Genomic DNA, 144179 nt, shown 5'->3' on the forward strand with positions numbered 1-144179 from the left:
CCTGGAAAAGTGAGAAGCATGGACCAAATGCCATGCTTTATCAAAAATCAAAATGTTGGTGTTAAAGGATGTAGAAACTGTAGCAACAATAAATTGTCATGCGAGTTTATTTCAACACCACACATGCATTTGTTTTGACTGCCCCAGTAGTATAAATAAATTAACCAGGACCAAATATGACCTGTTACTTTTTGAAGATGAGGCGATCAAAATCACAATGTTTATCAGCCGCTTATCCCAAGTTACAGGTCACAGTTTAAGCTGGAGCTTACCCAGCTGGCTATGGGCAAGAGTTGGGGTACACACTAGATGGGACGCCAGCTTCTTACAGGGCCACATGAAAGACAGGAAAATGTTCACTCTCACACAAACAATTTCGTATTTGTTGTTTGAAAGAACCTGATGCAGAGATGGGGAGAACAAACAAACACAGCAAGGAAAAGCCCCATATGGAACCTTGTACAGTATATGCAGAAAGGTGTACTGCATATACCTTCTTGCTATATGCAGTAACAGTGCTATCAAGTGTCATCAGCTGTTCTTTGTCTCAGGTTTTTAGATATCTTGAATATTCTGGTTAGATAGAAGCAATGACTCAACTTTGTTTCATAGCTTCATTTCATCACTTCAAATAAGCATTTGTTATCAGTGAGACATTTCAGCAATGTAATCCTTATTGTTACCAGTGTTGTTCAAAGTACAGAAGTTCATAAATGAATGTTCTGGCCATGTTAAGCAAGTCCAAATGACCCTTTAATATGGTGTTAACATATTATATTAAATTCACAACAATCTTGAAATAATCCTGGAAAAATCCAAAATTTATTATATGAAGTAATTTAATTTAAATCCAATCAGATAAACAGAAACTCATTAACTACTAGGTGGTGCTTATGGAAACGTCACGTGAGGATTGAGGGCATTTGTCACCTTTGAATGGACTGCCACGTCCACTTTTTGACAAAAAGCAAAAAGAATTTTCATTTTCATGTGGAAAACCAGGTATTCAGTCAGGTGACATCTCATATAGACCAGTAGCTTGTTTTAGAAAGTGAATCAAAACTGATTTACTGCCTTCTTACTTGGCTTTGCGTGAACTGAATCAATACCTTTAATTCTTCCTGTATAATATCTGCTATTTACAACTCAAACATGATGACATGTGTGGTGACACAGTTCTTTCAGAAACATTTTGGTTGTTGATGCTTTTCTCACAACAGTTAAAACAGGTCAAATCTGGTGACACCACAAACGAATTGATGAGTTTCAGTTATGAGATCACTGTCACAACTAAAACTGCTTGAAATTTTTTTGTGTAGATATTATGGCCTGTGGTATTTGTAATGTATCTTGATGAATCAGAGGTATTGTTCTGTTTTCTTACCCTCAGGACAAACACTTTGATATTTATGTTTACCAATGATAACATGGGTATTAGAACACATCACTGAGCAGAATTTCTCTGTTTTTTGCAAACAACAAACAGAGTTTGTTATTTGTTAGTTTGTTTATTTCCTCCGGGATTATTAAAGTATCTATCTGTCTATCTATCTATCTATCTATCTATCTATCTATCTATCTATCTATCTATCTATCTATCTATCTATCTATCTATCTATCTATCTATCTATCTATCTATCTATCTATCTATCTATCTATCTATCTATCTATCTATCTATCTATCTATCTATCTATCTATCTATCTATCTATCTATCTGAGCATATTTATTACTCATCCAATGAATTTATTTAATTCTCAGTCTATCAAACTCATGACCTTTTTTGAACCACCAATCTATTTGCTGCAAATAATTGTTGCTTTTTCCACTCAACATGTCTCTCAGCAGTTCCTCTGTTCAATCTTAGGCATTTTGTTGCCTGGTACTAAAATTCCAGTGCGGGGAAAACCATTACTTCGACCAACATGTCCAGCTGCCTTATGCTGTTTTTAACCATGGTATTTTTTTCCCCCAAACTTCCCAAAGCAGGGAGTTTCAACACTGAGTCACTGAGTACAATATTCTATTACAGACTCATCTAAGGTATAAAACTTCTCTGTAAATACAGTGGTGTTCATCCAACGCAAACACTACGCTAACAAAACAATGCAGATGAGGTCCTAACTCCATCAGGAATCGGGGCTAATAAGTGGATAATATAGAGAACAAAATTTAAATTATAGTGGATCTGAGTATGGCACCAAATTATACAAATGCACAAAGATAACAAAATTAATTTGTGTACATATTTGGACCAAAATCTAATGGAGTCCATTCTAGGTCACCCAAACAACAAATGGACTGGGGTGAAGTCTGAATATATTTAAATGCCTCATATCAAGGCAATATTCTTGGTTTTAAAGGCAGCAATGAGACTTGCCAGATGCTCACCAGTATGAAGTTGTAAACTCCAGTGGAATGCCAGGTGCTACTGAAGTTACACTGGTATGAAATGTGGATAACGCATTGTGATGGCCAGCCACACATGGTAATATCCACACCTCACCGTTTTTATTTTGCAGTAACAAGTCTATATATTAAACATATCATTTTATACAATCAATATTTCAGTTTTCATATTTTTCAGTATTACCACAGTATACATCACAGTATGCTGTGTCATGGGGGGATTTGGGAATTTATATTGAGGTTTGGCCAGTTAAGAATATAGTGGCCATTTTATTTTCCCCGCTGTATTAATTTTTTGTTTGACCAATTAGGTGAAACAAATTAAGTTCATCTGTTTGATTGTTTGGGAGGTCCGTTTGTTCTATTATGTCCATTCATTTGCCTCAGTTCTGAGTTCACTTGGAGTTTAGTTATATTTAGCTGGCCTCTTTTACTAGGGTTAGGTAAAAACTCCTTTGTTATCTGTTTGTTTTATGGGAAATTAAAAGAAAAAGCCTGATTTTAGACAAAAAAAATTCCTGTATCCTATTGCCTTACTGCTTGGTCCATGACACACATCCTAGTGTTTTGGACTCTCTCATCCTGGTTCAGCAGCACATTGTATGACACAATTATTTTCTGTTGAGAAGACAACCAGTGCTCACATCTGCAACCTGATTACCACTGATAAAAGGACCAACCCAATCATGTCTATATTTTTATAATGTATAGAAAAAGATGGCATATTACTGTATGTTAGAAAAGGACATGGAGTCCGGAAAATGGAAATGAATAATTCTTCTTTACTATTAAAGGAATACATCTCAAATACAGATTTTTTTATTGAAAAGGAAGCAGACAATACAGTACAAAATCAGTGTAATAGAATAATGTGAATTAAGTGCAAAGTTTTCAGTTATATATACACAAGTTGATACCACAGTTTGATTGGCACAAAACCAATGATGAGAAATATTAAAAAGTAGTTTTGATATGACGGTTGAAGCGATTATTGTGGGGTATGGTGATGTGCATATACATCTCCTTACAGAAGAGTTTTTGTAAGATCTACACACAACAATTAATTTCCTTGTGAGATAAAATAGCCATGCATGTCTCTGTGGAGCTCAGTGGCCACATACGCACGAGCGACTTCTTTGAATGTTCTGCCATCAAGTATCAAGAGGAAACAAGACTGGCCTGGGTTGGAATTGATAACGGATGTTAACACCACACCTGCAAATAGAAAGAAAGGGGTTATCATAAGTAATGCAAAGCAGAGTGTCTAAAAGAAGACACATAAAGCCAATCAGTTAACTGTAAATATGTTAACAATCCCACATCGTTCTCACCATCATCCTCTGCCTCTCCATTGGGTCTGGGAACAAACACAGGCTCTGAAGGCCAGCAGTTGTCCTCACTCCAGCACAGCATTTCCTTGGTTTCTGTGTCCAGCTTCCCAATCTATAACAAATAAGCAGCTCATGATGAAAAACAATAAAAACTACCATTGTGTGTTCCTCACTACACCAACATTTTTTTAAATCAGCATATTATGGACATTTTTGTCACAGCATTTCGCAAAAAACAGTTTAACTTGTAGACACCAACTGCACATGCAGTACTTTGTCCCAGCTGTAAATTATACTATAAAAAGAGCTGTAAAGTCATTAAACGGATTCGGCCCTATGGGTGGACAGTAAATTCAGGTAAGATTATATAAGATTCATTGATGATTCAGACATCAGGCAATCCAACTGAGCCTTCCAGCACCACACAGTTCAAACAGCTATCCATGAAAAGCTGCACCGTCTTATGCTCTGATCAATTTAAACAAAAGTAATCTGTAAATTTACTCCAGATTACAGGCAACCACTATGATGTTACATTCCCCTTTACATTCTTGACTTATTTCAAGTGTTTTTTTGCAGAATAGTATGACACCATAGTGAAATCGAACTTTTAACCACTGAATTCTATGCAGTATGAGTCCAAAAGGGTTGTTTCTTTCCAGATACTTTCCAGCTATCCTGAGATACCACATTCACTGAATGCATTTACCAGATCAACTTCAACTTCCAGCCATAACTCTGGTCCATATGCACACATAAAACCCCTCGCAGTCACAAGGAAGATAGCAAACTCCATACTTTGCTTTCTTTGATAAGAACATGACTGATTTTTTTCACTTTCTCAGCACATCTTAGGACATTTTATATTTGTGGCATGTGAATTCTGTCATAATTGTGTTCCTCATTGCAGCACTGAAAGGGGGAAGTATCATAAATAGCAATGGATAAAATGATTAAGTGTTAGAATTAAAAAAGCATAATATTTTCAGTTCCCACAGGAAGAGTTTGTTTCCCTCCAAAAATAGTAAAGGGTCCTAAACAAGAAAGGATCTGCTTCAATGTTGGTTTTCATTTCTGAAATTAATTCAGATGTGCTTATAGTTCTGACGCAAAAGCGCAAGGTCGCCTTTTCTTTAAAAGGAAGCTCGAGTGAGGATTTTCTTCTGCCTTGTTTTAGCTTTTCCTGGAGTTCATCCTGCTTTTAATTAAGCATTTGCAAAAGCCATAACCAAAGCAACATTAGTCCAATTGTTTAAATCAAGATGTTTCCTTTTGTAGCTTCCTCTTTGCAGGCACTTTATCTCTGGATCATGGGTATGCAGTGAGAAGCAAAGGAAGCTGTTCTGGAAAGTATAAGAATTTATTCCTGAATACTTTGATGGTTTGAGTGTATCACTTCTCTTCATTGTTTTGGGAATCCTGCTAATGGACAAGATGTGTGGGAATTACATCCAGAGCCATTAAAAGGTTCACTGAAGGGATCTGTTCACATTTAAAAGAGAGTTCCTTCATTCCTGACAGCGGCTGATTCTCAGTTCTGCTATTTGTTTGATACATCAGTAGAAACAATGCAGTAAGGAAAATTGTACTTCCCAGTTTTCCAGCACTTCAAGAGTTTTGCGTGTTTCAGGTCTCAACTGACAAATAACACTTATGAGACTGGAAGAAATCACAAACACAAATGTTCCCATCGGTTCTGTTTAAAAATAAAAGAGACTGTTACCTTGTTTGACAATGCAGAATCCATCGCACAGTTTGCATAAACAAATCGGTGCCGTTTTCCATTTATATCATAATTTATTCTTGGCAATTCAAAACCTGATGGAGATTAAAGAAAAATTGATATATTTTAAATGATAACATATGTGAGGATGTATCCGAACAAACAGCTGTTTTACCTTCACAGATCACTTCAGCCTGGCACATTAATTTGCCTTCTTTCTCCTTCACAGCACTGGCTGTAGTGTATTTGAGTTTCACCAGGTCTTCTCCATCTGCGACACCCTATAAAATCCAGTCCAAAATAATGAAGTCTCTGGGGATTTAATTTTTTTTTCTAAATTTCAGGCTGAAAATGTTCGGAATTTTGAATGAACTTTTTTTTAAAAATTAAAATTTGCACCTTGTCTGAGTGAACGGGAAGCACAAATCTTTTGTAGCTTGGTCTGCAGTACTTCTCATCACGGGCTGTGCTGCATTCCTTCAGTTTGCTCAGGTAGAACATATCATAAAGTCTGCTGTCTTTGTACGTGATGATGTCAAAGACAACGTGACCGTCATCCTCGAAAGCGTTCACGTGATGGTAGGCCACCATCGCTCCTGTGTAGTACTTCGTCTCAACGTGTTTGCCAGTCTTTCTTTCTATCAGGTGGATCAGAGTCTGTTGAAAGATAATGCACAGTTCAACTAAATGAAGGGGTCCATAATATCTGTCGTACTACCCATAGCTGCATCATATTTATCTCTGTAGTGTAAATACAAGGCGTTGGTGACTGCTTACATTTTCCTCGGGACAGAATTTCAAGCAGCTTGCCCAGTTGACCCCCCTCATGTATGCAGTGGCCATCCTGAGGATATCCAATTTGTAAGGCTGCTCAATGAAGATGAAGTAGTTGTCTGTGATCCCAAAGCTATGGTAGTAGCAGGGTGTGAGCATTGAGCGGCAGGGAATTGTACAAATCACCTCCACGTTCTTCAGTGCAGGGACATTCTTGTCTTTGTCTGAAAATTGTGAAGACAAATGCAAAAGAAAAACAGGTTAAACAAAATCATTCAAGAGGATAAAGTTACCCTGAGAGTAGAAGTGATGGTGAGACAAAGTTATTGTAGTCAGTCTTTAGGAAAGCTTTGTTATTTACAAATGTTAATTTGCTACTATGGTGGTCTGGGGTCAACACTGAAGTTACCAGGTATCTCAAAATTTTTCTACAACAACATGGCTTTGTTGTCAGCCTATTTTTTGCTGCAATCATTTTATATATGAGTCTCTCTGACTGTCCATTCTGGTTCTTTCATGCTGTTTGATTTGAGTGCCGCCCACCTCCATTTCACCCTTCTGCCTCCACAGATTCACTGACTTTATCATTATTATCTGGGCTTTGTTATCTTAATCTCCCCGAAGGGTCTAAAGACAGATGACAGAATAGTAGTCATATAAAATCTCATGTAATAAAACACTATTTTAATCTTTCCTGATTAAAATAGTGTTAAATATTGATAGTGTCATGCTGAGAAATGCAGTTCTGAACCTTCAGTGCAGATTGTCCACATCTACAAGATACAGCAAAAAGGAAGTAATAACATGGGCTCAGAGGGGGGGGGGAAATGTCATGTACCTTTGGTTGCAGCAGCAGCAGGAACCTTGAACAGTATGTATTTAGTCTTGCCCTTCTCTGCCACACAAGTCCCGATGTTGTAGGCATTGCCCTCTTTGTCATAGTGTGGATGGGAAGTAACCAAGTTTACTGGTAGATACTTTGTGTAGTCCACCTGGGTGAAGTAATTCAGTACTCCCTTAACCCTTTTTTTAAGGTTTGGCATCATTGATGAGTTATCATGATTATATATAACTTTACCTTTTCCTGAGTTTCCAGTGACACAGGATCAATCTTTCGTATGTAGTTGGTTTCAGAGGTGGCATAATAGTCATTTCCATATTTAATGAAATTGTTCCCGCAGTTGTCGGTGAAGTCAGGCACTGTGTGATTGAGAAAGGTAATTGCCCTGAGGAGTAAAAAAAAAAAGAGATGAGAATTTAAAGACATATAAAGAGGTAAGAAGTTTTTCAAAACAACGAACACGAGCACGAATGAAAAATATATGGGTCAGTCATAAATACTTATCAGCAAGTTATCAGAGAGGTTTGCTATCAACACAGAAGACTTTGTGTTTGTGTGAGATCTGTTGGTGTCTTGCATGAAGTTTATGAATTGCAAATGTTAACAAATAATTTAACAAATAACAAATAAGTTTTCCCTTTCAATTATGGCACCTATACATTTAAACTATCGTTACCTGGATGCCACACATTTATTGCGTCTTCATTTTCATTTTATAGAGAAATAAAATGGTTCATGAGACAGTAAAGAGGAATAAATAATGAGGATGCATACTTTACAATGAAGTTCTTGCTTGGATCCGGGTATGCCATAGTTCCCATCTCAGATATAACTATCCTGTTCGCGGCCATGTTCGCTTTAAAGGTGTCACTTCTGAGAAATCTGCTCCTGTAAGTCACTTCACCTGTAAAGAGAGAAAAAGAAACGTTGCATTGTCTCGATACCTGAAAGTCATCCAGTTTGTTTAAAAAAAAAAAAAGCATGACTAACCATCTTTAAAGATGAAGTTGTGCATGATGGCCATCCCATCAAACCAGTGGTCATAGCCGGTGTCCCCCACAGAGAAGATGCCGGGTCCATTGCGCAGCAGTATGCCTTGCAACCAGCTGGGAATATTCCCTGTGTGACAAAAATCCGAGAAAATTACAACATATTCAGTGATCTAATAAATAGGATTAAAGTCATTCCTGCAGTAAAGTCACTAGACGTACCTTTCACCTCGGCTTTGTGCGGCTCCGGGCTCTCCGTTGCGCTTTTGGAGAAGTCCACTGACATGATTGCTGAACGATCAGATAATAACAGCGCGCCTTCAGACTGAAGCACCACAACAGTCCGCACCACTCCCTTTAATACTCCTGGTTTTTTTTCTTCTTATCTCTGTGTTGACGTGATCCTCCTCTCGGGATTTCACAGAAATGCCGTCCTGAGAATGAGGTTCAACTTTATACACACCGATCATCATCTGATCGTCGTTGGTGACTCCTGGCTCGCCGCCAGTTCATTTCAAAACATTGGACAAGACTCCTTTTTTTAATTTACGTCTCTGGTAGGTTGAAGTCAGTTCATTTGGGCCATCAGGTCAACTGGAAGAAACGAAGCTTTATGTCTTGCCTTTAATCGAAATCAGCAGGAAATGGTGTTGCGTCATTGCTCCAAATGCCCTTTCCCTCAAACAATCACTTTGATTAGCCTAAGAAATCTAGGATGGGCAGAGCAAAGATTAAAAAATATCACAGATGTAAGATAAGTTCTGTGGTATATAATTTTTCTTGGAATAAGGGTGCAACGCAGGTGCAATGGATGGCGGAATGAGTTTACATTTTGTTACCTGAGTGAGTGTCAAATGCATGAGTTACAAGGAAACAAAAAATAAATTAATTTGGGTATTTTTCTTGGTATTGGGTGCCATAAAACCAAGAGCGCCATCCCATCCAATGACACTGATTTCTAGCATAAGAAATGTGAAAATATATGTGGGGATCTACACCCAGAGTCACATGTTGTCTTGGGTCTAGGCCTAGGGTCACATGCTAATCAGGAAGTGATAGGTTTGCTGACTATAAGTTAGACTCACCTTGTGTTTGCTGGTCGCTGGTTGTGTGTGCTGGGCTCCCATGGAAGAGCATGTCTTGTCTCTTCATGGGGGGCACACAGGCTTCAGCATGACATTTTGTCATTTGTTTTACCTTATTGAGACCTGAGCTGTTGGGCTGCACAGGTAAGTAACTCAAATGCAAATTTTTTATAAATATTTTAAACCTTGCATTTGAACATCTCAGTCATCTTCAGATTACCACCGCTGTATCCGCCGCAGCGGGTCACGGGGAGCCGGAGCCTATCTAGGTGGCATAGGCTGCGAGGCGGGGGACACTCCAGGCACGACGCCAGTGCACCGCGGAGCCACACACAAAGACTTACAGCCATGCACACACACACTCATTCCTACGGGCAATTTGGAACGGCCAACCAACCTGAAGTGTGTGCTTATTTGGTAGCAAGAGAATGTGAATCAAGACTTTTCGTGTGCTATTAAAAAGTAGCCCTACCCCTTTCAGTTATGTTCGGAGTTGACCATGCTAAACTGTTTAATGAAGCTGTCAACTAACATGGTTGTTTTTATTAAAAGGGCCAGGCCAGCTGCTGTTTCATGTAATGAATTGGTATTTTATTTATTTCTTTTCTGTTTTCAATTGTCCTCCTGAATTTTTCCTCTGGGCCATATGTGTCAAACTCAAAGCCTGAGGGCCAAATGTGGCCCTCCACATCATTTTATGTGGCTCGCCAGGGCGAAAAAGGTCAGAGTTTTTAAAAATAAATAGGTCTAAAGTCTGCTTTGACCAAAAACCACATTTCCCACAATACAGTAACTAAGCCTATTTTAACTTTGACAAAAAACAAAGTTAATGTCCTAACTTGTGTATGATGTTATTTTTCTTTATTCACTTTGATAGTTTGATCATTGATTGATGGAGTTATAACCTTACAAATTAAAAGACTTTTTGTTATAACAGAGCAACAAGCAATCATGTTTGTATTGTTTAATTCAAGTTATTTAACATTGAGTGTTAGTTACATTTATTTTATATTACATTGAGTTACATTTGTAAGTTACATCTAGTTCTTTGAGGACAGTCATTATGCCGATGTGGCCCTCAGTGAAAATGAGTTTGACACCCCTGCTCATGTGATCAATTGGAGTTGCTTTGTCAGACTGTTTTTTCTAATAAGTGGTGCTGTCTATGCTGGTGGTTCTCCTCCTTAATTGTGTCTTCTACATAGGACACTCTTTCTAGAAGACTGGACCCACGCTGATGCTTGCCCTTTGTAGGAGGATTGCACTGGTGAGACAGAAAATTGGTGTGCACTTTTAACTATTATGACATGGTGTGATATTATATAGTTTTTATCAGATTTTACAATTTTTAGAATCAGATTTTAAGAGTTGAGTTTTCTGTGCTGCATGTTTTGTGTTGGGTCTACTGTCTCTACCATTATTCTGTTCCATTTTGTCTCATCTGAGCAGAGCACCTTCTTCCATGTTTGCTGCGTCCCCTACATAGATTCTGGCTAACTTGAAACAAGGCTTCTTATGGTTTACTTTTGAAAATGTTTTTTTTCTTGCCCCTCTCCCTTAAATAGTTGTGCAGTTCACAACCAACAGCTGTCCCGCAGTCATATTTCTCCACCTGACCAGGATCTCTGCAGTTCATCCAGAGTCACTGCGGTCCTATGGTCGCATCTGTAAGTGTTCTCTTTATTTTGGCCTGTTTAGGTTGGTTGGCTGGTTAAGTTTAGGTGGACGACTGTGTGTTGGTAGGTTTACAGTTGTGCCATACTCTTTCCATTTCCAAATGATAGATAGAATAGTTCTGTCAGAGATTCATAGCTTGGCAAATACTCTTAAGCCTCATCCTGCTTTAAATTTCTCTTCAACAATATCCTTGGATTTCATGATGATGTTCACTCCCCGATATTCTTTTAACAAACCTGTGCGGCCATCACAGAATGGTGGTATTTATACTGAGATTAGATTACACAAGTTGGTTCTGTGAATCATTAAGCCAACATTTAGTAATTCAGCAATCATCAGACAATTTCTTAAGCCAGTTGGACTCACTCAGAGAACGCAGGCAAAGTTATAACTCACGTAACTACCTGAAAGGCTGTTGTCTTTATCTTAATTAATGTGTCAATTCACTGATCAGTGTTGTAATTTTTGTTTATAGCCTATACCATCACAGGATAGCATGTGAACTTGTTCACCTGGTTTTACATCCTCGTGAGAAATGAAATTTTTGTCTTTTATGTTGAACTTTGATTCTTTGAAGTCGTGACTCCTTGATGGCTAAAGTGAGAAATCCAAGTCAGCACACACCGGATTTGTCCTTCCGGTCTGGGACCAGTTTTACACAGGATGCCTGTCCTGACATGACCGGTCCGGCACCAAGAGTATGTAGAGAATGGCTTGTTTACAGAAGCTGCATGTTAATAGACAGATACAGCGACTAAAACCGAAAGTATCACTGTGTTTAAGATAGTTTATTTGCAGCACTCGCCAATAGACGTGCTTTTGAGCCCTAAAATGTTTAAGCACTGAGATAATCTCTACTAGTCTCATGTTAGGGCAGGGTTTAGATAGATAGATAGATACTTTATACTGACTGTTTCCAAGAATAACTAAAGGAGTGTTATCATTTATGCGTTTATATAAATGCCTGATGGACTTTCATTTTCAGATATCCCCACATTTTTTCCAGAATGATATCTAAATTGAGCATTCTCAGAACTTGTATTGTAATGACCTACAAGGAAAAACATTTATATTATTCAACTTTGAATATCCAAAAAAATTTTTTTTAAGGAATCTTGTACAGACAATATGCATCATGATCAGTGCAAATGTCTTCTCTGACCTATTTAGAATTGTGACTGTGAATTAAGATTGCATAGTTCAGATTAAAAGTATACTACAACACTTCCCTCTAGTGTTACATGTAAGACATAACCTGTTGTGGTAAAGAAGCGTGTTTGGATAGTCAATTACGTCTAAAAAAAAATCAAAACTAATCATTTTAATTTGGAGCTTCGAAGAGTTGAGCAGCACTTCCCTATCTGTGGACAGAAAATGTGAACATTCCAACTGAAAGACAAATCTTTGAAAAGTCCAAGTGAAAGATAAAATCGACTGACAAAACAGAACACAGTGGAATCGTTTGACAATATTATCTTACTGTTACCACAAGAGGGTAGAATTTTTCTACTTTTATCATGACAGCATCATCTTCTCAAACCACATGCACATTTAGGGAAATCTACAGTTTTACTATTCATCAGTCCAACATAAAGTGGCCATTATTTAGTCGTTTGTTGTATATATACAGTAGTTCTATATGATTTGTTATTCAGTAGTCATGAAATGACATTTCTTAACTTTAAATGAGCATTACACATTACAAATTAACATTAAAATCCATTATAAGTCAACTTTAAAATCATGTAAAATTCAATGGTTTTTTTTAATAAATGATGAAATGTGAGCAAAATCAATATCTTTAAATCCTGATTTACAGTCAGGCTTTTGTAGAAATGCGTTTTATCACATTAAAAAGTAAGTTAAAGGAGTCAGAACCCGAATGATGCACATCACAACCTGTAATTTGGTATTTATTGTAAAGAACAAATAAAAATGTAAATGACAATACATCCTCCGATACATTCATAGAATGTCAATAAACACTCACATCCTTCTATTCAACATTCAGAACAGAAACATCAAGACCAGATTAATTTGCTGATAACAGCATCTTCTCTCTAAGCATCAAATTTTGTCCTCTTCTCCTGGATTAATAAATTAATGACAATGTATGCACATGAGCTATGAAGCTTCACAGATCAATGTTTATTTCCACTGACCAGACTGTCGCAAACTGTGCCAATTAGTATTCAAGTATTCCCTTGTTTAATTCTGTGCTGGATAACATACTAAATATCTGCTTTATGATGCTCCCATTACATCATTATCACCAACATTACCTGCGGATTACATTATGTGTCACAGTACAGGAATAATGTTTAAGTAAACATTATGTACACATACTGAAATAAATAAAGCAAAGAACAGTTTGTCTTGCAAATGTATATGCTATTTTGTCTACAGTGCAGTCCCCATGCAGTGACACATGCAGATATAGAGGGTGCATAAAGAACACCATATTGATCATGCATGACCTTACATACACAGCCACCCGCCTACTCTACAGAAGCGGCCTGCTGTCCTGACATCCTGCATGACTTTCATTTAGTTCCAGTGCAATATGAACAAATGCCACGACTCTCATCTGAGATGTGGGATGCTGATGTACGCTTGTGGTGATGATGACATACACCATTCATCAGTTGGAATCTTTTTCTGTTCCCAAAACACTGCTTGTGAAAGTCTTCATCTTTGTGAAGAACCTTGATAGTTATGTGAACAGAATTTATCTGAAAAATTATATTGGCACTGCAGTATGCTAAAGAAAAAAAAAAAGAACTTATATAAAAAGGCTTGAGCATGGAGCAGTAATGATTTAAGCACTGGCACAAATATGTTTATAAGTCCAAATTTAAATGTAGAACTATAATTTGAAACAAACACACTAAAAAGGCAAAACAATCATGTTAGACAGGCAGTAAATCACCACCAACAACAACAAAAGCAACACCTTTCAGTGTTGGATGGGACAAAGTATTCCCTGGGTAATCACGAGTTGTTTCAAAATGGTAACAAAATAAGTGGTGCACAACATCTGAGAGAAGTTGTTAATGTTCAGAAGCTGCATCCAATCTTCAAGTATACATTTCATAAATCATCACTTAATTGTTTGGGCTTATTTGACGATAAGACTTGTCTTCAATTCTCCTGAACAGATTAACTCCTGCTTTGAGTGTTTTAAAATAACATTCATGTTAGAATATCACTGTTAGAACAGTGTGTTATTTTAACATTCACGTTAGCATTACACATTGTACTAATAGTGATATTCATGTCTACAGGACAGGGGACACAAATCCTCTAATTCACTGAATGCATAAGGAGTGCAGATGATGTGTAAGTCAGTGTATCTTGTATGTACAGCAAAGAGGCAGAAACTGCCACAAGGCCTGACAACAGTCACGCAATGTGTTGTGAATATTGGATTGTGTTTCATTTTAACACAAAACTCAAATCTGTGATAACATTCAACTTTCAAATGAATGAAAATATTAGACTTTAATTTAATTTGCTGGCTAAATGTCCAACTCTTCAGTGAGAAAATACACAAGTTTGCAGTTTGTTGGTAAGATGTTCAATGTTTCATTTTAAGATATTATAAATTGTCAAAACATGATGTGGAGAAACCAGAAAGACCGTCTCCTGTCAACCCTCTTGGCATAAATTTCAAAGTAGTCTCTCCATCCCCCAGCCCCATGCATTGCACAGTAGGAAATAAATATAATATAGGCTTCACCAAAAAATGTTAACATATCATTTTCTCTGTCATACTTTCTCCATTCTGCAAAACGTATAAGGTTGTTTGCATGTTTAATATGTGGATTTATAAAGCTGATTCCTCCTTCAGTTCTTGCATTGCTTAATGTCAGTATACAAAAACATTCAGTTTTCCATTTAGAGTGTCTACATTATTCTGTACATGTTTCCTCTTCATTAAAAACAGTTAATTTTAGATTACCTGCACCTTTTAAAATCGAATTGCCCTGACCCCAGCGAGACTAAGGAGATACTCCATCTTCTATATAGTGTACCAACATTTCATGACCAAAATTAAACATTCAAATGACTCAAAATATTCCAATTGACGTCGTAAAAGGCTGGCCATCGAAACAAACCTCAAACTTCCACTTGGTTTGTCTGTTGTTCTCTCTTATTGCCTCACCTGTAATCCCTTTTGTATCAGTTATATCTGAGCAAATTCAGTTGGATTTACTGAGGAAAAGTGATGCTGGTCACTTATCCTCAACATGCATCGTACAATGATATATTTCACTGACCAATAATTGTGAAATCAATAAAATCTTTTCAGGATTCCTTCAAATCAACTCATATTTCAACACCTCTGTCACAGGACCTTAAGTAGAAGTACCAAAAAAAAACAAGTATTGTAAAGTCTTTTGCTGAGTGTGTAAAGAACAGTAAACTTTTTGACAATTATGACGGGACAGCTCATTGTCCCAGGATGACCTCTTTTTGTGTAGGGCTTAAATGTTCAAGACAAAAATAGTTGGCCATGCACACAGTATTGCTGACAGGTCATCTTCATGGCTTAAGGACGGCCAGTTCAGCGATCCATCTCTGCAAAGAAATCCCATCTTCCCTCATTACATTCTGTTCTGTATTATAACTGGGAGTTGCAGGAAAGCATCTTAAGTCCCCACATGCCACTGCGCTGATTGCATTTGACTCGTTTGTTTCCTCACCAGAAACCCTGGTTCCCTTAATCCGTCTTCCCATTCTCCTGAGGAACGCCGGCTTTGCTTTGCCGTGCCAATCGCAACACTTTGTAGCAACCGCGTGCAATTTTATGCATCCACATAACGTTCATGATGTCCAGGCAGATGCTGGAGCAGATCCAGGCTATGCGGCCGCCCCGTGGCACCAGGTAGAAGGCTTCTGTGCCATACACCGCATACATACGACTGTAGTAGACTGGTATGACAGCGATGCGGACCATGAAAAAGACTACTGCCATGGCAATGCCATTCGCCAAGTTAGGTCGGAAGGACTTGGGATATCCTAGTACCTCAAAGAACCAGCTGAAATACATCACATATTTTAAGATATTGGAATCTGAACTGCAGTTATGATTTAAAATCCTATGCTTGTGTTAACAGATACATACCGCTGGTTCACACATGGTGTAGAAAACTCAGCAAGCAGACGGAAGTTAGCAAAATAAGGCAACATTCCTTGGCCCTGGAGCAACGGGGTAAGAACAGGAAAACAAGAAAACATGAAAGGGACAAAAACAAGACACCAGCTGCTTAGAGGAGTAACTGGGTAACTAATGTGAAAGCAGCATCATTGTCTCTCTCAATGTATTTCATATTTCTACAAACTTCAACAGTGTGGGGGACTAGGCTCTAAAATTAGATGATGTCCTCAATAAATATAGACTTACTTGGCAGATTTGACAAAGAGCTCTCAGGAAACACAATTATTCCGTAAAGTTTTGTGGGCCAAATTTATCCTGAGCTATAATTTGACTTCCTAGTGATTCATCATCTTCATTTATCCTGAGTAAAAAATAATCCCCTCTCCAAAGGTAGTATGAAGAACTGTTGATGTACAATACCCAGAACTATGGATCACTTAGAGAGGAGGGGAAATACTAGATTTTAATCCAAGTTCATGGTTCAAGCTTTTAGTGCTGTTTGCATTGATATAAACAGTATAGCATGTAGCACTAATTTCTGTAGCTAACTATTGCGAGACAGCGGTAAGCCATACTGTAAATACCATAGAGCATTCATCTGAATAACCTGGCAACATTGACATACTGTATATAGAGATCAAATTACAACACAGCACAGGCGTACAACCATACATACATTCATACACTATTTGAAGGAGCAATCAAAAGCCATGCAGAATAAAAAGCAATAAGTTTTACTGCCAGACATGTTTACAAGACCAGGGTCTGAGCTCCACGTTGTCCTGGTGTGAGATCATCTTCAGCATGTTCGAACCAACAGGGACCCAAACTTGAAGTGGAATCATGTGTTCTTGAAGCAGTTTTTAGTGTGAACTAAACATACCCACTGTTATAATTGGTTTTATTTCTCATCCATTCTGCAAAACTTGAGTGAGGATGATCTCAAAACGAAAATGTTTTCAGGATATTCTATTAACAACAATGTTGGCTTGACATACCTTTCAAAATCTGGTGTGCTAAAACTGCTTCATCAGCCAAGTAAATTCAAATTTTCTCACAACTGTTCTCTGAAAAACTGTTAGATGGCTCAGTGTTGTGATTGTTGACGTAATATTATCAACAATTCAAAGGATTAACTTGGGTTCCAAATTTGAACAAGACAAACTCAAAATTAAAATTTAAAAACTGCAGCATTCAATTTCATTGAAAGATATTTGTCTACCTGACTTTAGTACGTAGAAGAAGACTTACCATCAGGGCCCAAACCGCAGCTGCTCATTGAAACATACTTACAACGTGATTCAAACAGGGTGCGACTGCTTTTCAGATTTTGTACCGTATGATGTGAGCCCTCCACCTAGCAGGAGAATGCTAATACGTCTAGATACTGGTAAGTCCATACTGTCACTGGGCATATCATATCTGCTCAGTGTAACACAACAGCAATAGCAGCAGACAAGACAGGAATGAACAGGTCCCCATCTAGATCAAGAGCTAAACAGCCCTCAACCATTTTGGTAGTTTTTGCATGAACGGGGATGACACAACCCGACTAGATGTTGGTAGTTTTTGCATGTAGGCTTTGAAGAAGGGGCTATTAATGTTAAAGTCAAGTTAGGACACACAGACAGAAAGACGGATAGATAAATTAGAAAGAAATGGGGAACAAAATGCCACCACGATTGGAAGCAAATGAGAAGCAACACTTATAGAGAACAAGGCATGCATCTAATGTCCACACAGCAGTCATGTTGTGCTTCCATCCCTTTAATTGAGCTGAAACACACACAGAATTAATGCTAGTAACACAAATCACAACATGACTATTTTTGTAGCTGATAAAACATTAAAAAGCTCATTAAGGTGATGTTTAATTAAATTTAATTCTTAATTTGGCTGTGCGCCTCTGGGCTTTTCATGCTGACTAGGTAAAAATTCATTGACTGAATGCTTGCCACGCAGACACACTCAACACATTAACTAATAAGAGACTTTGACAACATACGACAAATTAGACTGAATTAAAAAAGACATCAAGGGGTTTTTTTTGGTTTTATGGATGCTGTAATATGGCTTAAGATGTGGGGGTTTTTTCTACTAACGTTGAGTGAAGTGGAGAAATCTTTATGTTATCCCACCTGATTTTTAGATCTAGTCTGAGGAAACAGTCATTATGAGTGTCCAGTAACAGTATGGCCAACTTCCATTCATTTACCTACTGGTTTTAGATACAGGTGCTTGCCCTGCTTCTCCATGTGAAAGGCTGGATTTGCAGTTATAAATCTGAATTTCATTCTAAAAATGTTTTAATCATGTGATAATTTTTTTTAAAAATAAATAAATGCCAAACAGAAATATTCCTCATGAATAAAACCGATTCAAATATGAGGTGTGTCAACAAACAGATCTGTAAATCCAGCAGATGATTAGTAAATGAGTAAAATGTGAATTAGGGCCGCAGAGGTTAAAAGCAAACAGTTGTATCACTTTATTTGTAATCATTTGCCAGTGGCGATGTAAAATGTGACTGATTTTTACAATCCAAGAACAGCTTAGGTACAGGGACTCTGAGGCAGGGCAATGCACACTGTATAATGGACTTTGGGTAAGTTTGTTTTGATAAAATTAAGGTGAAAAGAAAAATACCAAAAATCCTAACAGAATCCATTCTATATGGGGAAAAAAGGGCCTGGCTATCCGGCGATACAGTTGGTTTCATGTAGTTGACATTATTTGACAAGTGTCAGTTTTCCCTCATTGCAGACTCACAGGAGGAGTGTAAGGAAGATAAAAAGCAGGCAGGACTAGGCTCTGGCACAAAAACAGACAGATAGAAGGTACTGCAGATAGACAGGTAAGTTAAGGAAATTATACTATTTGTTGGCATGCATAGAAACAAGAAGGGGAGCCCTTGCTGTCGAACACTTGCGTGCTGCCAGCATGCACACGGTGGCTACCGTTTGGCATTCAGCTGCACTAAGCTCAGGAAGGTTCAGCTTATGTCAGATTCACACAGCATAGAAGGGAGTCAGAAACAGAAAGCACAGAAATAGTAAGGGGTATTGTGTGTGGGAGGGGGGGGGGGTCATCAGCCAGTACCAATATTGAGCATTCCATGCAAAAAATACCATAGTCATTCATTTGCTTTATAATTATCCACAGATCCTGGCGATCTAGAGGGTTTCAGGTTGAACCAAGAGTGAACAGCACTACCCATAAATGCTGAGTAAGCCAAGAGTCACTAATTAAATTTTCAGATGACATGTGAAACTAATGTTTGCAACTGCTTAAGAGTTCCTAAAAAGTTCGAGCAAATGCACAACCTTCCCATCTGACGGATGAGCTGGTGTAACACGAGGTCATGACAAACTGTCTAAAAACTCTTTACTAATCTTTGCTAAAAAATATATCAGTCTTTTCAACACAGCTACTTGATATTTAGCCGTATCAACAATACCTGGCAAACTGTAAAACCTACTGGAATGTGCTCTCCCTCATGCACAACATGTGTCACTATAACTCACAAGCTACTTTATTTAAGTCTGCACCACTTTTTTCAGCTCCAAAAAATGATGGACTTTAAACATGAATTCCTTCTCAAGTGTGTTTGCACAGTTTCGGGTACATCAACAGTGCACGTACAAACAACAGCAATCTTGCTTTGTGTATATTTGATTAACCCATAGGATGTACATTCGAACAGTCATGCAGACATTGCTGGTGCAATGACACCCAACTTGACCGGAGAGAGTTGTTCACCCTTGGTTTTCTCCTTCCCATCTTGCCCGCACATTCTGCTATTGGACAACAGTGCACTCACCAGTACATAGTAGTAAGCATACAACGCTGCCAGATGGTGAACTACAAAAAACTTGTCACCTATCGCCTCCCAATAGTAAAATATTAGCAGCAAATCTGGAAAACAAAAATAAAGGGGTAAGAAGGATAATACTGAACGTTATGGGTGCATTTAAAGCATTTAAATACAGTTCATATAAGGTAGTAGGTTATAATTCAAATGAGTCCTCAAATTAGTCCTTATGAACCCACTTTGACACACATTACCTGTGTAAACCATACAATTCTCTTACCAGATATGAGGTAGCCTGTTGTGATGGCAACATTAGTTTTCACCAGTGTAGGATCTCCCCTGTTGAGAGAACATGTTCCTTTTGACTTCCCGGGTTCTTACTGTGTATACAGAGACACAGCAGTACCCACAGTGACATACAGCTAATAGAAGAAAAAATGACAAAAATGCATCAAGTTCATCCATCAGTGTGCCCATCACACTGATGGGGGGGGGTGGTTAAAACTGGTTGAGTGGGAAAAAATCTACCATTACTCACAATTTTTTAGTTTTTTTTTCTACTAAGTTTCATCTAAACTGAAATAAAAACATTCATACACTTTTATAATTCTGAATGTGATTGCTAAATGCATAATATACAGATAGGACACCAATATCCATTTATTATCTCTGACTCTTGTCCTTATATGGTCTCGGGAGCCATGGGCTTATCTCAGATGACAGGTTGCTGACAGGTTGCTAGTTTATCACAGTGCCAACAAATGGACAGAATACCAAGCATTCAACCTCACTTTCACACTAACTGGAAATGTAGAGTCCCTGGTACACTCATGCCACGTGTTTACACTGATTTAGGAAAGAAGTGGGAGCTCAAGTAAGCATGAGGAGACCACCAAACTCTATACCGAAAGGCTGCCAGTCAGGATTCAAATTCGAAACCCCCTACCAAACCTCTGTTTTACTAGATTACTTGTGCTAGCTAGTTAGTTATATATACTAACATCAATTCCTGAGACTCACCCTAGTTTTGTAATTGAGGAATGAACAACTTCCAAACACATTGCCTTCAAATACATCTCATCTGCTTTGATGGGACAATAGTCCCATCAGATGGTGTCCCATTTGTGGAAAAAACGATGAATATACTGTATAAAAGCATGTAAAATAAACATTGGACTCATTTGGTGAACAGATAAACGCTCACCAGACTGGATCTTCATTGACAGCATCATCAAAGAACAAAATGTAGAGACAGAAGATTCCCACTAACAGTGCGTGAAAAGTCGAAACTGTCCTGAAATGACAACAAACACAGACATGACGATCGATAGTTGGCTAACGTTGACGCAGCAGAGATTTTGTTTGAAAAGCATGCTAAAGAGACCTTTACTTGTGAAAACCACCTTGAGCTGGTGGCATTGGAGTGCTGGATTTGGATTTTAAGTAACAAGAGTGAATCAACTGATTGCCTGTCAGTGCTACATGGAGATGTACACCAATCAGACTAAGTGATATAACATTGCTGAAGGATTCAACAGAATTACACAGTCCTGGTCCCAGCTGAGTCAGTGATCGGCCTGTAAGACCGCTCTAACAGATTTCATCAAGATTTGACAGGTGCAAGTGCAGCAATCATCAATCTGAATTTACCTATAAACTATGACCGCATTTAAAATGATCTAATGTGTCATAAAAAGAGAAGATGAAAATTAATAATGGACACATTTTCGATTGCAGTGTAGTTTTTGGAAGCAGTATCTGCAATGTTCCAACAAGATGACAGCAAACGACACTTGCTGTCTGACCAAATGGTGCAGATATCAGTGTGATCACTCCAGACTGGAAGCAATCCTACGTGTCTGTGAGAATAAAGCAGGTCTACTGATTCAAAACAAAGAGGATAATCTGACTGATAAAAACAAGACATTGGTGTATTTTACATTTTATTCATTTCATTTTAGTGTTGAACTGAGATATGTGGCATTGGCAACACTGCTGAATATGAATCCACAAGGGAGTTCATTAGCCAGTAGCAAATATGACTGTTTTAACCAAGGTAGGTGAAAGCTGCAACAGGAGGAATCCGTATAACCATACAATATAATCTTATATCATATAATTACGGATGTTTAGAGGATGGCTTGGATTAAAACCTTGATATTTAGCTTCCTTTTTACTTCTGAACGGAAATCATCATTGCGCAATGCAGTGCAGAGGTACTAGGCGCATTTGTTATTTCCTTTGCATATCCACTGTAACCACATTGGGGGCAAACAGGCTGAATTACTTCTGCAGTAAAATTATAACAAACATTTTTAGAAAGTAAGGATTTACCATCTAAACTTGGGACTTGTTTGTGACTAGTGTGACAGTTTGTGCTGCATACACTAACAATGTCAGGAATCCTGTCAGCATGCCAATCAGAAATGAACACAGGATTTTCTGGTACAACTACCTTTCATAAGAAGCGTAGGATTTTATATTTCCTTTCTGTTCTAAGCTTGACAGGTTAACAGACAAACATAATTGTTGCATATCAAAATTGAGAAGTTTCAAACTTTCTCACTCAACAAAAGGCTTACAATAAAAATTACTTTAATTTTCTTCCATGCCAGCCACACATTACAGCCTTTAGAACAAAGAATGTAAATCATGGTGCTTTCTTTGAATGAGTCAGACATCAGTGACAGGAAATATGTAACTGCAAATCAGCGTCACACCCAAACTGAATTCATATCCTCACCTCGAGTTCCACTCCACCTTCTGCTTGTCATTAAGTCTGAGGAAGCCAGGGCTGATGCGCGAGGACAGCCATGGGCTGACTTTGTGGAAGAACCACTGGAAGGTGAAGAAACTGGTCACCGAGATGGTGAGGATAAGCTGGCTGAATGGGTCCATGGCCACCCAAAGCCACTGTGAGAGGATGGAGAGAAAAACAGATGACAAAATCAGTTAGTTTTCTCTCACTGCATTCTTCTGCAAACAAGCTAAACTCTGTGAAGCCTTCAAGAAAGTATGACTGAATAGAAAGGCACTCAGAGAGCTCACAGCATAGAGAACACTGCAAAACATTTCTCGAACTCCATCTCAATCCAGACCTGCCCATACATTATCATATTCTGGGGACCACAGCTCTACAGACTTCATAGAAATAGACAAAGAACATATATTATTTCCTTAGTGGGCATAACTGTGAGTGACAATAAACACACACAAATAAGATAAATTTACTGTTTAAAAGCAAAAAAATGAGAGTAAAAATGATTCAGTGTCTTAATATCTGTTGAAAAGCTGACATGTGTGTCAGGAAATGCTCTTTCTGAGACAGTATGAAATGAAAAACACTTGAATCCACATCAACATCTAATCACTGCTTCCTAATCCCTAATTAGAAAAGTTTCAGTGGTTTATGAGGATTTGATTTAATAGCTGCACAAAGTGCAATTACCATACCTATATTTATGAAAGAAACAGGGTCATGTGGGTCCCATTTCTTTAGCATGACTCAGGTCACACCATCGTGACAATATGACATCTATGGCTTTGATGAACTTTGACAACAACTGAAACACATCTTACAAAATTTCAGCTGCCACTAATTCAAGTCAATTTTTAACTCAACTCACAGAGAGGACAAAAAGCCACCCAAGAAAGCTTGCTTTACGCCTCACACACAAAGACTGAGGTAAGAATAACTAATAAAGATATTCAGACATCAGTTCTAATCCATAACTTCTTTATGTCTTCAGAGCGTTGGTTAAAAACTGTCTGGCTGAAAATTGAAGGTGGATTTTCACAAGAACAAGTTAATGTACTACTCCCTAGGTCACCATGACATACTGGGAAAACCACTTGTATTCAGACAGAAGAGGAGGTGTCAGTGGATAAATCTGGCTGTATCACACCTTTACTACAACTTAACAGTTAGATTACAGCAATGCAATAGTTTATTTGTAGAAGAAGTGCAGCTCAAAAAAGAGGAATTAAAAACTCAAAATCCTCTAGAGAACAAAAAAATTTGACCAGAAAAAGAAACTGTAATGGAAATTTGTATTGTGTGTGTCCTGATTTGACTCTTACCATGTCATTACTGAGAACATGCCTCAAAACCTCAATGCAACTGCTGGGTTAAGTCACATCTTAGTTTGTTTGAACACAGAGAGGTCACAGCAGGTCACACCCTATTAAACCATATAGGGAGCTGAGATGCTGTAAACCCAGTACCCCTCACAAAGGAGAGCAAATAGAGAGGAGATGGAGATAGTTTAATTCCTCACAGAGCACAGAAACAATTCTACCAGTTTATTCTAAAATCATAGAATTGTTTGTTTGCATTGCTTTGCGCTGCGGGGACTAAACAACACATTTAGTCTATAGACTACAGTTTGACTAGTCTATAGACCTCTATGATGCTATAGCATCATTGAGGTCTTTTGACTTATTGTTTGTTTGTACTTATTGTTTCTTAGTATTTCTATGCTCTGTGTGGAATAAATCACACATTATATTCTAGCATCATAGGAGTCTTGTCGATTAATGGTGTAAGTTTTCTGTGTACCCACCTCTGCGGACCTGTATTAAAATATTTCACAAAACAGAAACTAAAACTGATAGACTAAGAATGAACATATGAAACATCAAATACACTTAAAATTAAGTGTAACATAGACAGAATCTATAAATTTAGTAAAATAAACATTCTGAATGCAGTGTAATAGTACAGACGTGTGAGGTTCAGGTCACTAGTTTTTTATATATTCTTCTCATCACCAGAGATATGGTTTGCTAAAAATGTGTGTGTGGCAGTAAGTAGGGGAATCATTTGTCAGCATCATCAGAGCTGCTCCTTAATCTCGATTTTGTTTATCCCAGGATGCACGTAATGGACATTCAATAAAAAAACAATTAACTGTTCTGCTCTTCTTACACTGAGTGATGTATGATTAATGCAGGTTAATCCCGAATGACACATGAAGCTGCTTCTTTCTATTCTTCTAGATGTCTAATAAAGCTTTTGTAACACAAAAACTTATTTGATAAAACCACACATGCAGACATCACCATTGTCACAATATAAATCCAGCTCTACTACAACATTAAAGGTTTGATTTGTTATGAGACAAAAACATTTCAATTCTCAGACCCTCTTGTTCACTGACTGAACTGTTTTATGAGCATCACATTCAGCTATTTCCATGTGACCTGTTTTGACTCTCGGTAAAATGCCAAGTCAGTTACTCCCAGGAGAAACACACACCCACATATGTACACACACACACACACACACACACACACACACACACTCACACACACACACTCAAACTGAGCATGTTGAACTCTCTGGAGTACTAGCCTTGGTAATTTTATACCTGCTTTGTTCCTGTGCTACACAGCAAACCTCACAGAAGCCCAAAAGTCACCAGGGAACAAAATGCGAAATGCTAGAGAGTGCCCTCCTTATGCTTCCCCATAATGCATTAGTGAGCAGAGAGCACCAGTACTCTAACCTATCATGCTGGGAAGGGGGGGGGAGCTGACTTGAGTTATTGCAGAGACACATAAATAGTCCCTCCTGTGACTTTGACGGAGGAAATTTGTGAATATGTAAGATTGCTTCAAGTGAGATTTTCAAGCCACAACAAAGGATTGTTGTAGGTCAACACACATTCAAGTTCGCCGACTGCAACAGGTACGCAGTCAGCAACAAGGGCAAATGTTTACTGAAGTGGACTTAAAAGTAGATAAAGTAAACAGCTGAAGTCCCAAGGTTAACCAAGAACTAATGGTGTGCAGATGGTGGCAATGTGAGTCAAACTCCATTCTGTGTGAGGTTTATTGGCAAAACATAACATTTATTAACTGATTGCAATCAAATCATAAAACAAAATCAGTCGAAACAGCTCAATAGAACAGCTTCTGTAAGTTTTTTCCCAAAATAAAACACAAGCTGTTGAGTTAACTGGGTTCTGAAGCCTCTGGAGGATTCAAGCCTTTGATGACAAACATCTCTAGTGTTTTCTAAAGACTTTCCCTGCTATGACCTACTGAAACATGACAAACGGCCAGCTCTCTGAACAAAAAAATATATATTTGGGACTCTACAGCTGAAAATGACTTATAAAGTCTAGTTTTGAGGATATGTGCAATTAAAATAAAATGTAAAAAAACTACAGAACGGGATTTATGCCAATGGAATGAAGAAAAAGAGCAACCTGCATAAACTCGGACCTGGAACTCTGGAGCTGAATCCGACTCCTATTGAGGACCCTGGGTGATGGACTGTATGTGGCAGCTGAAAGAGAAATTTACTCCAAACTAATTCCAGGAATAAGGAGCGGTGTTATTCAGGTCCCGACTGGTGTCCCCCCCACCATCCAGATGGAGCCCGACTCGTCTTGAGCCCGTCTTAAAGATAGGCCTGGTCTAAATATTCCTGGAATAGATGTCTCATTCCCCAGCACACTGCTGAAACAGGTTTTCTGGATTGTGTTGCCTCTGCTTCGTGTGTGTGCGCCTTAAAATGCGCTTTCCAGAAACGGGTGGAGCTTTTCTGCTCTTCTTTTTTTTTTTTTTTTTTTTATTCATGCAGTGAGGAAAACGAACGAAAAGCAACGAGCATCCCAGGATTGAATAGATGCTGGGGATAACCGATCAGCCAAAAAAAAACAACAACAACAACAACAACGTGTTATTACCCCAACACAATGGCTGATTACCTTCAACACGAGGAATATGTTATACAATAACCCATAAGGCCGGAGCATGCTGCATTTTCTTCAACAGCTGCTGTCAAACGTGTTGAAACGCGTCTCTGGCCTGCGTGCGTGCGCGCACGTGTGTGTGCGCGAGTGTGTGCGTGTGTATGTGTGTGAGAGAGTGTGTGTGTGTGTGTGTGTGTGTGTGTGTCGGACACGGATGAGGAAAAACGAGACCACATCTCAGATGGACTCACCGTAAGACGTTCATCAAGATGTTTTGCGCCTCACTCTCTCAGCCGCTTTCCGGGGGTCGCTCCCGGATCCGTGCGCGTCGCGTCGCAGCCATGGCGAGTCATTTTAGGTAAACAGCGCAGTCGATCCTCCCCCGGGCGCTCACGCTGACAAGTTCAAGGGGATGTGCGCCTCCTGTTTACCGAGAAACGTGCGTGACGGTGGTGAGTGGGTCGTGCAGCTCGACGCTCGTTTACTGAAGCGGTGAAGCGATGGGGGGGTGTTGGCTACCCCCCTCTCTCCCTCTCTCCTCTCTCTCTCCCTCCCCCCTCTCTCTCCTTCACTCTCAAATTACAGCTGAATTCTTAAAGACACACACACACACACACACACACACACACACACACACACACACACACACACACACACACACACTCAGAGGTCTGCCCGTGGACGCTCACAATGTCTATTTATAGCCGAGGCCGATTGAACCGATCCGGACTGAATCAGAGCCAAAGAGTCAAACATCTCTGAGCGGCCGGTCTTAAATATCAGTGAATCCAGTCAAAACCACCATCTGCACCATTCCTCTGTTTTATATCACAGAGGAATTCATCCCTGATTCTATCGGCTTTCATTGCCAAATGTATTAATCAATGTTGGCAGTGATCAAATCAACATGGAGCAGCGCATTTAATAGACGATCAATACAGCAGATATTAACAGTTTTTGTTTTTTTTAATGAAACACTAAATCCTGCTTTTATTTACTAATTAAATTTTTCAGAATTATTCTGCTCCTCTGTTTCTGGCGCACAAAGACCTCCAGACGTATGATAGTTTGTGAGTTCACTTGCTGCAACGGCATTCCTCACACGCCGCTGAATGGCGTGGCATGTCGTGTCACGTGACTGTGACGTCACTCAGGACCGTCCTTATGGTATGTTCTTCAACAAAGCCTTGTTGCACTTGTTGTTTCAGAATGTCCCATGACATCCAAGAACGAGAAGCTTTGATTGTTACATACAGTCATACACATACAATCACACACAATTTCACACAGTCACACACAATTTAACACAATCATACACGATTATACACAGAATAATATTGTGACATTCAGTTCTCTACTGTTCTCCCTAACCCGATGGGTTGAGTGTAGTGCTCAAGAATACAGGCTGTGGTCTGGGGGTCAGCAGCGTTTGGGTCAGCAGTAGTTGATGATCTTGGCTTCAAGTAAAAAGTGCTGATGTTGATGAAGACCTGAACTTAAAAATGTCTTTGTGACCATACTGCTAAATGAAATCTGTGGAGGTAGGGACAGTCTTTTAACAGCACCAAATGTGTTGGGAAAGATAATATTTGAGCTTATATTTGATTATTGGGGTTGGCTCACTGATCTGGATCAGTAGTCAGTAAAAATGATATTTTATGTTAAATGAGGAGGGGGGTCTAGTCATGTGTCATGTCTTTATTGGATTATTTAAATTGTTGTGTGATTTGGTTATTACAAACAACTGATAAATAGCTTTCAGTTGTGTGGCACACTATGCACATGATCATTCTCTAGGGTCTAGGGTCTGTTTCCCCATGAAATTTCACCTGTGAAGGAAATGGCACTTTCTGACTGCACTCTAATTTCCCTGTGGTGTGCCTTGATTTTCTAAAAATAAATCTGCAATCTGCCTCAGTTCCACTGGAGTCTGGCGCCCCCTGATGGTGGTAAAGCTCTAGGTCCAGCTCTTCCTCCCTCATCTCCCTGATAAACACCAGGACCAGATAGAGCAGTGAATCATGAACAATTTGTCTTGGAGCTTTAATGATCCTTATCACCAATAATGACTAATGAATGACTAATGAATTACTAGAATGGGCAGCACCTGCAATCAAAATCATGACATTTTGGCTAATCTGACTAACATGCAGCCAAAACCAAGTCAGATGTAGACCAAAGATAACAAAAGTCCATACATTCTTTACCCAAAATAAATCTGAGTTAAAAAAATCAAAAGAAAAAACAGGACTTAACCTCTAGGAGTCAACACCCATTTATCCTTAAAGGATATCATGTGGGTTATAACACAAACCAAGTGGACCACAACAGGGACATTCAATGTGTGTGTTACACGGGTGTCACCGTTGGTTCTCTCAGGTTAAGTTTAACTTCCTATTGCTAAACACAGACAAACAATTATTAGCATGAATGACTAAGATCAAATAAATATCAAGTGTATTTTAAAAAGATATTAACATTGTGTGTTTTGTTGCATTTATTTCTGTTTGCTTCATGTTTGCTTGTTTTGTTTAAAATAACCACTGAATGTGTTACTAGGGATCGCATTTTCTATATGTTATTGTCTCTTTTTTTAGGTTGGACTTAGTGCGATGGTGTACAGCTCACCCCCACACATTATCAAAGAACAGATGACAGTAAGTGACCAGTGATGGCAGTGTAAATTTACCTCTCCTGTGTGTACATAGATACTACATCCTTGGATGTGCTAGTACACATCATTAGTGTTGTTTCCTGACATCATTGGGTGTTTCGGGTTGCACAACATCAGACATCTTCCCTCAGGCGACCCAGCTGGGGCTGATCAGAGCCTGACTTGGTCCCAGCAGCCTTCTCCACACTTCTCAAACCTTATAATTCAGATCTGCCTTGAGGCTTTCTGCATGCACTCATTGGCTTTTTCCGTGAGGTCCTCTCAGTAGACTGTAAGTTCTAAATGAAGGACTTGCTTGGAGGAAGCAGATCTTAGCACCATGTTCTTGGAGCTTGAGCTGCCTTGTGTCTTAGTCAGGACTCTACAAGACCGCAAACACCTCTTAAGTTCTGAATTTCAATACTCATATTGTCACGGTTCGGCGTGGCAGTGTTGCTGTGTGGCAGGGAGAGGCCAAGCTGGTGGGTGGAGCCACGGCTCCACACCTGGGACTCATCCACACACCGTGGTGATCATCTCACCTGAACTTGTTTTGAGCTAATGACTCAATGAGAGCTCAGTGCTGGTTCATTGCTCATGTTTGGTTCCTGGTAATGTCTTGTTTTTTTTCTAATTCTTGTCTGATTAAATTTTACTGTCATGATTATCTTCATTTGATATGTTCCCAGTCTGTTGTTATGTGAAGCTCATTATGTCTTGACATGTCAAGCTGTGGCAGAGGGTGTGGCTGGATCTTAGCAGCACTCTGCTCATCAGCCTCATCTTAAAAGGCTTTGCTTTTCCCTAGGAGGGGGTCAGATTATTCTGTTACAGGTAGTTCAAGTCTGGACCCCAAGGAGCAGAGACTGACACAAACGTAAAAATAAACAGTTGTATTGCTCAGGCAAATACATAAGTGAGCAATGAAACCGAAACAACAGGGCAAAAATTAACAAAAATCCACAAAACTAAAAGGAGCATGTAGCAACGAGAAGACTAGGAACACTAGCATCACAAAATAATCTGGCCCCCTCCTAGGGAAAAGCCAGACCTTTTCAGATGAGGCTGATGAGCAGAGTGGGAACTGGTGTGGCTCGTCAGCTGCTAAGATCCAGCCACACCCTCTGCCACAGCTTGACATGTCAAGAGAAAATGAGCTTCACATAATAACAGACTGGGAACATATCAAATGAACAGAATCATGACACATATAATTGGGTACGGACAATGAGAGTATGTTTGTGCACCGTCGTCAAATCCTCAAGCCACAATCTCTTTAAGAATCTTGTGCAGAATGCAATACATGAAATATATTCTATTAAATTAGAATACAGTACATTCAATTAAAAAAACACCTCTTCTTCTACAATTGTTTTGCTCACTTTTGTGATGACTGTTCCAGTGGTTAATGTTGCTTTTCTGAGAATTGTTTAATTTCTGATCCTTTCAAGTTTTTTCAATGCCATGTGATGTTGGAGGAAAGACAAGATAAAATATATAATTTTATTATTATTTATGAGGAATACAAAATTAAGATGCATGCATCAGTAATGGCATAAATACAACATATTCAGCATAAAAAATTAAATATTCTAAAAACATTTAAGCTTGTGGAGGCTTCCATGGTAACAGCTCCTTTTGTTTGTGGAAAATAAACATGTGCTTTTCATGCTATAACAGATTTGATCTTCTGTGAATAAAGGAGAAGCCAAAGCAAACAAACCACATATACAACATACCACATAAACTTATACTTTGGTCAATAAAATAAACAAACAACAGCAAGAAAAAAGAGTGCGCTGATTACTGGACTCAATTATTAGACATAATAGAGCATGTACTATAATAAAAATACAGTTTGACTATATATTTAAGTAGCACTAATAAAAGCAATGAAAGCTAGTGGACTAAAGCCGCACAGTGTCAGTCAGTTGGAAACTAAAGGCGTCATAAAGGACAACGTGTTCCATACAACGTCTACCAGACATCTTCAAGGGTTCCACATTTTGTTCTCGCTCCATATACAGTTTAGCATTTAGTATAAAGATACTGTCGTGTTTAAAATATAGATAATATTCATGTCAAAATACTGTTACACAAAATATGATTGAAAAAGGCACAGATGGGCTTCTTGAGTTCATAATGGACCATAAATGACATATTTTAAACTAAACTATAGCCAACAAGATATACAAATATTAAACACGTACTGGAAAATCACACGTCTCTGGACAAACAACGATTTCTGATTGTGATTCTGTGGTGGCACAAGTGTAAACCTAAGAACAGTAATCATTCTGAAAATGAGATAATCATTCCATGGAGCGTATAAACACACCCCGACTCAATGCTTTCACGGGACTCAAATTATTAATGTCAACATTTAAGAATAGCACCGTGCAGGTACATTAGTTCTAAGCTCACAACATGTACATCAATCACGCACATACAAAGGCACTTCTTTAGCACCATGTGTCCAAAATCACATATGATCATAGGATGGCATACATGCACATCCATGCATGCAGTTAAGACCTGAGAATGCCACAATAATCGTAGATGATATGACGTTAAGATGAAAAAAGTATAAAACTAGAAATATATCTTTCAACTACTTTTACAAAATTAAAATTTATTACTTATCATAAACAGGGGAAGTATCTAAAAAGGATTAAAACACACCAACAAGATTTTCAAATGAATTAGAGCTCATTTGCAAAATAAGCCAATATTCTTAAAAGTCTTCACAACTGATTAACTGACAGTGAGATGTTTGTAATGACATCACAGAACGCTCAACCTTGTGGAGTTTTCTCCATGTGAAAATACTTTGTGAAAAGCTTCTGAGGGCTGATGAGGAGAGGCTGAATCATTAATCGCTCTTCTTTGAAAACAACTGTTTGTAAAAAGCTCATAATAATATGCGTTTGAAAAAAAACATTTAATATCTCCTGACCTTCATAACTACTCTGGAACTAAACCAGATCGCCTGAAAGGGTTCACATGAATCCTCTGGATGATTGTACACCTGGCCCCTCTTGGAAATGAGGTGAATATAATGCTATAAAAATTTCTTGAGTAGCTCAAGACTCTTGTTGCTACACAGCAGAAACTGCATTCAATCTTCAGCATAGATGGTGAACAACATTCACCCACACAAAAAGCTCAGAGGAGTAAAACATTAAAGACAACTTTAAAGCCCCACAACACAGGTTTGGCAAATCCTGCCCCTTCACTACACCATGAACTGTGTGTATCCCTCTGCACCAGTGACGATCACATCCATCCAGATCCTCATGGCCTCCGGAGAGGGAGCAACCATGTAGTACACTCTGTCGTGAGTCTTCACACTGAAGGTCAGGGAAGGGTTTGGGCTCTGAAGGAGAGACAGGAAAGAGGGAGAGCACACACAGAACAAATGAGGATGTTAAATCAGAAGATAGCAAATCATACATTCCAAGACATGTGATGGTTTTGTGGTGACGTGGACTCATACTTTATGAGCATTCTTCAGGTGATCATAATACACTTCTTCAATAGCTTGGAAGTAAATGACTCCCTTCAGCTTGGCTTCATGCTTATCTGTAGAAGACAGAAAAAAACATCAAGAATACAGACATTATTTATCCTCCTTTATTTAAATATTTAAACAGAATCTCAAACTGAATGAATCGATTTAACGGAAGTTTATTCATCCATATTTGCTCCTGTGTATTTGTGTCTTCATGTGGTCATTTTCCTCTGTCATACCTGCATAATAGGAGAGTGTGCGTCGGTTGCGGTCAAAGACGAACCAGCGTTTCTTCCAGGTTTTGATTTTTCCTCCCATTTTTACCAAGTAGCCACGGCAGGTCTTTTCAGAGATGGACAAATGGAAGCAAGTGTCTGCGCTGTGGCCGGCCGACTCGATGTGAGAGCGCAGATCAAAGTCATCCTTTCGCACTGGCAGGTATCGAGTCAGTGGTCGAGACTGGGGAGAGAAAAGAGTGAATGAGTTCAGGGACAAGGAGTGGGAATGTGTTTCGAATTACTCTTGTGTAAATGTAATCATCAGATGTATATGTTCCTTCTTCTGCTGCCAGAAAGTGATGATCTGGGCAGGGGAACAAAACATAATGAATGAAGTTTATATATAGAGAGAAGGGAGCGCAGATCTGAGTGAAACCATACAGAATGTTTGTTAGAGAAACCAGATCTAATTCTTTGTCATTAAAGGTCACCATGAGTTCAAAATTATCTTTTAGATTCGAAAAAATTTGATAAGTGTCTTTATAAAAATATATTTTCCTCTGTCCTACCTGTGCTCTCTGTTTTTCCCGCAATTTCACTTCACGATCGATGAGTTTCTGGCGTCTGCTCGTCTCCTCCTGCAGACGCTTCTCCAGTTCCTCCCTTCTTTTCCGCTCCTCTTCCAACGCCTGCTTTCGCAAGTCCATCTCTCGCTCCTGAGGAATAATTTAAATTGTTTTAGTACACAGTCATTCAACATGTTTGCTTTAAAATGTTAACATTTATGCTTTTATAAATGCGACGTGTCCTTGATTCAGATCTGATCCCATAATGACCTTGTGTTCCAGGAGGTTCCTCTTCTCCACTTGAGCTTCTCTCAGTAGACGTTCCATCTCCTCTAGCTTGGCCATATTGGAAGTGCTAGCACTGCAGAATGCAAACAGATAAACACATGCAGTGGCACAGTCATATTGACACATCAAGCTGTTAACTTCTGAACCAGGACTTATTCAGTCATTTCTTCCAGGCACTCTATTTTTGGAGAATCTCCAGAAAAACCTCGTCCCTAAAGTTTTCTATTAAAATATATTTTTTACATTTGGAATACATTATCTTCAACTACTGGCCTAGTTTAACTTCAGATCTCCCAGCCTCACAGATGGTCTTCACATGGTATGTTTTCCTTCTTAACATCACAGAAAAGGGATTTTTGTGTATATGTTTGTGAAACAGTGATTTTCTCTCTTTCTCACTAATTATCTCTCTCTGATACGAAAACACAAACAAAGTCTTTCTTATCCAGAGCCAAAGGGAAATGGATACCCAGTGCTGATCTGTGATGATGTCATCACAGTGGATGGTATATATTATAATCAGTTTAAACAAATCCTGAAGCATGGGAGGGTGAGAGGAAGAAGTGAGGTACGCCAAGTGATTGAAAAAAAAAACGGACCGGGGGAGGTACTAGAAGATGAGGAAAAAAAAGAAGAGAAATCAGAGAAGAGAAAATATTTTCCCGCTCTCTTCTATTTAAAAAAAAAAAGAAGAAACATTTACCTGTGTTATGTAAAATCATCAGAACTTTGACTCTCTATTTTTTGTGTGTGCAGTTTTCATTAAATATTATTATTTAACATGCAAATAAAATTTGGATAAGATTGTATTTATAATATATATGCATATAAATCAGATTCTGCTGGAAAGGAATATTTTTCCTATGACTTTCTTGTAAAAACCTGAACAAACACCACATAGAGAATGAAGATCAACATGCCCTTCTATTTGTAGAAACTCCAAATAATTTTAGATTCTGGTTGCCAATAATTATTCACAAATATGATCAATCTAACCTAGCTCTAAGCTCAAAGAATCGTACTCTCTCTTCTTCTCTTACCTCCGTCGATGAGAGGGAATCACACTCATACTGACTTTATTCAATCATGCGGATTACTTGAGAAGAATGTTATTTATCTTGTCACCACAGAAAACAGGCTGCATCACTGACACACTGACAAAAAAAATCCTGCTCTATCACAAAACGCCGTCCAGCACTGGTCAAGAGTCCACAGCAGACATCTACCCCTCAACCCAGAGGCGATACGACACGATACGACCGGATCCATACTGAGGATCCCAGAGGCAGTCTGTTCCAGGAAAACTCTGTGAAGGCTATGAGACTGTGCATAATCTATTTGCAGCAGTGGGACCATACCATTCAGAGAAACAAGACGAGGGGAGACAAAAGACAGATGTGACCACTGTAACAAGGGGGGAAATGGAGAATGAGCACACATGGTTTCAGTCTGGATGGGGGCAGAACCCCAAATGTACCTCCACGCTCTTGGTTGCTCAATTCCTTTGAGCCCAAGGGGGTTGAGACACACGCACACGCACACACGCACACACATATACTTGCAGTGCTCTTCTGTAACCTGACACTAATCAGGAGTCCCCTGCAGCTCACGTAACACAGGTCTACACACTGTATTCCCCAAAGACGGTTCATAAAAGGAGGGAAACTTTTGCTTTGTAGCTCCACATCTTTTTTTACATTGATTCCCTCTCTTCTCTCTTTCAAATTTCAAATTAAAAGCATAAAAAACAATTGTGTGTTTTTCCACTGTTCATCTGCCCATCAAATGTTGGATTCCAAGTCTAACACACGTGGGAGTTGTCGAGCGGAACAATGTTTACAGCTAGGCCAGAAACAAACACCGCCATCGATGACGCTTACCTGGAAACATTGTCAGGTGAGCAAGCAGAAATGCTGGTTTCAATGGAGTCTGTGCTATCCACACTCATAGTGTCAAAGGGCTGGTTGTCACGGTACCCAAAGGTATCAAGGTAGACGTTGGTCTGGGAAGCTGCTCTGGAGCCATTCTGACCTAGAAACAGGCACACAAAAAACAAAGCAGGTTCAGTAATGACATAAGGTACTTATTCCTCCTGTCCAGCTTGAGGTACCTGTCGGTGTCACTCCGTCTGGAGCGACAGTCTGACCCGCAGGCATCAGTTTTGGATCACTAAGGCCCGCCACTGTGAAAGGTTCTTACTCTTTACCTATGTAACTACTCTTGATAAAAAGCCTGTCCAGGTGTTACACCTCTCAAACAAACAAAGCAGGATGTCTGCAAAGTGAACACAGTCAAAGCTCTGACAGTGGTTCATGCAGTCCAAACGGGTCCTCTGAAAAGGAAGGAGTGTTGACACTACAGATACTTAAACGAGATTCTAACTCGGCCTCTTGGCACAGGAAGACATGCAACAACCCTGATAGTATCTGCTTCTGCAGCAGACCCACCCATGTGATGAGCCGGATAAAGGAACCAAAGGGACCAAATGTGTGCAAGGGTACAGAAAAGTGTGATAGATAAACTTTCATGACCAAAAACTAGGACCATTTACACGTCCACATGGAAACACAGGCATTGAAATTGAGTGTTGTCAAAATCATCCATCAACTTCCAGAAGCTAAATCTGCATTCAGAGATACTTCACCAACACAGATGGCAGAAGGATTACAGTCTGTACAGCAGATTATGATAATGGTGGGAAATGACTACTGGATGTCTGTGGTAGGAAAATTCCTCATGAAAAATCATCTAGACACATTTGAACTTTTTTCATGTTAAAATCTCTGCTTAATACTTACATAAACACACCTCATGGAATATTTCCCCCAGCCCTGACACAATCCAGACCATACTCCAAATCTCCATAACCCCAAAGCTCCAAACTCTGCTCACTGTGTTGAAAACATGTAATCCTAATCCAAACCTTTAACCATGGTTTCATTCTCACTTATTAAGACTTCCACTTTGTTCCCATAAAGCTGGCGATACCCCACAATGTGACTGCAAACAGACTTCTAGTCAAACAACATGAATGAGACACATCCAACACTTAATCACGTGACGCCTTTCTCTGCTGACATTCCTGCACTATCTCCACAGTCAGATAAACAAAGGAGAAACTTTCTGATCACACAAAAGTGTGTGGGGTCTACTGCCCCTCCTCTCACACACTCCTCTCACACACACACACACACACACACACACACACACACACACACACACACACACACACACACACACACACACACGGATATATTGTACAATAAAAAGTGTTTGGATGTCACAACCCAAATAAAAGTGTGACTATTTATACCTTTATGCAGACGTCGAGATTCAGCTTCCTTGTTGGATAAGGAGAGAATTCTTGGAAGGATGCTGCCGCAACTTGTGCTCTGAACCAGAGGCTGATGGGACTGAGACCAGAAGACAACACACGGTTTCACCAAATACACTAGTGTGATACTACATGAGGATTATACGTGTGTGTGTGTGTGTGTGTGTGTGTGTGTGTGTGTGTGTGTGTGTGTGTGTGTGTGTGTGTGTGTGTGTGTGTGTGTGTGTGTGTGCCCGTGCGCATACCTTTGGGGGGAAATTGCGTCCCAGAGTTGAACACGTGAACTGAGGCATCCCAGTGGATGTGGTCTTCTTTCTGGGCAAAGTGTCACTCAGATGGGAGCCGTCGTCTCGCTCAGACCGCCTTCTCTCTTCCAGCATACGGAAATGCTGGAACACACACACACACACACACACACACACACACACACACACACACACACACACACACACACACAACAAAGGAATGCAACGTAGATGAGTGACTGATTATCAGTTCTAAAAAAAAGTCATTACTCTGATGTAGCAAAAATCAACCTATTTCATAGAGATTCTTCATTTATATGAATTCATATTAATTTATTCATAGTCTTTATCATTAGAAGCATCATTCAATCAAAGCAAATGTGTTTTCATAACACACACACACACACACACAAACACATATTACCTCTATGTGGTGGTGACGGAGCTTTTTGACAGGAAGGGGAGGCAGGGGGGAGTCAGGGGGAGGAGAGGGGTCTCGATATGACACCATGTTCTCTGGCCAATGCACAGAGGGTGTTTGGGGGAGGGGGTGGGGATTTAAATGGGACGAAGAAGAAGAGGAAGAGCAGTGATAGTCGACAGGTAAGGAAGAAAGACAAAGCTTTAAAGAGAGGAGAGGAACATTGTCAGAAGACTGAAAACGAAGGAGGAATATTTAGAGAGGTGATGTCGCTGTCGTACAGACACACACATCCAGACACGTTTACTGTGGGCAAAATACATACTCAGTCCCTTCAAACCGCTACACACACCTCATCCTCTGGTGGTTTGGGGCTGTCGCCATCAGGGGAGGGGTTTACCTCAGACTCAGGAGAGGCTTTTGCTGAGGTGGGATGAGGGGCGGGCTTAGGGTCCCCCCCAAGCTGAGAGTAAAGCTCATTGATTTCACTGACTGTGACATAGCCCTGGAAAGTATTATGTGGAGAAATAGGGGAGAGAGAAGGGGTGAGGCATAGCATGAAGTGAGTCAGCCATATTAAGATGTGACAAACTGGAGAATTAGTTGTTAGAATGATGCAGATTTTGGTGATTTTAGCCGTTACCAAGCAAAACAAAGTATTGAATTATCACCATATTAACTTGATACTACACTGTTAACAGTCACTGAGTGCAGTAAACAAAACACATACATTCCAACAAGGTCACGTCAGTATTATTGAGTGAGCTGTGAACTGAATCAATTAATCAAGCTTCTCTTTCATGTAAATCTTCCACTCCTGCATCGCAGAAAATGGCAGTACCAACAAAAAACAAAGGGAAAAAGGAGGAATAAATGCAAATGAAAGGTTGAGTTCATCATTCAATAGGAAAGGATAAAGGGACAGATTAATCACACAAGGCAAAGGTACCTCAGTGTTCTTGAGGAAAATAGAGGAGAAGAGGGATGAGAGGATGCACAAGTTGACAGGAGGAGGAGAAACTGCAGCAGAGGTGGAGTCATGGCAATAATCGCTAAAAGACAGACACACATCAGCCAGACAGGCTGTGTCCTAGCAAACATAGAAGGAAACCCTGAAGGTTAAAATCAATGAGGGTCCTGTACACCCTAAGAGGTTTGACCATGTTCTAGCCCGACACCTGCCAATCAAACCTACCTCCCTGAGAGTGAAACCTCTGCCGCCGGTGAGGTCAGAGTATCTTCTCTCCAGCGTGGCAAGGTTTTCTTTCTCCTACCAGACCGAAACAAAACAGCCAATCATTAAAGGATTGAAGCTGTCTGTGCTGCTTTCCACTCCAGTCGTACACAAATTTTAAGAGGGTCACATGAAAACATGAATCTCTTCGCACCCTCTGCAGCATTGTTTCGAGATTGCTCCTCTCCTTCAAGAAGCTCTCCTTCTCTCGCTGAGCCTGCTGGGTAATCTGTGCGGCCTGCTTCTTCAGGATTAACAGACGCTCCTAAAGGAAGGGTAAAAACAAATAATCAAACTAACTTTATCTCAATCTTATCTAACTTAACATATTTGATTAGTAGTGTAATGAAACACAGTGAAGCCAGTGAAGCTTGATTCCTGATCTTATTCATGATTTTGTATCTGGATTTAAATTTCTTGCTAACATGATGACAGTCCCCGTGGCTCAGCCGTTACCTTGCGAGTGACAGAACTCCGCTGGTAGTCAGCGATATCTCGTAGAAGCTGTTGGGTGTGGATCTCCTTCTCCTCGTCCTGTCTGCTCTCTTGCTCTAGGTGCTGGAACTCCAAGTCTTCAAAACGCTTCGTCTCCGTCTCGAGCATCTCACAGTCCTGACGCACAAACACAAAAACAAGTAATAATCCATGTATAAATGACAGGTGTAACCTTACAGACCTATATACAACACAGACTTCAGGAGATACTCAGATAAGGCTTACAATATATCAGACCAAAACATGTGTAAACATATACAGGGAATGGACTGTAATTAATATAAAAACATGGATTTATTAAATATTATGGTTTACAATGAAGGTTTCTAAATTATATATTATAGACAATATATGAACAGTTTGACTGAGGTTTAAGGATAAATTAAAAGACTAAATCCTGGTCTATTTGACAAATTTGTGTATCATAGTAACGGCAACGCATCCCAGTGTAGTGAAAACTGATAACTTCGAAAGCATTTCAAGGGTCTTTCTCATCTCCCGACACACTGATGCAGACAAAGCAAAGACTCCTGATGCTTCATCAGCAAATTACAGTCATGCAGACAATTTGTAGCATCTGGTAAACATGCAACATATTCCAAAATGTAAGCATTACACCAAAACAAAAAGAAATCAATATAATATAATATGGGGGAAAACAGAGCACCTGGAGAAAAACCACATGCAGCTGAGGTAAAATTTGGAGTCTTAAAAGTTCCTGTATGTGAACGGCAGCATGAATGACTATTTATGTGTCAGCTCTGTGATCGGCTAAGTCTTCAGCATAGTGAACCCCTCCTCTCCCCCAAAGCCAGCTCAGATAGACTTTCAAAAGCAAGTATAAGTAATGAATGATGGATATTTTAATGTGTGAAGCACAAAAGATGAAGCTTTATACCCTCCGTTACGCCATTACGCTGGTATATTTCTACAACAGACACCAGATACATGCTTGGTTCCTCTGGTGAAATAAAGGAGATTTGCAGATAGAAAAAGAACATAGACTGGGTCAAGAGCAAAGCTGGGACTGAAAGAGTGCTTGTTCACATGCACATTCAAATATACAATCATCACGTCAGCACAACTCTTTACTTAAAGTTTATTTATTTGAGTGTTAACATAGATATGTGTGCATCAGGGATGTAATACTCCATTGTGAGACAGTTAAAAATCAATCCAAATGTGTGATTGTTCAAATAAGTTGGGAAGTCAAAACAATCGCAATGCCACTTTTAAACAGCAGAGGGTGCAATCTACTTTTGGTTTCACTTGACTTCTTCTAAGGCAGGGGTGTCAAACTCACACTCTGACCTTTTATGCTCTTGCGGGCCACATTAAATGATGTGGTGGGCCGCATTTGGCCCCCCGGCCTTGAGTTTGACACATGTGTTCTAAAGGTTTACATTGAAAGATGACATTGAATGCATCGTTTATTAGAGGTTTTAATGAATATTTGGTGGTTTACAGATACACACTCCCTCACAAATGCTGTGTTTTCATCTGAGAAATAATTAGAAGAATCTCTTGCGAGCTCACTCACTTAAAAATTATCGAGAAAATCGAATTGGTAGCCCAGTATCAAATTGAGTGAGCTGAGAGTATCATGACCTCTGTAGTGCACATATTAGTTTTCATCCTGGTTTTCTTGGTCCATGTTGCATGCTCATCCTTGCCTGCCTGTTGTGATTTGTCTGCATGGATTCACTGGTGTAAACGCATGTGGTTTGTTCCTTTGTGCGTGTCTGGAGGTGTGTGTGAGTGTGTATGTACTGACCCTGGCCAGCTGCTCCTGCAGGGGCTCCTTGGTGGCCTCAGGGCAGCTGTCCAGCTGGGAGCGCTGCTCACACACACTCTGAGCCAACCTCTCTACTCTGTCCCTTTCTGCCTGCAGCAGCTCACACGCCTGGCATACAAGCCCACACACATACACACACGCGTGTACACATTTGTTCATGTGCACATGCGGACAAGGAAAAACACACGCACACACATGACAGAGAGAGGATGGCAGCGTTAGTGGGAGTGGGGGGTGGGGCACAGTTAGTTGGTGCTGCGACCGGGTCAGTAAGATTAGCCTGGAGGGAGGAGGAGGAGGAGGGGAAGCTGGAGAGAAAAAGTCCAACAAAACGGGATGGAGAACCGTGGAGGAGAGTAGATATGGTGGAATTATGATGACGTGAAGGGTGTCATGAGTTCTCCTGCTCTTCGTCCTCTGCTTGAATTCAAATGGAAATGACTTAGAGAATGAATGACTCAGTGGATTAATGCCCTCCTCTTTCAATACCATAACACACTTACTCTTAAACACAAGATCTGAGCGCCGACTGCACTGTGTGTGTGTGTGTGTGTGTGTGTGTGTGTGTGTGTGTGTGTGTGTGTGTGTGTGTGTGTGTGTGTGTGTGTGTGAGAGAGATAGAACTGGTGACTGCTACACCCCAGGCAGTGTTAACAGATATATATTTGGCATGAGAAGGATTAACACCAACCGGTCGGTCACATGACTCCTACATTTATCAGAGTACTCTCCATACCATGCCTCGAGACTGCAAATGCATTTTGCTGATGAAATAAATCAAACAAGGTGCAAAAGTTGCGTTGTCATACTTCTCCATGGAGTCATGCTCACTGCATTTCACTTGTCCTTCAGTCTTTTAACCTCCCGGCGGTTTAACGGGCTTTCATTGTGTCAGACATCATGAATTCCTGATGAGTTCCTCTCTTTAGTAAAGAAACACAGCCTGTGAAATACCTTTTCTTTTTCCTGCTGGGACTTAGTCTCCAGGTCAGCCATCTTGTTGTGTAGTTTTTCCAGAGCATCTTTTTCTTGCTGAAGAGCATTCATCTCCGACTCCATCTCCGCCTCCACCAGGGCTTGCTCGACTTCCACCTGCGATAAACACAAGCCAGAGGGAGTGTTGTATTACGGTTCTTTAGGAGTTATGTTCAAGTCCCACTTAATAATGTGATTTTCATGTAGAAAATCTGTTTACTGAAATAACAAGAGATGGATTTTTTCATCATTCATTAAGAACAGAACATACTGATCCAACCACTGTTGTCAAAGTGGACATTTTTATGATTTTGTCTGCCTGTTGGTTTACCTCTCGAGCAGATTCATCCACTTGGTTGTCAAGCTCCTTTATCTTTTGCTCCAGTTCTTCCATGTTGTTCAACACCTGGATCCTCTCCTCTTCCACGCGCCTGACTTCCTCTTCAGAGGGCCTCGCTTCCTGTCCGCGGCGAAGGGCCACATCATCTAGCGCCTGGGAACAACATTGTTGACAAGGGTCAAAAATATGAGCAGACAAAAGAACAAGCTGTCATTTCTAAATGCTAACGCTCAACCTGCTCTAAACTAATAAAAGGAATGGAAATAACTGTCACAAGTGAACACGAATGTCATCAAGATCAATACTTTCTAAGTATAAAGAGGAATCACCCTTGTCATAGAAAGACCAGGGAACAGTAACGTCCTGCATTAACGTTGATTAATGCAGGAATTATAAGATGCTGCGATCGCAAACAACAGCGATTCATATTTGTGTATGCTTCACACATCTCACTTACTGACCACATCTTAAGGGGTAAGGCAAAGCTGAGTCAGCTCCCTGTTTAACGCTCAGCAGATATATGACACAATAAAGATTTGTGTTTATAAATAAATGACTCATGTATTTCTTGTACCTCATTGGTCCTCTGTGTCCGTGGAGATGGTGATGGGGCGAAGCTTCGCAGGCTGATTGCAGGCGATTCTGCCCTGTTTTCTCGGTGACCACCGCTTCGCCTTCGTCGTACCTGCAGGTCATCATCATAGTAGCAATTCTCTGATCCAGGGGAGCCTATGCGCCCATTCCCCATCGTTCCATTGACCGGCAAGGAATCCGAAAAGACAGACGGCACATCGTCATCGTCGTCGTCGTTCACTTGAAGTTTTTGAAGCTCCTGGTTGATTTTCTGGAGATCTGCCACAGCTGAAGTGGAACTTTCTGCTACGCCTCCTCCGTCTCTATCAGCTCGACCCAGTTCGGAACACAGAGACAAGATGGTCTCAAGCCGCTGGCGCTCCTAGAATGAGGACACACACACAGCAAATGCAGTTATGACATAGGATGTTGTTAATTCTAATTTTGACATTTATTTTGGATTCTCCCGCTGGTTAAAATAAGACCAACTACAAACTGTACATTCTATGTCCAGGACTAGACAGAAAACAACAACTACAGCTCAGCTGATATTTCTTTCCATTGTAAAATCATATTTCCAGTCATCAGGTTACCTGGAGAAGCATAGCAGAGGTCAGTCCCTCAGTAAAACCGTCCTTGTTCAGTCCAAAACGTTCCTACATGTAGGACCATCGCCTCTCCAATGTGATTCATTGATTATAGTTTACCACATCATTTGCTTTCTCTAGAAAGAATATTTCCTCTGACTGGGAATCACTGTCTGCATGTCCATACACAGCTACATGGAGAGTTAAACTACCCCAGTAGTAAGTTATCTCCAGAGACAAACATGTCAGTTATATTAGAGACTGAAAGGAGGTCAGAAAAAAAGAATGTGTGACAGAGGTGTGTGTGTGGGTGAGAAGGAGACAAGGAGAGCTAATGAGGAGGTGGACAGCTGTGATGATCAGAGGTGTCATGAGAATGAACCATGACTCCAAACACTGGAATGTGCTCTTGTGTCCTGCAGCTAAGGAAACAAGACACTTTCCAGAGAGTCAGGCTCTAGGAAGGAATCAAAAGTCATCCTTAGACATCCTGTTTAGGAAGTCATCACAGCTCTGCATGTAGCTTCTACTTCAGCTTCACTGTTTATTATATGTGTCATTTTATAAATACATAAAATGTAATTTATCAATGCATAGTAAAATGTTTCATTCATTCATCCATTTTCATGGGGAGCTGGAGCCTATCCCAGCAGGCATAGGGCGTGAGGAGGGGGACACTCCAGGCACGACACCAGTGCACCGTGGAGCCACACACAAAGATATACAAACACCTGGAGAAAACCCACGCGGACACTGGGAGAGCATGCGAACTCCGCACAGAGCGGGACTCGAACCCGGACCCGCCGTGTTGTGAGGCGGAGTCGACAGCGCTAACCACTGCGCCACCGTGCCACCCTAGTAATTTAGAAATGAAAAAATAAGTAATCAAACAAATTTATTATTTAACAGTTTGTGCGTAAATCCTGAACAGACAAACAAGCTCATAATTTATTTGTAGAGTGAAACTTGAACCAGAAGCGTAAACACAACTCCTTCAGTTTGTCAACTATTGATTCAAGGCTTAATTTCAGTAATCAGCTGTCAACTACAAGAAGACAGACAGACAGACAGACAGACAGACAGACAGACAGACAGACAGACAGACAGACACATACAGACAGAGAGAGGGAGAGGGGGAGACAGAGTGAGGAAGACTAAAAGAACAATGCCAATATATAAGAGAAGATGGAGACAAAGACAACAACAGACAAAGACAGTGGAGAACACTGTGAGGAAGCAAGATTGGGAGATGTGACAGAAAATCATCTGGTGATTTGGTGACGGTAACATAAGGACTGGACTGGCTCTATTACTATAGCAAGTAAGCATTAGTTTTAATCCTTTTTCTAAAATGATAAATCTAAATTATTCACACTAACAACACAAGCTACCATGCTAACCTTTAACTTATAAGGACCAATTCAATATGGTCCTCCACCAATATGTACCTCCACCAAAGCCCACACTGTATGATCGTGTTAGCTACTGTTATATACTGGGGTTTTTTCTCTTTTTGTTGTCTTTAGTTTTTGAAATAGTTATCTATGCACACAACTGAATCATTAACACACAGCATTTATATCTACTGCCACTAGAGGGCAGCCAACAACAACACAAGGCTGTCCTCAGTTAATCCCTTGGATTTATAGAGCTACCATTTGTGTTACCAGCTTAAAACATATTAATAATTTTGTAAATTGCTCATAGAAGCGCAAATCACATCTTAACTGACTTTGAAAAACTAATAGGCATTGGTTGTCAATAAAATTATATCAGTCATCACATCTCTGCCATCCAGGTGGGGGTAAATCAAGAAGAGCAAAAAAAAGTATCAACTGGACTTGCTTCAGGTCAGTTAAAGACTGACCTCTCATCCAAGAGGCTTCTTCAGAACGTCTTCAGAAGTGAACTGAACCTGATACAACCTTAAGCAAGTCCAGTTGATTCTTTTTTTGCTCTTCTTACAATTACATCAGAAAAACTATGTTGGAATTAAACAAAGTGAAATTTGATCAGAGTAGAAGAAGCTGGTTCAGATTATCCCATCCACAAAACTAAATACGTACAAAGCAAAACATCTTGAAGCTAGCTAAATCCCAATGAAACCCACTGTGAGGCTTGTGAAACATTTTAGTTTGTGCATCATTCAGAAAAGTATTTCTCAATGCAGAATCATGTTACTCTCTCTCTCTCTCTCTCTCTCTCTCTCTCTCAGCTTTTATTTAAAGAATCCACAAGGAGGTGACCAACCACTTTTTACAGACCAAGAGGTATATAGATTGAAAAAACTAATGACAAAAGTAAAAGGGATGATTGTGGAGTACGGATAGCTGTGGGGTTTTTTTTTTTAATTTTGTCTGCTTTTTTTAAAAAATGTGTGTTTTTTTAGTTTGATAAATGTTAAAAGGTTAGATGTGTTCTTTGTGCAGGAAACGCACAGTACTGTTGAAAATCCTACCATTGTTTGTTTTTTAGATGTGAATTCCTCTTGGCGTGAATCTCTTGGATTTTGTGTCAACTTGATTATCTTGTAATTTGGCTTTTATGAATAAACGTGATTTTACATATAAAAAAAAAAAATCTCTCTCTGGCTCACTCTGTCCTTCTCAGAAGGGTTGTGATTGTCCAGTTGTTATTATATGTTGAGTATCTGTGTGTTTATCCACCTGCTACACTCTTCAAATGTCCTCTAATCTTCTTGGTTTCTCTAACCCACATCTGACAGACTGGCGTGTTCTGTGGCCCTCCAGTGGTCCAAACCACACTTGGCGGACCTCTGAACCACACTGGGTGGACCTCCAGATGACTGACACAAATGTGCACCACAAATACACAAACACACACAATCCAATCATAGGGTTAAGAATAGTCTGGTTAGCATGGGCTGACTACCAGTGGCATCTGTTGAACTTTGTTTTCTGTGTGTTAGTGTGTGTCAGAGCGAGAGAAGTCCTAAACTCATTTCTCCACGAATTATGTGTATTCATGTGTAACAGAGGGGTGGGCTTTATAACCTATACCATAACTTGCCACTAGGGAGCAATCAAAATGTCTTCATTCATTTCATCCATATTTACATCCAGTATGTCAGTGGTTTAAGCAGAGAAACCCACACGTGTAAAAAACACACAAACTCACCAGCCTCTCCACCTCCTGCTCACGGAGTCTCTCCTCCTTTTGCCGATGGTGATAATCAGTTAGTTCCTCTTTTCCACTCAGTGAGCTGATACTGCCTCTTCTTTCCCTGAAACCACCAGGCGGGGCCACACCTGCCTTTCCGAATGACTGCCTCCTCTCCCCAGTTCCCAGTCCTGGGGCACCACTGAGATCTAGGCCTACCCCTCGCCTGTCCCTCTCCCCCAAGTAGAGGTCAAATTCTGGGGAGCCTCCACAGTTGGCCAGCTGATCCTCTTCTGGAGGGCTGGAGCTTGTGGACATGATGGACCCCACAGAGCTAGTGGAGGTCAGACTGAGTTTTTTAGCTACACGTGGAGAAGATGAGCCCCCTGCTCTGGATGGGATGGTCACATCGGGTGGGGCGGTAGTGGCAGAGATGGAGGGGCCTGTGGAGGGTAAGTTCTTAGGTGTGGACAGGCAGATAGACACAACACCTTCTCCTTGAGTCTGGATTTGATTCCTGTTGGATGACAGCACGCTGGAGTAACTGGAGTTGTGTTTGAGGTCAGGGTTGGCATTCTGGCTGTTGTTGCAATAGTCTTTGCTGAACTTGTAACCCCCACCAAAATCAGATCGCCGTGGTGGTAATGTTGACAAAGTCATGTTTCCATTGTTGTTATCGCGGGGAGATGGGGAAGGGCAGAGGCGTGGCAGCGAGCGGCTTTGCCCACCTCCAGTCATGCAACTCAGAGAGCCAGCTGAGTACTTCCTGGTCCGACTGCTGGGTGATGGCTCTTGGTTGCCATAGCTCCGACGACCAAGACGGGGACTCGAGGGCATGCTGACTGCACCTCCTGGTGATGGAGCATGGGATGAGGATGAGGATGGAGGAAGAGAGAGGAGGAAGTTATTGCTACCATCGACAGAAACCGACGATCCTCCACCATTCCATGTGGAAAGTAAAGAAGAGGAGCCCGAGTTGTGCAGCCTTCGGCTGTCGTTAACACCGAAGTTGTCCTGATTGCGGCTGATCGACGTGCGGGAAGCCAAGGAGGAGGAAGGGTCGGATCGCCGTCCTGGGGAAAGAGGGGGAGTGGACTTCATTGATAAGGGAGGACGGTCTGAGCCGTAGAAACGCCTTGCTTGTTCTTGATAGACAGAGGAGGATGTGGCAGGACTTGTGATAGGTGTGGTTGGCGGAGACTGAGAATAAAAAAGTATATATTTAATCCAGAAAAAATAAATAGTATACAATCTTACTGTAATATCTAGCTCATATCATATGACAAAATCATTTGAAAACAATCCTCCACCATCATTTTGTTACAGGAAAAAAGAGCAATGAGTGTATCTTGTGTTGTCTTTTGAACACTAGTAGTCCAGGGTAATGAGTAAACCCTGGTTAGCCATGTTTAGCCAAAGACAAACAACCAGAAAGGCCATTTATACCCTACAAAGCCTTTTAGAGCACGGCTTGAAGAGAACACCAACAAAGTCATGAAGCGAAGCTAAACGATGGCTGACCTGTGTCACGCTGAAGTAGGAGGGGTTAGTGTTCCCATTGGCTCTCAGGCTGTTCTCTAGTGCAATCTTTTTGCGCTGCAGCGTGTCCATCAAATCTCGGAGCTCAGACGCCGATCGCATGCCTCGAGCACTGCTGGTACCACCCACCACCGCATGGCTGTAGTCACTGCTAAACTTCAAGTAGTCTGGAGGTGGGGGAGAGATAAAATGGAAAAGGACTTAAAGGCATAACACAGCAAAAAGGGGTGAGACGAGCAACATGGATTTAAAAAGTGATGGGTGGAATTCACGTTTTTTTCGGTTTGGATTAAAGAAAAGTGGGGGAAAATAGAAGGAAAACAAAGAAGAAAGAAAACATCAGGGACGTGATCTGCAGCAGAAGAGAGAAAGACAGAGAGGGAGGCTGTGCATGTACCTGAAGCTGCAGCTATTCATAGACGGGGCCTTGGCAGGACAAACCCAACCCAAACAATCCGAAACTGGCAGCGAAACACCCAGAATAGGCTTCAACTCTCACAGCATCCAAATACACCCTCACACAAAGCCATCCATTAGATCCAAGGGAAACATTAACTTTAACTCGGGTTCAGCTCCTCAAAGCAGAATTTTGGGAAATGAAAAAGACCACAAAATTTTCAGGAATACCCTCAAGAGGCCCCCTGCCCTTCCTGAAACTTCTTATTTAAAGCAGTTTCAGCAGTGATGGTGTCATTTTCCAAACCTCAACTGAGTCAGGTTTTATTTCCTTCCTTTCCAAATCTTACAAAACAAATCAGAAAAAATCTATTTTTTGACTTGCTGACATGAGTCTGAAATAAGTCTGAGGTCAGCGTCTTCTGATTATCAGTCCATATCTGTTCAGACTTCTGAAATAAACCCTAAGAAAATATTATCTTATCACAGAAAAAAAATAATGTAAAAACAATAAAGTAGGTGGAGGTTACAGCTGAGAAACATGCCCAGGTCTTCTTGTTCATCTGTGGTTTTATGTGGAAAAGAAGCTGTTTTTATGTTCATGCTTAGACCACCCACTGTTTAACTATCACACACGCTGAAAAGTTTTCCGACAGCTATCAACCGTGGACTCGCCTGACAGCAACTCACAACATATGTTGAGAATGTTTATTAAAGAATCTAAGCAAGACAGAGAATATTCAGCCATTACTACTGAGTGGAATGATCGAGCTAGACAAACAGTACTTAACATCTGAATGCAAGCCTGTGTGAAAAAATGTGAAACCTTACTTGGTGGAGAGAAATGGAGCAGAAAATGAAAGACATCATAATATCCAGAATGACACACACATGGAGGCTGTTTGTGTCCATACATGGGCAGATTTACACCGGAGGCCTGGCATGTATAAACTCTTCACTTTCTCCTCCATGCCCGGCTCGTTTTGCTTTGTGTGAGAGTCTTCACATTAGGTGTGTACGTGAAAACTGAGAGTCTTGGTAATCTGAAGGATAAGCTTGGCAGACCGTTACGGATAGTTTAAGAGTCTGGGAGAAAGAAATGGAAGTCGTGTCTATGAAAACATCAGAGAGAGAAGTGCATTCCATACGTCTGGGACTTTAAAGAGCAGGGATTCCACTGGTTATCACACACACACACACACACACACACACACACACACACACACACACACACACACACACACACACAACACACACACACACACACACACACACACACACACACACACACACTGCAGAGACAGAGGACACTCCAATATGTTTCAAATAGAAGTTTTACCATGAGTATAATATTCAGAGTTATGTGTGAAGACTGAAATATGTGCCCCCACCCTTTCCTCACACACACCTGCCTGGGGTATGTCTACCTGTAAATTTACCCTGAGCTCCCCATCAGGGGACAGGAGCAATGTTTTCCACAGGGACAGATGGAAGACAACGCTGATGAGGAACGGCTGTCGGAGTGAGAAGCTGATAGAAGAGGGTGGGAGGATAAGGCCAGAGAGGAGGATCAAAGAAAAAAGGATGGGATCAAGGGTAGGTCAAAAGTCATAGAGTATAGTAGAGTATAGCTTTATTTATCCCTTAAGGAGGTTCTATCAGGGAAATTAATTATGGGTTGGGGTCAATTATGGTCATGGGTTGAGGTCGGGTTACCATGCCTTGTGAATGTGTGCGTGCGCGTGCATGTGTGTGTGTATACCTGTGTTGTAGGCTAAAGCGGACACAGGGCTCTTCTGTGGAAGCATGCTCTTCATTCTGCTGGCCTCCTCTGGATGGTTAAAGCGGAAAAAATAGGATTTACCCAGACACAAAGAATAACCTGGAGACAGAAAACAAAACACAAAGTTAGAAATCCTCATATTAGTGATCCCCCTTAAAACAGCTTCGTATTAAGGCTTCTTTATACTTTGGTGATCAAAAATAAATACGTCCATTCTAAATCATGTATTTTTCATGTATTTTTATGATGATGAATGTATAAAGATTTGTTAAGATTTGATATACTTTATTAATACTCAGTGGGAAAATTATTTTTGCACACAAATACAGGCTGGAACACACAATCACATGAGCCTATAGACAGGCAATGCAGGTGAGATGGTGAATGAAAGGGCAATGCACCCCCCCCCCCCCCAATGAGCGGTGTAAATAAAAAACTGCAAAAGCAGAGGCAGCAGTACATTCGGTGGTGTCCATGGGGCTAACTCATCCCTTTATGTGAATGTAGTGTTGAACTCCTTTAGTTTATTCTTGTGTCAGTAGTCATTTGACCGTGTCTTGCTTGAATTATAGCTACGCCATCCCCAATGATTCCCTTTGGCAGTATTTCACGTGTATCCATACTTCAGTACCTCCCTTCAACACTAAGCATAAAACCTGTTCAACAAATCAAAAAATAATTATAGGCATGTGAATTAGGAAAATACTCAGGAATGACTGGGCAGCTGCAAGGGTGGCTTGAAATGAGTCTGGGGTATTTACTCAACACCAGGCACACACTTGCACAAGCTCCAGCATGGCCAGACCATTCCAGCCCATACTACAGTGTTTGCTCTGGCCATCAATTAGGCTGAAAGAGCCAGGTATTAAACAAGATGTCAGGGTCACAACCTCTGTAATGCACACAGTCAGCCACAGCTGTCCAAATACCGAAGAAAAAAAGAGGGAGAAGAAAGCAATGTTGCTGAGCCACACACTTAAGACATCTGATGCAGAGGAAGAAATGAAAACACTGAGGCATGAGAAGGAGAGAGAACAGGACATCACAAGGACACTGAAAGCAAAGGAAACTCTTTTCATTTCTTTGACATGAAGAAACAGAATTTATTTGTTTCCTCCATTTGTTCCACCTACATCCCTGAGAGGAGAATAAGATGAAGATTATAGTAACCCAGCATAATGCTAGTATGTGTGTAAAAGCCGTTCAAAAAAAAAAAGCTCCTCCTTCACAGTTCTATTATAGTTACATCAGATTCCTTGGACCTGAAGTCAGAAACAACCACTGAGGCAAGAGGGGGGATAGTGAGAGGCCGAATGGAAAAAGACCTAATGGAAACATGTCAAGACTGTTTTCTTTCCTTTGCCTTCTCCCACTCACATCTCTCATGTGCCTGTTTGCTTCTAGCTGGGCCTAGTTTAGTTTCTAAAACATCCCAGCTAAAAACTTGCATTAATACCCAAATTGTAGATTCACTGAAAGAGGTGCAATCTGTCGAGACACTGCCTTGGGAGCTGTTTTGCCTTCAAAGCTATAATTTCTCCACAGGGGAGGGAGACCACAGAGGTGGAGCTAACACCACACACACCAACATAGTAGAGGGAATGTTTAGTCTACACAGGTGGACTTTGAATGAAACACAAAACCCAAAGGTTTTGGCCCAAACTGTGAACAGTGTCATCGAGAGAGAGCGAGATCAAAAAGGTGTCTGTGTTTCTGTGTGTGGTGCTTAAAAGTAGAAAAACACACATTCATTGGTACCATGAAGACTGGAGTTAGCAGGATCTAATATGTGTTCCCCCATGCCAGACATGAGTAATGAGTGTATATCTTGAAATGGTGTATTCTCTGAGTATCAGTGTGAGGGGAGGCATGTCTGTTAACAGTGTCTGTCTAATGACTCACAGCAGCTCTCAGTATTTAGCACACAAACATGCACACACAACCTTTTTTTTTGCCTGCAGTCAGCCCTTGTAAAAGTCTAATTTCCGACCCTCAATAACCTCACCATGTGCCACCTTTAAAGTTGAAGGTAAAGTGTGTCGACTGATTTGTTCACATCTCCAGCTCCTCCCCTCCCAGGGCTCCTCAGCTGACAAATAACTACTAGTCCTCCGCCTTCTCATCTCCAGTAAAAACAAATACTAGCAGAATGTGTGTTGGTAACAGAAAAAGAAAAAAACAAAAAACCTAACCTATTCTTAGGCCCTTGTATGAGTAAATACAGCATCGCTCACGTCAAATCAAAATAATTCAGACCTTATTGGTTTTTCTGGGACATTATTATCAACCACAGCAATAAAAAGTCATTCAAATGTTTGCTTGTTTCGCACTAACCAGATTCGCCTCCCATGACGAAACATATGTTCCCAAACCCCACACACATGTGGACCGACTTTCTCTGACAACAACCGGCTCAAAATGACTCTGTATATACATTTATAGGATAATTTAAAGTTTGAGATCTACAAAGTCAGACCTCAGAGTCTTTGAGGACACAGATGTAGATGCTGAAGATCAAGTCTGGAGCCAATTTCTTTTCCCATATAGATCTGAGCAAAACCAAACGACACTCTTACCAAAATGTTATGTCAGAACCATTTCTCTGCTTCATTAGGATGTGAGAGAAAATAAACTAATTATAAACATAGCTGTGAGCAGGTCAATTTTAAAAACTGTCCGAAAATACACGCTTTTTGTTAAATAAAAATGTCTGCATGAGTTAGTTGTAAAAACTGTCTTCAATTTGATACAATTGGGACTAAATCCTGCAACATAGTAGAATAAAGTTTACTCATTCATGAAAAGATGTATAACACACGTCCCAGTGGGAGTGTGAATTGGCCTCAAAACCACAAATTACCCTCTTTGGTGCCCAAAGGTCCAGCAGTAACATCATAAAAAACACAGTGGTCTTTCTCAAGGGAGTCTGTGCAGATTAGCCCCATCGTTTACATGCGCGCGCACACACACACACACACACACACACACACGCACGCACACACACACACACAAAATATATAGAGACCTTAAACAGATATCTACTGTCTGCTCTATCTCAAACCTCATCCATGAAGTTATATCCACTGACCCCCACACAACTTCTGTTGATTTTTAAAGTTGCAGACTTGGGGACAACCTCAGGAATTAACTGGTAATTAGAAGTAAATAAACTAAGTTCAACACAAACACCACAAAGGGTGACGGCAAAGGGGAAATCTACTTTATTACGTAAAATTGTTTTGTTTTGTTTTTAAAAAAAAACCAAAACCCTCAAATGCTGGGGGGTGGGATTACAAAGACTGGTGAATATAGCATCCAAAACAATGAATCACATTTTCCTTTCAGGTTTCAGGTGTCCCGACCACTGTGACTGTCCTCATAGCTCTGGGTCACATCTTTTTGTCTTCTGCACTCACACCAGTGTGTGAACTTACCAGCTAATGTGTGACCCCGGGGCATGAGGTGATTTACATAGAAAAGAGCAGTCAGTGTGCTTAACTTCATCCAACATTTGGCAGCAAATATGTCTTGACTAAGAAGCTTGGATTGTGTTGTGCCGCACTGATTCACACCTGACAAAAAAAAACCTCTGGAGGCTTAAAACTCTTACACTAGTGGTTGTTGTTTTTTAGTTCAAACCGACATTAGTTCTTTTATTCCAACCTAGTGCGTTACTATGTCCATTGACCTATGGTGACAGATGGTACATAATTATAGCAAAGACGTCCACTGCAACCAATCACAGAGGCTCTTTGTGTTTAAAGAATAATCAATATTACCACATCAGCAGATGTTTCGTATTCCGGTAAAAGTGGGGGGGAAATCTGATCGTTAAAATGTGAGATAAGACAAAGATTTGACAACATACAGTACATAAAAAGAAAGAAAACTGAGATCAATCGGTCAAATGGCAAATACGGCATAGAGAGATGGGTGGGGGGGTAACTGTTGAATATATTAAAAATGGGCTATTCCATTGATGTAAGACCGTAAATTAGCTTAAAGAAATCAACAAAATACAATGCAATTCCATCTAAGTAAATGTAAGGCTACTATTGTTCGAAAAGCTTATTAGAACCAAGGCAGTCACAGACTGCAACATCCCGCGACACCCCTGAATTCAAAATTTCACCCCGACCTACTTGCATAAGTCAAAGATCAAAGCTAGTGCTCTAAATTACAATACATCACCGCTTTGATTTAATGAGAATTAAGTCACAAACCTTTTTAGTCCCATTCAGTGAGCACTTATTACGACACAAAGAACAGCTTACTTCCTTTTAACATCTGGCAAATAAAAAACTACTTTTCATTCAAAAGTTGAAAATTAAATACGATGTATTTGTCGTGTATCTGGCCGATGTGTGGACGTCCGACTTCTCCCTCCTCTCTCTTCTTAGCTCCTCTGAGGGGGAGAAAGTTCGTAGGTTTACCATCCACAAGACCGACTCCAGGACTGTACCAATCTGTACCGGGAGGGGTGCCCGATCAAGATATTCGAGAGCAAACAATCCTACGTACTGTCACAAAACAGAATGTCACAACTGAAGACTTATATACGAATAAAAATATAACAACTAGGAAAAAACATGTTTTAGTAACGACAAACACGTGTATGCTTGTTGCTTGTGGCGCTATCACCCCTCTTTGTGGATGCTAGGTTGAAGGGCTATTTGACAGTGAGGTATTTCGTAAACGCCCCCTCAGCATTTCTTTGTCTACTTCACTACTTTCTTTTTCTTTTTAGGTTACCTTGGAAGACTTTATCCCAGGATCAGCCGAACTACAGTGGATGACGTAATATCATTGTAATAATGTCGTTGTAATTTATTTATATTATAGCAGTGATTGGATTGAAGATTTGGGAAAACAAACAATAATGGAGAAGGGTCGAGGGTATGCTGGTATACTGTAGTCTGTTTGGCTGAGGTTTAAACTGGAAGAATTTGCAATGGGAGAGATAACACGATTAAGTAAATAAGAGAAAAGCTTGTAAAAATCTGTACTTTGACTACAAGACCAATTATGATAGCCTCTCTTTCATTATGTGTGCTGGTGTTAGACTGCTGGTATTATCCAATTAGTATTTTTTTGGAAGTATTAAAAGCCTTTAAACTTCTTGATTGTTATTTCTACTGTTGTTGGGGTTTTTTTTTGCATTTTCAACGTAGTATTACTTAACAAGTCACTTCCAGGTGTTCCAACAAGCTATAAGTGATTCTGACATAATTCCAGGTCAAGCTCAGAAGTCCAGAATTCAGGACAGATCACTTCCTAAACATGGCTAATCATCTCCAGATTGTCCTTCAGTGTGTGTGTGTGTGTGTGTGTGTGTGTGTGTGTGTGTGTGTGTGTGTGTGTGTGTGTGTGTGTGTGTGTGTGTGTGTGTGTGTGTGTGCGTGCGTGCGTGCGTGTGTGTGTTAGGTAGGTACACTAACTCAAACCAGGGCAGCAGATATTCCTTAACCCAATATTTCTGCTTCCGTCTCTTTGTCTGCTCCTGCGTCACAGTGTCCTAGCTTGGGGTGTACACACAAAACACTGTCAATATTTGAATCAGAACACAGGCACAGGAAGATAAATAGGCCTGTCAATTATTAACTTTAAATTGCTAGGCTACACAAGAAACAATTAAAGGAGGAAAACATACACAGAAAGAATGGGCACGCAGAAGGAAAAATGTGTAATGTATGTTGTGTAAAATTTAAGAGAGAAAATGGAAGGAAAAATGAGAAAACTTTTTCTGGATGCAAAAACTGCCAAAGTGAGGGAGCTCTGCTACTTAGAAAGTGAATATGGGAGAAAAGAGAAGATAGTCGTATAAGAGATAAAGAGATGAAGATGCTGGCAGACAAACATATGTGTGCAGAGTGGACAGATTAACAGATTAAAAAATGTTTGGGAGACTACTACATGTCTGTGTTTTCTGCACATTATGATAAAGGAATCTGATGAGTAGTTTATCATCTGTAGTTGCTGGAAGCTGTGAATCATTAGGAGCTCACAGTTTCAAACCACTATGTTATAAAACAAATTTGAAGTACACACACGCACACACACAACCACACACACACACACACAAATACACACGTTCTAGATCTTGCACAATACACAAAACAATGTAGAAATTGTCTCACACATAGACCTGCAAGCTCACACATAGTAAAATTGTATACCTTGTCATTTCCACGCAAAATGTCAGCACAATACTTACTGCACCAATATGACTCAAACACACACTTAAAGGAAAGCAAGCTAACCAAATCATAAAGTAACTAACCACTTCCTCACTCCTTCACTAGAGTACTTAAATACACAAATAGAACAAACAATATATATATTAAACTTAAGTGATTGCTGTACACATACCTTTTCAGAGTATGACTCCGGTAAAGTAATTACTACTTGTAGGCACCACAACACTTACCAAGTTATGAAACAGTGAAACAAAATGTTTGGATTAGTTGAGGTGTGGACAGATGAATTGGTAACAGTTGATCACGACGGGCCTCATCCAAAGGTTTAGTCATTCACAAAGACAGACAGAGATTTGCAACTTAAAGAAACAGATGATTGTCTACAGGATATAACGCTTCATAAACATCAGTACTAAATGTGATTTGTTTGCAGATGACAAGAGTTTATTTATTATTTAACAAGGCACACGGAATTAACTTTCATTCAGTTTATTTTATTGGCCAGTAGGTGGCAATATGTCAGAATTTATGCGAGTGGTGTGTACAAGCAAGTGATGAAACATCTGGGCTAAATGAGCTATACCGTGTGTGTGTGTGTGTGTGTGTGTGTGTGTGTGTGTGTGTGTGTGTGTGTGTGTGTGTGTGTGTGTGTGTGTTTTGTCTTACCTTGCGTAAGTGGTGTGGGTACAGTGACTTGTACGCCGTCCAGACTGCAGAGGTGACCACAGGGGTCCAGAGTCACGACACCTCCTGTTACATGTCATGATGAGAAAGTTCAGGATCATTTCACCTTTCACCACTCACTTACTATTTAAGTTCCCAATTTAATCCTGACTTGTTCAGGAAGCCTTTTGTACAACCACCACTATTACATTTTTACTACAACACTTAAGGATAAATTACGCTGCTATTGTCACATAAAGAGTTCTTCCTGTGCTGTAGATTATTTCTTTCATTGATTAAAAATATGAGTGTATACACCTAAATATTTTGATCCATTTCAACTTGACTTTCATTGAAATATAATGAGAAACTGTATCACTGTAAAATGGTTTGTTATAACAAAAGGTCTTGAGACGGAAGAAAGGTACGTAGCAGATCATCACTTTTAGAAAATAAGAAATACTAGAATACTTCTAAAATATTGTAATTCTGCTTAATTATCCGATTTGCTTCCTGTGCACCAGTCATTTTTTTAATACGGAATTATAAAAAAAAGAATTGTAAGAATTTTTGTAATACACTATAAGTAAAGGCTTTGCTGACAACACATGTTTTTGTCTCAATAACCTAGTTTTGATCATTCTGTGTCCTGCCAATAAAATGCATTGATTCTGTAGAAAGCAAGCTGACAGCACCTTCATTGATAATCAGACAGTGCTCAGCCTCAATGCCAGGCCCCTGAATGGTGATATCTTGAGGAATTGGAGCATCTTCTCTCCCTATACGGGTCACTCCTGAAACATCAAGCAACACATGGAATCATCATAAATATGGTAAGCTCCAAAAGATATATAAATACATGAAATATAGATTGTATATAATATATAAATACAATTGACATAAAACTTTTAGCCATTGTTTAAATCTAGAAGCATGTCTTGGTATGTGAGTCTTTTTCCCACCATGTGGGTGGTCTATGATCTATGATTTATGTAACTACTTTTATATCGTCATTATTATTATCATTGTATTATGAATTTTAACTGTTTCTCTTTTTAAGTTGACACATTGTGGAGAAAATTTAAATCTTTCATTTTTTTAAAAGGGTTTGTTCACATTGTTGGAATTTGAGACCAATTTGTAAAACTGCAAAAGTGCCTGAGTAAAGTAGGAGTTTTAAAAAACACAAGAGAAACAAGAAATATATATATTTACCTTCACAATCAGTGTCTGGACCTTTCTATAAACATTTAAACCACTTTAATAGCCCAACCACAATACAATAGTGGTTATTTTCTTTAGCATTTGAGTTAACGTGTGGTTTGCTGCACGTAATAATTTGCTATCAATGACTTCAATCATGAACAAAACCATCCTTTCGAAAACTGAAGTACTTTTTGTCACTACACTGTTCTCATGGATAGTGGGAGGAAAAACAGAAACTGTATGTCAGTGTGAGACCTTTGAGACCTGCACATGATGTGTAATGAATGAAAATCACATGCTAATAAACATTTAAAGCTTTGAATCCATCATCAGTCAATTTACTCTGTACAGGCTATAGAATTATGATCACTTTTTCACAAAACCTACTTTATCACTTTGTCATGTGGTAGATGTCTTTATGGTTTTTTCCCATCTCTTCTTTCACATGTGTTTGACCAACTAACTAGAACAATAATCAAGTCACGGTGTCTCTGGCTTACAGAGCTCATGTCTATGTTTGTGTCTGTATGTACATAACACAAGAAAAACACAGTGCTTAGAGACACTGACAGGTCTGGATGGTTGATGATAGAACTACAAATGTATCATATGTCACCCTAATCAATATCTGCATGATCCATCCATCCATGCATTTTCAGTATATACTTATGAGACTGGAACTGGACTGTCCTGCACCTTCACATATGTGGAGAGGGATAATAATTAATATTCAGATTCATACCTTCAGAGAATTTTGGGTGTCCCCAGTTCACCTGACTTGTATGTCTTTGGACTGTGATTAAATAACCAGAGTACTTAGGGGGAACACATGCAGAAAAAGGGAGACCCTGCAAACTCTTGACTGGGGTAGAACCCAGAACCCACTTGCCTTGAAGCAGCAGCACTAACCACTGCCCCATTTTTGTGGAGCTTGCACAGCTTGGACTGATCTGAATGGCATTTCTCTGAGGAATAAGCTGGATGTCAGTTGGGTGGATTGGATGCTAACTCTTTCTTGTCACAATCAGTATCATGAAACCACATAGTGTGAGTCATGTGTTTTTTGGAGACGTTTGGGTTGGACAATGCCGTTCTGATTAACTGTGGGTTCAGTGCATGTATTAACCAATAAGTGAGTAATTTTCTCCAAATGACAGTCAAAATAAATAACAGGGGACGTGATGTAGTAATTATTGGAACTGTTTTTGGTTCACAGGAAGTCTAGGGAGTCGTACTGGTTCCTTTACGTTAATCCCCCAGCAAAATGATCATGATTATATCACTCTTTTGCACCTCGCCCATAACTATAGATATGAAGCCAACATTGGGAAAGGGTAAAATATGTAGGCAGAGTGAAAGCAGATATATAGAAATGTATAAAAAAAAGTGATGAAGAGCAAGGAGTGAAGCTGATCCTAGGCACTGGCAATGGATGTGAAAATGAACATTTACTGTGTGAGCCGGCAATCTTAAGCCATATTTCTATTTTGTCTGTTTGTTACCTTCTTTCAATGGCAGCAGAGTGATTGCTACACTCAGCCTCCCACTGCCCAGGCTCACAAGATGAGGCGTGGCTGTTTGGACCTTCAACCCCTTTCCTGTGTCAATCAGGTCCAAAGGTGGAGACTACAAGCATCAGTTAGAGAGGAAAGATCACTTTTGAATACGTTTATGGACAAGTATATTATTTACTCCTATAGAAATAGACAGCTGTCCCTTCAGGAGGTTCTTCATTTTGATAACTTCTCTTGTATTGATCTGGCTCTTTACTTTTAAATGAATATTTTTGAGTTTTGTCATACAGTTTGTGATTAAACAAGTGTGTCATTCATCAGTGTCTGTGTGTTTTCTGTCACCTTAGAGTCAATTGGAGAGATTTGGTCTGACTCTGGTTGGAACATCATTTCAGAGTCCTGCAGTTAAACAGAGAGGTAGGAAATCACATGAGATCACACACATACATAAGTATATCCACTTTACAGAGCCTATCTATCTATCTATCTATCTATCTATCTATCTATCTATCTATCTATCTATCTATCTATCTATCTATCTATCTATCTATCTATCTATCTATCTATCTATCTATCTATCCATCCATCCATCCATCCATCCATCCATCCATCCATCCATCCATCCATCCATCCATCCATCCATCCATCCATCATCTGACTAATATACAGTAGATGCTGTAATATTACTGATTTTTCTTTAAACACAAAGTACCCCTCACAGGAATCATGGAGCCTCTGTTTTCTTGGAACATTTCAACCACTTCACTGCAAATTAGTTGTGTGTGTGTGTGCGTGCGTGCGTGCGTGCGTGTGTGTGTGTGTGTGTGTGTGTGTGTGTTCTCGAGCAGTATTTTCCCCTTAGAACACTTTCACACGGAGAGTTCCTCTCATGTGGGAGCAGTCGGTCATGCAGTGACCAGGTTTTTTTTTGTCTTTGTGTGTGTGTGTGTGTGTGTGTGTGTGTGTGTGTGTGTGTGTGTGTGTGTGTGTGTGTGTGTGTGTGTGTGTGTGTGTGTGTGTGTGTGTGTGTGTGTGTGTGTGTGTGTGTGTGTGTGTGTCTGATGAAGGGTACAGAGGCTATAAACACAAACCCTGTCAGAGCTAGTTAACCTCACTGGGACAACAGACTGGGCCTAAAGAGGCAAAAGTTAATCTAAAGTCACGGTTAACTATTCTGTTTTTTTATAACTTGTGACTGACATCCAAGATACAGAAAAAAAGTCAAGATGTTTTCATAATAGGAAGCCACGAGAAAAGCTCACAATAACAGGACAGGAGTAAGTCTGAATAAAGGGGACACACCAATGAACGATATATAGAGAGGAATGAAAACAGAGAAACAGAAAAACACCTCAAAGCTGTCTGTCTTTCAATAAACATTCAGAGGACATCCCCTGCTGTACCCTTCAATTCAATACCGGAAAAGCAGTCACACCTCTCTTTATATGTGTGTACACACACATTCAAAAGCACAGACACACTGACTCACAACCAGATGGATGAGTGAGAAACTTGCCACTAAAACAGATATGATTACAGTATATGGGAAATCACCCTAAACACATTTCCTTTTCCACCTTCTGTTTTCTCCTTCCTCCTGTTCCCCTCTCTCTACTTGACATGCTTTCCTCATTTCGTATTATCCTACAATAATCCTATAGAGATATACTTTATCCACCTCAAATTCTTTAATCATAAACCTTCCATCCTGTTTTTAAAGTGCTTTCTTATGCTTCTCTCACAGCATTTCCACATCTCCAACCCCTCGTGTCTTTCTTTCGTTTCTCCTTTTCTATTAGCCAGCAAATTCAGTCTCACTCTCCTTTTGTCGTCCTTTCTCTCCTCCAATCAGTAACAGAGGAAGCACAAATACAAATCCATACCACTTCCTCTGCTTCAGTACCAACTTCCTTGCTGAGATCACTTCCTTTTCTGCTTTGACACCCTTATTGCCTTATTTTCCCTTTTTTTTTTCTTTTGGCTATTCAGCTACCCTTGTAACCCCTATGCACAAACATGGGCAAATAAAGTCACACATCATGTCTTTTCGTTATCACATTAAGATATGAGGCCCCGCATTCCACTGATTTTTTCAGCACTGTTGTAGACAAAGCAAACAAATGGCGTATGATGGCAACATCAGCTCAACTGCAGAAACCACAAAGGTCAAAGTACAATTTAAAAAAATAATTCTGACAGTTTTTCTACATTTCTTTGCTTTTTTTTCTTTTCTTTATGTAGTAAGTTTCCAGGCTACATTAATTAAAGATATTAGCTTTTGGACTAGTCAATCAGAAGACCGATTCGACTCATGGCGGTAGTGGTGCAATGAACCAATAAACAAAATATTAATAATAAACAAAATATTAATAATAACCAAAATAACCATTGAATATTACTATGGTAACATTCATCCTGGTTACACTTTAGCATATTTAGTATTTTACTTCCTCAATCAGGCCTTCTCTTTGGGTCTCTGCTGCTCTTTTGTCTTCCACAAACCCCTGCTTATTTTAGTAGGTGAGCATCAGCCCGGGCAGGTCAGGGCTAGTCTTTGTCTTTGTTGTGTTGTAGTTTAAGTTGAGCAGTGAGGCATTTTAAGCTCTGGTATCCTGAGGAGTCACACAATCTCAATTCATCAAACCGATGCTATCAGGGCCTCTGGTCTAAAGTGTGATTATGTTTTAAATGGATTTGGAGTCATGTTCAGAAGGTTGTGCATTATATGAAGTTATTTCCCTCACCTTTAGAGTATCTTAGTATCTACACTACTTTAAATTACTATCCATGTAAGCCATGATTTGTTTGTAGATTTATCAAATCATTCTATTGTTCTGATTGGTTATCCTGAGCCTTTTTAGCATAGCTCATTGGTAACAGACAGAAAACCTTTCTGGTTAGTAAAGAGCAGCAGATCGAAAGAGGTTGGCTGATGAACACTAACAATGAACCTTTAAAAATTGGAGAATGTCACAAAATGTTTTCCCTTGATTTTCCCTGTACCTGGTAGTAAAGCAGTACTCCAGCCAGATGGTGGTAGTATCAAACCTCCAGGCTATTACTCCTGTGTGTTAGTCCTTTAAAAAATAAAGGAAAATTAGGCACAGCTCCATCTATGCAGGTAAAATGATCACAAATCTAACGCAACCCTTCACAATCATTTGTGAGCAGAAGGTCCATCACAATCAATGGCTAGTGTTGTCAGCAGGTGAGTAATTTCAGCAGATGTGCAGAACAACGGCTGTCATCTCATAGATAAACTAATTCTGCAGTGTTTAAAATCTGAATTCCATCTCTTTCTCTATGACTAAGATGCTTGTTGGTGGTTAGGGTAAGTGAGGACCAAATGCTATTGGTGCTTGAAAAGCCCAACTTTAGAACAGAGTATTCCAAAAACAAAGAGCTAGATTCTTTTCATGGAGTTGTTGGAGACCAAAACTGAGTTAACAAAAGACTGTTTGGATTGAACTTCACCAGATGACCTTAAAATAAAATAAAAAACCTATCCCTTGAGGGTTTTTTTTAATCAAAGAATAGCAAATTAAATTAATGGTCAATAGACTTTCTATTGATCTAGTGCCAGGACTTGTTCTGTAGGACAACAGTCTGGGAAATAGGCACAGATAGGTGATCAGTGAGTAAAATTAGAGGCAGATGGAAGCAAAAAGGGAACGTAAACTTCAAATTTTTTTCCCACAAATTAACTCCTGGAATTATATGAAATCAATTGGGAACATTGACTGTTGGGAATATTTCCTCAACATGCAGCTTTGGCCTACTGCATGTTGGCCAAAGCTGCATTAAAAATTAGCATTAATTAATGCTACTTTTAATTTGTTGTCCTAAACTTGAACTAGCCCTTTAAATATTTTCACTTGAGCCACATGTGGTAAATATACAATGATCTTAAAATCACAAGAGAACACAAGAACAATGCACACACTCTCTTTGATCCCATCTGTAACACAGCTGAGTCTGCCAAAAACGCTCAGTTATCCCTGCATCTGGAGACAGAGATGAAGATAAAGAGGAGAGGAGAGAAGCATGAGCTGAGGGGAAAAACAATGAGTGATAGAAGATAGAAGGAGGACTCATAAAGCTTGAAAGACATGCATTCAGACATTTTCCTGATGTTTTATTCAACTACTGCTTCTAGCACAGTGTTGAATTCATCTTCTTTTTTATTTTCCTCGTCTGTTTTCCCTTTCAGTATACTACTGTGTTACAGTATGCATTCTCACAACAACATCTCAGGACAATCCAATTGCCGCCAACTTCACTGATGTGGAACAGACTCTTTCAGTGCAGTAGGTGGAATGATAAAATCACTTACATGTGTCTGTTATGTTCTGACTTTAATGCAATAATTTCTGGGTTATAGCATTAATAACAGTCTTTCAGGTACAAAACCTAGATAGAATTTTTCACATTTTTGTCTGCAAGTACTTGAAACATCCTATAACATACAAGCAATATAGATAGCTTTCATTTTTGTCCATTGTCTAGAATGTAGTTGCATCTAGCAGTGTGGCTGTAGAGTGAAAGCAACTGAATCACCTTGTCTTACACTCCTCTACGGCAGAAACCAAAAAGGAAAAATACATGCAAAGTAGTTTTTTGCACCATTGTTGAGTTTGTCCCTTCTGGGCTCATGTAGAACTACTAAATGGAACAGGATTCCCTCTGTCTGTTGATATAAAAGGTTCATTCTAAGGTAACAAAACACAAATAATTGTTTTTTCAGGTTTTTAAATACTAATGAAAGCATAATTATGGATATTATGTTCAATTTTCACCAATATTATAATGGAATTCAACCTTTGTAGCCAGACTGGACTTTTAATGTTGGCCATCCATCTCTCCGGCGCCTAGAGATGGAGTATGTACAGTACTATATTAAGTTAAAGGATTAATGAAACATCTATTTGTCTGATTTCATGTACAAAATACATGTATGCAAAACAACTGTGTACTACATGAGTGTTTAGTTGTTACTTATAGACCTTCTTCTCAGAATCGCCTTTCCTTTTCTATTTATCTCATGGTCATCCTGCTGCATCTCTCTCTTACTAACATCCCCTCCCCTGAAATTCCAGCATTAACCTCTCCTCCTCCCACCTGACAAAGCAAGCATTGTATCACAGATGCTGTTTAATATGGAGCCCCTCTCTCAGTGTATCTCTTTATCACAGCTCATAGGGCTACACTGGGTTGTCTTCCTCCTTTTTCTTCACTGCACTATTTTGCGTATTCATGTCTTCAAGAAATACTTTTTTTTAAATTATGCCTCATATGCATACACCATATCAGTACAGTATATCCCCACATACAAAGGCTACTGTTATGGACATAGTGTTCTAATGACACACACACACACAAAAAACAAGTAAGTCTGTTTCGGAACATAACTGTGTCTATGTGTGTATTTTGAAAACTCCACAAGCTGCTTCACACAACTTGACCTTGAAACCCTTGTTAAAACACAAAAAGCCCACACTCATTGTTCTCCAGCTCCGATTCTCTTACATTCCTCTCCTTGTTTTCATTTACCGAAACACTAGATTCTCACAGAAGAAAAACTTAACTGTTATTACAAATGACTAAAACGTGAAGGAAACTTAAGTTGAGTTTCTAATGAAGGCACGTGTGTTTTGAAAATCCCAGATTACCTGAACCACCTTATTCAGGGGATTAACTGATATTTTGGTTTCTGAAGGGCCGGATATGACAGGGAGGCAGGGTGGAACAGTGAATTGTCAAAGGGGCATAGCATATTATCCACATTAGTAATTGGCTCATAGATTTGAACTGACCTGAACTGAACTGCGAGTGTTCGGAAAGCAGAAAGATGGAATTTGAGATAATATGAGAGGTAAACTGAGCATGTGGAGACCAGGAGACAAAGAAAGGGAACAAAACACAGAGTAGAGGATCGTGAGAAATAGGACAAAAAAATTCTTTCCCAGCTTCAATTATGAATGTGATTGACGGGCATGTCTGTGGTAAATAGTAGGAAATGCTGGACTGGATGTTTACGCCAAAAAACAAAAAAAAATATTTTTGTACAATTACTTGCTTTCTATATTTATGATATACCCTAATATTTTCATTTCGATATGCATATAACTTCTGATATCAGTCCTGGTATGTTAAGTCCTCCTGACAGAACAGTTACGGCCTCCTGTTTCCCAGATTATGCCCAGAGCCATTTGACAGATACAGTGGTTGTATCATTAGCTTAGCATTCAAATAGTTACTGCTGTAATGAAGCAACATGAGGAGATTTAAAATCGCTCCAAGGAGGAATTTGTCTAAACAGTGTGATGTAATATTCTCTCTGGTACGGTACTAAAGATACACTGATGACACAGATGCGTTGCTATCTGGGTGAAGCGGTGTGGCTGGAGCAACTGAAGACAAATGAACAATCCTATAATTATACTGGGATACAGAACCTTATCATGCAGCATATAATTTGTTTTCACATAATGGACAGAACAAACCTCACATGACCAGATATCATCCAGACAAATAAATGTAAGATGTTAATTTGGTGGCAGGTGGTGAGCCTAGAACATTTCCCCTGTTGCCTCCATGGTTCTATAATTTTCTATTATGATGCGAAATGACTGGATGCGTTATAGCGGAAGCAACATGAGTTTTAATGTTTTCATAAGAACTACTCCTCATTTGAGTCTTGGCATAATTTTGGTGTAACTTATATTGGGCTGATCCAGGAATATCAAAAATGTACTCTTGGTTAGTTTGGGTCAAATAAAGGCTGAGGCAATATCCTCGTACATTCCAGTCATAATTGGTAAAACACTGCTATGAAATGTCCTCTTACAAGCCTTGTAACGACACTTTGGTACTCACAACCAAACACGGTGATATTCCTTAATAGTGCACTCAAAATTGTTGTAATAAATCACCTTTATCTCAAGTAAAATCAACATGTCAAATGACCTTCACAGACTGATAGTCATCCAACTCTGATTGTAAAAATAACATTGAAAGGTCCCGTTTATTGGAGCAGATGAACAAAAGAGACAATAGCTTTTAAGAGTCTTTAAGCTTTAAAATACTTGCTTTGCACTCTCAGTTAAATACCTGGATGAAACCTTTAGGAAGGAAAATGACAACAATTCCCTCTGAGTTACAGTGGAGTAGAGGCAGACAAAGTATGAAACGGAAAACGAATTACAGTACAGGTCCTTAGATTTACACTTGACAGTCCTCCAATAAAAGTGCTTAGGTCGATAGCATTCCATCACTGTGTTGGTTTCACACAAATGCTGATTTGAACTGGTGTAAAATAATGTAGTGCTGCGTTAGTAATGCTGTTCGAGGTGAGTGAGTCCAAATTATTACAGTAGGAGCGTCTGCAGGTCATTGGTACAGCAGTCTGTCTTTATTCTGTGCAGGCTGCACAACTACACCGTTAAATCAGTGGTCCAGGAAAAAAAAAACTGTCCCTGAATTCATTTGTTGTGATCAAATCCGTAATTCCGATCGGATTGAATTAGTTTTTGTTAGTTCACTCATTTTATTTAGACCCCCCTGAGGTCATTGAATAAACACAGATGGATTGTTTACAAAAACCTAAGTGAGAAACGTAACTTTGGAATGTTGCAAGTTGCGATTTTTTTCCTACACTCATATAAAAAGCTCTTACCATCATGAACGCTGGACTGGACACTTCTGTCATCATACAGAAATTACGCAGCTGCTCCAAGATCCAGGATTTGGTGGCTTTACAAAAACTCCCGGAAATATCCCGTCACTTCTTCCTATATTGCGATTACAGCCTCTTTTCTAACTGCGAATACATTCCCTGATCAGTGTGCAACCTGTGGCTGTCTGCGGAAGACTGTTGATTCTCTATCACATCCACGCATAGAGAAACGCGCTCTTTTAGCACACGCAAACGCAAAGAGCCGGCGGCCTCAGCCAATTGCAACTTGTGGAGGAATGCGGCAACAGCTGGAAGTGGAGCTGCAGAGGGAACAAAGGAAGGGAGTCTCTCTCTCTCTCTCTCTCTCTCTCTCTCTCTCTCTCTCTCTCTCTCTCTCTCTCTCTCTCTCTCTCTCTCTCTCTCTCTCTCTCTCTCTCTCTCTCTCTCTCTCTCTCTCTCTCTCTCTCTCTCTCTCTCCCTCCCTCTCTCTTTCTCTCCCTCAAACACACGGACCTTAGTGTGCAGGTGTTAACAGACCTCCTCTTCTTGACCTCTCATCGGCTGTAGGAGCCTCGAGGTTGCAAAGAGATGGAAAATGTTGAATAAAGAGAAAAAAGGTGGGACAAAGAAAGCTTGAGAACTATTTGGCAGCATTGAAAAGAAACCAAGATAACAAGGACGTTTATCTTATGACATTACAATAGAAGCACAGTCTAGACTCCCTTAACAGAAGACAGCCCTGTCCTGTGGTTTGAAATATTAAGTCTAGGCACTTGTTTGTGCAAACTAGCGCTAAAAATATACAGTGATCCTGTTGAGTGCATATGCACTCTACAGGAAAAGTTTGTTATAGTGACTTAAAATATATATCCTATGTTGGTTAATGGCCGGACAGTAGTCAGCCTTACAAACATCAGAATTTGAGCCACATTAAAGCTACCATAACATTTTTATGGTGATCTGGTCACAGCCAATGGATATTTTGAACGCTACCCAAAAATATAATTGAAAGGCAAGAGGGAGTTTTGTGGAGATGCAAGAAAGAATTGATGAGAGAACATGGTTAACATGTGTTTCTGGCGTTATTTCATTGTGAATGCACAAATTCTGTGGGATGGCAAATTCTAAAAAAATTCTCCAGAGACATTCAGATGTTTTTTAAACTACTGTAATGTGGTTCTTTAGTACATCACACATAGAATTTATTTGGCTACATGAGAAGCTGCAGTATTTGTAGAGTTATATCCCACAACATGCTTCAGAGGTGACGTAGCAAAACAGACCAGACAAACATTTCTCCAGCAAGACCACATCATTTTAACCTACAGGCTAATTAAACGAATCTATAGATACAGTATTTGTCTAAAAAAGTTCATTTTCACCATTTCCATTTACCCCACGCATAAAACATTTTCAATTCTTCAAGTCAAAAACATGTGCGGTACTTAAGCTGAAGATAGCCAGTCTTCACAGTGCTCATGGGTAACTTCCTCTAAGCAGTGGCAGCATGCACTTTGCATAATTTATGTCCACCATCTGAAAAAATCTCAGCTACATGTACGGTCATGCAAAGTCTGAAGACATCAAGGCATGAATGCCAGCAGCTCTGTATCTGTGGGTAATTTTATTTGGCAGTTGTTCATACATTCTCCACAGTTCATACCAGAGGTTCAAACAACAACAGGCATTATGCACAGCTAGGATACAATTCATAGAGCATTTCTTTGGGCTATAGGCAGTGACAAATTAAGTGTTGGAAATGGACTGGTTAAGAGTGAGGCCAGCCTAAAGTTACACACACACACACACACACACACACACACACACACACACACACACACACACACACACACACACACACACACACACACACACACACGGAAACACATGCATATCCTTGACAGCAGGATTATCTTATCTATCTCGCTGCAAGGATGTCTTTGCGGATAAACAGGAAGAGGTATTGCGTACCCATCCATGCTCCAGTTTCCCACTGCTCCACAGCTCACCGTGCCACTTCGTGAAAGTAAATATCTACCGGGTAAGAGAGAATCAGTTATGGGGTGAAACTCACAGGCTCACAAGTGTTTTGTTTTCGTCTTTATGGTCAAGCAAAGCATTCACCTTCACAGATTCACCTTTGTAGATGAAAAAGTTTCAAAGGGAACATCTACATGTTATCAACTTAATTCCCCTTAATAATATCCTGGCATATCATGTAACTTCCTGTCATTGCAAGAGATTCCAGAGACCATAAAGTTATTATGCAATTATGGTTGCTTGCTAGCATGAAGAGCTACTGAGATTTCCCAGTGACATCATCTCAGTGCCCGCGGGTCAGAGAGGGTTGGCTCAATGTTTTACAGCATTCCCGAGTGAATTCCACGACTCCCATGTGATCCCAGGAGGCTGAGCAGGAACTCTGGAGGTGTTTGAAGAGGGATTAGGAGACCATGTCACTAGAGATGTAGTTTAATCCTATATCTGCAACATTTTTGGTGTTTCCATTTTAATGTACAAAAGAAGACAACAATTCCATATTTGAAATACTTAAAATGAACACTCACTGCAAACTGAACTTATTTACTCTTCTGGGAATCATAGGGGCCATTAGTGATGAGGGGCTTTGAGGAGTTTAGCGGTAAAGCTTTTCAACCCTCACCACCTTAACAACGTTCTAATAACGTTCTGGCAACTGAATGCTAGTGACACTTTTTGTGGCTTACGCATAAGTTAGGGGGCATTTTCTTCTTCTCTCAGTGGTCTGATTTTCATGTCTTCATGTTCTGTCAAGTCTTTTTCTTTCTTTAGTCATTCTTTCAGTTGTAGAATAGTCATAAGATAGTTATTTGTTTTTTCAGCTGTTTCAACAGCATCGTCATCATGGTCTAAAAGAGAACACATAGTAATCTGTGTGTAATGGATGTTGATGACTCTGGTCGCTGAGATCACTTAACACCAAGTTGAGAGCAGTTCGCTGAATTAACTTCAGCTCGGTTTACTCACCAGTGTATTTGCAGAACTTAAATGTCTTCACAAAAAAATGCAACCAAAACCAAAAGAGTAAGTGCGGTTATATTAGTGCCAACAAAATGTCACAAAATCTTTTAAAAGTCTTTCAAAAAACACATTAAAGACTAAAATCTGCAGCATATGTTTGGCTATGATGAAGCAATCCTGCGTTTGAGTGATGTGGAAACATGTCCCTAGTTGACTCTTTGATGTAACTTGGGGTTCAGGGAGATAGATATAAATCACTTGTGATGGACAGTAAAGGTCAAAAGAAAAAATAGGAAAAAACAAATGGATTTGCAGAAATATTTACTTGAACTGTGGTGCTTGAGTAAAAATAGCTTTGGAGAGTTGTTTCTCATTTGTTTACACCACATTGGTGAGAGTGTTTTTGAATTACCATTTCTGGCAATCACATGCACCTGCGCAGTAAATGCAGAATATTTACATTAGGACTTCATACATGTAGATGTAAATTCTTGAGTTGTTGTCTTCTCCTTTGAATCCACGGAAGCTGCACGGACAGAATGGAGAGAGAGGTAGCCACAGAGGAACGCTCTCCGTCAGTCAGAGCTGCTGCTCTGTGTTCTCCCACTTGCCTGGCCACGGTATGCGTAATTACTCTTCAATTAAAGTGCTTGCGTTTGTGCCTGTGTGTGTGTTGGTTGGCATGCGCGTGTGCATTGCAGTGCTCTGTGACCACACTCAACCATGTCAGCAATGTGACCCGGAGAGAACTGGCAATTTCACACAAGTGAGTCAGGGCCTGAAATAAGGACAGAGCTGGAATAAATCATTTTTCATTATACACTGTTGAATGAAGCTGCTGCTGCTGAATGAGGAGTATCAGCTGTTCAGATCTCTCTGCATTCTCCATTTACTTTCATTCCAGCCGGACTTTCTCCTCCTTTTGCTGTTTAACTGTCTCAGCTGAGTAAATCACTTCCTCACCCACCCCTCTCTTTCCCTGCTCTGACCCCAGGAATGCAGAGCGACTGCCATGTCATGCATGGTAATCATTGGGCCTTCAAGGCACACAGAAACACAAACACCAAGATTTACACACAACACATTTCAGACATATGCTATTTCTAAATTTTAAATGGTTGTCACACTGCACACTGTACTATAAATTCTTTCCTGCTGTCTACATGCTTTACATTGGTTTCTATTTCTTAAACATTTATAGCTGTTAATCATACGTGAGTGAACAGGTTTTATGAGACCTGTGGCACAAATTACACATATATTTGGATTTTTGTCTGCATTGTGTAGACTATGCCACTTTTTGCATGTCTATAAAATTCATCTTTAAGCACTGAAATAGTTTTAGTTCAGTCTGCAACAAGGTGTGACTTTGCTTAACGTAGAAACAGAAATACTGCAGCCTGCTTGTTTCCCTTCTTTCATTTAATTGTTGGAATAGCACTAATTGCATAGTTAAATATACAGTTTAGGCTCATTGCCCAAGGGTTAACTTGTAATGTTATTGAAAGGCAATGAAACCAATTTTCTTTTCTTTCATATTTGTAAGACAACATATTTTATGTACTTTGTAGTTTGTAAATCACAACTTTGACCCAATCACTTCATTACAGTATTTACCATGTTCAGAAGTTGAGACAAATTTGATTCCTTTAAGAGTCGCACAGTGAATATTTCAAAAAAACAAAAGGGAGAATAGTGCAATATGTAAACTTTGGCTTTCACAATATTCAAAACAATCTAACATGTGATCAAAGTGTTTTATCTTATGTGATTATTGTCCAGGTGACAGGAAGTTGCGCGTTTCTTTCTTTCTGTAATGCAGTACTATTATATTGTAACAAAAAGATGTAATCACAGCTTTCCTTGAGGAAGTTATGCAGTAACATCTTCACAGAAAGTATCCTGAATGAACACTAAGCTGTGTTGTGACTCATTTTTATAGATCTTGTGATGATGGTAGAAAAATGCCTCTGGACATACCCTGTGTTCTGTGGTCTGAGCTCCAGCTTCTTTCTTCTTTTACAATTTGTGCATGATTTTACTATTGAAATGTCTGTCAGCAAGACAACAGAACTTATGTCAGCAAAAGAAAAAGCTATATCTGTTACCTCATCATAAAACTGCCACTAATGTAATGTCATATGTTATCGTATTACCAATATGATGCATTAAAAGTGTCAGAATTCCAGCATTGCAAGAACTTTTACCTAACAAAGGTGGACGAATATGAACTCTGACTCCCAGCCCCCATCAAACTGGGATGGCACATATTTGTCCTGTTGTACAAATATGTCATAATGGTTTATGTCATCTCAGTTTGTGTCCCTTTTCAGTCAGCAGGAGGTTGTTGAGTTTGATGACAATGTCGGCAAAGTCTGTGAGCTCCACAAAATCAGAGGTGATGATGTTGACCCCATCCGTGCCCGGCTTCTGAGCCCGTACCCAGGACATGATTGTTGGCAAGTTTCTAGAGACAGAAAATAAATAATTTATTATAAGAAGACAAACTTAACGTCCTGTCACTCGAATGGCATTGAATAAGTTTAACTGATTCCCTGACCTTGCACGCTAAATAACTGGAGGAAAGCTTTTGCCTTAGTGAGATTTATAGTTATGGCTGAACTTTGACTACTGTAGTTGTTCTTTTTCTTAATGTCTCCCAAATGCAATGGGAATCTGTTGATGATGTTTTCAGATAGAATCATGGGTTGAAATGTGGGATAAAACACATCTGATGGAAATAAAATTAACCTCTATTAGGACATGTTTGTGTGTGTATGTTTGTGTCGTTGAGAGACTCTCCTCCATCTACAGTTTCAAAATTATAGCTTTGCTTTTGTTTTGGTTTAATGTAGCCGTAAGAGGGCACAAGCCAGTGTCTTATTGTGCCCGGATAAACACAGAGGGTTGGGTCAGGAAGGGCATCCCACGTAAAACTGTTTCCAAATCAAACATGAAAATCAAATCAATGACTTCCGTACCGGATCGGTCAAAGCCTGGGTTAACAATGACCGCCATCGCTGCTGTTCACCTACAAGCTGCAGGTGGAAATTAGACTACAGTTGGTCAAGGAAGGAGAGGAGGAAAGTGTGTTTGTAGGAAGAGAGGGAAGAGGAACTCTAGGAGTATAGAACTGAGAGTAGGGACGTTGCATGTTGGAACTATGGCAGGAAAAGGTAGAGAGTTGGTTGACATGATGCAGAGGAGGAAGGTAGACATACTGTGTGTCCAGGAAACCAGGTAGAAAGGTAGCAAGGCTACAAGTTTAGGGGCAGGGTTCAAGTTGTTCTATCATGGTTTAATGAAAATGGATAAATGGAGTAGCAGTTATCTTGAAGGAGGAGTTTGTTAAGAATGTCCTGGAGGTAAAAAGAGTGTCAGATAGAGTGATGTGTGTGAAGTTAGAAATCAAAGGTGTAATGTTCAATGTTGTTAGCGGGTATGCTCCACAGGTAGGATGTGAGCAGGAGGAGAAGGAGAAATTTCGGGTTGGACTTTGATGAAGTGATGAAGAGCATACCTACAAGTGAGAGAGTTGTCATTGGTGCAGACTTCAATGGACATGTTGGTGCAGGAAACAGAGGTGATAAGGAGGTGATGGGCAGGTTTGGTATCCAGGAGAGGAATGCAGAAGGACAGATGGTGGTTGACTTTGCAGAATGGATCGAAATGGCTATAGTGAATACTTTCTTTCAGAAAACGCAGGAACATAGGGTGACCTATAAGAGTGGTGGTAGGAGCACACAGGTAGACTACATCTTGTGTCGATGGTGTAATCTGAAGGAGATCAGTGACTGCAAAGTAGTGGTATGAAAGAGTGTAGCCAAACAGCATAGGATGGAGGTGTGCAGGATGACTCTGGTGGTGAGGAAGATGAAGAGGACAAAGGCAGAGCAGAAGACGAAATGGTGGAAGCTGAAAAATGAAGAGTGTTGTATGACTCTGGAAGGAGTTAAGACAGGCTCTGGATGGTCAGGAGGTGCTTCCAGATGACTAGACAACTACAGCTAATGTGATCAGGGAGACAGGTCGGAGAGTACTTGGTGTGTCATCTGGAAGGAAAGTAGATAAGGAGAGTTGGTGGTGGAATGAGGAGGTACAGGAGTGTATACAGAGAAAGAGGTTAGCCAAGAAGAAGTGGGACACTGAGATACTGAGGAGAGTAGACAGGAGTACAGGGAGATGAAGCATAAGGTGAAAGTAGAGGTAGCAAAGGCAAAACAAGGGGCTTATGATGAATTGTATGCTAGGTTGGACAGTGAGGAGGGAGAGACCGATCTATACAGGTTTACAAGACAGAGAGAATGAGATGGGAGGAGTTCAAGGTGGAGGTGGGACTGCATCAGGGATCAGCTCTGAGACATTTCTTGTTCGCTATGGTAATGGACAGGCTGACAGACAAGGTTAGACAGGAATCTCCATGGACTATGATATTTGTAGATGACATTGTGATCTGCAGTGACAGCAGGGAACAGGTGGAGGAGAAGCTAGAGAGGTGGAGGTTGGACATGAAGGTAGTTGGTGTGAGAGAAGAGGATGCAGAAAACGGTTAGATGGAGGCAACTGGTTCGCTGTGGCGACTCCTGAATGGAAAAGCCGAAAGGAGAAAAAGAAGCCTTTGTTTTGCTTTCAAACACTTTCTGTTTTTGGTTCTTGATTGGCACAAAACACACACACACACACACATACACACACACATACACACACACACACACACACACACACACACACACACACACACACACACACACACACACACACACACACACACACACACACACACACACACACACACACACACACACAAATTAAGCTGTATCATGTCCAACACCCTTAAATTCTCCTCTGTGATGGAGTTGGCCAGCAGAACAAAACCAGGAAGCCAGAATGTTTATCCAGCGGCGATAAACAAGCCTATTTCCTCAGAAGTGTAAAATTAGACAACCTCCTGTCTCGCCAGAGTTTTATACCCTAGCATCAGTGGCTTTTTCTCTCACGTGTAAAGGTATGGAGGGTAAGACAGGATTTCCACCATAACTTCCCATTGAAATGTCTGCCTCAGCAAGAAAGACGGATGCCTAGATTTCTGCAAATAATTTAGAACATGGGTGAAAAGTAACATCTCTTATTTCATAGCTTATTTCATACACTTAATTCTAAAATGAAAAAGTAATAATTTTCCTCTGTTGCAAAATTCATCCATTTTTTTATCCCTTCAAATTGCCTTAGGCTGTGTTGGAGACATTTGGAGGTATGGGCTGTAGAGAATGTGATTACACTAAATGACACATTAGTGCTGCTTAAAGTCATAAAAAATACATTTGAAAAATTCAGCAGTAATTTTTTATGAAGAAACCATGACCAGGTTACTCAAGAAGATGCACGGATTTTTATGAGCAGTTTCATGTTGGATATTTCATTTTAAATAATTGAATAGTGCAGATAAGAGGACAATATGTATCAGATTGATGTCAAGTGAATCAATCAAGGTAAACACAAAAGCTGTCTGTTCATAAGGAACTAAAGAAGAAAGGTTTCATGCAGGATTAAGGATCTGCATGTAATGGATGCTTTAAATACAAATCATTCTTTTATCTCTCAGTGAAGATTTGTTAATCAGGTGCTACAGCTTTCACATTTCACAATTTTGATGCTGACTGCAGAGGAAGAAGATCTTGCTGGTTAGAGAGTGAGTCAATGGTTTATTCTTGTTTTAAACTGCTACCATGCATTCAGCATTGGCTCAGACACAGGCCATTAAGTTTTCCTTTTTCCTTTTAATAGACATGCTCAAAGCTGGAAATCCTCTTTGCAGACATTCATAACATTTACTGTACTGCCCCCTATCGTACACAGATAAAGTAAATAAAATGGCTGGGTTCAGATTTACTTGAGTACATGCAGCACAGTACTTACTTATACACTTCGGCTGGACTCCTAAACTCTAGTCATATATAGCACGTGTTAAACTAAGGTAGTAAAAACATACAAATGAATGTACTGCATATCTTCGCATTCACAATACTTCACCTTCTCTCTATTATACTGAAAAAATACCTAAACCTCATCACAGACCTCTCCACCAGGTAGTTGCGTAGCCCCCAGACAAGGCCCTTGGCCACAGTGTCAACCCTGGGAGTGAGGATGGCCTGAGACACATGGAAGGAACCATGCTTGGCTCTTTCCTTCAGAGTAGTTTCCAGGAACTAAAAAAACCACAACCACAACAACTTAATATTAATCACACTTCATTAGTGTATTATTTATTTGTTAATTTATTAGTTAGTTAAAACCCTCACAAAAAAGAAACAGATGAGAAAAAGAGGAGATATGTTTTAAGGAGAGGATAATTGGATGTGACAGACAGGTATTGATAATTGTAGATTTATTTTAACTGCAGTGGTAAATTTAATTTACTATTTTAAAAAAGCAGTAAAAAATATGAAAAACAGCTGAGAAGCAGAGGAAAAACTGTTTTTGTTCAGCTTTTATCCTAAATCTTGTAGAGATAGTGATTCAGAGGAATCTGTGACTCTTCACCCATATCTATGCTGATTTTCCACTGAGATAATAGAAGTATGTGTGGAAGCTTTGTGTCAGTGAGTCGGCCTGAAAGTTTCTGACCTGTGTGAGCTTGCATGGTTCAGTTGTGTTTGCCCATGGAGCAGGGATCTTGTTGCCAGGCCACATGACAGGTATGCCCTGAGCTGATGGATGATGGTAGAACACAATCACCTGAGGAGATGGTCAGTACTTTTAGCAGACTGATCAGGTGAGCTACTTAATATAACATCACACTCAAACAGTCTGATGATGATATGGCGTATACGGTAAAATAAATTATTTCCTCCATCTATGCGCCACATAGCCTTAACAAAGACAGCAACTGAGCAGTATCACACACCTCTTACTGGAGGTTGGTTGCACTTGGTTTAAAATAATTTGTATTTGTTGTAATTAAGGTAATGTGACACTCTTTTCCTAGTAAAGAAGCTGAGAACTGATTTGGTTGCAGTTCACTCTGTACTCTCTCTCTCCTCCTTCTTTGCCAACTAAGCCAGTCACAGATTAGGGTCATAGGAATAGGAGTTCATCTGATAGCACTTGCATGAGATACGGATGTGCATTTGGAACTGTGGAGACACAACATTAAGATGCACGTACTCATGGAGGTTCATCTGCCCCTGTATGAAAGTATTTGGATACATAAAAGGAGGAGGATGAAGAAAAAACAGAAGCATGATATGAGTGAATAAAGGAATGGTAATAAATAGCAAAGAAGGGGAAATGTGGAAAGAATAGCATTAAATAAAGAGAGAAAAAATCTAGGAGAGCCACAAAAGAAAAACAGGGAAGAATAAAAGCTAAATGTTAAAAAAGAAAAACATGGATCAAATGGTTGAACGAGTGTTAATGGGATGACGTTACTAATTCCTGTGCAGGAGAGACAGGGATTACTTGACCTCAGAGGTTAAGTGGGCCTTTTACTTGTACATTTATGTGTATATGTAGGGACGCTGCTTGTATTCTCAAAAAACAGAGAACACTCTTCAGTTGTAAATGCTGATGATAAAGAAATAAAACTTCCAAGGTCTTGAAATTCAGACAGAAACCACTGAAAATACATTTCTGTTGAATACTATGAATAAATATTTGTTTTAGGTGAAACTTTTAAAGCTATATTGTATATTTATGTTCAATGATGTATTTTGATCCCACCTGCTGTTTCTTGTCCCAGAGGTAGTCCAGAGTGATGGCCTCCACAGCACACGTGTGACATAGCCTGCTTCCAAACACCTCTTGGAGCATGTTGATGAGGTATACATGATGCGCTGAGTCCATTGCATAGTAGTGGTTAAAGTCAAGGAATACCACCTAATCAATATAATATACAAATGAATTATTTAATATGTCAAATAAGGATTATTAATGTGTACTATGATAAGCAAATCATGTAAAATGCAGGGAAATGTTGTTACCTCTTTCCTGTGTCTGCTTAAGAATGAATTAATCTCTAACAACCCGTCTCTCACCTTCAGGGAAGATCAGAAGATTGAAAGTCATTTGCTGCATCACACCTAAAGCGATGGAATTCTGATGCCAAAAGGCCACTTATGACAGTTTTGTTCACAATTTTATATCCGAGAAAAGCATCACTTAGTACTGGCATCATCACAATGCCTCTGCACATTAGAATCATGTATTTTCAGCCCGTGTCAGATGAGTTGTAGCACAACGCATGTGTCAGCATGACCCACGGTGGAACACATCTGAAGCAGCTATCAAAGGACATTATGATGAAACAACAGGTACATTAAGAATGATGATTAGCATGTAAATATAAGTTAATACTTAAAGTGCTCACCTTGTGGCCAAACAGGCCGTGAATGAAGTATATCTCATTTCCTGGCTCTCCTGGTTTTGAGGAGACCCTGAGATCAAAGTAGCGAATTCCTGCGTCCAGCTGCTCTCTAAATGTCAGATTCTAGGAATGAAGACAAGACATAAGTATTGAAACAAATCAAATTATAAATAATAGTCTGTTGCAAGCCGAATCTATCAGATGTACCCAATAATGTCATTTAGCTGTAGCTGCTTGACTCCCCACACTAATATTTTTGTGCATTGCACCGATCTGAACTTGGTACCTGGGTCATGGACCACTTCACCATGACTTTCTTCGCAAAGACACTGAACATGGTGGCGAGGTACTTCACATATAGCTTCTGATCAGGGCCCACAGGAGCATGCACATCCACCCAGAAGGTAAAGGAATCATGAGACCCTGACAAAGGGACGATAATGGACATGATCAATATCAATTGACAGGAACATTTTTACTAATAAATAATTGTAAGGATAGGGATATGGAAAAAATAAGAAAAAAGGGATGGATGGAGTGAACAGAAAGTCATTAAGCAGCTGCAAAGTGATGGACAGGACTGGTAGACCTATTATTAGTGTAAAAACAATAAATGCCACATGTTCCCTGAAATGTGTTTCATACTTGCAGTTAACATTTTAAAATTTGAAATAGTGTCTCGATCAGCGGGCGACTAGGGTACAAATCAAACATCTTTATGGCAAACTCACCTGGCACGGCGAGGTGTTTGAGCGGCATGGCGCTGAGCGCGGGAGGGGTCGAACCCATCCAGTCGGCATTGGCATCGCCGATCCCCGCCGGTCGGGTCTTCATGTCAGAAACGGACCGTCAACTCACGCTCAAGAAACCGCCGGTGACGGACCCACGTGGGCTCTAAAGAAGTCCAGCTTATTGCAAACCATCTTGAAAGGTCAGTGTTGATGCTAATATCACTGACTCAAAATATCCAACCAAATCTAGCGTTGTTAATGTTCTCGCCCAGTAAATTATTGATCGCTGTGTGCAGTGTCCCCACCGGTGAACTGGCTATCCATTCCATCAGTGACATGACCGACGAATGACTAACGACATTGATAATCCTCTTAGCACAAAATTCCACTTGCGCCCCCACCCTATTTTATGTTATCGCCACACACAGAGGGTCGACAGGTAGGAATAAAATGTGACATGCGATAAGTCGTGGTGGTGATTTGATTTATTCATATACTCGCACTGGGTCACTGGGTGTGGGATAACAATTAGTTTAGGCTAATGCCGAATCAGGCCTATGTGAAATAAAATAAAATATATTACTCGAAATAAATTGACTATATGAGTAAGTTACCATTTGAAACTTGCGATGGTTTTATGCCTTCAGTTTTTTTTGGTACATATTCAAATAAAAACACATAGTCCTGCAACGCCATCTGCCGGTATATCACCAAAACTGCCACGGTAGTCAAATGCGGTGGAGAAAAGAGCTCCCCGCGCCGTCACTTTTTGTAGAAACTCAGTGTTGCGAATACCTTGGAAAATTAAATCAACACATACACCTTAAACATGTTTCAGTTCAAGAAAGTTTGCCATTTTTCGAAGTTCCCGCAAAAATGCATTTAGTTTATATCTAGGTACGTTTTTTTCTCAGTGTATAATGTTATTGTAAATCCAGTTCAAAATGTAAAACGCTATACAATTCCTTATTAAACACAAATAAGAAAAAAAAATTATGAAATTTGTTAATCGTACTAATACAAATAGTTAAGGGAATTTAAGTAGTATGCGGTGTGTTGTTTTGTGAAAGATCGATCAATATTTTTTTTCCAAAATAGATGTATTAATATTCACATAATTTTACAGAAAATTGGACGCCAAAACAAATGATGTTCCGGATAATCATGACAGAATCACAGAATGCCAACACAAGTGTGGTATTGAATGGTGTTAATTCAGTTTCGGCTGGATATTTTACTTCCGGAATCCCACAAGGCATTGCGAACGCAAGCGCCTCTTGTCACCAGGGGAGCGTCTTGTTTGTGTGTACGTTTCCATGGCGAGCGTTGACACGCGCAGACACGCGCCTCACAGTAAGAACTAGATTAGTGACTCGATGGGATCTAGAACCATAAACCGTTTTCGTGTCGTGTTTTCGCAGTCAGATGAAGGCCGGGAAAAGAAAATACATATTTAAAGGGTAAGTTTGGAAGATGGAAAAAAAAATAGACATGAGTTAAAGAGAATGGTCGAGGAAATGACCTGTCAGAGCTGACATGTTATCACAAGTGTATTTCCATTTAATGTTGATAACCGTACCGGCTAGTTTTGCTAGTTCATTCAAGATTAGGTTTGGGAGTTTGGTTCAAATTTAAATGGCTAATCTGCTGTGTGTTGTTTGTGTCTAACTATATGTTGATGTATGTGAAACAAAATATACAGTTACATTAAAAAACAATAATAAGCATAACCTTACTCTGATTATTTTCCACTCTCAGCTAAGTGTTCACTCGTTTTGTCACTATAAATGACCTTGAGTAGCTTCCTATCGTCATGTGGCCAGGATACGTCTTAATTCCATTTAAATCCCTCCACGACAGATTGCCATATGTGAGAGCTGAGACCAGGCCAGCAGTCCTCTGGCTGGCTTCTCTCCTTGTCCTGGTGCTTATTATTTCATTCAGGCTTGGATGTCCAGCATGGTTTTGTTCAGAGAAATTATTTCTATCCCACAGTGGAAACAAATAAGAAATTGGGAAGTCTTTGTACTTTATGCAAAAGGTGATTGCAGATCTTTAAACATTTACATATATGTAATTTTAGTGTTGATTCATTCATTAAATGCCATTCAGCCAAATCCAGCTTGGACATTCTCTCTGGATGGAAGGTCCTGGCTCCATTCAGTGAAATAAACACTAATCTCATTTTGTTTAGCTGCCCTTGGCTTACCTGCAGCAGTACTTATTTTAACCTAAATACTACAAACCAGGACACCAGTAGATAGACTACTTGTTCTCCACACTTGACTAATGTTTCGTGAAAAGACGTGACAGATGACTTTTAAATACAATCATACCCAGATGATTAGACTTTATTATTACAATTCGATGCAAGTTATATATACATTTACTGATATATACAAAACCGTTTTGTTTGTTTTTTTCCAAAAAATCCTCACTTTTTACTTGATGTTTTCATCATATCAGAATTTTAATACTGTTTATTAAGCCAAGTCTTACAGATGGATACTGCATTTCTGCAGTTTAACCAGTACCACCTATTTTGATCACCTTGCTCAAGGCTTTATCAAAGTTATTCGCGAATGGATAACATTTATTTGGTGATTTTACACCCGAGGCATGATTCACAGCAGCCAAATCATGTGTTACTGTAATAGTGTTTAGAGACTGTATACTTCTGCCAAGGATGAGCGTTCCCTCCCATGGTTCCCTTCTCCCAAGAGCCTGGATCCATCCATAATTTTGACAACAGGAAAACAGATAATACTAGTTCTGCAGGGTCATCTATTTGTGGAAATTAACATGAACAGTCTACTTACGCTGAATTCTCCATGCAAAAAGAGAAGCTGACAAAAAGGGAGGCTACTGAGGTTCCATCATTGTCTACAGGAATCAGACAACAACAATGTCCAAAAAAATCAGTCAATCAATCAAATTTTATTTGTATATAGCTGAAATTCACAAATGACAATTTGCCTCTGAAGGCTTTGTGCAGATAAAATTGTACAGTGTATAAGAAAAATATTTAGGGAAATATGTTGTAAACTAAAATGACACATGGAAAGTTTCGTCTTCATCCTCCAACCCTTTGAATCATCTCTCCTTCTGTAATTTTAAAAGCCCTTTAGCTGAATGTACAACATAATAGAGAAATCACTGAGGCTAATAGGGCAAATCAAACCCTCTTGTCATGCAGGCCACTTGGGAAAGGTAGTGGTTGTTTGTAAGCATGATGATTACGTAACTTCCTATGTTCATCCCTCGCTGCCTAATCTGCAGAGTGCTGGCTGTGTCCTCTCCCCTGGGTGGTCATGCTTGAGTCTCCTCCTCATGAGGCAAGCACCTAATCCTGGCTCACAGAAAAGCGAGAGGTAAGCCTTAGTTTTCCTTGTCATTGGATCCTGTTTTGTGGATTTATCAGGACTGGGTTTAGCCTCTGACTATTGTGTGATTTATTGTATTCCTAGCTCATTATTCCTGTTCTGCAGCTGCTACTGATGAGTACTGTATTTCTTTACTGTCACTGAAGGTTTGCAAAGGAGCAGTGTCCGCTAAGCTACATCATCAGTATCACTTACTGCAAGATGACTTTTGAACTTCAACAACTGGTGAACATTATTATATTCTGGCCAAGAGAAAATAATTTTCCCTTGGAGAAGAACAATCGAAGTCATTGAAAGGAGAAATTGGCATAACCAGGACATCGAGAGAAGAGGACAGCAAATAGACAACACGTCCGATCAATGAATCTGCATTTTGTTTCAATCACTTGTTTAAGCAATACACAAAGTTAACAATCTGATGAAACCATCCTGAGGGAGAATGAATCGCTACACCACCCTGAAGCAGCTGGGGGATGGCACCTATGGCAGTGTGCTAATGGGGAGAAGTAATGAGTCGGGAGAACTGGTGGCTATCAAGAGGTGAGGATGATGATTGCTAATAACTTCATATATTGTCCATCTCTTGATGGCATAATAGCAAAGTCACATTAATACAGTGTTCATAGAATGATTAAAGTGGCAGAATTACCCTATTTTAAACATCAAGTTTGAGTCTGCTTCAAATTATAAAGGCTGCTTCACAACATACATATAAATATTAATTTTGGGATTTTTTTATTTCAAAAATATCCTCAAAGTTAATTATCATTTCTGTTCATTTACTTATAGAAAATCAAAGTGAAATCTTGCACTGGTGGCTATTGGCCTTCAGCTATCATCAGACCAAACAAACCGCTTACATGCCTTTGTCTCAGCAGCATGGCAGCAGAGCTCAATAATAGATGAGAAACCAGGCAGATGTCCGCTGGCTGATCATTTGGTTACCATGCAAAACAATACAAGTGATGGTGAATGGGAGTGAAAGTAGAGGGTGTCAGATATCTGACATTCTGGAAAGGACAGTTGAAACGGGCAGGTGGAGGAGAAAAAGAATACCGACTCGATCTCTCACTCTTACATAATCCCTTTTTAAAAGCTGATCAAAGAAGCTGGGGAATCGAACAGTGTCTAATACCAGTGTAATACAGAAAGTAACACACTAATAAAAAAATGACAATGTAATACATCAGGTGAGTCAGTGTGATTAACATCTACTTCCAGTTTAACCAAGACAATCTACCAAGACAATCAATATAATTTTACAATCTACAAACTTTTGGCATTTCAGTTCTTGAAATGACAAACTGAAATAAGAGATGCCTCAAAAAAGCTGAATTATTGATGGGAGTCACACAAAAGAATTTCTAAAGACAGTGACTCTACTGTACATTGGGGGTGATGTGTGTTACATGCAAATCTCATCCAATCTGTAGTTGATGCATATTTGATCTGCGCTCCAAACACTGTTCATGCTTTTGACCTCCTTTCACAGAATGAAGAGGAAGTTTTATTCATGGGAAGAATGTATGAACCTGAGAGAGGTGAAGGTAGGGACCATAATGAAATTGGCTGGTGAAGTCTTCTCCTGTTCCAATTGGCCAACAGTACTTTTATAGTGTATTTTTTCCATTTAGATTGTAAGATGTAGTCAGGATGGGTTACGTAACTGCTGTTACTCTCTCTGTTCCATGATGTGTCTCACCAGTCACTGAAGAAGCTTAACCACGCAAATGTGGTGAAACTGAAGGAGGTCATCAGAGAGAATGATCACCTCTACTTTGTCTTTGAGTATATGAAGGAGAACCTCTATCAGCTTATGAAGGACAGGTGAGAAATAATGTACAACTCAAATATGTCTCTAAAGGTCGAACATCATGATTTAGTTTAATATCATTATACAATGTTAGCGTCCTCTGAATTACAGACCTTAAAAACACCCGTTGGAAACATTTACAGTATCCACAAAAATATGGTTGTGATGTATTTTAAATCATCGTTTTTCACTTTCTTTACATGAAACTCTTCCTTGCACACAGCAGCCTGGAGACTAACAGACACTTTAGTGGAAGCTTTAATGTTTCTGCTTCTCTTGAAAGCCCAGGTGTGTGCTGCACTGACACACACCTGGGTTTTTCTTTTGTTACTAGTAGGGTGAAGTGAGGTTGAAGAAAGTCCCTAATGTTTTACAGCTAGTAATATGTTTTGATGTTTTTACTTGTGTTTTTTTAAAATTTAACATATTTTATCAATGAGTTTACGGCCACACATGCACAATAGTAATGTGATGGTGCTAACATTAGTAGATTCATGAAAATTCTGCAATTCTATTTTTACAGAAGAAAATTGTTTCCTGAGTCAGTGATACGAAATATAAGCTTTCAGATTTTGCAAGGCCTGTCATTTATTCACAAACATGGTAGGTTCCCTTCATGCTTTGCAAGTGCATGATAGTTTTTGCATGCTGCGAGATTCACTGAATAATTATGCAAGAAACTATTCATAATTGTGGTTGTTATTTTGTCTGGCTTTGTGAGCTGCCTCGTCAAACTCGTCTTCTGCCTTTTTGTGATTAACTTATGTCAATTCCTCTTTTTTTTTTTAGATTTCTTAAAGAAGCTTATCATGAAAGCTTGTACTTGTGCTTCTACTCGCTACACTCAAACTGCATGCACCCCAAGGATTTATCTTTCTTTTAACGCTTCTTTCATTTCTCTTTTACCCATCTTCCCTTTCCTTTCTGCCTCTTTGCTCTGCTGCCAGAGAGAATAAGATGTTCTCAGAGAATGAAATTAGGAACATCATGTTTCAAGTGCTTTCTGGGTTGGTTTTTGTGCATAAGCATGGTAAGAGGCTTTACTCTCTCACTCTTACAGATGTAGCATGACCTCTCCGCTGTTGCTCTAGAGCAGGGGTCTCCAAACTTTTTCCTGTAAGGGCCACATAACTTTTCCCTCTCTGATGGGGTGCCGGGGTCAGTTTGTAACAGAAAAACTGTGACGATCACAGGGCTACCTAAATGTAAACATTTGTTTTCTTCCACAAAGCCACACATAACCAGATATTAATAACCCTTTACGGAATCTTAACAGAAAAAAGAAATGAAATAAATAATAACTAAAAATGAAATAAATTACACTATTTATGAAATAGATAATAACCAGAGTGTTTTTCTGGTAATGTCCAGTGGGCCGTGCCAAATGCAGAGGTGGGCCGTACTTTGGGGACCACTGCTCTTGAGTGTTGGATAGTGCTTACAGCTGTAGTTTACTGTGTCCTTCTCTGCTTATGATTGTGATTTGAAACCTTCAGAATCTCCATTATAAGGCAACATTCATTTTTCATACAGTAGCTCAGCTTGATGTTAACTTTTCTCCAGGTTTCTTTCACCGGGACATGAAGCCAGAGAATCTCCTGTGTATGGGTCCAGAACTGGTTAAAATAGCAGATTTTGGCCTGGCCAGAGAGATCCGCTCCAAACCTCCCTATACAGATTACGTATCAACTAGATGGTGAGAGTGCTGTCAGAGGAAAATTTATGCATCAGCTACATTGTGCTAGACCTGTTTGTAAAGGTCTCACTTGGAGCTCCTGATTTTTGAGCTATGCCGCTTGGCAGCTCCTTCATTTGTCTGTTTTCTGTCCAGGTACCGGGCTCCAGAAGTCCTGCTCCGGTCATCCACCTACAGCTCTCCTATTGATCTGTGGGCTGTGGGTTGCATCATGGCTGAACTCTACAGTCTCAGACCTCTATTCCCTGGGAACAGTGAAGTCGATGAGATCTTCAAGATCTGCCAAGTCCTTGGTACAGTCAAAAAGGTGAACAGAAACTGTACAGAAGAGAAATGATTGACATTTATTCAGGGTTTAACACTAATTGGGAGATGATCCTGACAGATTTGTTGAGAAAAAATATTTCAGTTATAGGAATAGGTTTACATTGACCAGGAAAAATATTTCTGTCGTGCAAAGAAGCTAAAGTTACCAAGTTACCAAGTTTTTAGATATATATACAGAGACAACATTTGTATAACCCAGCCAGGAACTTGTTTGTGACCTACAAGAGCAGAGTGGCACAAAGTTGTTTAGTTCAAATTTACATTCCAGCACTACAAAACATGTCAAACCTGTTAAGCATTTTCTCACATCAGTCACATTGTTGTCTTGTGTGATTGTCACGCTTTATTCTATACTGATTTCAATCTGTGAAAACATTAACAAATATAATAAATAACCAGTTTTCTCCTTCCCTAGACGGATTGGCCGGAGGGTCATCAACTGGCTTCTGCTATGAACTTTCGCTTCCCTCAATGTGTGCCGACACACCTGAAGACCCTCATCCCTAATGCTAGCAATGAGGCTATTGCCCTGATGAAGGACCTGCTGCAGTGGGATCCCAAAAAAAGACCCACTGCTGTACAGGTAGGCAAGGCCAAGCCTCAAAGTCAGTTCTAACTGTCTGATTAATCACATACATTCTGAAAAGCTGTTCTCTGGAGGTCAGGGGATTTACTTGAACCTCATGGAGAAGGTACCGGTAATTTAACTTGAATCTTTAAAAAAGACACCCGTCCACAGCGATTCCACTCTCATCACCTCATACAGATTACAGTACATGTTGTTTTGATACTGAGATTGGGTTAGCATCCTAATCCCGGTCATTTTAAATAGAATTTAAATCCTACTTCATTCTCTCTGACACTGCTAAATGTTCTACCTCTTCTGGTGTGTTTTGTGTCAGTTACACAACATTTGGTCACCACGTAGATCACAATAATTTATTTTCCTATGAGACAGTTTGATTACCCTGCAGGCCCATTGTCGGAAACATCTTTCCAACAGAAGTGACAACACTTTTCCATTCTCCACTTATACCCCTCTAAGGTATAGGATACACAGCTATTTTTAGATCACTGGGAAAAAAAGCTATTTAAATTCCCAAACAAACAAAGAAGTTATTTAAGTGGAATTTTAAACTAAAGGATTTGGGTATGTAGTATCCATGTTGTTGTTGCATAAAGCGTTCGTGTTACGGAATTCATCAACCTGAATATATCTTGATCTTGATTGCATGAAAAAACAGTGCTTGCAGAATATTCAGAATAACAATGAATTCTCTTTCTGTCTCTCTCTCTTGCTGTCAAGGCGTTGCGTTACCAGTATTTCCAGGTGGGTCAGATCTTAGGCCCTCGTCCGCAGAGCCAGGAGGTCAAGAAGGTCCCGACTAGGCCGCTAGCACAGAAACAGGCCTCAGAGCCCAAGATGGATGCCCAGCAGTCCTCCTCTGAGTCCAAAACCTCTGCATCCTCCACCAGAAGCCAGAAGCTGCAGCATCACCAGCCTCTCCAGCAGATCCCCCTTCCCCAAATAGACAATAAACCAGGAGACCTCAGCCATGGGGTGAGAGTCTACAAACCAAAACATTATTTTTTTTAAACTATTTTATGTTTAATAGTATGTGAAGATGAGAACAACATTAATTAGATAATAGATTGTCTTTACATTTGCTGGAAATCCAACACATTGAGACCTTTGTTCTTATGGCTCTCACCGGTACTTTATTTATCTTTTATTTCTCCAGGAGATAGAATCTCTTTCACAAGCCAAGAGGCTGGTCTGATGCAACAAAAAAAATCTACAGGATTTGGGCATAAAACAAACACATTGTTATATATTTACAGATAAGAACAGTAGGTATACATTTCTGTTAATCGAAAGAGTCTTGAATTTACACAGGGATATGAGCCCATGAAGTTGAAGTGAGTTCTGAATGTGGTTCCAGGTCCAGGGAGCATCATAGGAGAAAGCAAATCTACCAAGTTTTGTATGTATCCTCAGGATTTTATACAGCATCCGCATGGAATAGTGAGAGTTTCACACATTGTGAGCTGGAAACAACAGGCTGAACAGATATAATGGTAGTTTCTGCAGGATGGCTCCGTGAATAAACATAATCTAGCGGTGTTGTCCCTGAGTGTCAGTGAGAGAAGAGAAGTAGAGAACAAAGTGATGGGTTCTGAACGCTGAGTTGGTGATGACATGTTAGGCCCTGTGGTACACTGTGTCAAGGCATTTGAGTTGAGGAAGCAGCACGCATATAAATAAGGTCCTCATTATGTAACGTACCTAAAATATTGCCTTAACCTGTTTTTTTTTTCTGGCTAGCAAGGTTAAAACAACTTCTATTCCTGTTATAAAATCCCATCAGAGCTCTCCTTATAATGTCTTCTGCAGAAAGCAGCACCAGTGGGCAGGGATAACACCATTACTGGTGGTGGGATGGGGGTGGTGAAGAACAGCCGTCGCCGCTGGGGACAGACAGTAAGCAAGACCACAGACAGCTGGGAAGAATCTGACCCGTCAGAAACCGCAGCCTCCAACTCGAAGAAACCCAGCCTGGGGAACGCGGAGGAGGGGAGGGACCCAGTGGAGCTCCGCCCACAGTGAGTGTGAAGAGAACCGGATTTGCAATTTAAGCATCAGCATACGTGTTTACACGACATCGTATGATGATAAGTATGTATATCAAAATTTTCTTTCTAATACATTAGAATGGGAGTAAGTAGTAAAGCATCTTGTCATTTCCTTATTTCAGACCCAAAGAGCAGAAACCTCTATATTCCTTCAGCACGGTTACTAAGTTACCCAACAATGTTAAAATTGGACAAATTGACTCCAATCTCCCAGGATCTGCTGCACGGCAGCACTACCTGAGCCAGTCAAGATACTTACCAGGTGAGAACACACAATGACCAACCAGTTGGGTCATTATAATGATGACCATTATCGGTTCATCGTCTCTGCTGATACCAGCCGATTTATGGCGGAACATGACCGCTTGTAGACCTAATTATGGAGTACAAGACTGAGGAAGATATTATGCACCAACATTTACTGTACTTCTAATATGAGACAAAGGTGAAATAAAGATGAATAAAATTATTTCACTCTAGAGTGGTTAAATATGCTTTATCAATAACAGTATCCTGAAAAGTATGTTTCCCCAAAGAAGACGAATCAGAAACTTCATGCATAAAATCGTGTGACGTGCAAAATTGTCTAATACCTCATCAGAAGGCCTTGTTGACCTTTGAGATTTCTTGTTGTGAACTGGAATGACTCCATTCCATAAAATTAATTCACGAGGCGCGTCAATTTCATGTCACGGAGTGGAATGGAATCAAGGTGTTTATTTGGAGTCAGCTGATCGGCCAGTCACTCTGCTAACAGCACGATTTCCGTTGCATAAAGGCTTGATTGGGAAGAACCAGACCTCTGCTGCAGAAAAGGAGTTGAGGGGAATGACACTGCGTGACCTTTGGGAGAACTCTTCCAACACTGTACTCGGCCCTATTGGAGGAGGATTGTCTGTCACCAGAGCCGGTGCAGGTAATGACCGATATCTAATCAAAGGGAATAATCTATCTAGGATGGCTCCTTATGTTTGGCTCCAAACTTTATTGAGCCTCACTACAACTGGACTCACCTTGCAGTGGGAACTGCCAGCATTTCGATGCCACTGTTACTTAATATGACCTCTATGTGAGAGTAATGCTCATGATGGAGCTGACGTCTCCTGATCAGTTGTTATGGGGTTGGCCACAGCCTGGATAGAATCAACTCAGCATCTAGGAGACTTCTATACTGTATATCATTTGTCATGTAGGCAGACACACAGTCAGGATTCCTTGCCGTCCCTCCTCCTTTCCTCTCATCTTCTTTCTTTCACCGTCTCTCTCTATTGCTTATTCATGAGATGAAGACTGTCGGCACAAGATCAAGTGCTCCTTAAATGGCACTCAAATAATCCCCTGCTCATTAATTCCATCTATCACACACTGTTTGGATACTACTCCTATACTTTATACCATTTCCTTGTTGTGAAGTGAAGATTTGTTCTTTTTTTTGACTTTATCTCTAACTCCTTTGTCAGTGCTAACATGCACAGTACATGTTTCTTTGTTTTCCTTTCAAAATTTCTCATTCTTCTTTCTATCTAATTGCATGTCTACCCGCTTCATCTCTACTTTTGCCATGAGACTAGTAGAGAACACCTCTAATTCTGCAGATAGCCCACCAGAGAAAACATATTTTAAAGAGAGAATACTGGAAAAACTCGATCTCTCTAAAGGTATTTAATTGCAGTGACTTTTCCCACTGATCTACACGTAGATATCTCCGACTCCTTCACTGTAAGATACTTGTCATGTTAATGTTCTACTGTATATAAACATTGTCGTTGTGGTTAGTATGGCAGCTTCAGTTATTCCCCCATCTACTTAACATGAGAAAGACCCAACTGTTAAATGCTCTGCAGGAGCCTCCAGTACACATACACAATTTAACCAAAGAACTAAGAACTCCTGCAGCTGAATAGATGGTAAATAACACTACAACCACATCTTCATAAGGAAACAATGAGGCTTTTCACTAATTATACTGATAACCATCACATGACTGCTGGTAAGGCAGACTGACGGTATCACTAGAAAAGCTGAATGAGTTCATTCACTTTATCTTAGTCAAAGTTTGGGTCTTTATTAGCTTTTACATATGCAGTAGCTACATTTATGCCAAGAATGAATAATTAATTCCCCCAAATGTGAATTATTTATTATGTGTATTTACTCAAATGTGATCTTTGTATGTTCTAAGAGGTGCTTAAAGTTTTAACTTGCATGATATTGACTGGACGTCCATGCTAGAATGGTAGCTGGAAGTTTCACCGGAGAAAACAGACCAAAATAATGAACTCTTTCTATGCTCTCTTTTAGGCAATTTTGTGAGCGCCAAATACAACCTGTCTGGTGCATATATGCCTTCATTCCAAAAGAAAGAGGTGGGCTCAGTGGGACAGAGAATCCAGCTTGCCCCCTTGGTTGGCCAGCAAAGTAAGATTTTGTTCCATTAATAAAAAACATTTGATTTTAGGTAACTTTCCCTTGTCCCAACTTTTATATATGAAAGTTACTATTATCTGAAACATTAATGTGAAGTCAATGCTGTTTGTGGATTCTGCTCCTTTATGGTCATTCTGTACTCCACTTCCTGCTTACTTCTCCCTACTCAATCTCTAGTTTCTTACTTCCAAAATCTCATTCATTTGGGCTGTCTGTCTTTTTTCCCCTCCTTCCAGTCAATCTTTCTTCCTCTCCTGATAATCAAAAAAACAAACCAAAACTTGCAAAGGCCAAGCCCCTATCCAACTCATGTTTCAGTGAAACTAATGAAGGTATTGACATTTCTTAAAACTTGCTATTCAGGCTTTTTTGGTTCATGTTTGAGTCATATTTTACTAACACAGCTATATTATATTATTAAATGTGGCAAATGCTTCTTTTCCTTGTCCATTTCTGCTTCTGTTCAACGGAATTTTTTAAAAACTTTCAATAGTTACAAACTACAAATCTTATATATTGGGAGCTGATGTGAATGCCTTGCATTATATAGAGTATATTAAGGCTGTTCTTAAAAGTAAATTAAAAATGCATCCAGTATTCACAGCATATTTGTGAAGTAAATGAAGTAAATGACACACTGGCATGTTATTCCAGATTACGAGGGCTGGAGGAAAAGGGTGGACAGGACACAGATGGAGGGGAGCAGCTACTCAGCGCTGGGGAAAACCTCTGGGAACCTCCTGACCAGAGCTCCTGCTGTACAGCCTATCCATGGCAGGGTGGACTGGGCCTCCAAATATGGTGGAAATCGCTAGTTCAGAAGGATGGTGCAGCATCCGCTGCTCCTTGGACTACACTGGACACATCTTTAGCCTAAGAAATCAACTTCAAACTGGTGAATTCTGTATGATCCCCCCAAAAAACTGTCAGGTTGCTGGTTGAAACACAAGACACAGTGATCATTTTTTCAAGAGACAATTTTTTGCTTTGGTGGCATCATCTCCAGACAGCCTGACATGTAAAGTGTACATTCAGTATGTTGCCATGATGCTGACGTTGTGTGCAAGACAATCCCATTGTATTCCTGAAGGACCCAGTATGAGCTAATTCTAGCATTAACATTGGGATACTCTGTGTAGTAGTGTTTTTTACTCGAGTTTTCATCACATATTGCTTTACAACAAGAGGATAGTCTTTTATAATGGTTCCTGTAATGCTATCTTTTACCATAGGTGAAAAAAAAACCCTATATGAAAGGACTTCTCAGCCTGATGATGTATGACTGCGCACCTCTTTGTATTATGTGAAAAATAACTGAATGTTTTTTAACATTTTATAAAAATAAATTCATATTGCATTCAATCAAAAAGCACAAGACACCTTTTTCTGTTATACAAACAAGTTACTGTATTTTATTCTCAAATGTACACTTTTCTTTTAAAAAATTATATTAACATTCAAAAGTAAATGATCAAAACTAACAAAATGCTGCTCAAATAGAAGACAGGCACTTGTTGAAATCCTCACTTCACTGAGAAGCCACTGGTTTCTGGAGCAGCGCCAGGCTCAGCTTTCCCACCATTAGGAGACTAGAAAAAGGGAATTGTGGAATTGTATGGCAATCAAAAAGTGTTCATGGCATATGTCCTTCATAGGACATGGTTTAAGTCCTATAAAGGACATTCATACCTTGCTCCAGCCATCAAGCCAGCTGGCATGAACTTCCTGGAGCTATAGAACCTCTTTCCCATGATACCAGTCAGAGCTCCTGATGTAGCTGAAAGACATCATGAGGCAGAAAATGTTGACCATTATTGACATTAAACTCTGATAGTGTTTCACTCTTTAGCCATTAAATATATACTCTTCCAAGTACACAACAAATCCATTATATTCTTAGTATACCCACCAAGGGACACCCAAACATTTTTGGGATCATTGGAGATCTGGTAGGCCCCACAACCCGCCAGGCCACCAAACAGAAGGCCAGCAGCAAGGGAGGGGACACTGCCTGGAAACAAGACACAGTAGGTCAACACATGAACCTGGTATCTGCAAGATGGAGAAGAATCTATAGAGGTGTTAATGGATAATATATTTTAATTTTACAGCAAAACAGAAATGATTGTATAAGCATGTAAACCATCACTGCTGAATTTTTTTGACAACACACTAACAATACCTGCTTTCACATAACCGATAATTCCTCCTGATGTAATGAGGGCTGAGTATCCATATCCGACCCAATCCACTGACATGTTGGACACCTGTCAGGGTCACAGAGAAAGAACCAAACAATCACTCTCACAATGTTTTACAGGAACTATTTCAATTCAGTCAGCTTCCTGTTCTGAACTACTTACTGATGCGAGAATATCTAAAGGATTGACGGACTGCTGGAACACAGAGCTGCTACAGAAAACGAGCTGTGGTAGCAGGAGATATAGAAGCATTTTAACGAACTCTTCCCGCTGTCGCCCGTTTTGATCAACTATCGGTACATTATGGCTGTGACTTGTTATGTGTCTGTGTCTGGTTTGTTAGATAAGATTAACTTAAGCTACGCCTTAGCCTAAACACAAACTGGACTCACAACAAAGGACTACAGGAAAACAAATAGCATTCAGTGAAAACTTACAGACGTCTGTAGGATATAACCTATGTTTTCTGCAGACTCAGCAGGGTTTCAAACGTGTAATACTTTAAAATCTAACAATTTGAAGGGTAAATGTAGCTGCATATAACCTTGCTAGTCCAGTTTGTCCTCTTGTCAAGAACGACGGCCTGTTCTCCACCGAACACAAATTATCGACGCACAAAGTAGGAGGCAGGGTGCCTGATGGGAAATGTAGGCACTGGTGCGTGGATGCCAGATTCACAAGATTAATGAAATAAAATACGTATATAAACAGTACTACTACTACTACTACTACTACTACTACTACTACTACTACTACTACTACTACTACTACTACTACTACTACCACTACCAATAATAATAATAATAATAATAATAATAATAATAATAATAATAATAATAGCAATAATAGTAATAATAGTAATAGCAATAGCAATAATAATAATTATTATTATTATTATTAAATTGTTATTCTTATTCATATTCTACTTATTATTATTATTATTATTATTATTATTATTATTATTATTATATGAAAATGAGCATGACAAGTCTTGTTATTGTTCTTTAAGGAACATTTATTAATATATTATACAAATTATATTATTGTTTGAGATTTTTTAAAATGCATGTTATACTCCAATTTTACGATATTTTTTGTCATTTTTGTTGTTGTTGCTGTTGCTGTTGTTGTTGTTGTTGTTGGTGGTGGTGGTGGTAGTGGAGGTGGTGATGGTGGCGGTGGTAGTGATGGTGTTGTTGTCATAGGCCACGTGTTTACATTTAATGATTCATTAAAGCGGAATCTATTTTTTAGTTAGTTAGTTAGTTAGTTTTTTTGTTTGTTTGTGTGTTTGTTTGTTTGTTTGTTCGTTTGCTTGCTTCTTTTGTCTCGTACAGTTAAAATACAGATTAGGCGCCTTCAAACAAGGTTTATTTGTATTTCTATACTGTAGGATAAGAACTGAACCCTGTTTACATGAGTCCCGCTCATTCAAGGTTCAGTGACAATCGTGAAAGACTGGATTGGTTTTTATTTGAAGCCACAAGATGGCGCCATAGGATTAGATAACGTTGTTTTTTAGCCCCTATCCCAACGTCCGCGAGTTTTAGGTGGACCTTTTAAAATCTCAATGGTTCTCCGTATGTCTTACTTTACATTCAGAAAAAAAGGTCTGCACAGAGGCAGGACTAAGCTTGAAATTCATCTCTTTGCATGAGTATCTGAGGAACCTGTGCTGACTCAGATGGAGTTGGATGCTTGATGAAACCGGGCAGGTTTAGTTTTGGATATGTGGTTAAGTTCATGAAGAAGGACAGGTAAGTAAAGATCAAAAAGTGTTCTTAAGGAGGCATCTTTTCATTTATGTGATTAAGTTTTAAATAAAGATGACGTTTTCCTGCGTTTTGACCCATTGTCACACTTTGTATCTTTGTATTTCCACATGATCATCTTGACCACCTGTTTTGGGTTTTTTTGGGTTTTATTTGTTCATAGCATCAGTTTGACAGTTTCTAAAATGTTCTTTTTCTCAGACGTTCATTCTTGGATTCCTTTTTACTTCACCTGCGGCGCGTCTTCTCACTTCTCCGGAAGCAAGGTGGCGCTAGGAGACAATCTTGGACAGAAGCGTTTTGTTTCGTGCAATAGGCCGGGAACCCGCTCACTCCAGACTCCACAGACTGAACATCGGGCGCTGCAGTGTTGGGATACTTGCCGTCTTCAGCAGTCAGCTCCAAGGGGTGCGATAAGAAGATCCAACCGGCCACTTCATGACTATGCAACTTCGCTGTAACTTAGAAATCAAGAAATGCGTCGGGTTTTTCCATCAATAAACAACGAAGAAGAAACCTTTCTGGAATTTTTCACCATTTTTCGACCAAAAAAGACAGGGAATTTACGAGTCTGTTATAAAAATATTTGGACACCATACATACGCACTATTTAATAATAATAATAATAATAATAATAATAATAATAATAATAATAATAATAATAATAATAATAATAATCTCAACGTAAATGACTGCTCAAAAGGCCTGAGGTACGGCCGTGGACGTCACCTATTAAACATAGCTCACGGTTTTAGGAAGATGAATATTGCCGGAGGCCTGCTGCTATGGTGCTATGGTGGAAGTGGTTGAAACCAAGCCTTAGACAAACAGAATGGATATTCAAAACGTACCCCGCTCTTGTCTGAGAGTAGCCCACTCAGACATCTCTGCTTTAAAAACTTAGTCCTCCCTTAGTGCGCACAGCCTCAAACAATATTTCCCCCGCCAGCCCCACTCCACGTCCCCCAGCTCCCTCTCTTTTGTCCAGTCCTGTTGAGGTCTATATAGCTGCAGGTATTGTGTGCGCAGTTAAAATGCGCTCGCCTTTGAAGTCAAACATGAAGGCTTGTTTTAAATATTAACACCAGAATAAAAAAAAATCTATACATTCTATGTGGAACTATGCAATGGTAAAAATCTCAACAATAAAATACTTCTTTGGGGAAATGCAGAAAGAAATGTATTTGTAAATTATAAAAAGTTTTCAGAATATTTTCAATGTCTGTATTATAGATGCGTATAACATGCGTGTTTGATTTAGAGAATCCATGCAGCTGTCTGCAAGCTACATGAGCCTCCCGTTGGCGTGTGTGTGCGAGCACGCGTGCGCGTGCATGTGCTCCGTCCGAAACTTAAAAGAGGAGAAAAGAGGTTTAGAAGCAAAGCTTTGACCATTATCACCTATGTGTGAGCACGTGTTGCTCCCCTCAGCGCGCACGTGTGTGTGTGTGTGTGTGTGTGTGTGTGTGTGTGTGTGTGTGTGTGTGTGTGTGTGTGTGTGTGTGTGTGTGTGTGTGTGTGTGTGTGTGTGTGTGTGTGTGTGTGTGTGTGTGTGTGTGTGTGTGTGTGTGAAAGAGTGAGAGAGAGAGAGAGTGTGTGTGTGTGTGTGTGGGGCAGAGATGGGGGAGAGCTCATTCACTCTTGGCCGGAGGGGTCTACATAAGTATGTATTAGAAATAAACACTGGATAAATAAATAATGAGCCTCACAATAGCGGGATTGCTCTCTGTGCAGAAGTAATGATGTCGGCAATTAACCTTCAAGTTTTTAACTCGACAGTTTCATTTGCAAGGAGAATTCACGTTTTCTGAGACAAAACAGTGAAAAACTAAAAGGTTAAGCAAGCTATGAACTAGCAGATAGTTTTATTTAGTTTCATGTTAATTGAAGGCAAACATGTACTTTACATTTAGCTTCCTTCATATACAATGGAATATTTATTTATTTAGTTGTACTCTTTGGGATACAGTATAATAAACCCACATCGGCGTAGGTTAAATGTACATGATGAACTTTTACCTCTTTATAGTTTAAAAATGTAACTTTTATAAAAATAAAATAAGAAGTAAATCTATAAAACATGTATGTCACATTTATTTCACAAGTACAGTTTGTACTGCGAATTGAAGCTTAAAATGATACTTGACTGCACACTGTCAATATATATTTTACAGTGATACGTTTTCTTAGATTAACTTTAAATTTCTTTAAAGATCAATAGAAATAATTTTTGATTAGATGCTGAAATTATAAAGTCTCAAAGTATAAAGGCTTAGGCCTGCTCGGCGTTCTCACTTTTTCCCAGGTAGTATCTCTTTTCCCGTCCACACCCGCTGCACTGCGCATGCGTCACCTGGTAGCCCCGCATCGTTTTTATGACCAGGTGAGGCGATCCAGTCCAGGTAAAAAGTAAGGATTTACATCGGGACCAAAAGCTCAATGAGACAGACACGGCATCGGATCGTCTAAAAAAATCCCACCAGAAGGAAGCAGAGGACAGAGAATGTCAATTATGGGCAAAATGGGGGAATGGCAGGTATGTCCTGGTTACCTTAAGACAAAGAACAGCTGTGAAAAAAACTTGAAAACTGTCAAAGTGTCGACTAGTAGTTTGAGGCTAGAAACCGTAAAGCGTGTTGTCAGTGTAGGGGGTATGGAGCTGCTGTGTTTTATGAGGGATCATTATCAGTTTTTATCAGTCAGGAGTTCATATACAACGAAATCCAGTTTATTTAATTTGGGAAACTCTCCTTCGATGATGCCTTGCATGTCAGAATTGTAGAGCTCATTGTTTCGATTTGGAACGTTGTGTGCTGTACTACATGTAGGACACACAATTAAGATTGTTTTCAGGTAGATTTGAACATATTCTGAGCTGGGGGTGGGGTGATGGGGTGCTCCGACAAATGATCGTTGCGTCTTTGAAGTGAAATGTAACTTTTCCTATACACGCATTTCTCATACATCTGTAGCTGTTCAAAATTCGGAGTGCAGGTTTTCAACTTTTAAACTAAAGCATCCCATGCTGAGGACTTTCACCTCCACGGATTAGGGTTTGGTAACACACCTGGTTATATTTTGTAAAGTAAGGAGGATTGTAGATCCGAAGCATGAGTTTCACTCGTTCCCAGCGCAGACGACCAGGCCAGATCTCCAGGAGAAAAACACCCGCTTGCATTGCTGTCATTGTCAACCAGTTTCTGTCCTCTATTCTCATTAAAAACAACTGTTTGTTAAAAAAAAAAAAAAAAAAAAAAAGCACTCCACCAAAAATGGTAATCCGGGATTTAAAGCACGAGGGGCCAACGCCTTATAGAGCTGGTGACCTGTCTGCTGACCCAAGACCCGCTGAGGTGAAGACTCGGCCGGCGACAGGGCAGAGCCCGGCTCTCCCAGCCGGTCATTCAAATGAAACAAGGCCATGTTGTTGTGTTAATTATTAACATTCTCACAAACCGCTGCGCCCTGACAGGTAGCCACCGCTTGGCTTTTGCTCACCTTTTTAACATAACATTCAAGGAGTTACTTCACAGGGTCTCCGTTCCCAATGGGATTAAAATAACCGTATGGGACTTTAAAAAAAAATCAAGGGTGGGAACAAAGTGTGTGACAGGTTGTATTTGCATAGACCTGCTGTTTTCACGTCAAGCACTGGCAAACAAATCAACATGACTTTTGCAGGACAGTCAGATCACTTAAGAAAAAAGGGTCAAAAAAAAAGAAGAAGAAAAGAAGCATATCTTTTTTAAAATGGAAAATTATACGAGAAAACGTCCCAGGTGCAAGCAGGTCCCCATGCATGACCATAACCTCCCCTCACCTATAACACACCCCAAGCAGAAACAATAATGTGGAGCGTTTGCTACTTGAGTTTTTACCTGTGTGCTGTCCATTGGTGTTGTGTGTGAGCAGATGGGGGAATCAAACGGCTGTTGATATGCTAATGAGGCCCTGTGCCAGTGTTATTACAGAGCTGCTCCAGCCCTTCACTTCCACCATTAGAGGGAGACCTCAGAGCGCAAGACAGACAGCAGGCAACAGCTTCAATAAAAGTAGTTTTTCTGAGCAGGGTGCACAAGTCACTGAGTGAAAACAAGACCAAGGCGAAACCCATACTCAATATCCACCTCAGCAACCCATGAAAATGCTTTGGAAATTAACTGATAACATTAAATATGAAGATTGCGAGGTAAGGGGCTCATTTTTGAATTTTTTTCTCTAATGAAATTAAATTGTTTTAAATTATTTTAGGGACATGATGTATTGATTTGATCCAGATATGTCATTTCTTTTGACAGCTGTGGACACATTTAATTCGTCATACTGCAGGAAGAATGCATCCATGATTTTTTTTTTTATTACTGTCATTTTTTGTGCAGCCTATTTATGTGATGTTATAATAGAGGATAATATAAATTAGAACAATAATTAATTAGTGTCATTAAAGATTTCACATTGAATTTTTCCAACATCTGCGTTTATAATATTTTTAATATGTTAACATGTAGGTTGCATTGGTCAGTTATTTTTTTCTATTTTAATGCAAATGAAAAAAAATATAAACGTTAAATGGCACGTGGAAACATTTCCATACATTTTTTTGTAAATAAATATTTTACCTAAATTGAATACCTGCGCTATTCATTGCGTAAAAACATGTCACAAAAATTGTAATGTCTCTGGAATTTGAGCCGGTACTTTGTGCGTATGTGAATATATGTGTAGAGTGCACACAGTGAAAGATTGTTGTTATGTGCATAGACAAAGTTTGGCAGTAATATCAGGGACTTGTTTGAGAGTGGAGTAGCCAGTCAAACGTGTTTTCACCCGAGTCCTAGAGAGACAGTGACGACCGGTAATAAGGAAGTCAAAGCCGGACACCTCCGTTTTCACGTTGTGGTGGTTTAATTTTATTCAATTGTCCCCGCAGATTTTGATGCAATAATATATTTTAAAAAAAGTGAACAGATAACATTAAATCTGAAAACGAAATTCGGGCACTGCCTGTTGTTTCGTAATTTTCACATGCGCATCTGATCAGGAAGGGGAGTGGAGCTCTTCGAGCCGCGCGTAAAAGTTGGTTAGAGCGGCGGATCCGAGCGGCCCTATCATTGACTTTGGATATTGATTTTCTCCGTCTTTCCGGGTCAAAGTTAAAACTTTGACTCGAGAAGAAACCGGTGGATTAATTCAGCTTCCAGAAAGAACAGAAAAGAGACATGGAGGACAGTTCGCTGTCGGAGTCTGAGGCGGAAAACAAAGGGACGAGTAGTAGAATCGAGCCGGTCAGAACGCCGTCGTCTGCTGGATTTTCGGCTAAATCAGAGGTGCACATTGTTTCCTTCCATGGCTTCTTCTTTCTCTGTCTATGGTCCACCTCCCTTCATTCCTATGTCTTTCTTTCAATTTTGCGCTCTGGCCCTGGGACCCTTTTAAGATGCCCCCCTCCTCCCTCTCTCTGATTCGCCAGACGAGAGTGAGTGTCCCTCTTTTTGTCTCTCTCTCTTTCCACTCCCTCCACAGTCTCTCACTCCCTCTTTCCCTCTCTCTCCCCATCTCTGATTAGATATACTGATTCCTTCTTTCAATGGACGTCATTTAAGCGCAGACTCCTGCCTTGACTTGCGTCCTCCGCTTCATGCCCGATTTCCGACCATTCTTTCGTTATTATTAAGTATTCTTGTAATATTAATAGTCATGAATGCGTCCTATTAGGAGTCCAAGAGGGAGACGAAGAAGCGGCTCTTTTGCTAATATGAGCTCAAGCGAGGGGACGGCAGCACTGTGATAGAAGCCAGGAGAGCAGGGAGAAAAGAGGGTTTACCAAGAGAAACTTTTCAACACAAATCCTCCACCACCGCCGAATATCCGCATTTTTAGACCCAAATGAAGGGCAGCGGGGATCTAACCATTTATTTCTGATGGATTATCGTCCTGCTGCTGTGGCACATATCTGATCGCCGGGGCCATCGTGATCTTGCAGGAGAAAAGAGTCTTTTCTGGGTGCTTGCTTTTTTATTTTGCTGGTCAATTGCCTTTGCTTCGCCCCTCAAACACTCAAAGTGTTTTTGAACTCATAATTCTCCTGTCGAATCGCACCAAATATCCATTTAGATGTTAGTGCACAGTTTTTCAGCGATGGTAAGTTGCTTAAGCTTCACCGTGACAGACACTTGAAAATCGTTTTCATATCATTTATTATATTATCAGTATTACTTTTTGCTGAACATTATTTTTTTAAAGCGTGCATGCTTAAATGATGTAGGAAAAAACAGGAAAAATACTATAAGATTCATTATTTTAGGCTGTTCTGTCTCGGAAAATTGGTTTTTCGTTTATAATATTCACTCTTGTCAAATTATGGTAATATTGTTTTATTTCTAATTCTTTTCCGGCATGTAGTCGGTGTGTTAAACGGTTGTCTTTGTTGTGTAAAGTCAACCAATACAAAGAATTTCACTTTACATACATTTCGCACTTCTAATTCTTGTCATCCACTCAGGCCATGTATATTAATGCCCGCGTAAGCCCGCAGAGCATCCTGCTGGTAAAACAAATATGCCTTGTTTTACAGCTGCGTACTTTTACAAGTGTATTTATATTAAATTTTCTTTCTGATCTGTCAGGACCGTCACGACGGGACCAGCAACGGGACAGCCAGGCTACCTCAGCTGGGCGGCGTGGGCCAGAGTCCCTACACGAGCGCCCCTCCGCTCTCCCACACGCCGAATTCGGACTTCCAGCCCCCGTACTTCCCCCCGCCCTACCAGCCTATTTACCCGCAGTCTCAGGACCCTTACTCGCACGTCAACGACCCGTACTCCCTCAACTCTCTGCATGCCCAGCCACAGCCGCAGCATCCAGGATGGCCGGGCCAAAGGCAGGGTCAGGAGAGCGGCCTGCTGCACCAGCACCGCAGCCTGCCCCACCAGCTGTGCCGGGAGTACCGCAGGGAAGTACTCTTACCGTCCGGGCACGGCATCGACACGGGACTGTCGGACTCTATCCCTATCCATGGAATACCTCACTCTTTAGAAGACGTTCAGGTGAGGAAGCGTTTACTTTCCTGCATTTTGATTTCTATGGGCTTAAAAAAAAACTATATAAAATATAAAACCTCAACATTGTTATCGTTGTTAATTTTACGCACCGTTGCTCACAGTTTGTCCGATAAAAAAAACCCATTTATAATATTTTTTTTAAAAATGGTATTCTTTTTTATTTAAATTTATTTCTATTGGATTTTTAATGCATACAACATCAATTTTTAATTCGTTTTAATAATAGCAGTGTATTATTAAAATATATGTATTGTTTAATAAATGTCACATGGACAGCCATTCGGTTTGTTAGCTTCCACGCGAAGACATTATTTATTTTTTTAAAACAAATTGTATTATGAAAAAAATGTATTCAGTGTTATCAAGATATTTTTATCTCTAATTTTATTTATGAAATATATTTTCTAAAAATAGTGTTAGTTGAGGAAACAATATGTGCTTATGTTGGGGATTATCGCGTCAATCCAATTAAATGAAATTGATTTAAAGAAGCGTACAATGGTTTCTTTATGCGCAAAGTCGGAGGGAAGTTATTTAATTTGTTAGAAAAAAGAAGCTCGTCTTTCTTTGCGCACAGTAACAGCGCCATACATTTTACACTGACAGGAGAATTGATCTCGGAAGATTGAAGCAAAGCTACAATTATCTCCTAAAGATACATGATAAATGAGTGCTAGAAAAATTCATAATAACCTCAGTCCTTATTTGGAGTATTCCTCCAAGTTTTTAATCAGAAACAAACACCAATAATCCTCTAATTAGTTCATAGGCCTTTAATAGGCTGCTGTCGTAATTACTATCCAATCTAGATTAGAAGTTTCCTTGTGAGTGGAGCCAATATAAGGGCGAAATTAGGTCAGGATTATGGGGCGACACAGCTTCGTTATTTAAGTCTGAATTTAGTGTAATGCGTCCATCAGTGTAACCCGCTGAAAACACCCATGCACAGTAATAACAGGTATGGGCCTCGAGAGCCTCCATTTTAGACGATTGCGACTAATTGTGTCAGGCTTTGTTCGTGCTGCGCGTCCTGTGTTGCGTTCACTTCCACTGGACTGAGGCTGATATTTTTGTGCTAAAATTGTCTATTTTTCTCCCGCATTTGTGTCACAGGCTGTTGAGGATCAAGGACTTCACATTCCCGACCAGACTGTAATTAAAAAAGGTAAGCAATTTCCTCCGAGATATCCTGCATGTTTCTGAAAGCTGCGCGCACGCACACGCACACACACACACACACACACACACACACACACACACACACACACACACACACACACACACACACACCGTTCTCGCCGTTCTGCTCGAGAGAACTCGGTGCAATGCCTGACTGGATCCTATACGCACTATTTTTCATTATGGTTTCCAAGTGCGTCAAACTGGTAGCGCCTTCTTTCTCGAAGATGAAATTTTCTGTCAGCGTTTCCCAGTAATGGGGAGATACTCATAGCTGGTAGGCTCACACACGTCCATGGCATTGATGGTCAAAAATCCGGGTCTCAATGATCCTGTAGCAGTCCAGTGATGAAAGCCAATAGCTGAATCACACTGCATGCGCTAATTTAAAATGGAAGTTGGTCTCGCTGCATGAATGACAGGTCGAGTGTGTGAAAGATGATTCTCTGTCATTTTCCGAGAGGGAATCAAAACTCGAATAAAATTATTGGAGCAGCATTTGGATAAAACAGCTTTAATGTTCCGGTTGGTTTTCTGTGACAAAAAAGAAAAAAAACAGGCTGATTTATGCTGTTAAAGACGCGTCATGACGTGCTCAGGTTTGAAGTCAAATCTGACTATAGAGCTCACTGGATGAGACGAGCGATTTTTCTTTCGGTCTCTTTTTGCCTTTTTCCATTCTTTCCTTTTTGAGTCTTTTTATCTGCGTATCAATATGATAATTGGCTTCTAATATTAGTAATCTCAAGAGTTCGTTTAACTCCTATTGTCTCTATTAGGCTCCCCCGAGCCATTAATGTCACAAGTGATCTATCCAAAGACGCACGGTCCCCTTTGTCTCCGGTTACTGCACACCAGAACGGAGTCAGGCCCAGTAGTGCTGAATCACACACGGGCTACGGTGTTTTGCTGGATACCGATGAAATGTCAAAATAGGTACTTTAGAAAATTCCTCGGTTGGACTGGTTTCTTTGTGCGCTTTGTCGAGCGCGTTAGACTGTATGATACTGAGGGTTCTCACTGTCTCCTGCTGGACTACAATCACACAAACATTATTATTATTATTATTATTATTATTATTATTATTATTATTATTATTATTATTATTATTATTATTATTATTATTATTATTATTATTATTGCTATAGAGGCTTTTCTCTGCATACTACAAGTGCACACATGTGGTGCTAGACTCTAAATCCGGGGCCTAAATCCCCCTTCTCATTTAGTTAAGGCTCTGCATTGCATGAAATTCATTGAACACGTTCTCTCTCTGTCTCCCCTCCCTCCTTCTCTTCATCCCACCATCCCTCTCTCCCCCCAATCCCACCCTCTCTTCTTCATTCTATCTGGTTAGGTCCAGTGTCTTTATCTAAGAACAACAACATCTCCGCCATCCCCGTAAATAAGGACGGTCTTTTCGGTGGGGTGGTAAACCCCAACGAGGTGTTCTGCTCAGTGCCGGGTCGCCTGTCCCTCCTCAGCTCCACATCAAAGTACAAGGTCACAGTGGCGGAGGTGCAGAGACGCCTCTCGCCACCCGAGTGTCTCAACGCGTCTCTGCTGGGCGGGGTGTTAAGGAGGTGAGTCTGTCGGAGGCCGCAAGACTCTTGTACCTGTGGGTGTATTTGTGTGCGCTCCTATCCATTCGCCTTGTGCGCATGTACCCCCCCCTCTCTTCCCGGTACCAAGAATAATTAAAATCGACCAACCATGACACCTAGCTCCTGCATTTAAAGCAGGAGGGGTCTGTTAAATTCCATATTAACTTTCCTTAGCGCACTGGATCTCTCTCCCTCCCTCTCTCCCTCTCTCTCGTTCTCTGTCTCTCTCTTTCAAATTAATGTGGGCCTAGCCTGTTTCAACCCCAGCTCTACAGGCCCACTGAAGGCATTACACATGAAAACATTGGTCTCCAGTGAACTGTCTACTGAAGTGCTGCAGACACGCAGCCAGTAATAGTACTGCTTATTAAGTAGGGTTTTATTTATTCATTTTGTACAGTATTTGTCTGGTGGAGAAAAGGCTGAGCTCTTTTAGTATTATTTATAGCTTGTCTTGTAGATGTACTGGAGGGTTCAGCCATTCACCTTTTAATTAGTGGAAAAAAGAGCTGAACCACACCCGGCACATGTTTACATATCTGATCATAGGATGTATCACCATAATCCCAAGTGATAGAGATAAAAATCAAAACTATATTTAATTATATATGTGAATTTTTCATCCTCTGTTTGTCCTTAAATTCTCTTCTACAGTTTTTGCAAAAAACAAAAAAAATCAAAAATCTTCTACAAAGGACATACTTCAGAAGTTGAAATGTTTGCTTTGTTTTGCTGCCACAGGGCCAAGTCAAAGAATGGAGGGAGATCCTTACGGGAGAAGCTGGATAAAATCGGTTTGAATCTACCTGCGGGCAGACGCAAGGCAGCCAACGTCACCTTGTTGACGTCACTAGTCGAAGGTAAGTCTGGTGCCTTAAATCACATTCTTACTTTTATGGCTCGTCAATATCAGGTGTCTGCAAGCTCCTCTTCTCTTCTCTTCTCTTCTCTTCTCTTCTCTTCTCTTCTCTTCTCTTCTCTTTTCTTTTTTTCCTTCTCTTCTCTTCTCTTCTCTTCTCTTCTCTTCTCTTCTCTTCTCTTCTCTTCTCTTCTCTTCTCTTCTCAGTCTTTCTTTCTTTCTTTGTGTTGGAAATCAGCATATGCACTCATCCGTGTAATGTGGACCGACTTTGCCTCGCAAGTAATAAAGCATGAAGGATGTGTGTTATGTTGTGTGTGTGTGTGTGTGTGTGTGTGTGTGTGTGTGCGCGCGTGTGTGCTAGAGAGAGAGAGAGAGAGAGAGAGAGAGAGAGAGAGAGAGAGAGAGAGAGAGAGAGAGAGAGAGGGAGAGAGAGAGATAGAGGGAGAGAGAGAGAGGAGGGGGTGGCTGGATTGGGGGGGGGTGCTTTGCAGCGCTGGCCTTCGCTTTCAGGAGCTCACTTGCAGGTCCACGGCTGGCCTAGTTTACACACTGGATGAATTTGTGTTGAAGTCCAGTTAATTATTGAGTGCTGCTTGTTTATTGGGTACCGCTGAGCTGTTTCACCTCATGGATGAGAAGTCGATTGATTTATTAGCCCTGCATTGTTTCAAACATTAATACAGCCCTGGATATGGCGGCGCAGGTCTGGTTTTTAATAGTGGGTTTAATTCCTTCCTTAATAGCTTGCCATGATTTGGTTTTCACTGAAGATTTTTGTTGCATGCAAATGGCATGGCGCTGACCTATAAATGAGTCAATTATGGTGCGCTGAGAAGATGCCTTTTACGCGGATAAATCCATTTTGCTTGCAGAGTTGAACCATATTATTCAGTGTAGTGGTATTTGGTGTGCAGTGGGTGTAAAAGGTGAAAACCCGCGATGGTTCATTGGTCGCTGTTAATCATTATTGCAGAAGAGGACCGAATGCAATGTTTACTGTGCTTTAGAGAAATTTGGACTGTATTGTAATGAGCCTGGAGAAATGTATGATTCTGGGTAATAAGGGACGGTGGCACGTGGGGGGTGAGTGGGGGCCGTGTGTAGATGGCAGCAGGTTATTTAGTGAAGGGACACTGCGTTTTCCGGAGTGTTGTCGTTGTTTATGATCCGTCCCATTTGGTGGAAACGAGTTTACTGGACTTCAGCTTTGAGACTAATTGACGCATGCGTTCTTCCGGACCAGAGGCTTATGAGCAGGAAGCTCCGCAGTAAAAATTAAACTGCTTCAGGAAATTAAAACCAACAGGCTTGGAAGAAAAAAAAGTCCACCTAAAAAGAGGAAAGAGCTCAGACCCAGAGCGGGAATAAAACCTGTAGGCCTTGGACAGAGAACATGAGATTTAGGAATAGCCATTTAAAATTGCTTCCCCATGCCAATGTGGTCTGTTGGACTTTCAGTAATGTGCAGACATTGGTAATCAATGACATGGTGTTAAGCATGACGCTCCGTCCATGCATATTTCATATCCCCTTATTGTTTCCCCTCCATACTTAAACCCTTATCGCGGTATGGAAGAGTTTGACGCGCACTGACAGCTCCACATGGGTGTTTCATTATTTTCCTAGGCTGTTGTCATGTGGATTGGGGGGGGGGGGGGCACAGGTGTTCCAGCTGCGCTGTCTGGACGCAGGAACCCAGTGGACGCTCCGTCCAGATTATATTAATCCAGTGATAATTTCACGCAGGGGGGATCCTGCGTTCCGTTTAAGACGCACACGCATTCATCCGCACGTTTCCCCTCTTTTTTTTTTTTTTCTCAGGAGAAGCGGTACATCTTGCCAGGGATTTCGGTTATGTATGCGAAACTGAGTTTCCAGCCAAGGCAGTAGCTGAATATGTAAACCGTCAGCATTCCGACCCAAACGAACAAGTCCAAAGAAAAAACATGCTATTGGCTACGAAGTAAGTGCTATCATCACATTTCACACCAAATGCATCCCAGCCCTGTGCCACGTACACACACACACACACACACACACACACACACACACACACACACACACACACACACACACACACACACACACACACACACACACACACACACACACACACACACACACACACACACACACACACACACACACACACACATCTATTATACATCGTGCTATATTTCATAGTAAAATACTCTGTCATCATTGCTCCACGTCAACATCAGCCCGCAGACACCAAGCCGATATTTATTTTTTAGCCACGCACACTTTTACACTTTATTTAACGTCTCTGTTAATTAAGAGTTTTATTCAGACGCCTCTTCACACTTAAACACGCCATTCCATATAATATTATGACTTATTATTAATTAATGATAGGCAGTTAAATTTCCTGCTGTTGCTGTGTTGGCCTAGGCCAACCACACGCACAGCCATATTTACTTTGCTTGTGTTTTCAGTGACACATAGCTGGTTCTCATTTAGTGCTGCCATTGGAAGTTTTTTTTTTTTTTAACTAACATTACTGATGGACCGCTATAATCAAACTGTCAGCTTTAAACCGCTTCATGGAGGCATTTTTATCCTTATTACGTCAGACATACCCGGACAGTTAATTTAACGGTGGAAAATGATTTTAATCAAGTTATTTAATATTTTTTTTAAAATAAGGTGATGAGGCACATTTTTTAACATTTTTACATTTTAGGATTTTGTTTCACAAATTGGTTAATCTTATTTAATTATTCATGATTGAAGTTCAAAATGTGCAAAAAATAATTTTGCAACAAGCAGCATTTATGCATATTTGTTTTATATATATATATATATATGTAAATGAAATTTTTCTTTTTTTTTTTTCTTTTTACAAAAGTTGAAATACCCAGCCACCGAGCTCAGATAAATTTCCACCTGCTCCTGGCTGAATACAATTGCTTTAACGACATGTTGATTTCTGAAAAACAGCAATCCACTTTTGAATGTTAAAAAAATACGGATTTACAGAAAAAAAAAAAAAAACGAGACAAATGTATCTTCGTGACTGGTCACTTTTCATTTGCTGCAGTTCTAAGTAAAATTTACAACTCGATGTGGCTGATTTTAAAATGGATTTTTTTTTTTGCCTTTTGCCCAGATTTATTTACTTTTTTATTTTTTATTTCAAGACATCAGATGCTGGAAGGGATTTTTGATTTTTTTTTTCCATTGTGGGTGATACTTTTCTCGTTCTGTTTTAGGCAAGTGTGCAAAGAGTTCACAGACCTGCTGTCCCAGGACCGCTCGCCGCTGGGGAACTCACGGCCGCAGCCTATTCTTGAACCGGGAATCCAGAGCTGTTTGACCCACTTCAGTCTAATCTCGCACGGTTTCGGGACCCCGGCTCTGTGCGCGGCCGTCACGGCCTTGCAGAACTATCTGACGGAGGCTATCAAAGCAATGGACAAAATGTACCTCAACAACAACCCCAACAGTCACTCAGATAACGGCACTAAAGGGGGAGACAAAGACGAGAAGCACAGAAAGTGATGTTTCCATCCCACCTTCACCGAAAGCCAAACCCCAGGGCCCTTCAACACCGACCCACACCCCCCTGCCTCGCCCCGCCCCACCTCCCGGCCCACCCCACTATAAATATTATAAAAAACCTTATAAATACTATTGATAAAGTTAAACGTGCCACTTCCTGATCTTGCGCAGTTTTACACTGTTTTGTTTTCACATCGCATCCCACTTTGGATTCACGGGAAACGACGCGAGAATCTTCTCCCTCCAACCTCTGAAACATAAGAAAAGTTATTTTAAAAAAAAAGAGGAGAAAAAAAAAAAGCTGCGAGGAACAGCTCCAGGGCGAGGAAAAGGTGTATTCCCTCAGCCAGAGGACTTTTTATGTACCCCCTCTTATTTTTATGAGCTGCAACGAATGGACTGAAATACAGCGACCTCTCCTATATCTCAATGCTCAATTTTACGATTGTGACGAAAACGAAGCTAAAAGAGGATGAATTCTTATCAGTATTGTGAATAATAAACTTGAAAAACAAAGAGAAATTCCACAGAGCTCCATGTCATGACTTCAGTTGTAGACTCTATACAAGTGACCAACTTGAACTTTTTGAATTTCAACACGATTCGCGGTTATATAAGGGAATCAGTGTTCATGTATGTATATATTTATTTATGTGTAATTTAATGGGAATTGTAAATATGGTGCGTCTGTTGAAACTTCTTTTTTATTTATCTGGTGCCTCCTGTTTTAGTGGGTTTGAATATTCGGTTAGTTCTTCATGTGATTTTATGGTTCTTAGGAAACAGAAGTTTGGGGTATTTTTATTTCTCTGGGATATTTCAATTCAGCCCTCTTGTAGCATGTTGAGGCGACATTGAAGCAAGTGAACAAATTTAATAGAAATAAACTTCCATTTCTCTCTATATCATCCTTATTAACATAATTTTTTTTAAATTTGAGACAGAGTGTAAGTGAGACCCTGAGGAGAACTGTTTTCTGTTTCTATTTTCGTTTTTATACAAGCTTTTATGTGTTGTGCCAATCAGAATCACCCCTTGTTCTCTCCTTCAAGCACCATAAAAGCAATAAATGGAATATTGTCTTTTTTTAAATGTTGGAAGACATTCAAAAAACATTTTTTGGGACCACCTAATATCTTGTTATGTCCGATAATGTCCAAAATTGGAGGCAGTTTTAGCTGTGTTGTATAGACATGTGCTGGCAATAGTTCCCATGCCTGTCAATGTATTATAGTCCTTTGTTGCCCAGAAAAAAATAAATATTTGATACGCTTCATCTCGAATTTTATTCATGAATTTAATTTTTTTTAGCTTGATACGGCCGGGTGTTATTTTTTTCCAGTTTTTTTTAATTTTTTTAAATTTTTCTTATTTTTCCCCATTGTGAACGACTACTGTAATTGAGTTTACTCCTCCCCCGACGATTGCTTTCTGCAATAAGCAGCTGAACTCTTTGTTTCCCTCAAGTATAATAAAAAAAAAAATTCTTACTTTAAACTCCCTAGTTCAGAGCACAGGATCGTATGCAGGCCAAATGGCTCACAACAATGGATATTTTCGCGTTTGAAGTGTTGCAGCGCCACCCCTCCAGCTCAAACCCTCTGAGAAGCATACAGGCCTGGTGTGCAGCGTTTGGTTGTTGTAGGCTATATTTGGCTCTCTCTTTTACACTGTGCCGGAGTCTTATTCAAAGACATGCATCAAATATTTGTTGTGTTATTTGTCCCACAGTGTAATCAATGAACAATCAGCGCTCACGCTGCTGAGTTTTTATGTATATTTCATGATATAATGATAACCCTTTCAAAACGGATATCCTGCTCTAACTGGTACTTAGTCTCATTTCGTTGTGTTTGGCTGAGTGATTCTATAAATGTGGATATCACGCTGGCTGTAATAGCAAATCTGATGCTGGCCTTTGGTTTATTTTGCGCGCAGAGCTGGAGAGAGCATGCCGTTGCATAACATTTGAGTTTGATTGTATATTGATGGCGTGGCACCTATAGCTGGAAATCAATCTCGTCTGGAGCTTGAATCAGTCTGGTGATATATGCATCTTGGTATTGTTTCTCGCTTTCCTCATTTCACTGTCTGGTAACCATGCAGTTTAAAATATTGTAACACTGGGTGAGCACTGGGTGACCCCCCCCCCTCCTCCCCTTCTCTTCCCAATCTCCTCTGCAGCCATATTTATTATCTGCACGATTTTCGGGCCCAGGTTTAATTCTGAGGCAGTTGTTTTGCAGGAGGGTGAATGAAGCCTAACTGTACATGTCCTTGGCATAATTGCGATGCACAGTGCTGGAGCAGGTGAAGCGAGGCATTGTCTGTCAGACCCTGTTTTTGTTGGCTCAGTCTTCAGATTGTGTGTGGGATCTGTCCTCGGGCACAATAGCTCACTCATAAAGGGGAAAGACTACCAGGCTGCTCCTGCTGTGGTGGATGTGAAGGGAGAGAAAAAAAAAAAGCATAAATAGTCACTTTAAGGGAAAACAATCGTATTAAGGCAAGCATTCATTTATTAGTAAAAGAGGAAGCGTCTCACGTGTGTCATTAATGCTAATGTTATTTAATAAATTTATCTGGGTTTCGTTGAATGAAACAGGTTTTTGAGGGTGAAACGAGCGCATTAGAAATTGTTGTATCGGTGACAATGGTGGATATTTGTGCTTATTATTAGTATAAGATGGGGAGGATCGCCAGGCCTAATTGTGTCTTTATGTGTAATGGAATTGCAAAAGAAACTCTAAATCCCATTGTCTATCGTTTGTTTACCAGACTACAATTTGCATACTTTTTAATACAAAATTGTAATTTTAACCTAATTTGATCTCTAACAGGTAGAGCTGGTTTCTCATAATGGCTCACAGCAAAAGTCATTTACAAAAAAGGTCTGAAATTTAAAGAGCCAGTCAGCAATACCCAGATGAATTTGTCTAATTCAATCCATAACTGCCGCCTGCCTCAACTAAACCAATTTTACAGCTGATTCCCGTATAATAATTAATAATTGAGGGGCCTGATGTTATCACATATTCCAGAGAATAAGCGAAATAAAATATATTCTGGGGGTTGGGGTGATTGTGAGTGTTCTGCAAACATGCTCAACGATGTCATGTGCGTATATTGTGTTGTGAAGTTCGTTGTAAGCTTATCGATGTGGAATTTGTCCACTGGTAGGTGCAGCCTTCATGACAGAAGTTAAACCATCTCTGTGCAGCCACTTTTGAAAACATAATCGATGTAATCAGAATAATAAATTTTAACGTCTCTTGATCGCTCTCTGTCATCCTCAGTGAGCCGCCCCCTCACTGCTGTGCGCAACAGTCCAAGTGCGTCTCCTGCGCTTTACGCGGAGGCGGCCATGTTTCTGTTCAGAAAGTGTTGACTTGATGCTGCTGAGATCATTGCTTACTAAGAGTAGTGTCTGCAAGGCCTAATTACCCTGTAGCACCAGCGCTACAAATGCTGCTTGCCTGCATCTAGGGCAACAAGCCTACAAGGCCCAGATTGGTTCGCTGCACTTCCACAAATGTTACACTGGTGATTGGATAGGTTAGGATTTGAGCCCAGTCCTCCAGAGTGACGTGGGTCTGACCGCAGGTTGAAGCGATTGCGTTAAAATGATCAGTTTTTGGGCAACATAGTGGAAAATAACTTCGCTCTTGCAATCCAGAAGTGTTCACAAAGTTTTTCTTCAACGGTGGAGCAGAAATGTTTTGATAGAGGAGTTAAATGGAATAAAGATGTTGATGTTTCAAAATTACCAAGAGAAACAGACTTAAATGACTGAGCGCAGATGGTTTCTTTATCGACATACTTTCTGCAAACGTACTCCTGCCGATTATAACTCTCAGTATGAAATGTTTTACCAACGGTGTGGTTCTAACAGCCTGCTTAATGATAAGTGGCCTGGACAAGACGAAACGTTCCTCTAAATGACATTTGATCCGCTTATCGGCGCAATCGAATTACGTGACTTTAAAAGTTTGCAATGAAGCGCAAAATGGCTAATTGTCATCAACTCTGACATCAGCCGTCATTTGTGGCTTTGGCCCCCCAGCCTGGCGCTTCTGACCCTCAATGGGCCCCTCGCCCACTCTGCTCAGAAGCCAAGAGAGGTCAAAGACTCCCTCAAATCATCAAATCACCCCTGATTACTCCGGACATTAGGTAATCGATTAGTAAACATTAAGCATTAAGTGACTTGAATAAATAAAAGGATTCGAGGTTCATCATTTGACTATCTCTCTCTCTCTCTCTCTCTCTCTCTCTCTCTCTCTCTCTCTCTCTCTCTCTCTATATATATATATATATATATATATATATATATATATATATATATATATAAATATACACTGTATATATAATATATATACACAGAGAGAAATTATATGTATTATATATATATATATATATATATATATATATATATATATATATATATATATATATATATATATAAATTTACATATACACATAGATCCCCTTTCGGTCACCTGCTAATTTCATGTTTTTGTGTCCCCAAATATATATTGAAAAGGAAAAAGGAGGGATTTTAAGTGTGTTAATGTTTCTTTGCTTGGTTAACGCAGTTTCTATTCTGTTTTTAAGCCATTCTCTCTCCCTCTGTCTCACTGTGTCTCTGCCTGCATCCTCTGCAGTCAGCCAGGGGGGGAGTGTCGCCCCGGGCCAAACATATGCTTCTTTCCATTGCACTAATCCAAATGCAGCGTGGAGGAATAATTGCTCGAGTGGCCGTGGCTTCGCAGGGGCTTTGTCCCTCGCTGGCTCCCGTCAGCCAGGCACACGCCATTTCAATCAAACCACTCTCTTTCTGTGTATCTGTATCAAACCTTAGACCCTTTATCAAACCAGACCCTAATGCTTCATAACCACACACACATCTTAAAAAGAGATTTTTATTTCCCCCTCATGTTTGTTACTGCAGGTCATCATATTTGGAGCAGCATCTTGGTTAATATTGACAGGGTACCAAGTTGGCAGTCTTCATTGGCAGAGCGGCAGCATAAACAATGAATACAAATGAAGTGACTTTATGATTTTGTCACCGCCTCAGACTATTTTAGGCATTTTTCACAGATTCAGAGCATCAAACATTATTCAGTCAAGTAAAGAAAATTAATAGGGTTCTCAACCAGCTGATTATGACTTGCTTTGATAGGATTGCTTTGATAAAAAAAATGGCAGTGAACGGTTTGTAATATAAAACAATTTATTATTATTATTATTATTATTATTATTATTATTATTATTATTATTATTATTATTATTATTTCTGAGTTGTTGTTGAATTTATTTTAGACATATGAAGTAGTTTCTGTTAATAAAAAATTCTGAAACAATTTAAGAGCTTTGGTTGAACATGCAGCTCGTTTCAAGGCTCACAATGACTAAATTTTGCTGTCTTACATAAAAAATGATTGAATTCATTACAGAATATGATTAGATACTGGTATAAAATTTTCTGTGCCACTGTGGTCAATTTACAAAATGATATTATTCTGCAAGTATATGAAAGGCCACCCCGGTATGTGATGTGCAGGCAGACACATCTTGTCATTCTTTGTCTTTTTTTCTGTGAATCAGCGGTGAAAAATCACTCTAGTAAAATGTAATATTTGCGAGGAAATCACATATTTCCAGGGATAAGGAATAAGACACAGAGAAGGGTGGGGGTATCGGGGCAGCAGCGGAGAGCTGTGCATGTCTGACTGAATTAATAGACATGATAATTTCACACTATTTCATAGTGAGCTATCTGTTCCATCACAGCAAAATAAAAGGGTCACTGCGCAGCTGTGGCAAACCCCAAGCGTTATTATGAAGTTTGATGATAGACCCCCCCTTTCTTTCTTTTTCTCTCTCCTTTTTTCTTCTCTCTGGTAGTTAGCTTCAGGCCAGCAATAGCTCGGGGCCACGCCGGTGCCTCCCCATGATAAAGGACTTATATCCTGTATGTGCGCAGAGAAAGCAGCAGCAGCTCCTCTCTCTCCCGAACCTAATCAACTCTCTGAGTTGGCTCTTTAACGATTTGTGTACACCCCCCTCCCCTGCCTCCCCCTTTCTCCCCCCTTTTTCTTTTCTCTCTTCCCGACTCTCTTTCTCTCTGTGAGTTATTACACATTTTGCTATCTATTTTTCCTTACCCCCCAAAATAGAACAAAAATAACGACGATGGTAATAATAACAATAACAATACTGTAATAGAGAAACGCGTCACATATAATGAAATGCGTTATTTGTAATTTATTGTCTGGGGTTTCTCAGAATCTGACAAAAGTAATATTTTAAATTTTCGATTCTTAAAATGATAATTTTTTAAATTAAAAAGTAGAGAAAAGGAAGTGGGGTTCACAGCATGGACTTCGTTCCCTGAAGCGTCCAGAATGAGAAGAAACAACAACTCTAATCCCGGGTGAGAGGGACCCATTTGTCCGCATAGGTTTATCTTAGCCTGTTTTAATTTCACCCAGGAATAAAAAAACCCCCAAAAAACCAAACAAAATAAATAAAAAAATAAAAACAAAACAAAAAAATCCCGCCTAAACAAAATTAAAAGTAAAGCACCAGTGACTGAAAAAAATTGTATTTACAGAGGGAGAGTTTTCTGGTGCTTTGTTTGTGGGAAAAAATACTGTATCATCATCAACATCATTATTATCATCATCGTCGTCGCCGTCACAGCATGAATACAATTGGATTAATAAATACGATTATTACATATTGAGTCATTGATTGCTACTTGTGTTCTTATTGCATATAGTGGATGGCAGTGGGAGGAAGAGAGCTGAGGTTGTAGCATATGACAAAAGTCATGAACCACGATGAAGGAACAATTTTAACATATCTTAAGCTTTAGGGCTACCAGCAGGTTGTAAATGTTGTTCTACTTATTACTTAACATTCCCTTTATAACTACTGACTGTGAGTAAGCGCTGAACCTGGCTTTACCCTGCTGATGATAAATATGTTGTCATTCTATATTGTAAGACTTCAAAGGAGAAAGTGAATATTACATAAGCCGTTTTAAATTTGAAACCAGTCTAATATACCGATCTTCATCATTTTGCCAATTGTCTGAATTTCTTGTTCCAGCAATTACATTTTTCTGTTATGGTAAAGAATTATTAGCTTTCATTAAAAAAAAAAAAGAATTTACCGGTATATAACAGAGTGGAAAGTTTTATCTATCTATCTATCTATCTATCTATCTATCTATCTATCTATCTATCTATCTATCTATCTATCTATCTATCTATCTATCTATCTATCTATCTATCTATCTATCTATCTATCTATCTATCTATCTATCTATCTATCTATCTATCTATCTATCTACCTATCTATCCATCTATCCATCTATCTCTCCATCTATCCATCCATCCATCCATCCATCCATCCATCCATCCATCCATCCATCCATCTCCCTCTCTTTCTGTTTGTCAGTCTGTCTATTTATGAATGAACAATTCAAGTGTTTTAAAAAAAAAAATATTTATTGTCTTGGATACTCAAGATGAAGTAAAATGGGTTACAATGCAGTCATAGGGCCACAAGTTTAGAAAAACCACTTCATCTTCAGAATTACTGACTGAAAATAACACACTTCAAATAATTTGAAAGGATTACTGATCATTTAGTCTTTACTCTGCTATCAGTTCAATTTAACAGTTGCTTTGTTTTAAATGTCTAGTTATAGTGGATGAAGATGCTAAGTTCTTGAGGTAATATCAATTACAGCTTTTTAAAACACTGGATATAACTTTGCATTTTCAGTGACATTTGCAAACTACTTGCAAAGTCAACCCAAATAGATGTAATTATGAGGCTGAATGTGTTTTCACAGACAGAATAACACACCTGACTTTCTGCTATGCCACTGCTCAAACTGCCATGGATGTCTTCTACATGAAACATATAATTGTTCATGACAGTGCAGAAGTGCAAAAAAAGTTTTTTTTACTATTTTCACTAAATCCTGTAAGCAGCTGATAATAATGTAATAACTTTACAATAAACAGCCACATTATTAGCTTAAAGGAGTGTCTTGTATGGTTGAGAGAGTTAGAGAGCTTGGTCTGGCCTCTTGGAGCCTGTGAAGAAATGGTTTTGATCTTACCACAGGCTAAACACTGCCAACAGGACTTGACATTGCAGAACAATTTCCCAATTACCTTTTGACATGCATATTGACACAAAGGCGCAAAACTGTAATTTTCTCTCTGAATTTGTTAGCTTGAGGGGCTCACTTTCATGCCAGTGGATTGTCAGATGTGCTGCTTTCTCTCCCTCCTTCTATCCCTCCCTCCCTCCCTTTTTATAGTATGCTTATATGTAAGTGTCCAGAAAAAGGAATCCCTCCTGACGGCTGAAAAATGGAAGAGACCGTTTTCAAAACAGAGAGAAAAAATGTGAACTTTCACGAGGCTTTGGTCACTCGAAATACATCAGAATCAAGCTTACATATGGATCAAACTTTCTTTGCATCATTATTATGTTTTAGAAAATATTTTTCACTCCAACATCATGGATGTTTCATCCAGTAAAATTTGTGTGGCAAAAACCGTGAGCTTTCCCAGTAAAAAAAAATCCAGATCTTACAAACATGTTGTCTTTTTACTGTCAATCTCGAGGTTTGGGAATAAACATAACATGCCATTTGACACTGAAATGCCATAATCACTGGGATGTTTCCTTGTGTTTGAAATGTCCAGGCAGCGTTGTGAGGCGAATGGACGATGGCCGTGTCATCACAAGCTCGTCATCCTGTTGGCTTGATTGGCACATGCTGGGACAGATTACAGCAGCCAGCATTGATGGAGGGTCATCCTGAGACTCCCAGCCGTCTGCTATCAGGAACCCAGGAAACTGGGTCAGACTTGGGTTTGGCCTGCACCAATCCCTTTTACCCAAGCTTTAGTTCCAATGCAAATGCCAGAGGAAGAGGAGGGTTGAGCCTCAGGCCTCTGATGAAGGCCAAAGCCAAAGCTGGTACATCAACTCATCACAGTGTGCTCATTTCAAAGTCAAACTCACATGTGTTGGTAGCAGTCATACATAATTATAAAACAAAATTTCTGTCAACTCTAAAGGTGTAATACATAGAATCCAAAGATGTAAATAAATAAAAATAAAATTAAAATACCAATGTTTTATGTCACTATACACTGATATTTAATGTAATTATATCAAAGCTAATGATGCATTTCATTTGGTCCCTCGTCAGTGCCATCATAACACTTTAAACCCCTCAGCCTCCATCACTCTGAACCACACTTTTATTTACTATTGTTTGTATGGCTCACTTTCAGATATCTGTTTCACCATGAAGACAGAAACTCCCATTATCACTCATCTCTACATCATCAAACTATGTCTTCTATTGTTATATTGAGAGACCCCCAGTGACAGACTGCTTCCAGATTATGTATGACTGAATGTGGAATAAAAAGGACAGCGATAAACTGAAACAGAGGATGTTCATTTTACTTTGAACTCATGATGTTCAAAGCATATGGCGAGTCTGATGACATGTTTAGCCCTCATGACAGCCAGTTCACGACATGCTAAAAGTTTATGAATCACACATTTGGAAGAACAGAAGAAGAATGGGTCAAGTGAGGAACATGAGAGAGTTTATTTGGTTGAGAAATCAAATGACATATATAAAGTTCTCACTGGTCTTACTGGGAAACCGCTTTAATGAGTGTGGTGACAGCGGGTGGAGTTTGACATCGGAGTGAAACTCAACCACACATAATTAAAAACAGTGTGGTACCATTTGCTGCTGCTTAAAACAATTTGCAGTGCTTGAAATAGAGGCCTGATTATGGTATTTTCTTTATTATAAGAAAAGTATAGTTGGAAGAAGAAGTAAAAAAAACAACAACACTTTTGTATCTTCCATGGTCCTGTTTCACAGTTTTAAAGAGTTCAAACCAAATTAGCTCCGTCTTCTCTCAGTAGTCACCTAAATTAAAGCAGCCACGACTAAGGGCTGGGGCTGAACGCCAAAGCTTTGCAGTGGCAGCACCGTGTTTAACACAAGTTCCATTAAAAAGAGCCCATTACTACTACTGAAAGAAACGATGCCCGGGGCCTCTCTAAAGTGTTGCAAAAACCTCATTGATAATTAAATGTTGGTTACCCCCGGTATGCATCGCTCCCGCACTTTGCTTACCAATCAAACCTCCGCCCACCACTGTTGCCATTTGCTCTCTCTCCTCTGTGTTTATCAAGGAATCATACAGTCCCCTAATAGGTGCCAATTAGAACCAATGGGGGCTCTGGGGTTAATTATTCCCAACACATTATTTGATTGAGCGTATTTAGAGTGGTACAGTGCTCGTGAAAAATGGTGACAGTGCTAGCGGTAGATAACACCTCGATCTTTTGCTGATGTACACCCACAGACGGTGACAGACACATGTATGGTGATGTGTGCACACATACACACACACACACACACACACACACACACACACACACACACACACACACACACACACACACACACACACACACACACACACACACACACACACATGCACACTCATTAAACTTCGCCCATTTCTTCCTTGAGCGTGAAGATTTTTTTTCTTTGATTCTGTGCTGTGATTCGTTCTGCATGTTTTGCGGTAAATACTACAGGTATTATAGAAAGGTCACAAGGTTACACGCTTCATGCTTTAGCAGCTCCATCAATGGATTTGATTATAAACTTCACATTATGATATCAAAGCTTTTACTTTGCATTGTAACGGCCTACGTTGATTTCTCAAGGTAGAGCGAGAATAAAGGCAGTGTGATAAAAGATCCAACTTGTTAATAATTTGTAGTATTGAATAATCTCACTCACTGTTGAATTATAAGAAATGCCCCAAATGTATTGGAGCTTTACTGCAGAAGCAAACAAACAAAAACAACAACCAATGAAAAATCGTTACGCAGGTTCTTTCAAGTGCAACACAGAGTATCGCTATCAATAATACAATAATATGTGAAGAGTGAGAAACAAATGTGGATTCAAGCATCTCTCCTGAAAAGTAAACAGGGGCAAGAAAATGAAGTACAGAAAAAAAGCAGACAAAAAATAATACACAACATAAGCAGTAGGTATCTGATTTATGCTGAGCAAATAGATAATAATCATTATGCCCAAATAGTGCTTCTCCTCTGTCACACAGCAAAGAAGCAAAGACATAAAAGTAAGTTGAGAATAAAGCTTTTGACAGGTTGCTAATGGATCGCTGTAGGCCCATCTGTTTCACTGCAAATAGAGAAATGGCGGGGTTTTGATTTGGGTGTCGAAACTGTTACCACTGTCACTGTAAACAATAATTGTCAAACATATTTACCTCGCAATCGCTTTAGCAGATGTTCCGCTTTTTGTTTCAAGCAGCTTTTTTGTGTGTTGTATCTCCCCTCTGCAGACACACCACATGCCCCCCACCCCTCCGCCCCACCACCACCACCACCACCACCACTGCTGCACCCCCAACTAGAATATTGAGCAGGTATTTGCGAAAGGTGCTTCAGGGCACGGAGTACGAGGGATTGGGTGGGGTGTTACGGTGGGGAGCGAGGAGGAAAAGGGAGAGGGGTGGGGGGTAGTGGGAGGAGGGAGAGAGAGAGAGGGAAGAGGAGATTATCTGGGCCCTTCATCAGCAGTGCGGCCCCCTCCTCCTTCTGCTCCTGCCCATCATGGAACCCTGCGGGCCCAGGGAGGCGGCCCCTTGCCTCGCAGCCATGCAACCTTTTTATCACTCTAATCTGTTAATTGTAGGCGCTCAATTGGCACATGGTGGCTTTTTATTAGAGCCTCCTAACATTAACTAGACGGAGACTGTGGCCGTGGTCTTTTCTGTCTATTATTTAAAGCAGAGGTTTATGCTTAATATCATTCATTGAGCATGCCTCTTAATTCTAACACTGTTCATATTTACCTTGTTTTACATAAAAAAAAGCAATACATCAACTACACTTGATGTTTATAAATTGTATCTGCAGCAAACGTAACAAAAAAATGTAACATTTCTTATTCTTTTGCTTATACTCCTTGATATTTTGGATGTTTGGCTTTTAAAAAGGATACGTATGCAGGGCTAACCCCTTACTGCAGGCAAGTGATCAGCAGACCTGATATCAGGTGGAGCTGTCCTCCCTCTCCTCCTCCTCCTCCTGCCGTCTTTGTGTAGCTTGTTACAGTTAGATGATCCTCTCATCCCGGCAAACTCTGAGGGATGACTGGTGGAGGGCCAGAGGTCTACCTCCTGTCCCGTCCAGACTTGTCTTTTCTAACTGCTCTCACCCCATCCTGCAATTTCTCTGCCTCCTCTTTTGTTTGCCAGACTTGTGGTTTGTATCAACGAGATGTCTGAGACGACCACAGGACTATTTGAAAAATAAAAAGGGTGGGGGATTTACTCAGGTTGTCCAGGTGACACAGACATGAAGGCACTCTTCACACACATTCACACCCCGTCAGAGCTTTCTGTGGACCAAACAGCTTGTGTTTGTTGTCAAAAGACTGATTAGGAAAAAGACCCCTCTCTGCTGGCACTCCCAAGCCGTCAAAAAAGGTCAACAGCAGCTGAATTCTGATAATGTGGTGTTTTTTTCCCCCTCGCAATATTACTCTCACTATCAGCATTCCACCAAAAGCTCCTTTTAAATTGGTGTGACTAATAATCACAGTCCAATTGTACAACACAAAATAAAACAGCATTTTTTAATTCAAATTTATGAAAAGTTTTTTTTATGGTGTCAATTATGTGAAGAGAACCAAATTACGTACTTGCAAAGAATTTGAAATTCAAAAGGTGATTTGCGTGTGTGCCACAGCTCAGAAGTTCTTTCCCAGTTTCAAAAGTACACATGGTGTGTCTGATGCTTTGAAATGTTTAATGTCAAAGTACCAAAGAGAAGGCGTTATACTTTCAGCAAAGTTTACACTCGTGAATCCAACAGAGAAATGCAGGCCTGCAACTTGGTGACAGAACAATAGAGTGAGCGATTTATGACTGGCTATTAACAACTCCTGTTTTCAGGCCCCATACTGCAAACAGGTGTTTTATGAGTCTGCCTGCTTTTCATGTATACCAACTTTCAGAGTTTCCTTTTCCACTCCTGCGCAAGGGTTAAAAAATTAAAGCACTCAGTAGAAGACGGTTGAAAATCACATGTTTTTAACTGTGACCCTGTCTGGTTTTGTATTTGACTCGGATAAAGGAAAACATCCTGAGAGCAAACACAGATTCCTTTGCTGTTGAAAAATATTTGCTTTGTTAGGACTGATCACTGACTAAACCTGTTTTCATACGCTTTTCAACACAGAAACAGAAAAAAATAGTGCTGCGCGAACATTAAACTGACACAGAGGTTATAAAATTATGGCAGAACGGCAGTTGCACTCCATATTGATTTAAGTCTAAAACGATCTGACTCACAATCATCATCATCGTACCGCCAGTTCTTTCACTAACAAAGATGTCTGACATCGCTGGTGATTTTCCCTGTGTGTTGACATACATATTAGATTCAAGTCACTCCTGATAAGACACATAAAAGAATCATTACAAATTGGATTTGTTTACTCAATAAATTTAGTGAGGACTCGGTTGTGTGGCAGGTGTTAGCGTTCACACCCGTGCAGGATGTTTATTTTAATATGGATTATGCGTTTGGTTTGCATCTTTTTCCACACTTTTAGCGCGTCCTAAAAGTGTGTTTTAAGTTGCAAATATGTGTTTTGAATTTTTCTTCTCTGAGTGGAATAATTTGCGCGTTTGAGGGAAATATTTTTATTAAGAACTCTCAAGAGCAATTAAAGGTTTTATTTCTATCCTGTAGCCTGGTCACAAGCACCTCATGAGGGAGAATGGGATGATACAGAACTAAAGCATGAATCCGTCTATTTTGGGTCAATGTAGCAGCAGAAACTTATTGGGCCATGAACTCTCTTCAATCACATCTGCTTACACTCAGCATATTGTGTTTATATGTTCATTCATATTTCAGGCATTCAGTGAGGCTTAAGCGACTCCAGTGTTTGAGCTGAGAAACTTATTTTTTTTCTTGAATCAAACTCTCTCAGCTGCTCTGGTAGTGTTAAACATGGACTTTTTTTTTGTTATGGTATAAGATTTTACAATTTTTGGAGGTGAAACGTGTTTGGAGAGGGAGGATGTGAAGCATTTCCTGAATGGATACATTTTCAGGTTTTTGTAGAAAACAGGGAGTAACTCTGCCATCCTCCATGGAGTGAAACTAATCTAATTCACTTTGAAGAATGTAAGTGGGCCAATGCATACAAGGTGTGAGGCGATGGCGTGTAAACAAAACTCTCACAGGCTTTAATTAGAAACTGTTGCACATACAATATAGCATGCAACAAGCCAGATATTGTCAATATTTTTCCAAACTGCTTTAGCAAATTGCTAAATTGCTGATGCTTCACTGTAGTGTCTATTTAACTTGGGACAGCATAGTGAAATTCCCATCGAGCCCTGCTGACTGATTTATTCAATGTGTTTTCAGTTATAAATGTCTATTCTTTTAATAATCTTATATAGGCATAACAGTTCACACATCTAGCTTTAGCGTAGCAACCAGCGCTAACTGTAAAGATTGCTCTCTGACATTGTGAGTCCTGTTGAAGTCCCGTAATGTCATAGCAAATGTGAAAATCCTCCATTCCAGCATTACTGCTTTTGGAATTTTACATATAAACTGCACATACTCATAGCAGCAAATATGAAACAGGACTTGTCTATATGCAAGTGACTGACTTAATCAATTGTTGGTGAGAGAAAATTCAGTCTTTTGTGTTCTCCTGACAGCTCTGTCATTAGTGGTCAAACTTTCCACTGGGCTGAACATGCCACGCTCCAGACCACACTCCAGTTAAATAGCTTTTATTAGGTGACTTTTTGCCTGGCTAAATGGGGATACATTTTATTCGTATTGTTTGGGGAGAGCCTGAGGTGCGCACGGCCAACATAAGTGGAAAGGCTTTGCAACTTAAAGGAGCCCTTACCTTCCGGCACTGTTTTATTACAACTACTGTTTACATCTCCCAATACATCCTAAGTATTTCCATTATTAAGTTTGGACAAATCATTTGCCTGGGGTCCAAAGTAGTATGCCATTGAAACATGATCCTACTGTTGATCTTATTACTGCCAAACCAAACAAGCAGAAATCAATTTCAGCAGGAAAGGTAAAGGAAGAGAAAAAAAAGAGAGGAAATTAGATCAAAATGATTGGGGGCGGTGGTTGAAGCAGTGGGTGAGAGAGGGAGGTGGGTCTAGGATGTATATATGCCACATATTGTTTGCTCCCTGCCCAACCAAGTCGACAAGTAGAAAGTGGTAATTTCTAAGGCATTACAATATTGTACTTAAGAGCTGCTCTCCTCCGCCTCCTGCCCTGCAGGTGAAATCAGACACCTTAGATTACAGTTGTTTTCATATTAATTGAATACTATGTGGTTGAAAGTCTTACTCCACACTGAGGAAATATGTTACAACTGCTTTCAGATTAATAATGCCTCAAGATAGATTATTTGATGGTTTAAAGGTGTATTAATGTCTACATTTGAAAAGTTGCCACAATGAAAAAGTAATAAAAACAATAGTTGCTGATCTTCTAGACTTTTCTCAGATCGTCACTTCTAATTTATTGGAAAGAAATTCTTTACCATTTAGAGTAAATCAAACAAATATTGCAGAATTAGAGCAAGGAAGCTTCTGTGTTGACATGAAGTATTTATGGAAGTAGCTAAAAATCAATTTAATCCAACATTTAACCAAATATGGCAAAAAAGACAGGGCAAAGTGCAGCATTTGTGTCCTTTTGGACACTAGTGCGTTACCGTCCCGGCAGAGGCCTATCCCAGAGAAAAACTTCTGCTGTAGAGAAAAGAGTGAGAAAAGGATGTGATAAATTAGCCTTGGGAGGAAATGCAAAGCAGAGGTTCTGGCAGAAGGCCACATGTCTCTGCTTTTATTCTTCTCTTTTTGGGTGGCACAGGAAAGGAGCAGAAAGCAGGATGATGCTTTACCACTGTTAATTCCACATGAGTGATGTCATGGAAAAATTACATGTTTCGCAGCTCCTACCACAACCTCCACCTCTTTGTTTGTCCACACAGGGATAACAGTTCATAAATACACTCGCTAATTGCACATGGTGTTATGTTTGTGTGCAAATATGCATGCACAATAATGTAAACAAGCAGTTACAAAACACAAATGCACACAAACATGTGTATGCACACAAACTAATGATTTTCTTGCATTTACAGCTATGAGTCTTCATGTAGTGAATAATTGTGTGTGACTGTGATAGCTTCAGTATTACTGTTAAAAATGATCACCCTGTGATGAGCATGAACAGAGAAGTACATGAGAATCACAATGAAAACTTATTTCCGAGCTTATTATATCAAAATATTACAAAACCAACTCGGCCATTAGCATTCTGCTTTCACATTGTTAAAGCCAGGCTGCAGAGGCCGTTACTAACATATGGCATATTCTTTAAAGATCATACATAGTTCAAATATGTTAATATGGCTGGGAAAATGCAGTGCGAGGTTACAAAATGCACATTAGAAAGCCGTGATTTAATCTAATGAAAAATGCAAACCTGTCTAATTATTCTTTGGGACAACAATTAATTTCAAAACAGCTTCTTGAAGTCAGAATAACAGTGCAATTAGTTGAGGGGGAAACGCTCACTTCCCTTATACAATGGCTTTTTTTTTTAAGCAATGAAGTGTTTTCAGTACTGGTCAGTCATGCAGGCTGATCAAAACCCACCAGAATGCTCTGTGATTTCTGCCCTCTTACATCATGTAGCAGAGACGGTAATGAATAAAGAAGCTCTTTCTCTCTATATGTAAATCCCTGGGAATGTGCATGCACCCATAAAACATACACATAGATGATTTTCTAGTTTAGCTGCCTTATATAGGTTCATGAGTAGGGCAAGGATAACTGGCATGCTCCTAAACACCCATGCACATGCGCGCACACAATCAATGAGCACGAGTGCACACAACCGAAAAGTTACCAGAGATTGTAAGCCACATTGAAAACAGCCATTACTTCTTTATCGGTCTGATTTGCATGAAGCATCAAGTCAAAATCTTTAATCACAAAGGACATAAAAGAAGGGGAATAAAACAAGTGACACAGCAATGAAAGAAATCCAGACTACGAAAACAATTTACATACAGCACCATGCTAATGATTCCAATGCTTTTTCAGAGATAAAAATCAAAGAATTCAGTCCAGTTCTGTTGAAATGAATTGTGTGTCAAAAGCAAGCAATGAGTAACAGCCATCTCTAGCTGTCTAATTGCATTTTATTTTTGTAGAAAGCAGAGATCCTGCTTTGATTACATACGCTGCGTTATATGTGCTCCACTGTGAGACTGTCAAGGCCGTCAACCTGTCGGTTTGAATCTGTCACTCATGGTGCTGAAGATGATGGCGTGTCATTGTATGCTTTACTAGAAAAACAGCGATGAAAATATGTTTCTTGCGGTCACACACAATAACCTCTCATAAAACACCAAAACAAAACAAAAACATCTAAAGCGTGAATTTCAATAACATGTAATGTTCAAGCATTTAGGCTAATGTTGATTACCATATCAACACTTTGAAAAAAAACATTAGACTGACTTGTCAAGCTAATGCAACACTCTCCGCACAAGTCACAACATATTTATCTTAAAACTTTAAAGATTCGCTGCTTTTCATCAAACAGGAGCTTGGCCTTAAAAAAGTGCTCTCACTACTCCTTTACTGCTCACAAATCTAAGAGAAGACAGCATTTCTTTGATGTCAGACATCCCAAATGGCAAACATAATACTGTCTGCAAAGTGTGAATATTTGTATCTTTTTTCCTCTTCTCTTTTTTCCCCCTGCCCTGCTGTCTGCCTGTGTTGTTTTGAGGCGGTGAATAGATTTAAAAGATGCAGGATGACAAGACAAAGAGCTAGGGAATAGCCTCCGGGCACTTGTGCTTTAAGTCATGCCATTTCCTTGCATGGCAGGCAGCCCTAAATAAGTTACTTATAAGCATTTATTGATGCACAAGTGTGGCATCTGTTCCTAGGCTGCAGTTCTAGATGTAATTAGCTCAGAACCTTACGCACTTCAATCAAGCGACACATTAAGAGATACAGCACCCCCATACACCCTCCCCTTCAATGTTTCTTCCTCATTCCCTCTTTCAATCTCTCTCGCTTGGGTGTTTTACTCATTCACAATGTGTGGAATCCTCCATGCACAGTAATTACTCCATGAAACCTCCATCATCATTATCATTATCCTCTCCAGCATTCAGCCAGCATAGTAGGGATTGCTAAACTGTGAAGGCAGTGAGGTCCTGCTCTACTGTGGGGACTTGCTTTGATGACATCACCACAGATAAAATGACACTAAACAATCAAATAGGCACATGAAATCAGTTGTTGGTTCAGGCGTGAGCCATTTCACAGAGCCAGATTTGAAACGACCCCTGAAATTCTTTTAATAGGGTTTGTTTCACTGCATATGGATCGCTTTGTTGCCATGTGTGCGTGCACAAGCAGACATACCATGGTGTGTGTTGTCTCTGTGTGTCCATGTGCATGTACTTAGGCACGGCGCAAAGAGGAATTTAATTTGATTAATTTCAGACGGATTTTGAAAATATAACTATTTATTTTGTCACATAGAACACAAGAGAATGTTTAAACCTAGCCCAGGGGTACAGCTTTTGTGTTGAGTCTCCTTTGATATTACTGAAGGCTTTTTATTGAGCTTTTGACATGATAGATAAACCATACAGTGGATTGAATGGCCTTCCTCTGCAGCACCCAGTAAATGCCATTTGCCATTAACAATGCTGCAGTGGGGTACATAAACCATTAATACAACCTTTATGACTGTGCCGTCTAACTGAGCATGTCTCCTATACGCAGATACTTTTCTGATGGACATGTTAGCTGAGGCCTTCTCTCAATACCACTAAAAGAAGAATTTAATTGCACCAAACAGATGAGATGACAGACATTAGCTTTTAAATGCTGTCGTAAACTGAAGACAGGATGAAAAACACAAGAACTGATACACACATCTTCTGTAAACTCAGCCAATAAAAACTACACCTCAGCATTGAGAAAATATAGCTCACTTGTTTCCATGTTGGCCGAAAAAACCAGCAACCAGCAGTGACCTGATGTGTGGGTTTAATTGATGAGACAGGACGAGACTCTCTTCCAGGCCAGGGGTGTGGAGAGGGTGGAGAGTCATGGGCAATCAGTCACAAGATGAGTGGGCCCAGTGTAGGGACCTGTGGGGTGCCACAGACTCTTGCAGTGGCTGACTATTGATCATCATTGGGGGCCTATCAAGGAAGGGATGTGACTAAAGCAGGCATGCGTGGAACAATGGTCCATAGTTTGGTCGACGTGCTTAAGCAGCTGGGCGTCAGTGCCTTTAATAGAAGGGGTAGACTCCCTCTATACGCTCCACAAAGCATTGTCTGTTTCCTCCTCGAACAGAAAAGGTGGCTTTCTGTGAGGGGCCGTACCCAATATCATGTGGTGGCCTTTTCCCCCTCAGCCAGCAGTCTCCATCAGCTGAAAGAACTATGTGGTTGACATGGTCTATATGTTTGTGTGTGGATGGTGGGGGCGAAGCTACAGGGGAAGAAAGCAGTCTATTGAGTCACATACCAAGGGGGAGAACACACACAGCATATCACAAGGGAGCATCTGGTAGGAAGAATGTGTACATGATGTCAAATGATAGTCCAAAGATAGGTCTCCCTTCATAAATACTTGAGAGGATGATAAAGGGCAGCCCTGACAAGAAGAGTCAAGAGGAAGAGAATCTTGTTTGTGTTGCCGTTTGGGAGAGTTTTCTTAATGGGGTTAGTTGGCAACGCAGCACAATATTGAGGAGTTCTTGCCATCTTGTGACACACGAGTAGGAATGTTTCCATGATCCAAGTAAACTGTCTGACTCAAATTGTGTGGTTAGCTGGAGGTACAGATAACACAATATGTTACTGTCCGCCTATTCCCTTAAACATGAACATCGAGTATGTCTGTCTGCAAAGATAAAAAACGACTTTTGAAAAGCATGCGTGCAAATTCACCTTGATCCTTCCCTTAAATGCATGCACTTACTGTCAGTTAGGCTAAGGCATGTTCAGGCACATGGGAGGCACTATAAATCCTGTTGTAACAAACACCTGCTGTAATGCTCTGGAGTTTGAGTGTAGCTATCAAATCACCACCTGTCCATTTACAAGTATCACAGAAAATGGGATCATAACGTATGAATCTCTTTAAACATATGACAAAAATGTGTCTGTTATTAAGCAGCAGAAGAGGTTGCTGAGTCAGGAAAGATTCCACATACTACCAATTAAGTGAAAAATTACATATAATGATATATTTACTTAAAATGTGCATTGTGGTGGCACTGGTAGTTCTTAGTTTACATCTAATCATTTTTAGTGCTTTAAATCATGGAAATTTATCAAATACACTTGAGGAATATTTATTTATTTATTCTTTTTTTTTTCTTCTTTTTTCGTACATGTTAATATAACAAACTTCACACCTTCATCACATTTACAATTCCTGGAATCCCATCATTCCAGAAATTATATCCAATATTAGATGATTATGCACTTTCTACCTATATTCTCTCCCCCCCCCCTCTCTGTCTCTCACTCATTCTCTCTCTTCCCCCCAATTCTCTCACTCTTTCTGTGTCCCTTGGAGTCTAGCGGACAAAATCTTCCCAAGGGGTCCTCTCTCAGCCACCTGACTATTACCTGTGGACTGAGCTGTCACAGTGAGCTCCCTGCACATGGGAGATACAGTAAACACACCCACACACCCACACACACACACACACACACCCCCCCACACACACACACACCCACACACACACACACACACACACACACACACACACACACACACACACACACACACACACACACACACACACACACACACACACATTAATGCAATTGCGTGCACACACGCTGGTGGTGTCACCCTGAGGGACTGTTAAGGCAGGGGACTGAGACTACCAGGGGACCGAGCAGCTCTGGGGGAAGAAAGCATGCCATCAGTCAGGAGCTGGCCATGTGCTGCCAGTGACACGGCTTTATACATTGCTAACACACTGTGTCTTATGGAGATACATTTGGGAATACTTTCCCAGTAATGAGCAATGAGTCGGAGCCACAATCATAACAGCAGCAATAAGAAAAGAGTATTCCCCAATTTAGCCACAGCTACAAAAGTCAGTAGCTCTTGATACCTATTTTCAGATAAACTGGATCTTCTAAACAGAGAGTAAATGATGCTGAATCATGCTACTTAATTCATTACAGATTTGCACTGCTACTTGTTAGTTTTAGCAGATTTACTTGAGTCACAAATGTTAATGATTATATGATATCTACGCAATTTTGTTTTTTCTTCTTCTGAAATGTATGAAATGGAGGGATCACATGAAAGAGAAAGAAATGAACTCTTTTAATCAGTTCAGTCACCTTCTGCAAAACCAAAGGATAGCTATGATATAATTTCTATTTAAAAAGTCTGTATGATAACCAACAATAAGACACTGATGACAACTTAAACGACTGTTTTTTGTCAATTTTGGCACATTCCACAGATTGGTCTTCACAGTCTATTCTTTGCTGTCAGTGCTCTGAACATCATTGTCTTTTTTGTGTTAAATTAAATCAATTCAACAACTGTCCTGCAACTGCTTCGGTTATTGTAAGCTTTTGTGCCTGTACTCTGACTTTTACCTTTTATGATCTTCCTCATCTTTTAGACAGTAGTCTGAAGGTTCTCTAGAGACCTGTAGCTCCTCACGACCTCACCCCTAAATTCCTCACCCTAAAAATTATTCAACATGGGGCATGTGTTGATTGGAGGATCATATGAACGCCCCAGTGAATCATCACTTTGGTTTGGTCCCAGGAAGGGCAAACTAATTAGCTACGTAAATGATCTGCCCTTTAGAAAATAAATCACCTCTATATTAAACACATCAGAAATCCACCATGCAAGTAGCCTTTTAAATAATTGCTCGCTATACCTTCACTGGACAGTTCTGGCTATAGTCCTGGACTGCTACACAGGGCCTGGCTGTGGCAGCATGTCAGCTGAGGTCTTTTGTCCTGGCTTGTTACACCCATGATGTGTCGGCTTTTGCTACCAAGGGAAGGCAGACGTCTTAGGGCCACTGTAACTTTATTAAGCACAATGCCAACCCTATGTAGCACCCAAGACAGGGCAGAAGGGAGGTGAGGTGGACAAAGCAGGGCATTGTGAGTGAGGTTGGAAGAAACCAAATGCTCCTTTCCCACACTTATCAGTTGGAGCCAGCATCTGAAAATAACAGCTGATAATAAAAACAGCATAAGACAGCAGTAATAAAACACACTACGCGAAAAAAGCATGCCAAAGTTTGTATGTTAATGTAATTTCATAAATTAACTTAGAATCTTGGACTCGTCAATGACAAATGAAAGTGATTGCTTAACAATGTGGTGCAGATAAAATGTTTATATCTCAAACAATTTTGTATGTTAACAGAACACACATTTTGCTGTTTGAGTGTTAAACGCAGTTTCTTCTGTTGCCATTTTGCATGTGGATGTCAGAGGAAAAATGTCAAGTGTCGTAGGTTAAATAGCAACAAGGTCGACACGTAGCGACAGCATAGGGGGTGGATGACTCCTTAGAAACCTTGTCATGTTTTGAATTTCTTCTGGAACCCTTACTTGCATGTACAAAAGGAGGGATGTTCTTAAATGACATACAAAAATTTTAAAATATGTAAAATTTCGTGCAAAATTTCATGTTTGTCCAAAGAGGGCTTTTTGGTAGTTTCTGGGGGATGAAGGAATTAAAGAGAATGAAATAAGAGGCAGTTAGTGTCTGTTTGATCAGTAGTTTCTATAAAATATTCACCATCTACTGTTTATCTTATGGGATATTAACACTGGAGCAGCAGAGAAAAGTTACACAAATACAAAAGTATGTCACAATGAGAGTGTGGCAACAACTCTGATGCTCATTGTTTTGGTCATTGTTACAAAGAAAACTCTGTCTATGCAGTCCAAGTATAACCCACAGCATACAGCCAGAGACTTTATGAAAAGGATTAGTGAGTTAAACATTTAACAAATTTGCTTAAAATATATTTTGGCATATGTTTGATGAATAAAAGGAAATATACAGATGAAATTCGGCTCATATTTGGCAAAACAGAAAAATTTACAATATGTACATACTGTATACCATGGTGCACTGGCATCGCACCCGGAGTTTGCCCCGCCTCATGCCCTATGCCAGCTGGGATAGGCTCCAGCTCCCCGTGACCCACGGAAGCAGATGAAGAAAAATGAATGAATGAATGAACATACTGTATATTTTGACATTTCAACATTTTAATCATTTTAATGCATCATAATTAAGCAGTCTACTGATAATTCTCTCTCTCTCTCTCTCTCTCTCTCTCTCTCTCTCTCTCTCTCTCTCTCTCTCTCTCTCTCTTTATTTTGCATTTGGTTGTTACTTTTGCACAGACACAACTTCTAGTTGCAAATGAACAGTGTCTTCTCCAGGAGATGAAAGGTTGTACCCTGGCGCAAAGCACTGGCCAGCGGGTCTCTAGACAGCAGAGATGCAGAAAACAATACTCTGCTTGTCTCTGCTTTACCTCTTCTGACATGGCCTGACCTCTACATCGATCTTCTTTCTGCACAATAGGCTTCCTCCTGAAGAGCCGACCATGTGTGAGTGTATGTATGTGTGTGTATGTGTGAGTGTGTGTGTCCTCTTTTCTGACAACATATTTTGCTCTGACCAATACGCTCGGTACTCTCCAGGACAAGTCTCCAAGGTGTTTTCCAGAAGAGCTGATTGGAACATTCATAAAATGTTGCTACAGTACGAAAGTGGTGGAATGTCTGTATTTTAAAGATAGTCCTGCTGATTGAGACTAGTTCACACAGAGCAAGTTACATTTTTTGTGAGGAGTTTTCAGACATGTAACGGTCTTTGAGTTCTACCCATACTGATAATGCATGATGTGCTTAAGTGCTATTCATTCTGAATAGACAGAGCAGCACATCAATGTTTGGTATACATACACATACATTTGACATCTTTAGACTCTATAAGTAGAAAATGAATGTATAGGGTGCAAATCAGCTGCTGCCATGTGACTGACCTTTTTTTCAGCTGGCTGTACAGCTAGTGTCAGCAAAGAGTGGATGCTGGTGTGATGCAAATCATGGTGAGAATAAACCTGAAGTTTGTTCTGTGCAAAATACAGTATATACTGAATGTCAATGTCAATAAGTACAAGCAATAAGTATAATGTGATATAAGTTCAACATTCAGGGCATCATTGTTATCCATGTGTATTTATTTGGTGCACAGTTCATTTTATGATGTTCTGATATAATTATTCTGACACAATAGAAAGATTTTTACCTGAAAATGTCTTCAAAACTGTTTAAATACAACACTTGAAACATTTTGGTTACATCACGTTATCAATAGTAGGAGTAAACACATTCACATCCAACTGTCTTCGTACACATCTTCAATGTTCACACATTTGTGAATGTCGTAACACAGGCTTGTATACACACAAACACAGCCCATTTATGTTATCTAACACGGTTTGTTACAAGTAAACACAAAGCGGTGAATAAACTGTGACCCCCGTCAAAAACAAAGAGAGCAAAAGAAAAAAGAACAAAGAAAAAATGAAATAAAGTAAATTAAATGCAATTTTAAAAAGAGAGAGAAATTGAGGAGGAAAGGATGGAGAGGGAGCTGTAGAAAGTGTCTTGAGATAAAAATAACTAGTCACACGACACAGAACAGATCTGGGCACTGTTTCTCTTGCCCCAGGGCACGGCCTGCCCAGCCACCATGCAAAGAGGGAGGGGAGGGTGAAACAGAGGAGGGATGAAGAGGTGATTGCAAAAAATTGAGAGGGTTAGGGGGATGGATGGATAGATGAGGGACTGGACACAGTGAACAGGGGCTGTGGTTAGGGGAAAAATGTGTAAAGGTCAGGGGAGGTGGTAATGGTGGGACACATACATCCAGGAATGATCAGAAAGGTAGAGAGATGGCAGTGTGAGAAAGAATGAAACAAAGAAAACCAGAAAGAAAGAAAGAAAGAGTGTTTGATGTATGTTCGGTTACCATTGTGATTCCCCTTGAAAACGCTGCAGGCGAAATAAAAATCCTTTGTGATTAAGTGAAAAAAGTGGACTATTATGAACTGACTGCACAAAAGCGAGCACATGCACTAATATAAATACTAAATGAGCACCACACAATAGCTGGCAAGGGAGTGAAAAACAAGGTGTTCAAAGCTCTTAATGTGTATTCAACTGAATTAATGTATTATGTATGGCTCTTTATCTTCCTTTTTGAACATTTTCCTGTTAATAAAGCCCAGTCTGGTTCCAAGAGTAAAATGCTGGCATTGCCTGTTTCTTTCTGCCCACCATCAATGGTTTATACAGTCACATTTCATACATACGTTCCTCACCAGGATTTCTATAGTATCTGTCACAAGATCACGCGTTAACCGACTTTCGCACTGAGAGGTGAGAGGGTTCAACCATTGTTGGTACATGTTTGCCTTTATATCATTAAAAGCACATAAAAAGGAGGTTGTAGAGTTTGTGGCAATGAAAGAATATATGTTGAAGCAAAACAGTCTTTTCTAAGACCGATAATAATCAAGCACCGTATTCTTTTATCAATCCTAACAAACCTTCTGGAAGCTATCATCAGAACACAGGAATGACAGAAATATAATGTATGAAAAGTCAAGCTTTGAAAGAATCCTGATTTATAGGGATGTTATGTGTCAATATTTATTCTCATGACGGTAAAATCTATATTATGGTGGATTAAACTTTGGTGTCTGAAGGCAATATGGACAATTTTAGACATAACTTCCCCTGCTAATTCATTGTAGATCTTTATTCACGTATGATCTGTCATCAACTAAAAGGGCATCACATAGCTAAACTGATAAACAGTAGAAACACTGCCAATCGCTGAAGGATATCAAGTTTTAAAGTCTGTGGCTAACAAGCATCTGGAGAAAACCATCTTTAGTCCTACCTCTACAACCACGTAAAACTTTATTTTCCCTCCGTCAGGGTGCAACAGACTGAGGACAGCATGTTTTCTTCCTGGCACCATGTGCCCTCCATGCTGCTTAACAACCTCGTCACAAGAGTCTGCAAAGGACCATAAAAAATAGGCGACCATGGGTAATACTTGATGGCCATTCTTGGAATCAGGAGGGGGGTCCCCTCCTTCTGAAGCAAGGCTAATTAACCAACAGGCTTATCTAATGATACCCCTATCTCTTTCAATATGTCTATCATTCTCCTTTTCTGCCTGAGCCCCCCTTTAACACCTATCCCTTTATGCTTATATTGTTTTCTATTATTATTGACGGACTGATGCTTCGGTAAGTAGTAAAAAGCCTGTTGACCATTCAGTGACCAGTGGAGAAGAAAGCTGAGCCTGCAGATAATTAAAGTTCCCATGGTCTGACACCCTCGGGGGGTAAAAGGAGGGGAAGAACTGGGGCTTTCAGGGCCTGAATTGGGGGACCTCAGTAGTAGTGATGCACAGGTCGCTCTTTTGGGTAAATGCACAGCCATCTCAAATACGGGCATCAGTCTGATTGGTATAGGACACTCAAACCAAAACGGAAAAGGCAAACCACATTCAAGCTCTTATGGATTGTCAGATTTGAACCCTCTGGGTCTTGACAGTTCTGTACATATCGCTACTTTTTTGCATGGCGTATTTTGAGCCTGCCTCTGACTCAAACAGGAAAATGAAATGTTTATTTTTGACCTATTTTTTTCAGAATTTTGTTTTCTGCAAGATTTTATTTTTACTGTGTGGCTTCTCTTTATAGGTCTATCAATCAAGTTCATTTGTGGTACATTCCCTGACATGATGTTTGTCATTCTTATATTTATATGGACATCTACTTTACTCACCCACTCCAACACGCACCGTGGTGAAGTTACATTCAATTGTTGTGGCTACAGAGCCACTCTTCTCTGATCGATCAGCTGATTAACGCTCATTACTGATTTGCTCTGAGTTGATTGGATCCCATCATCAAGAAATTGCCAGTAACCTCAAGGCACACTTGTGTGTGTGTGTGTGTGTGTGTGTGTGTGTGTGTGTGTGTGTGTGTGTGTGTGTGTGTGTGTGTGTGTGTGTGTGTATTTCATGAGTGTATATGTTTGGGGCTGTCACAGCTCATTCGATTACTGGGAGGTAAGTGGGGGAGCAAAATGGGAGGGTTTGACTGTCACAACAAAGGCACAGAAACGCACACCAGGGTCACAGAGGTGTAGACACACGGCCAGAAATCACACTGTACGAGGGAGATTTTTCTGCAAAAACTCCCACTGACCAGCCACGGTTCTACACATACCCCTCCCTCTGTCTATTTTCTCCTCTCCCTCTCCCCTCCTTTTTTTGGAGGCATATTTGAGCTGGGTCAAGCAGAAACGCTAGCCCAGTTTCCGCTGCTATGGCCGATAAGGCATTGTACCTTGGCCCAGTAAACAAAGAGACGCCATCTGTCCATTAGCAAGAAAGCGTGGAAAGAGAGGGAGAGAGGGGGGGGGGAGCGAGAGAGAGAGAGAGAGAGAGAGAGAGAGAGAGAGAGAGAGAGAGACAGAGAGAGAGAGAGAGAACCCATTAGTGGGACTAACATGAAGCCAATTGAAACACACGAGTGGGGGAGTTTCAAGGAAGTTGGTGTGATACTCTAGCAATGACAACTGAGGAACTGTTTTCCAATTGATGTTTGAACCATGACTCCATGATATTTTCTCTAATATACAATAAGACATATTTAATCATGAATGATACATGTATGACTTTTCATGTTCTTTTGAAAAGAACATGAAAAGTTCTTTCAATTTCTTTTGAAAACTTTAAAAAAAAAAATTAAAAAATATTTGTGTCTAAATATGAACATTACCTCAACATTGAGACATAATTCATAGTTTTCAGCACAAATGTGTCTCTAATATTTGTCAAATCACTTTTATCAATAACAATTCATGACATGAAATTGTTGCCTGAGGCATATACACCGATAAGATGTGAACACAGATTGCCTGGGGCAATGTGTGTCTGCTTCTAGCCATGACCAGAGAATGACTAGTGCAAAATATCCCCGGAGGGTCAATCATATCTGTAGGGAACATTCAGACTCAGGCTTAACATAGTCAAAATAAGACCCAGTCTAGTGTGAGTACACAAATTACCAGTCATCTGAATATTTGTGTTTTTGTGACAGATGCACTTAAACGGCGCTGCGATCATAGATCGTGTGATGTGAGAATGACCAATATAAATGGATTGCCAACAGTAAATTAGTATACTGTAATTTAAACAGATTCAAGCTAAAAAATAAAAATATAAAATTCCACCCTAACAGAACAATTTAAGCCTAAATGTGACACAAAGTTATATATTTACAGGTATAACGGTGTTCTGTGTTTGCACACACATCTCAGTTCCATCCCTTTGGCAAAGAAGTCTTTTGTGAGTGTTTTCACTAAACAACCTACTTCTTGCTTATGTTGTAACTATCCCCAAAAAGCTGTTGTTTTCTGCTGCTAAAATTTGACAAGCTGAAGCACATGCTTGAATCAGAGCACATCTTGACAAGCTGGCACTTGTACTTGAGAAGAAACATACTTATATGAAATGTATAAATATTGAGCAGTGTGAAAACAAGTATGTCTAGAAATTGAATTTTGCAGTAAATAAATGTATGTGCCAATAATGTGTGTGTGTTGCAGGATGGACTGAAAATCTACCAAACTCAACAAACCTGATTCCCATCTTGTCAAAGCACACAGGTCACACTAGTTACTCAGGCAGGATGATCAGAACTTCAGAGAACAAGAGATAGAAAGGAGAGAAATATGTGTTGTTGTTAAGAAGGAAAGAAAAAGATAGATTGACAGAGAATGGGGGAGAGACAGAGCCTGAGGGAGGATGAGGATGGAGGGGGAGGTGGAAGACTACCTGCTGCGGAACTTCAAAGTCCAAGCTGTCACCTACATTATTTGACCTTTCACCCGCTACAAAACCCATCATCATATCATTGTCCCGATGTGTTACTAGTCTGAACTGCTTCCAGTGCATAAAGTGTGTCTGATAAAAAACAGAACTGTATCAGAATAGAAAAGTGGATGAGAGAAAAGGGGAAAGAATTTAGAACCACATGATGTGTGTTAGTCCCCTATAGCTAAACATTTCTTCATCTCAGACTGGCCTTCTCATTTGATCTACTGCTCTCCTTGAAAGTCTTCTTGTGCATCTTCTCGTGATGGTAGTAAAAAGAAGATGCCTTACAATGATTAGAGTTAAATAAATGATGGTGTGGCTTCAGAGCCTCAAGCCAAAGCTGATGTGCAATCAGATCAGCCAGGTGAAGCTTGACTCACCTGGCTCCACATCAGCAATATGAATAACTGCCATTCACGCTGTTAATGATGGGTATTTACATACATTTAATCTCAAAACAGACACTCAAGGAAGCTGTACAACTTCAAACTAGATTCTAACCTCCCAAAACCACATAACCTGGCACATATGAAAGCCCCCCCCAAAAAAACAAACACCCAAAACAACCCATCAGCAATCTTATCACTGCAGAGATTATACAGATAGATCACCATAATTTCAAATGATCAATCTGCATCAGATTTTCTATATATTTTTTGAACTGCCATGGAGATAGTCAGATAGCTGATATTTGAGCAAAAGCGCTGCTGGCTGACGGGCTGCGAAACACTCATACATCTAAGTACATTAGGATAACACACAAGCAATTTGAAATAGAATGACAACTACAAGCAGGTAAATTTCTATTATGCACACAGCATAGTAGAAAATGGCAACCTTCTATGTTCTTTAAAGAATAATTATACAATAATAACATTTTAAAATGTCAAAATGTTGAAAATCCTTTATAAAACTGCTCACATTTATCTGTTTTAAGAATGTTTTTGTAAGAAAGCAATCACTGATGATGTCTGATGTCATGCGTCTTCCATGTGTGTGTGTGTGTGTGTGTGTGTGTGTGTGTGTGTGTGTGTGTGTATGTGTGTGTGTGTGTGTCTTTGTGCATGATGTGTGTATATCTGAGGTCATGCCTGGATGGCTATCTATCTTTTTGTGTTGCACTGCCTCAGGGGAAGCTACTGAAATCTGATAAGCCGAGCAGGAGTGTAAATACCTGGCTACTTTAACATCACTGAAAAGAGGACACACCTTTGTGCATGTGTGTATATGTGTGTGTGTGTGTGTGTGTGTGTGCGTGTGTGTGTGTGTGTGTGTGTGTGTGTGTATTAAAGTGGGAATGCGTGCATTTGTTTTAACAGATATAATTTCCTGTTTCAGTGACACTGTGCTTCAAAATTAGCATTTGGTTGTTGTACATGTGTGCATTCTTCGTGTGCGGGCATTTATTGGTGTGAGCAGCTATTCTGGATGCTTGACTTGATGTATAACTGTCATCTTTTCTTCTTCAGGTGATACCCATCAGTAACCCCACACAGCACACCTGCCACAAACTGTGTGTACAGCGTCCCTTTCCGCTGCCACACTAATAATACACTGCACAACTTAACAAACAGTCACATCTGCTGCTATCGCTGTCAAACCCCCATTCCAAACTCCATTCTCATATTTTCCAAACTTAAAACAAAGCTAAAACAAAAGTAAATGAAATAAAAACTATTTGAAAATGTTTATAATATATCTTTTTATAACATCCATCGGTTCATCATTTTCTAGAAGATGAGAAGATCACATTTGTCTTGTCCTCAGCTGCTTATCCGCCTTGTGGGTCATGGATCTATTATTGCCTATCCCAGTTTTATTTCTGGTGCTGTAAAACATCTGTCCAGTGAATGAATCATCGCCATCATATTTTATGTACTGAAATCTAGTACTTGTGGTTGTTTTGGGAAGCAGGAGTGAACTATAGTTCATGATAAAGATTCATAACAGTTCTTGAGTTGCTATGTGTTTCGCTAAGCAGCGTAGAAGAGCCTGACGTTGGAGTAAAACAAACATGTGGCTAAGGGTCACAGGTGTGAAACCACAACAGAGCAGGTTGTTGTATTTAATGGCAGTGAATGAATTATGGTCATTATAACTTCTCAGAAAATTTCCGCCTGACTGAAGACACTTCCTGCTCCAACAGATCTGCTCAGTGGTGAATAGGTTACACTGGGCAGCTCTCCACTGGGAGTTGGATCCAGTCTTTCCACGGACTGTAGCGTAGCTTGCTGTAATAATGAAAAAATAGTCAACCTTTTAGCTTATGTGAGCCAATGCTGATACTGTAAGTGAGATTTCTTTGTCTTTATAGATACACTTGAAATTGTCTGTGTGAAAGGTGTCTCTGCAGACCTGCAAACAGATGCATGTTTGCCTTAGCGTGTGCATGACGGTGAAGTAAAATCCAGCACTTTCTGTTTATCCTTTGCTAAGTGTTTAAATCCAGGGGAGCAGGCTCGGGCAGGCTCTTAATACCAAGATGTTTCTCATTCAATCATCATTGACCACTTTGATGTGTGACCCCTGCTCATCAGGCTGGAAGACAAGAGATGAACAGCTAGATGGGTTCACTGTGTGTCATATACAGTAAGTACAGGCAAATAATCCACACAGATACATACTGTGCATGCATACATCAGTTTAATGTTACACTGAGTTCTAAACAAATACATGCCTCTGCTGTCCGATGGAGACACATGTAAGTAATTACACAGATATACAGACACACACACAGACAAATGGCTCGCCTGGCATCCTTCAAAATAAAGGTTGTTTTTATATTTTTAGTCCTATGGTCTATCAGCCTTGGACTCATATGGGACGTTAATTATTTTAGGTCAGACTCATTAACTGTCAAATGAGGACGTAGAACGCAACCTCACCTTAAAAATGTAAAATGAAAAACTCTTGGTTTGAACAGACAATAATGAGCATAACCTTAAGGGGGATGTGCTTTAGCTCCACCTTTGACTCTTTGCCATTTAGTAATTAACTCCGACTGCATGTTGTTCATGTCTTAATGGCTTTCTCCGCAATCCAGTTTTACCTGGTTCTGTGACCCCACTCAGGTCAAAAAGTCAAACGGTTGTTGCATTAAAAAAAAAAAGGAATTATCCTCTAAACCCCTCGCAAGACCCGTTCAAAGCTGCAGTCATCAGTTACTATCCAGGACTAAACACTTCTATTCTTCTCTAAGACACGCAGATGCAGATTGAGTTTGGAGACATAAACCTAGTGCTGAGGAGGAGGATTTGTGCAGAGAACAGCTTTTCCTTTGTCTATGTTTCTTTCTTCACGATCTGAGCGAGGCAGATGGGACCAGAGTATTATGGTGGCACTTGAGCGTGCGATGATGCTGATCCACTCAGAATGTGAACTCGACCTGCACCTTTCACACCCAAAAACAGTATCCTCCCATTTCGATCCTATTTTATGACACATTCACACGCACAAGTCTTCCTGTAATCTACCTTGGCACTGCTTTAGACAGCAGCGATATCTAAGAGTGTTCTGCGCCCTCACTTCCCTGTTGTCAACTTTTGTCATTTTTTATAGCCGACAGCTTTTAAGTGCCTTTCTAATCACCCACCGACCCCACCTACCTAATTCCGGCCTGAATCATGTGCGTGCCAAGTGTGCCTCTCCTTGCTGTGTCTTTGTAGCAGCATTACTGAGGATTTAAGAACTCTGGGATGCCAGCACACTTGATGTTGTTACGGAAACACATGTGGGTAATACTCCGTGTGGCAACGAGACTCCACTGACTTTTGTTTACATCTCTGCAGATGCCGTAAGGAACAATGAAGATGTATGAAAACCACATTGTCGATACATGTGAATGTCTGGCATGAATCGGGGAGGATATTTTCAATACTTGCTTTGTGTTCATTTTACCCTGCTGATGATTTCCATGTCTAGCCCCACACAAAGCACTGGAACTACTTTTCCATTGAAAACCTTAACTGCACAGTACTATTTAAGGGCATTTAGTGGTTTGTGGAAACTGACTCTAAATTGCAAAAACATTTGCACGGCAATACTCCCTTGCCTAGTAGTTTATAGATCAGGGTTTATTGTGTTTGTTGATGACTGCCGTCTTTTTATGTGTTTTGCTCCATTGATTCACTCCCTGTCCATTTTAGAGGAAAAAACAAAGAGACGGAGGAAAAAACAACAACACCCAGCTTGTTAATTTGCTGATCTCACCAAAAATCGATTGAGATGCGTTTGTCACTGTTACGGCAGATTGAATGGCCCAAAAAAGAACACGGAGGCAGTAAAAACGGGGATAGCTTAATCTGAAGTTGTGAATGACAATATTGATTCGTCTTTACTTTTTGACAGGCAGGAAGTGACTCAGAATCAAAGGTAATGGGAATGTAAGTGTCACAAAAAATGTTGTTTGTCTAGTTTTTGCTCGGCTTTCTGCGGCTTTCCACATCCTTGCCTGAATCCGCCTTGTTCTGTATTAAAATATTTTGAGTAATACATTTATTTTTGTACTTGTATATCAAGGACTTTTCAGTAACCTGTCTCATAGCC

The 144179-nt window shown here is 39.9% G+C and overlaps 7 protein-coding genes across 28 annotated transcripts; 2 read left to right on the top strand and 5 right to left on the bottom strand.

Moving 5' to 3' along the window:
* Positions 1-3211: 3211 nt before the first annotated feature.
* bco1 (beta-carotene oxygenase 1) lies at positions 3212-8593 on the bottom strand. Of its 2 annotated transcripts, XM_068303984.1 has the most exons (11): positions 8289-8586; positions 8068-8196; positions 7852-7981; positions 7315-7462; positions 7075-7228; positions 6240-6460; positions 5862-6119; positions 5638-5743; positions 5463-5557; positions 3740-3851; positions 3212-3623 (listed from the first exon to the last, which is right to left on the bottom strand). In XM_068303984.1, the coding sequence occupies exons 1-11, from the start codon at positions 8350-8352 to the stop codon at positions 3469-3471; spliced, it is 1572 nt and encodes a 523-aa protein (XP_068160085.1). In that variant the 5' UTR covers positions 8353-8586; the 3' UTR covers positions 3212-3468. The 2 variants fall into 2 exon arrangements, 1 of the variants encoding a protein (XP_068160085.1); XR_011033939.1 differs by lacking the exon at positions 5463-5557 and having other exon boundaries at positions 3484-3623; positions 8289-8593.
* A 4135-nt stretch (positions 8594-12728) lies between these two features.
* On the bottom strand, positions 12729-27024 carry tlcd4a (TLC domain containing 4a). Of its 3 annotated transcripts, none has more exons than XM_068303939.1 (7): positions 26753-27024; positions 22544-22713; positions 21005-21094; positions 20081-20139; positions 19810-19904; positions 15957-16030; positions 12729-15870 (listed from the first exon to the last, which is right to left on the bottom strand). In XM_068303939.1, the coding sequence occupies exons 2-7, from the start codon at positions 22696-22698 to the stop codon at positions 15552-15554; spliced, it is 792 nt and encodes a 263-aa protein (XP_068160040.1). In that variant the 5' UTR covers positions 22699-22713; positions 26753-27024; the 3' UTR covers positions 12729-15551. The 3 variants fall into 3 exon arrangements, with proteins under 3 accessions (XP_068160040.1, XP_068160041.1, XP_068160039.1); XM_068303940.1 differs by lacking the exon at positions 26753-27024 and adding an exon at positions 26029-26243; XM_068303938.1 differs by lacking the exon at positions 26753-27024 and adding an exon at positions 26013-26243.
* Positions 27025-30643: 3619 nt separating this feature from the next.
* Positions 30644-68128, bottom strand: phldb2b (pleckstrin homology-like domain, family B, member 2b). Of its 6 annotated transcripts, XM_068343766.1 has the most exons (25): positions 67830-68128; positions 63158-63231; positions 60497-60553; positions 60143-60266; positions 58130-58228; positions 57438-57521; positions 50554-50673; positions 48378-48562; positions 46875-48056; positions 43151-43531; positions 42568-42729; positions 42216-42353; positions 41241-41369; positions 39428-39583; positions 39126-39236; positions 38933-39007; positions 38090-38242; positions 37317-37460; positions 37051-37150; positions 35618-35768; positions 33720-33810; positions 33453-33599; positions 32905-33124; positions 32651-32736; positions 30644-32530 (listed from the first exon to the last, which is right to left on the bottom strand). In XM_068343766.1, the coding sequence occupies exons 3-25, from the start codon at positions 60542-60544 to the stop codon at positions 32390-32392; spliced, it is 4227 nt and encodes a 1408-aa protein (XP_068199867.1). In that variant the 5' UTR covers positions 60545-60553; positions 63158-63231; positions 67830-68128; the 3' UTR covers positions 30644-32389. The 6 variants fall into 6 exon arrangements, with proteins under 6 accessions (XP_068199867.1, XP_068199866.1, XP_068199869.1 ...); XM_068343765.1 differs by lacking the exon at positions 63158-63231; XM_068343768.1 differs by lacking the exons at positions 41241-41369; positions 63158-63231.
* A 1178-nt stretch (positions 68129-69306) lies between these two features.
* Positions 69307-80248, bottom strand: plcxd2 (phosphatidylinositol-specific phospholipase C, X domain containing 2). Its single transcript, XM_068304138.1, has 8 exons — positions 79923-80248; positions 79478-79614; positions 79195-79314; positions 78809-78862; positions 78549-78704; positions 77454-77564; positions 76905-77035; positions 69307-73296 (listed from the first exon to the last, which is right to left on the bottom strand). The coding sequence occupies exons 1-8, from the start codon at positions 80023-80025 to the stop codon at positions 73137-73139; spliced, it is 972 nt and encodes a 323-aa protein (XP_068160239.1). The 5' UTR covers positions 80026-80248; the 3' UTR covers positions 69307-73136.
* Positions 80249-81241: 993 nt separating this feature from the next.
* Positions 81242-93531, top strand: mak (male germ cell-associated kinase). Of its 7 annotated transcripts, none has more exons than XM_068304613.1 (17): positions 81242-81382; positions 83202-83293; positions 83452-83845; positions 84798-84852; positions 85011-85132; positions 85642-85721; positions 86682-86814; positions 86950-87121; positions 87557-87724; positions 88448-88702; positions 89537-89745; positions 89898-90037; positions 90554-90691; positions 91347-91433; positions 92077-92193; positions 92439-92534; positions 92857-93530. In XM_068304613.1, the coding sequence occupies exons 3-17, from the start codon at positions 83745-83747 to the stop codon at positions 93015-93017; spliced, it is 2034 nt and encodes a 677-aa protein (XP_068160714.1). In that variant the 5' UTR covers positions 81242-81382; positions 83202-83293; positions 83452-83744; the 3' UTR covers positions 93018-93530. The 7 variants fall into 7 exon arrangements, with proteins under 7 accessions (XP_068160714.1, XP_068160713.1, XP_068160719.1 ...); XM_068304612.1 differs by lacking the exon at positions 85642-85721 and adding an exon at positions 86066-86148; XM_068304618.1 differs by lacking the exon at positions 92439-92534 and having other exon boundaries at positions 92857-93531.
* Positions 93532-93589: 58 nt separating this feature from the next.
* On the bottom strand, positions 93590-95020 carry tmem14ca (transmembrane protein 14Ca). Of its 4 annotated transcripts, XM_068304213.1 has the most exons (6): positions 94948-95008; positions 94566-94628; positions 94385-94469; positions 94112-94213; positions 93892-93979; positions 93590-93791 (listed from the first exon to the last, which is right to left on the bottom strand). In XM_068304213.1, exons 3-6 carry the CDS (start codon positions 94458-94460, stop codon positions 93731-93733), a joined length of 327 nt encoding a protein of 108 aa, XP_068160314.1. In that variant the 5' UTR covers positions 94461-94469; positions 94566-94628; positions 94948-95008; the 3' UTR covers positions 93590-93730. The 4 variants fall into 4 exon arrangements, with proteins under 4 accessions (XP_068160314.1, XP_068160313.1, XP_068160315.1 ...); XM_068304212.1 differs by lacking the exon at positions 94566-94628 and having other exon boundaries at positions 94948-95020; XM_068304214.1 differs by lacking the exon at positions 94566-94628 and having other exon boundaries at positions 94841-94978.
* Positions 95021-98584: 3564 nt separating this feature from the next.
* Positions 98585-119558, top strand: tfap2a (transcription factor AP-2 alpha). 5 transcript variants are annotated; one of them, XM_068343994.1, is made up of 7 exons: positions 98585-98711; positions 102802-103221; positions 104350-104401; positions 105773-105998; positions 106761-106879; positions 108703-108844; positions 110115-111677. In XM_068343994.1, exons 1-7 carry the CDS (start codon positions 98679-98681, stop codon positions 110401-110403), a joined length of 1281 nt encoding a protein of 426 aa, XP_068200095.1. In that variant the 5' UTR covers positions 98585-98678; the 3' UTR covers positions 110404-111677. The 5 variants fall into 5 exon arrangements, with proteins under 5 accessions (XP_068200095.1, XP_068200094.1, XP_068200093.1 ...); XM_068343993.1 differs by lacking the exon at positions 98585-98711 and adding an exon at positions 100255-100364; XM_068343992.1 differs by lacking the exon at positions 98585-98711 and adding an exon at positions 101226-101502.
* The last annotated feature ends 24621 nt before the right edge of the window (positions 119559-144179 follow it).

Source organism: Antennarius striatus, chromosome 20 (assembly GCF_040054535.1).
Source record: "Antennarius striatus isolate MH-2024 chromosome 20, ASM4005453v1, whole genome shotgun sequence".
Taxonomy (NCBI): Eukaryota; Metazoa; Chordata; class Actinopteri; order Lophiiformes; family Antennariidae; genus Antennarius; species Antennarius striatus.

Bases quoted from the DNA above. Each gene is read 5' to 3' on its own strand.
- bco1 (XM_068303984.1), bottom strand. From the start codon at position 8,352: ATGTCAGTGGACTTCTCCAAAAGCGCAACGGAGAGCCCGGAGCCGCAC. The intron at 8,197-8,288 runs GTACGTCTAGTG...TTTGTCACACAG, and splicing joins GCACAAAGCCGAGGTGAAAG to GGAATATTCCCAGCTGGTTG. The intron at 5,558-5,637 runs GTAAAACAGCTG...AATCTCCATCAG, and splicing joins GGCTGAAGTGATCTGTGAAG to GTTTTGAATTGCCAAGAATA.
- tlcd4a (XM_068303938.1), bottom strand. The intron at 19,905-20,080 runs GTAAGAGAATTG...TTTGTTTTCCAG, and splicing joins AACAGGCTACCTCATATCTG to ATTTGCTGCTAATATTTTAC. The intron at 15,871-15,956 runs GTATGTATCTGT...GATGTATTTCAG, and splicing joins ACACCATGTGTGAACCAGCG to CTGGTTCTTTGAGGTACTAG.
- phldb2b (XM_068343765.1), bottom strand. From the start codon at position 67,865: ATGATGACAGAAGTGTCCAGTCCAGCGTTCATGATG. The intron at 41,370-42,215 runs GTATTTCACAGG...CTTGTATGCCAG, and splicing joins CCCAGCAGGAAAAAGAAAAG to GCGTGTGAGCTGCTGCAGGC. The intron at 33,125-33,452 runs GTAGGACAGAGG...TTCTCTCCCCAG, and splicing joins GGGAAAAACAGAGAGCACAG to TCTCGACCACTGACTCGATA.
- plcxd2 (XM_068304138.1), bottom strand. From the start codon at position 80,025: ATGAAGACCCGACCGGCGGGGATCGGCGATGCCAATGCCGACTGGATG. The intron at 78,863-79,194 runs GTGAGCACTTTA...TCTTCCCTGAAG, and splicing joins ACGGCCTGTTTGGCCACAAG to GTGAGAGACGGGTTGTTAGA. The intron at 77,565-78,548 runs GTGGGATCAAAA...CCATCTCCTCAG, and splicing joins TCTGGGACAAGAAACAGCAG to GTGATTGTGTTCTACCATCA.
- mak (XM_068304612.1), top strand. From the start codon at position 83,745: ATGAATCGCTACACCACCCTGAAGCAGCTGGGGGATGGCACCTATGGC. The intron at 87,725-88,447 runs GTAGGCAAGGCC...CTTGCTGTCAAG, and splicing joins AAAGACCCACTGCTGTACAG to GCGTTGCGTTACCAGTATTT. The intron at 92,535-92,856 runs GTATTGACATTT...ATGTTATTCCAG, and splicing joins TTTCAGTGAAACTAATGAAG to ATTACGAGGGCTGGAGGAAA.
- tmem14ca (XM_068304211.1), bottom strand. From the start codon at position 94,655: ATGCTTCTATATCTCCTGCTACCACAGCTCGTTTTCTGTAGCAGCTCT. The intron at 94,470-94,565 runs GTAAGTAGTTCA...TGACCCTGACAG, and splicing joins CTTTAGATATTCTCGCATCA to GTGTCCAACATGTCAGTGGA. The intron at 93,792-93,891 runs GTATGAATGTCC...CCCTTTTTCTAG, and splicing joins GGCTTGATGGCTGGAGCAAG to TCTCCTAATGGTGGGAAAGC.
- tfap2a (XM_068343992.1), top strand. From the start codon at position 101,395: ATGGAGGACAGTTCGCTGTCGGAGTCTGAGGCGGAAAACAAAGGGACG. The intron at 101,503-102,801 runs GTGCACATTGTT...CTGATCTGTCAG, and splicing joins GATTTTCGGCTAAATCAGAG to GACCGTCACGACGGGACCAG. The intron at 106,880-108,702 runs GTAAGTCTGGTG...TTTTTTTCTCAG, and splicing joins GTTGACGTCACTAGTCGAAG to GAGAAGCGGTACATCTTGCC.